This window comes from Mercenaria mercenaria, chromosome 8 (assembly GCF_021730395.1).
Source record: "Mercenaria mercenaria strain notata chromosome 8, MADL_Memer_1, whole genome shotgun sequence".
NCBI classification, from domain to species: Eukaryota; Metazoa; Mollusca; class Bivalvia; order Venerida; family Veneridae; genus Mercenaria; species Mercenaria mercenaria.
Window position 1 is genome coordinate 40048670 of NC_069368.1, and position 110288 is coordinate 40158957.

The 110288-nt window shown below is 36.2% G+C and overlaps 1 protein-coding gene across 1 annotated transcript; it reads left to right on the forward strand.

Annotated features, from left to right (window-relative positions):
- The first annotated feature begins 28524 nt into the window (after positions 1-28524).
- LOC123566551 (GRAM domain-containing protein 2B-like) lies at positions 28525-95164 on the forward strand. The gene is made up of 11 exons (XM_053549117.1): positions 28525-28909; positions 29184-29287; positions 30716-30811; positions 31137-31217; positions 58169-58216; positions 60094-60490; positions 73550-73607; positions 73983-74024; positions 78554-78664; positions 86305-86410; positions 86723-95164. Exons 1-11 carry the CDS (start codon positions 28525-28527, stop codon positions 86777-86779), a joined length of 1485 nt encoding a protein of 494 aa, XP_053405092.1. The 3' UTR covers positions 86780-95164.
- The last annotated feature ends 15124 nt before the right edge of the window (positions 95165-110288 follow it).

Genomic DNA, 110288 nt, shown 5'->3' on the forward strand with positions numbered 1-110288 from the left:
TTGAAACTTTATAGGATGATTCGACATGCAGAGTAGATGACCCCTATTGATTTGGGGTCACTCTGTATAAGGTCAAAGTCATAGGGGCCTGAACATGGAAAACCATTTCCGATCAATAACTAGAGAACCACTTGACCCAGAATGTTGAAACTTCATAGGATGATTGGACTGGACTTGGACATGCAGTGTAGATGACCCCTATTGATTTTGGGGTCACTTTGTTAAAGGTCAAGTTCACGGGGGCCTGAACATGGAAATCCATTTTCGATCAATGACTTGAGAACCACTTGACCCAGAATGTTGAAACTTCATAGGATGATTGGACATGCAGGGTAGATGAGCCCTAATAACCACCTCGGTAACCTAGTGGTAGAGCGTCCGCTTCAAGTGCGGGAGGTCGTGTGTTCAATCCCGACCGTGTCATACCAAAGACGTAAAAAATGGTACTAGCAGCTTCCTCGTTTGGCGCTCAGCATTAAGAGGGTAGTGCTAGGACTGGGCAGCCTGGTGTCAGTATAATGTGACTCGGTGGGGTATCATGTCACATGTCTACAGCAGGATATTCCAGTGAGGCAGCACTATAAAGTTGGGCATTGTGCCCACTTCTACAAATAGACATTGCGTTTATATGACTGAAAAATTGTTGAAAAAGACGTTAAACCTGAACACACACAGATGACCCCTAATGATTTTAGGGTCACTCTATTAAAGGTCAAGGTCACAGGGGCCTGAACATGGAAAACCATTTCGGGTTAGTAACTTGAGAAGCACTTGACCCAGAGTGTTGAAACTTCATAGGATGATTGGACATGCAAAGTAAATAACCCCTATTGATTCAAACTTCATAGGTTGATAGGACTTACAGAGTAGATGACCCCTACTGTTTTTGGGGTCACTCCATGAAAGGTCAATATCACAGGGGCCATCTGTCCGTCACACATTATTTTCGATCAACAACTGGAGAACCATTTGACCTACAGCCTTCAGACTTCATAGGGGCTTACAGAAGAGATGATCCCTACTACTTTTGTGTTTACTAGATCAAAGGTCAAGGTCACAGGGGCCTGAACATGGAAAACTGTTTCTGATCAATAACTTGAGAACCACTTGACCCAGAGTGTTGAAACTTCATAGGATGATTTAACATGTAGTGTAGATGACCCCTATTGCTTATTTTGGTCACTTGATCAAAAGTCAAAGTCACAGGGACCAGAAGATGGGGGAAAGGGTTTCTGATACATAACGAGAATCATTTGACCCAGAACCTTCATACTTCATAGGATGATAGGACTTAATGAGTAGATGACCTTTGTTTTTGGGGTCACATGAGCTAAGGTCAATGTCACAGGGGCTTGAACATAGACAACTCTTTCCAATCAATAACTTGAGAACCACTTGACCCAGAATGTTGAAACTTAGTGGGATGATTGGACATGCAGAGTAGATGACTCCCTACTGATTTTAGGGTCACTTGATCAAAGGTCAAGGTCACAGGGGCCTGAACATGGAAACCTGTTTCCAATTCATAACTTGAGAACCACTAGGCCCAGAATGTTGAATGTTGTGGGATGATTGGACATGCCAAGTAGATGATCCCTATTGCAGGCAACCATCAGTTTCTCTTTGACTTTCGCTCCTGTCACCTATTGACTTCTTGCCTGTACAACTATGCAGTGGGGGAGACATGCGCTTTTCTACAAAAGCATCTTCTAGTTTTTTTGTGGAAAATACTAGAATTCCTGGCCGAGATTTTAGATTTAACTAACTGCTGTAATGTAATCTTGGTCAGGGTTTTCATCTTTGTGTAACAGAGGCAAATAATCGGCCACTTCCAGGGCGTCCCCTGGGATTTACTGCGTAAATGTAATATCTTTTGTGTTTTATATTTTCTTATAACAAAAAATAGATAACAATTTTAAGTCTTTTTATCAATGATGATACAAAATTAATTTAGCATGCTTATTAACAACACAATCTCATACTCATCATATAAATCAACTTTCAACTATCAACAGACTCTAGCTTTTAAACAGAAAGATGTGCATTTATTGGGATTTTTCGAGAGCTCTTAAAAGGGCAGGGTTACTGTTAAAAATGGGACAGGGTGCATTTTGCGCGTTGCACACCTTTGTCTACAACAAACAGAAGGTATATTTCCAAGGTTTTTTTGTTTATAAATGTCTCTTTTGTAAGTTACTGCATTGTTTACTACATGGTGTGCAAAACAATCTTTATGCAGAACCTAACATTTAATGATATTTCTAATAAAGAAAACTTGCAAACAAAAATAATGACTGCAATCATTAATCAGACAGTAGGTATTTATTAATCATAAGCATGTTATATAAACAAACAGGAATAATGTTCTGTTTCTTTGTTTTTCATTTGAATTCATAGCAAGTTTCTTCTAGTGCAAATCTGAATACATTTTCAATAAATGTCATTATACTTTCATCATATTACTGAACATACGTTGATACTCGTGTAAAATGTGCAGATTTATGACCTCCGGGACCACCCCCGAATCGTGAGGGCGTAGTAGTCACAGGTATACACAATTTACGAGTTTAACTACGATTTTCGCCATTTTGGTAAAGGGAAACTACTATCCGCGCTAATTGTCTACGCTAAAATTTAAGATTAACGTTACATACAGTAAAAGACCGAGTGTTTGTTTGTTGTTGATTTTTTCCTTATACAATTTTAATTTCATGTAAATTTAACATTATTTTGCTGAAAGAAATATAAAAATCATAGATATTACGATACTAAGTAATTAAATATCGAGTATTAACTCCAACCAAGATCAAACTGTGAACAACAAAACTGACACGAGGTGTCATGCTAAAATTACAAAATACAGCGGAAATTGAAATTATTTAAAAATGTCGGATAATTATCGCAGTTACCATAAATATTATCTGATTAAGGATGTAGGAGTGAATTTTTTCTAACGTTAAGAATTTTTTCATACTCTGTGAAGAACATTTGTTTCCAAGACAAACTAGAGAAGAAAAAACATAGGTCACCGAACTAGTTTTAATTTTATAGAGCATTTTCTTTACCCACTGCTTAAGCATTTCTGAAATTCTGTAAGATTAGAAAAATGGTGGTACTTTTTAAAATCTATAATATCCCACTTAATGTTATAGGGATTTCAGGTGTTACAGGTTAATAGGAATACAAGTGCCAGTATTATAAAAGCATAAATGTCACTAACAATTCTCTTTCATTTTTACATATTGACATAATTACCCCACCCACTTTATTATCAATGGAAGAAACGTATTTAGATCTACAAAAAAAATTCTGATGTTAAAATTTTCAAAATGTTTTGCAGCTTTAATGACCCACAAAAATGCTTCAAAATTGAAAGAAAAAAAGTTGGGGTCACCGTGCATCTAAGAGATTTATTAAGAAAAAACTGTTAAAAATTGGTGAATTTTGATATTTTTTGTTCTTTTTGTTTTAATATATGTTTTCTAGATAATATAATGTTCTATATTGAAAACTTTTATTTCACTTATAGCTTATTATTATATGTATCAGTCAGGAAAATTTCAAAACCAAACCTGATCTACTTTAGTAGATATTTGACATTACCTACCCCTACCCCATTGTAAATCTTACGTCAATTTTAGGCAAATACCAGCCAAAAATAAGGGTGAAAATTTTTTTTTCGCAAAAAGTAGATTCTATTTGGTTAAATGGTACATTATTAGCCATATTTTAATTATCAATCATTAATTTTTGGCAAAACTTTTGTTAGAAAGCAATATTCGGAGAAACATTTTTCAAAATGGCGGATATCCTGAAAAAGTTAATCTCGTACAAAGAACCGAAAAAATCGTTGGGGAAACAGCATGGAAACAGCCATTCAAAACAAATGGGCCGCCGCTCATTGATCAATAAAATTGGTTTGGTCATCGATAATTGGATCAGTTAAAATAAACATCAGCGGATACTTCAGACATTTCTATTGAAAACGTGCTTTCTTTAATAATTGATCGCATCTGTCTCCCTCGCTCCAGTTAACTCGCACACACATGTCACAATAGTATGTAATATACACACCTGTCAAAACATGCGTCAGCTGATTACTTGCTATCGGTTTTATCTACCAGGGAGAATATCCGAGAGGCGCGAAACGGGAACCATGCTTTCAATAACAACGTGCGTAAAAAATGAAAATATATGTGGAGCCATAATGTTACGCCACTCAAGATTTTTTGGAGCCACTTTAGTCAAAGTTTGAGCCAGTGGCTCCAAATGCGATAGGCAGCGGACGCCCTGACTTCCCAACTAAAAACAAGCTTATTTTTAGTTCACCTATCACGAAGTGACATGACAAGGTGAGCTATTGTGACCGCTTGATGTCCGTCATGCGACGTCCATCGTGCGTCAACAATTTCTAAAAAAAATCTTCTTCTTGAAAACCACTGGGCAGAATTACACCAAACTTCACAGGAATGATCCTTGGGTGGCCCCCTTTCAAAATTTTTCAAAGAATTGAATTCCATGCAGAACTCTGGTTGCCCCATGCATAACTACTGTTGTTACTGATCACTTGTGTGAAGTTTCATTAAATTGTGTCAAGGGGATGAGGAGAGATGGTGCGCACAAGATTGTGTCTATGTATATAGTAAAGTAACAAAAAACAAAGTCCCATAACTCTGCAAATTTTTTTTCTGAAAGAACCTAACATGCCCCATGCACAGCTACTGTTGTTACTGATCACTTGTGTGAAGTTTCATTAAATTGTATCAAGGGGATGAGGAGAGATGGTGCGCACAAGATTGTATCTACGGACAGACGGACGTTCCTACATATGGATACTTATGTGGCTACTCTTTTGTTCTCTCTATTGTTCTTTTAGCCACGTAAGAGAAAAATAGCAACATAAAAGCCTTACGGAATGAATGACATCAAAAAAAAAGTACAGTTACCTATTGTTCCTATAGCCACCTAAGTATGCAAATGTGAGCTCGGACAGACAGACAGATGGACGGACGGATGCACGTTCCTACATATGGATACTTATGTGGCTACTCTTTTGTTCTCTCTATTGTTCTTTTAGCCACGTAAGAGAAAAAGAGCCACATAAAAGCCTTACGGAATGAATGACATCAAAGAAAAAGTACAGTTACCTATTGTTCCTATAGCCACCTAAGTATGCAAATGTGAGCTCGGACGGACAGACAGACAGACAACCTGAAACCAGTATACCCCCCTTTACAACTTTGTTGTCGGGGGGTACAATAACAAACAATCTGTTTTAATTGCAATTTATTTGAGCATTCTTGAAAAATAATGATTTTAATGATGAAACACCTACAACCCGGAACCACGAAATTTTGTATTGTGCCAAATATTATTAAACTGACACATTATCTGGTGCTCTGGATATGTATACAATATTTATTAATTAAATTTACAAATACAAAAATTTAAACTCACAAACAAAACCAACTTTACCATTATATCATCAGAGGTTCGATTCCGTATGTGTCTTAAGACCCACCCAATAAAAGGCTCTTCAAGAGGAGGTTAAAAAAGCATGGCCCAAAATGAAAACACATGACAGTTGACAAAACTGTCCGATTTTCGCTGATGTTTTCGTGTTTTCAAGCTGGGAAAAAATGTTTGAAGCTCTACCTTGGTGTATATTACGCACTCCTTTGAGAAAATGAAAAAAATCGTAAAAAAACTGCGTAATATATTCGAGTTTTTACGGTAACATGCACCATGCACAACTAGGGTTGGTACTGATCACTTGTGTGAAGTGTCATTAAATTGTGTGCAAGGGTTCAGGAGATTAGGCGCGCAAAAGATTGCATAATTATGCAGACTGTATGTATATAGTATATTAACGAAAACAAAGTCCCATAACTGTGAAGAATTTTTTTCTGAAAGAACCTAACATGCACAGTGTACAACTAGGGTTACTACTGATCACTTGTGTGAAGTTTCATTAAATTGTGAGCATGGGTTCAGGAGATTTAGCTCACATAAGATTGCATAATAAATTAAATTTTGAGGGCTCAGAGTGAAACTAGTCTATCTGCTTCTATTTCTATTCACACTTAGACTAGTTTCGCTCTGAGCCATCAATATGCAGACTATGTATATAGTAGAGTAACAAAAAACGAAGTCCCGTAACTCTGCAAATTTTTTTTCTGAAAGAACCTAACATGCACCATGCACAACTACTGTTGTTATTGATCACTTGTGTGAAGTTTCATTAAATTGTGTCAAGGGAATGAGGAGAGATACAAGACTGTGTCTACAGACAGACGGACAGACAACCTGAAACCAGTATACCCCACCCCTTACAACTTTGTTGGTTGGGGGTACAACTATAATATATCTTCAGTTGCAGACACTCTTTGCAACTTAAGCAACAAGAACACCTGATCCACTCGCCCAATCATCACATAAATCCTATTAAAAATAACTTAGGTCAAAACTGTATTTCCTGTCCTCTCTTTCTCCATTGAACATTTTCAGAAAGTCAGACAAACGGTTCACTACCAATCAAAATATAAGAAGCATCACAGCTAGTATTTCTGATACATGTATTTTGAATAAATCTGGGTAGAACAATTCATGATAAATTTTCCAGAGGGAATTCAACAGAAGTCAACAAGAAAAAAAAAAAACATTTTGAAGGGGTGTCAGCTTCAATTAGTGGTTGCAAGTTTGAAAGGTCCAATCATATGTTAGCTCATGTATAAATTATACAGAGCAAAACTAATAAAACAATGCCCTATGTGTTGATCGCAGATCGGACAAATGAATTTATCAATATTACTAAATATGTATAGTACACAATTTGTTTGAAACTGTTCAGAAATTGCTATGTCTCCCCATGAAAGTAGCTCTCTAACAAAAAATCCTACTCCTGTTTTACTTCCTACACAAAGTCAATACTGTCACACTTTATAAGGTTTCTTCCTACACTTTAAGTTAGGAAGTTCAATAGAAATGCCAAGACTGCCTCTCAGTATTTCTTAGAATAGCAATCACATGACTCAACACCAGACCAAATATTCTTCGCTTTTGTAGTGACAAAATCTCAGTCCTTCAAAATATTTTTACTTCATCTATAAATTTTAAAGGCACTGTCTTCCTCAGGATTTTTTTGGAAATTTAAAGGCCATGGCCTTTCAGATCGGGAAATTCATATCTATGTGATGATTGTTCATTTTGGGAAAAGTCAGCATTTTATTAAAACAGAACATTTCTTCATTCTGCAAAAGATGTGTGTAACAGAAGAAGAAATTTGATGGTTTCCTAATCCTACATTAGATTGTTACTTCTTTATTTTCGAAATATAGTTGCCAACTTACTATTTTTAGCTCACCTGTCACGAAGTGACAAGGTGAGCTTTTGTGATCGCGCAGCATCCGTCATCTGCGTGCATGCATGCGTAAACTTTTCATTGTGACATCTCTACAGGTCACATTTTTCATGGGATCTTTATGAAAATGGGTCAGAATGTTCATCTTGGTAAATTCTAGGTCAAGTTCGAAACTGGGTCACGTGCCATCAAAAACTAGGTCAGTAGGTCTAAAAATAGAAAAACCTTGTGACCTCTCTAGAGGCCATAATTATGTCTCACCCAGGAGACATATTGTTTTTGCCCTATCCGTCCGTCCGTCCTTCCGTCCGTCCGTCCGTACGTCACACTTCATTTCCGAGCAATAACTAGAGAACCATTTGACCTAGAACCTTCAAACTTCATAGGGTTGTAGGGCTGCTGGAGTAGACGACCCCTTTTGTTTTTGGGGTCACTCCATCAAAGGTCAAGGTCACAGGGGCCTGAACATGGAAAACCATTTCCGATCAATAACTAGAGAACCACTTGACCCAGAATGTTGAAACTTCATAGGATGATTGAGCATGCAAAGTAGATGACCCCTATCGATTTTGGGGTCATTCCATTAAAGGTCAAGGTCACAGGGGCCTGAACATTGAAAACCATTTCCGGTCAGTAACTTGAGAACCACTTGACCCAGAATGTTGAAACTTAATAGGATGATTGATCATGCAGAGTAGATGACCCCTAACGATTTTGGGGTCACTCTGTGAAAGGTCAAGGTCACAGGGGCCTGAACGTTGAAAACCATTTCCGGTCAGTAACTTGAGAACCACTTGACCCAGAATGTTGAAACTTCATAGGATGATTGGTCATGCAGAGTAGATGACCCCTAACGATTTTAGGGTCACTCTGTTAAAGGTCAAGGCCACAGGGACCTGAACATGGAAAACCATTTCCGATCAGTAACTTGAGAACCTCTCGACCCAGAATGTTGAAACTTCATAGAATGATTGTTCATGCAGAGTAAATGACCCCTATTGTTTTTGGGGTCACTCCGTTAAAGGTCAAGGTCACAGAGGCCTGAACATTGATAACCAGTTCCGATCAATAACTTGAGAACCACTTGACCCAGAACGTTGAAACTTCATAGGATGATTGAACATGCAGAGTAGATGACCCCTATTGATTATGGGGTCAGTCTATTAAAGGTCAAGGTCACAGTGGCCTGTTCATGTAAAATCATTTTTAGCTCATCTGATTTTTTGAAAAAAAATGATGAGTTATTGTCATCACTTGAGCGGTTGTCGGCGTCGGCGTCGGCGTCTGCGTCGGCGTTGCCTGGTTAAGTTTTATGTTTAGGTCAGCTTTTCTCCTAAACTATCAAAGCTATTGCTTTGAAACTTGGAAGACCTTGTTTCACCACATAACCTGACCCAGTATAGCAAGAAACATAACTCCATCTTGCTTTTTGCAAGATTTATGGCCCTTTTGTACTTAAAAATATCAGATTTCTTGGTTAATTTTTAAATGTTTAGGTCAACTTTTCTCCAAAAACTATCAAAGCTATTGCTTTGAAACTTGGAATACTTGTTCACCATCATAAGCAGACCCTGTACATCAAGAAACATAACTCCATCTTGCTTTTGCAAGAATTATTGCCCTTTTGGACTTAGAAAATCATTTTCTTGGTTAAGTTTTATGTTTAGGTCAGCTTTTATCCAAAACTATAAAAGCTATTGCTTTATAACTTGAAAACACTTGTTCACCATATAAGCTGACCCTGTACAGCAAGAAACATAACTCATCCTGCTTTTGCAGATTTATGGCCCCTTTTGGGACTTAGAAAAATCAGATTTTTGGTTAAAAGTTTATGTTTAGGTCAACTTTTTCTCTTAACTATCAAAGCTATTGTTTTGAAACTTGCAACACTTGTTCACCATCATAAGCAACCCTGTACAGCAAGCACATAACTCCATCCTGCTTTTTGCAATAATTATTGGCCCCTTTTGGACTTAGAAAATCATTTTCTTGGTTGAGTATTATGTTTAAGGCAACTTTTCTCATAAACTACCCAAAGCTATTGTTTTAAAAAAAACTTGCAACTTTTTTTCACAATCTTAAGTGGACACTGAACATAAAGAAACATAACTCTACCCTGCTTTTTGCAAAAATGGGCCCTTTTTAAAACTTGAAAATCAGGGGTGGGCCCAATATTTCTATTATAAAAAAAAAAAATCAGATGAGGGGTTCAGCCCCCAAAAAGGCGGGGGCTCTTTTTTGGGAAATAACTTGAAAACCCCAATTTTGACCACAATGTTGAAATTTAAATAGGGTTTGGACATGAAAGAGTAGATGACCCCTTTTTTATTTGGGGGTCACTTATAAATTGGTAAAGGTCACGGACCCGAACATGACTTGAAAAACCCTGGGCCCAAGATTTGTTAAAATTTTAAAGGGGGAAGGGACTGGAAAACCCAAGTAATGTTTCCCTTTTGGGCACCAACCATCATTTGTCTCTACGATTTTTTCGTTTCCGACCCCTATTGACTTCTTGCCTATGGGAATTTTGGGCATTGGGGGAATGCGCTTTTTTAAAAAAGCTTTTTTCTGTTTTCAAAGGATTTTAAATGAAAATTTGGGTTTCAGAATGTTCACCTTTATGAAATCTGGGCCCAAGGTTCAAAAACTGGGTCTGTGCCTTCAAAAACTTTCAATAGGTCTAAAAATGGGAAAAAACCTTTGGTGCCCTTCTTGGGGCCCAAAATATATTCACAACATCTTCATAAAAATTTTGGTCAAAACCTTTCATTTTGATGATTTTCTAGGTCAAGTTCGAAACGGGTTTCAAGTCCCCTTTAAAAAACTGGGTTCAGTAGGTCAAAAAATAAAAAAAACCTTGTGCCCTTTAAAAAGGCCATATTTTTCATGGGTTCTGTATAAAAAAATTGGGTCAAAAATTTTCCCTCGTGATGATATCTAGGTAAGTTCAAAAATGGGCCCACGTGCGGCCCCAAAAACCCCTGGGTTTCATTTGGTCTAAAAAAAGAAAAACCTTGTGCCCTTTGAAGAGGCCAATATTTCCCCCAAGATCTTCATAAAAATTGGGTCAGAACATTCCCTTGTAAATATTTTAGGTCAAGTTCAAACCCCAGTCATGTGCCTTCAGAAACTAGGTCAGTAGGTCAAAAATGGAAAAACCTTGGGTGACCTCAAAAAAGGGCCCCATATTTTTCAGGGGTTTGAAAGAAATTTGGGTTGAATGTTCATTTTGGATGATATCTAGGTAAAGTTTGAAACGGGGGTCACATGCGGAAAAAAACTAGGTCAGTACCCTAAAAAATAAAAAAAAAACCTTGGGTGCCCTCCCCTAGGGCCATATATTCACAACATCTTCATAAAAATTTTGGTCAGAACGTTCCCTTTGATGATACCCTGGGTTCAAGTTCAAAAACTGGGTAAAGTCCCATGAAAAACTGGGTCAGTAGGTCAAATAATAAAAAACCTTGTGACCTCTTTTTAAAGGGCATTTTTTTTCAGGGGGATCTGTATAAAAAATTGGTCAGAATTTTTCATCATGGATGATATCTAGATAAATTTCCCGAAACGGGGTCACGTGGGGGTCAAAAATTGGGTTCAGTAGGCCCAAAAAAAAAATAGAAAAACCTTTGACCTCTCAAAGGGGCCCCAAATTTTCATAAAATTTCTTCAAAAAAATTGGTCAGAATTTTCACCTTGATGATATTGGGGTCAATTTTTGAAACGGGGTCACATGCCGTAAAAAAATGGGGTTAATATGTCAAAAATAAAAAAACGCCCGGTCAAAACCCCAAAACTGGATCAGGGGAAAGAGGTGAGCGATTCAGGCCCCTCAGGGTCCTTTGGGTTTTACATTTTGAAAAGTTTTCCTACCATGGGAAAAAGCAAGAGGGTCATGATAAAACCTGAATCGCTCAGCGGAGTAATATGACCAACCCCCCCGTTTCAAATTTTCAAACTGATGCAAAAAATATTAAGAAAGTCGGGTTGGGGTCAAAATTCATGTCGTGAAATTTCCCGTTTTATGATTGGTGTGCAAAACTTTTCATGTCATCCAAATTTAAAGGGGTGAATCTTAAAAAACAAAAAAGTAGGTAAAGCAGGAAAAGGCCACAGTCAAGTGCCATTATAAAAACTTGGGTTATCAGGAAATTTATTATTAAACAGTTTTGGAAATAGGATCAGTTTAATTTTTTTCAAGAAAGTTTTCTTATTAACTCAAAAAAAAAATTTTAAGTGACCCGGGGCCCGGGGGCCTTTTTTTAACCCCAGGGGAAAATTAATTTGAAAAATTTTTTGGTTTGAGTACTACTAAAAAATGCATCATACCAAATATAAAAAAGCCTAGATTGTGGGGTTTTCAGAAAAAAATTTTTTAAATTTTTTTCCCTTATACAAGTCTATATAAAACATGGGCCCAAATAAGGAAAGGCCTTTTTTTCCCCCCAGGTTAAAAATTTTGAAAAAATTTTTTTGAAGGTTTTTTCAAAAAACCAAAAATTGCAGAGTTATGGGACTTTGTTTGTTTTTAAACCTACTATGTTTTATACAGTTTGTAATGAAATTTTTGGTGCGCGCCTAATCTTCCCCCCCTTTGGGCAAAAAATTTAATGAAATTTACACAAGTGATCAGTACCAACCCTAGTTGTGCATGGTGAAAGTTAGGGTTCTTTTGGGAAAATATTCTGCATAGTTAGGGGACTTTTGTTTTTTTTTACTATACTGTATCATACAGTCTGTTACATCAGTCCACATAATTATGCAATCTTGTGAGCTCAAATTGCAATGTACGTGTCATGCATGCGGGGGGGGGGGTTACTTAAATCCCCTTTTAAGTTTGCTCTAGTTTTTTTTTATTTCCGCCTTTTAATTACAAAAATACAGCTGCTCTTTAAATTGTTAAAAAAACATGCTAATTAACTGCGATTTTTCGTTTGATGTCCCCATAATTTTTGAGATCCCGGTTTTGTTAGAATTGGGCTGTTAAAATGTAATCAGGAAGTTAAATAAGGGGTTTTACAGCTTGAGAAAGTTCTCAAAAATTAATTTCTTTAGAAAGAATTTGTCTCTCAGATAAAAGTTTACTTTTGGGTTTTAACCGGTTTTTGCAGGGAGTTGCGATTTTTCCCGGAAAACGGTTTTTTTTTGCATGCCCTAATGGGGCCAAATTTTGAGTTTTTTAAACAATGATTTCTGACGATTTTTTTTTTTGGTTTTGGAAAAATATTCCAATGTAAACTTTTTTCCCCAAAATTTTTTAAAACAAAAACGGGGGTGGGGTAATAAAACATGCTAGCATAATTTTAATTTTTAGTTTTTACGGTTAAAATTTTTTTTTAGATACATTTCTGCGAGTAAAGGGGCTTTTTTTTTTTGGGAAATATACTATATACAAGAGTCCGCTATTTCAAACTTGTGCGCACCTGGGGGCCCAAAAACCCTTTTTACACCCAAATTTTAAAAAAATTTCACACAAAATGATCATAAACCTTACTTGTGCATGGTTTGTGTTAGGTTCTTTCAGAAAAATAATTTTCAGTGTTTTCGGACTTTTGATTTTTGTTTTACTGTAAAACATAAAATCTAAATACATTTCAGTCCACATAATTTTTCAAAACCTTTTTCTGCTTCAAATTGCTAAAGTACAGTGTCCCTGCAAAGAGGGGGGGGCATTCACCACCTTCAGTGGAAACCTAGTTTTTGTGCCTTTGTACCCTCAGTGCCCCAAAAAAACCACAACCCCAAAAACCCCCTCCCCTATCCCCGGTACTCCTCAACACACCAATTACACACACACCCAATAGATTTTATTAGTCACCTGTCAATAGTGACAAGGTGAGCTTTTGTGATCACCCTTCGGTTTCCCCGTCAGTCTTTTGCGTGCGTTTTTGTCAACAATTTTTGTCTGCACGATACTTGGTTTTTATTTTGATTTTTTTTTAAACCAAAATTGCACAAACTTGTACACCACAAATCTTGGTTTTCCCTTTTTTGAATGGCCAGATTCCATCAATGGGTTCCAAAAGTTTAAAACCCCTTAAAAGGGCCAAAAAATTTGGCTATTTTTTGGGTTTTGCAGCCAAAAAAAAGACTTTATTTATGGTTTGATTTTTATACAAACTTCCAAAATACTTAAAAACAATTAAAACTTGGATTCCATGAAGAAACCTGCAGATCCAGGGCGTAGGTTCCAGAGTTATTTTATATCTTTTTACCTTCCCCCGATTGGAAACAAAATGGATTTATATCAGTTTCTTAAGGATTTATTTTTAAATTTCAATAAATTTTAATTTGTTTGGAAAATTTAGAAAAATCAGGGTTTGATAACTATGGACTGGGTTTTTTGTCAAATTACCCCCCTTTATTTCAAATTTTAAAAAGGGTTTTATCTCCATAGCTAATGAAGATACTGATTGAAAATTTTATTTTTATCAACAGTGGACTTTGGGCAATTTAGTGAAGATACTATTGACCCAATTTATGACAGATTACCTCCTTTATTATTTTTTCTAAATGAATTTCCCTTAGCGCTTCTAAAAGAGATTGTTTGAAACAATCATACATTTTGAAACAAAAAGTCCCCCAGGTTTAGCGACAATTTTTTAAAGTGGTTCATCATTAAATTTTTCCCTTTTTTCTCAGTTTGAATTGCAATCAACCCCCCAAAACCCCCTCCTTCCCGAAACCCCGTTTAAAAAAGATGCTAAACAGGTTCTAAACAAATTAAAAGAACAACAAAAAAAAACAGCAACTAAACTTTGTAGTTTATGGAAAAAAAATGTTCATGAACAAAAAATTTTTTATTTTACTAAAGCTTTTTATCAAATTTTTGAAAAAGCTGTCCCTTTAGGAATGTAAACATTTTCTTTTTCCGGGGCTCTACTTTCCCGTGTTAAGCCAAAACTAGGACACAGAAATTTTCCCCAAACTGTTCAAAACTGTTTTCCCGAAAATGAAAAATCCAAATTGGGCTGTAAGTATTTCAAAAATTGGGCTATTTCTATAGTTGATTGAAAATTGTCATAGACAATTTTATTTCCCGCTGTTCTGGGTTGGGCATATGAAATAAAGCCATCCAACAATTTTTTGGGGAAAAAAAAAAATCTTAAAACTGAACGGGGAGCTTTTGTGATCACCCCTTTGTCTTTGTGCGTCGTGCGTGCGTCCCTTTAACAATTTTTTTGTCTGCACAATAGTGGGTTTTATTTTTGATTTGATTTTAAAACCCAAAATTTCATTTCCCAAATTGTATCCCATAAGCTCGGTTTCCCTTTTTTGAACTGGCCCAAACTCAAAAATGGGTTCCAGATTTTTGGCCCCCTTTAAAGGGGCCCAAAATTTTAACTATTTTGAAATTTTCGCACAAAAGGGATTTTTTTTTATGACTTGATTTTTACCAAATGGGACACAACTTGTAAAAAAACCTTGATCTTGGTTCCCTTTTTTGAAAAATGGCGAGGGTCCCATTATTGGGGTTTCCCGAGTTTTAAAGGGCCCCCAAAAGGGGCCGGGAATTTGCTATTTTGACCTTTTCTTGCACAATAGCGCTTCGTTTAAGATTTTTAATATAATCAAACTTTTCACAAAAATTGGGGTCGCCCTTTAAAAACTCAGTTCCTTTTTTGAACCCGCCGATCCCTTAAAGGGTTTCAGAGTTTTTGGCCCCCGAAAAGGGCCCAAAAATTTGCATTTTTACCTTTTTTGCACAATAGCAGCGCTTCATTTAAAGATTTGATTTTAACTAAACTTGCACACAACTTGAAACAAACCCCAAGATCTTTGGGTTTTTTTGTTTTAAAGGCCAATTCCATCATGGGGTTCCCGGTTATGGCCCCCTTTAAAAGGGCCCAAAAAAAAGGTTTTTTTTGGTTTTGCAGCCCTATAGAGACTTCTTTTAAAGGTTTTATTTGATACAAAAATTTCCCAAAAAATCTCAACCCAAAAATAAAACTTGGATTCCTGACAAATCAGACCAATCGGGGAGGTTCCAGAGTTTTTAAAATATCTGATTTCCCCCCTGTTTTTAAGATTGTAACTTTTAGGGCTTATTTGAAAATTTTAATTTTTGTCATTAGTTGGAGGGGCCCAAACAGGGTAGATAACTATGGGACTGATTTTATGTCAAATTAAACCCCCCTTTAAAATTTTAAATTTTTAAAAAGGGTTTTATCTCCGAAACTAATGAAGGGTACTGATCTGAAATTTTTATTTATTCAAAAACTGTTTGGCAGATCCTTCTTTTATTCACTTACAAATAATTTTCTTTTTAATTACTTCCCTTTTACGTTACTATAAATAGCTTATTTTAAGTAACTTTTTAGCTCACCTGTCACATAGTGACAAGGTGAGCTTTTGTGATCGCACAGTGTCCGTCGTCCGTGCGTGCGTCCGTGCGTGCTTGCGTCCGTAAACTTTTGCTTGTGACCACTCTAGAGGTCACATTTTTTGTGGGATCATTATGGAAGTTGGTCAAAATGTTCATCTTGATGATATCTAGGTCAAGTTCGAAACTGTGTCATATGCCTTCAAAAACTAGGTCATTAGGTCTAAAAATAGAAAAACCTTGTGACCTCTCTAGAGGCCATATATTTCAGAAGATCTTCATGAAAATTGGTCAGAATGTTCACCTTGATGATATCTAGGTCAAGTTTGAAACTGGGTCATGTGCCATCAAAAACTAGGTCAGTAGGTCTAAAAATAGAAAAACCTTGTGACCTCTCTAAAGGCCATTTTTTTCATGGGATCTGTATGAAAGTTGGTCTGGGAAAGTTCATCTTGATGATATCTAGTCAAATTCGAACTGGGTCACGTGCGGTCAAAAACTAGGTCAGTAGGTCTAAAAATAGAAAAACCTTGTGACCTCTCTAGAGGCCATATTTCACAAGATCTTCATGGGAAAAATTTGGGCAGAAAAGTTTTACCTTGATGATATCTAGGTCAAGTTCGCAAACGGGTCACGTGCCATCAAAATCTAGGTCAGTAGGTCAAATAATAGAAAAACCTTGTGACCTCTGTAAAGGCCATATTTTTCATGGGATCTGTATGAATGTTGGTCTGAATGTTCAACTTGATGATATCTAGGTCAAGTTCGAAACTGGGTCACGTGCGGTCAAAAACTAGGTCAGTAGGTCTAAAAATAGAAAAACCTTGTGACCTCTCTAGAGGCCATATATTTCACAAGATCTTCATGAAAATTGGTCAGAACGTTCACCTTGATGATATCTAGGTAAAGTTTGAAAGTGGGTCACATGCCATCAAAATCTAGGTCAGTAGGTCAAATAATAGAAAAACCTTGTGACCTCTCTAGAGGCCATATTTTTCATGGGATCGGTATGAAAGTTGGTCTGAATGTTCATCTTGATGATATCTAGGTTAAGTTCGAAAGTGGGTCACACGCCATTAAAAACTAGGTCAGTAGGTCAAATAATAGAAAAACCTTGTGACCTCTCTGAAGGCCATATTTTTCATGGGATCTGTATGAAAGTTGGTCTGAATGTTCATCTTGATGATATCTAGGTCAAGTTCGAAACTGGGTCATGTGCAGTCAAAAACTAGGTCAGTAGGTCTAAAAATAGAAAAACCTTGTGACCTCTCTAGAGGCCATACTTGTGAATGGATCTCCACAAAAATTAGTCAGAATGTTCACCTTGATGATATCTAAGTCAAGTTTGAAACTGGGTCACGTGCCAGAAAAAACTAGGTCAGTAGGGCAAATAATAAAAAACCTTGTGACCTCACTAGAGGCCATACTTTTCATGGGATCTGTATGAAAGTTGGTCTGAATGTTCATCTTGATGATATCTAGGTCATGTTTGAAACTGGGTCAACTGCGGTCAAAAACTAGGTTAGTAGATCTAAAATTATTAAAATCTTTTGACCTCTCTAGAGGCCATATTTTTCAATGGATCTTCATGAAAATTGATCTGAATGTTAACCTTGATGATATCTAGGTCGGTTTCGAAACTGGGTCACGTGCGATCAAAAACTAGGCCAGTAGGTATAAAAATAGAAAAACCTTGTGACCTCTCTAGAGGCCATATTTTTCATGAGATCTTCATGAAAATTAGTGAGAATGTTCACCTTGATGATATCTAGATAAAGTTCTAAACAGGATCATGTACCTTCGAAAACTAGGTCAATAGGTCAGATAATAGAAAAACCTTGTGACCTCTCTAGAGACCATATTTTTCAATGGATCTTCATGAAAATTGGTCAGAATTTTTATCTTGATAATATCTAGGTCAAGTTCAAAACTGGGTCACATGAGCTCAAAAACTAGGTCACTGTGTCAAATAATAGAAAAAACGACGTCGTACTCAAAACTGGGTCATGTGGGAAGAGGTGAGCAATTCAGGACCATCATGGTCCTCTTGTTTATTATTGGCCGTAGGGAAAAACCGAGACCCCTTTTCTGTGGTACAACATGGATTGTACCTCCAATTTTTAGGTGTATTTTGACATATCTGTACCTTTTAAAAAATTTTTTTTTTGGTTAAATTTCTTCCCTTTGTTGTTCCTGTCCTTTGGACTTAGATATATTTTCTGAGGACCGTCCTCAAGTGCAATGATAACAGGTGAGCGATATAGGGCCATCATGGCCCTCTTGTTAGAATGACCTGATAAAACCCAGGTTGATGGTTTAAGGATTCGGACAAACATTCAGAGAGATGTGTGTTATTTATATAGAATCAATGCATGTTAAGTGGTGGTTGAATATTGTTTTACGCATTATTTTTTCTGTTTAAGAACTTAAATGGATTCAGGCATGTCCTGGAACTCTGTTGGCTGAATTACAGAAACATTTACTTTGCCTGATGTTATTATTTATCCCCCCGCCTTTTCCCCGGCCAAAGGTGAAGGGGATATTAGAAATGCTCTCCGTCCGTACGTCCGTCCGCAACGATCTTTGTGCGGAGCATAACTCCAAGAGTACTGGAGGGATTTTCTTCAAACTTATACACTGATTGAACACATTGGGAGGAAGTGCATTGTGTAAGAACAATAACTCTACCTTGCCTATTTTTTGAGTTATTCCCCTTTATCTTAATTTAAAAAAAATTGTCCTGAGCATAAATCCAAAAGTACTGGAGGGATTTTCTTCAAACTTTTTACACTGATAGAACACATTGGGAGGAAGTGCAGTGAGCAAGAACAATAACTCTACCTTGCCTATTTTTTGAGTTATTCCCCTTTATCTTATTTTCTTAAAACATTTTGTCCGGAGCATAACTCTAAAAGTACTGGAGGGATTTTCTTCAAACTTCATACACTGATAGAACAGATTGGGAGGAAGTGCAGTGTGCAAGAACAATAACTCTACCTTGCCTATTTTTAGCTCACCTGAGCAATGCTCAGGTGAGTTTTTCTGATCGCTCGATGTCCGGCGTCCGTCGTCCGTCGTCTGTCGTCCGTCGTCTGTCAACATTTAGCTTGTGTATGCGATAGAGGCTGTATTTTTCAATTATTCTTCATGAATACTGGTCAGAATGATAACCTTGATGAAATCTAGGCCGAGTTCGAAAATGGGTCATCTCGGGTCAAAAACTAGGTCACTAGGTCAAATCAAAGAAAAACCTTGTGTATGCGATAGAGACTGTATTTTTCTATTAATCTTCATGAATATTGGTCAGAATGATAACCTTGATAAAATCTAGGCCGAGTTCGAAAATGGGTCATCTCGGGTCAAAAACTAGGTCACTGTGTCAAATCAAAGAAAAACCTTGTGTATGCGATAGAGGCTGTATTTTTCAATTATTCTTCATGAATATTGGTCAGAATGATAACCTTGATTAAATCTAGGCTGAGTTCGAAAATGGGTCATCTCGGGTTAAAAACTAGGTCACTAGGTCAAATCAAAGAAAAACCTTGTGTATGCAATAGAGGCTGTATTTTTCAATTGATCTTCATGAATATTGGTCAGAATGATTGCCTTGATGAAATCTAGGTCAAGTTCGAAAATGGGTCATCTCAGGTCAAAAACTAGGTCACTAGGTCAAATCAGAGAAAAACCTTGTGTATGTGATAGAGGCGGTATTTTTCAATTGATCTTCATGAATTTTGGTCAGAATGATTACTTTGATGAAATCTAGGCCGAGTTCGAAAATAGGTCATCTCGGGTCAAAAACTAGGTCACTAGGTCAAATTAAGGAAAAACCTTGTGTATGCGATAGAGGCTGTATTTTTCAACTGATCTTCATGAATATTGGTCAAAATGATTGCCTTGATGAAATCTAGGCCAAGTTCGAAATTGGGTCATCTCGGGTCAAAAACTAGGTCACTAGGTCAAATCAAAGAAAAACCTTGTGTATGCGATAGAGGCTGTATTTTTCAATTATTCTTCATGAATATTGGTCAGAATGATAACCTTGATGAAATCTGGGCCGAGTTCGAAAATGGGTCATCTCGGGTTTAAAAACTAGGTCAGTAGGTCAAATCAAAGAAAAACCTCGGGTATGCGAAAGTGGCTGTATTTTTCAATTGATCTTCATGAATATTGGTCAGAATGATTGCCTTGATGAAATCTAGGCCGAGTTCGAAAATGGGTCATCTCGGGTCAAAAACTAGGTCACTAGGTCAAATCAGAGAAAAACGTTGTGTATGCGATAGAGGCTGTATTTTTCAATTGATCTTCATGAATTTTGGTCAGAATGATTACCTTGATGAAATCTAGGCGGAGTTGGAAAATGGTCATCTGGGGTCAAAAACTAGGTCACTAGGTCAAATTAAGGAAAAAACCTTGTGTATGCGATAGAGGCTGTATTTTTCAACTGATCTTCATGAAATTTAGCCAGAATAATTACCTTGATAAAATCTAGGCGGAGTTCGAAATGGGTCATCTGGGTCAAAAACTAGGTCACTAGGTCAAATCGAAGAAAAACATTGTGTATGCAATAGAGGATGTAGTTTCAGTTGATCTTCATGAAATTTGGTCAGAGTGATTGCCTTGATGAAATCTAGGTCGAGTTTGAATATGGGTTATCTGAGGTCAAAAACTAGGTCACTAGGTCAAATTAAAGAAAAATTTTGTGTATGCGATAGAGACTGTTTTTTTTCAATTGATTTTTATGAAATTTGGTCAGGATGATTGCCTTAATGAAATCTAGGTCGAATTTGAATATGGGTCATCTGAGGTCAAAAACAAGGTCACTTGGTCAAATCAAACACAAAATTTGTGTATGTGATAGAGGCTGTATTTTTCAATTGATCTTCATGAATTTTGGTCAGAATGATTGCCTTGATAAAATCTAGGTCGAGTTTGAACATGGGTCATCTAGGGTCAAAAACTAGGCCATATCTAAGAAAATGCTTGTTTTATCGCAAGAGACCAATTTTTTGGTCCAATCTTAATGAAAATTGGTCAGAATATTTGTTTCCATGAAATCACTAGGTCAAACATGTTTTACACTGTTATGGTGTGTTTCTTAGGTGAGCGACCTAGGGCCATCTTGGCCCTCTTGTTTGAGTTATTCCCCTTTATCATATTTTCTTAAAAAAATTTGTCCGGAGCATATCTTTTTCATGCATGGAGGGATTTTGATATATGTTGGCATAAATGTTCACCACCACGAGGCGGAGTGTCATGTGCAAGAACCAGGTCTCTAGGTCTAAGGTCAAGGTCACACTTAGAGGTCAAAGGATACAAGAATGAAAACCTTGTCCGGAGCATTTCTTCTTCATGCATAGAGGGATTTTGATATAACTTGGCACAAATGTTCACCACCACGAGACAGAGTGTCATGCGCAAGATGCAGGTCCCTAGGTCTAAGGTCAAGGTCACACTTAGAGGCCAAAGGTCAGATACAAGAATGACTGTCTGAAGCATTTCTTCTTCATGCATAGAGGGATTTTGATGTAACTTGGCACAATTATACACCATCATGAGACGAAGTGTCATGCACAGTTCCCTTCTTTAGAATAACCTCCCTTTGTTGTTACTTTCAATAGCTTTTATTGTAACTTTTTCATTACTAGTCGTAGGGAAAAATCAGTACTACTTTTCTGTAGTACAACATGCATGCTACATCCAATTTTGAGGTGTATTTTGACCAATCTCTACCTGGTAAAGAATTTTGTGTGGACTTACAATTTTTTTTTTTTTTTTTTTTTTTTTTTTTTTTTTTTTTTTTTTTTTTTTAAGATTAACTTCCCTTAGTTGTTACTATAAATAACTTATATTGTAACATTTTTATAATTGACCGTTGGCAAAAAACAAGATCACTTTTCTTTGGTACAACATGGATGTTACTTTCCAATTTTAGGTGTATTTTAAGATATCTCTACCTGGTAAGGAGTTTTTTTGTGGACTTAGAAAAACAAAAGACTTACAATAATTACTAAACAACCACAAAATTAAAATTCCATTTGCAAATACAGCTGCTTGAGTAAACAAATTTGCTGTGACAGGCATATATTGTGACATTCTGGCACTCGTGTTCCCTGTTAGCTTTCCATTCCTTCTTTTTACAGTAGCCATATAGAAAAACATCATAGCTTTACTGTTCATGAAAATTAATGAAATTTAGCAGTAAACCACCTCACCACTGACTTATTGTTTCTTCCACATCTTTAAAACCCCTGATGCGGACCACAACTAAATGGTTCTTCAAAGCTTTTCCCAAAATTAATACTTTTAGACACTAACTTGCCAGGAACTTAGCCTTCAATTACAATATGCCTGGCGATGGGGATTGGCCATGTCTAACATGGCTCTTGTATAAATATTGCATTTCTGAGAGGGTGATATGAAAAATGTTCACCGCGAGATATATGAATATTGACCGAGGCGCCAGCCGAGGTCTATATTCATATTTCAAGGGGTGAACATTTTTCATATCACCCTCTCAGGAATGCAATATTTATTTTATTATACCGAAAGCTTATAAGGGTCAAAGCATTTACTGGAAAATCAACATAATGATTTATTCAACATTAAAAAGTAATTACTAACCAAATAATGAAGACAGAATTAAATTAAAGAGTCTTTACTTGTGTGTGGCGACTTTGCTGTAATAAGACTTTTTTGATAGATTTAGTCGAGACGTTTACATATCGCCGACCCCTATATTTATTCTAATATTTAACATTGCGTTAAACAGTAGCATTCGAAAAACGGCGATTATAACTTTCATTTTCTTAGTTAGATCATTTCCAAACTTATTGCTGTAGTTTTGATTCAATATTTGATGAAAAATTGTTTTCGAAATATTTTGCACGTAGCATAAAAAAGAAAATAATCAATGCGAAAGTATCAATCTCTCAACAGGTGATATGAAAAAATAATATCACATGCGCAGAAAAACAAAATAACGCGGTTGCGCATGTGATATGAAATTATGGATCATATCACCTGAGCAGAAATTGAAAATAACGAATTTACGCATGTGATATAAAATCACTGGGGAATATGACATATTATTCAAGTTAAACTAATGGGAAATTTACATTGGACATTTATGTGAGGTATAATGATATAACATGGTTCACACCAAATTAGATTATATCTTATTCGTGTTGAAATTTAATTAGATTGACATTAGTTATTGTTCTATTTTTTTAACCTGTCAAATATGCATACATTACACGCTCTGTGCATTCGATATTTTGATATTTGGCCCAACTTCGGTGCTATCCGTTTGTTTTACGTAAAGAAAATTTGGTGAAGTGTCTAAATATCATTATAAGGATTGTAAGTGAAACACACTGTCATCGATCGTATCTGTGGCTCAGTGGTTACAGCATTTGGCTCGAATGCTGGAAATCGCTGGTTCGAGCCCATTAGCGAGCACATTTTTATTTTTCATTTCAATTATTTATATGATTTATATGACTTTGCTGACAGCAGTACTGACACCGCGAATGAAACTGAATGATGAATTTAGCTAGTTGTAATTCATATTTATGAAATTTGTATAGTCGTGAAATGAACTGTGTGAAAAAAAATACATAAAAAATATATATAGATATATAAATCAGAATTTAATAAAAGAGATAAAAATGAAGAAAGAAAAAATACTTGTGAAAGTAAAATGAAGGAAATACTGGATAAAAATGTACATGTACAGAGTGTTTGTTGAAATTTGTGGAAAAAAAGCTCAGATACTGAATGGTATCGATCTTACGAACTCCGGGTTTCAAGCGAGTGACGATGACCACTGAGCTATCGTGTCTTGCATATATACGTATACACACTTTATAAATAAACCATTTTAATTGCTGGTTACTTTCCGTATACAAAACGGAATGTACCGAAAATCAACCGAAGATTAAAATATTCTATGCACCGCCCATTTAATCAATATGCATTTGACAGTTCAATAAAACAGGACAATATAACAAATGATAATTCAGGAAAACTTGATGAATAAAAAATAACATTAAAAATTGGTTTTAACTAAGATTATCATAAAATCAAATCACATATTGGTCTGTATTATCATTGGTAATTGTAAACAACAGATGACACCGATAGGAAATTCTAACACGATCCGCAGCAGCTGCTATATAAACATATAGCGAAATCGCCTATTCATGAATCTACAATAAAATATAGCTCTTCCATTCCGCCCTACGATTGTAACATGACTGTGAGATTCTACTCTGCTTCCATTATATACAGTATAATACCGACTAAATATTTGACTTTTTCAGTGCTAGTAGTAAGAAAAAGTACATCAAATTTTCTGAAACAAACAATTTCTAACTGATGAATTTATTTGTTTATCTTTTTATCGTAAGAAAATTTTTCAGCCCGGTAAGTTTCAACTTCAACACCAGTGCATCTATGTCTGGTTGTGTGTGTAGTTTACAATTTCTGCGTTGTAGGCACCACAAATGTCAACTAGATTCTACTTTAAATACAAAGACACTAAATAAATCATAATTCATGTTCCAATCTTCCAGACTCAAGTGTTTACGTGTTTATATGCCGCCGCAATGTCCTAGCGTGTATGTTTCAGTGCCATCATGTAGGTGACGTGTACTATTTTTAGAAACTGCATATATAAACTCTAAATTAAGTATATACCTCTGATTTCTGTATCCGACCTTAGATGTTATTAAAAATAACATTTTCACGGCAATAACTACTTTATAATTTAATTAAAATTTATTGAATATCGGAAAATTCCATTTGATGCAACGCTTTTCATTCGTGGGGAGGTTTTTATAAGAGCATATGGCCAGCCGACTGACATATTGCGCTAAAATGTAGTGCTGTAAAATGCGAAGAATTTGCGTGGTTAGAATCGAAATAATAAATATGTTCCAATAATTTTATCAGTTAATAAAATATGGGCAGTCGTTCTGATGCGAATATTAAATCACTCGTGCTATGCACTCGTAATTTAATTATTACGCATCCGAACTCCTGCCCATATTTTATTTACTGATAAAATATAGGCACATATTTATTATTTCTTAAATAAACCATCTGTTATTGAAGCCTTAGACTGAAATCTATATCAATAAAAAAAAAAAAAAAAAAAACAAAAAAAAAGACATATTAATATGAAAGTTACATAATGTGATCTGTCAGTATAAAACAATTTTCCCTTTTTGAGAACCAGAGGGGAGATCATGAACAACTGTCTTACTTTGTAAGAATTATTTTTTTTTTTTTGTTTAAACTAAAACATAATCAGTATTTTAGTCAACTCAGTGTGACCAATCCAGATGTTGCGAGTTTGATCTCAGTGACAATTTGACTAGAGAGAGTAAATCAAAAATAATTTGTTCTCGATCCAAATTTTTTTGGGGAAGTTGTATGACAGTTTATATTACTTCAGAGACTCATGATACATAGCCTAAATAGGACTAAAATGATAATAATGCTGCAACAAACAATAAAGAAAAAAAAAAAACAAGTAGACTTTGTCAGAACAAATGTTACAAATTTATATGTCACAAAAATTAAAAACAATATATTTTTCTGCATTTATTTACTATCATTCAAGATTATGAATTATTACGTGTAAAAGTTACTAAATTCAAATTTAATTTTCTGTCCTAAACAAAAGATTGTTACAATTATTATCATTAACAAATATCATCTAATAACATCGTGGAAAATAATAGTTTAAAAGTTTGTCCAGCACCTTCACAAGGTACATTAATTAAGTATCTTAAAATAGGCTATAAATTTACAATTCATTATTTTTTTTAAGTTATACTATCGTATCTGTATATAAATCATGCAGATGTTCTTATTTCAACTGCCCATTTCGCCAATTGTTTAGACATTTTATAAGCATTATTTTTTACTAAAAATATTGGCAAAAAGTCTCATAAATATGTAAACATGAACAATTATTACATGTATATTCCATTCATGATTTTATTAGCTCACCTGTCACATAGTGACAAGGTGAGCTTTTGTGATCACCCTTCGTCCGTCGTCAGTCCGTATGGCGTCCGTCCCATCCGTCCGTCCGTCAATAATTTCTTGTCTGCACGATAGTGGTTTCATTTATGATTTTATTTTAACCAAACTTGCACACAACTTGTATCACCATAAGATCTCGGTTCCTTTCTTGAACTAGCCAGATCCCGTTATGGGTTCCAGAGTTATGGCCCCTGAAAGGGCCAAAATTAGCTATTTTGACCTTGTCTGCACAATAGCAATTTAATTTATGATTTGATTTTTACCAAACTGGCACACAGCTTGTATCACCATAAGATCTTGGTTTCTTTCTTGAACTGGCCAGATTCCATTATGGGTTCCAGAGTTGTGGCCCCTGAAAGGGCCAGAATTAGCAATTTTGACCTTGTCTGCACAATAGCAGCTTCATTTATGATTTGATTTTAAGCAGACTTGCACACAACTTGTATCACAATAAGATCTTGGTTTCTTTCTTGAACTGGCGAGATTCCAATATGAATTCCAGAGTTATGGCCCCTGAAAGGACCAGAATTAGCTATTTTGACCTTGTCTGCACAATAGCAGCTTCATTTATGATTTGAATTTAATCAAACTTGCACAAAACTTGTGTCACCATAAGATCTTGATTCTTTAGTTGAACCGGCCAGATCCCATAATGGGTTCCAGAGTTATCCTTGTCCTCAAGTGTAATGATAACAGGTGAACGATATAGGACCATCATAGCCCTCTTGTCTGTAACTGTTGCTCAGTGCTGTGTGCTGAGCAGTTACCTATATACAATGTTTTCTGTAACTGTGTGCTGAGCAGTTACCTATATGCAATGTTTTCTGTAACTATTGCTCAGTGCAGTGTGCTGGGCAGTTACCTATATACAATGTTTTCTGTTACTATTGCTGAGTGCTGTATGCTGAGCAGTTACGGTATGCAATGTTTTCTGTAACTATTGCTCAGTGCAGTGTGCTGAGCAGTTACCTATATACAATGTTTTCTGTTACTATTACTCAGTGCTGTATGCTGAGCAGTTACCTATATACAATGTTTTCTGTAACTATTGCTCAGTGCTGTATGCTGAGCAGTTACCTGTATGCAAAATAAGCTATTTTGATCTTGTCTGCACAATAGCAGCTTCATTTATGATTTAATTTTAACCAAACTTGCACACAACTTGTATCACCACAAGATCTTGGTTCCTTTCTTGAGCTGGCCAGATTCCATCATGGGTTCCAGAGTTATGGCCCCTTAAAAGTCCAAAATTTGCTATTTTGGCTTTTGCAGCCATATAGAGACTTCATTTAAGGTTTTATTTGATACAAACTTCCAAAATATCTTCAACAACAATAAATCTTGGATTCCATGATGAATCAGATTCAAATCGTACGTTGCAGAGTTATTTTATATCTGATTACCTCCCCTGATTGTAATCAAAATGGATTTATATCAGTAAGTACTTATAGGACTTATTTGAAATTTCATTATTGTCATTAGTTGTGGACTGAGACAATCAGGGTAGATAACTATGGACTGATTTTTTTTGTCAGATTACCTGCCTTTATTTCAAATTAAAATGGGTATATCTCCGTAACTAATGAAGATACTGATCTGAAATTTCATTTATGTCAGCAGATTTTTTTGGCAGATTCTTCTTTTGTTCACTTACAGTAATTTTTTTTTTTTAGCCCCTGAAGGGAGGCATATAGTTTTTGAACCGTCTGTCGGTCTGTCAGTCTGTCCGCAATTTTCGTGTCCGGTTCATATCTTTGTCATCGATGGATGGATTTTCAAATAACTTGGCATGAATGTGTACCACAGGACGTGTCGCGCGCAAGACCCAGGTCTGTAGCTCAAAGGTCAAGGTCACACTTAGACGTTAAAGGTCATTTTTCATGATAGTTGGGCGTGTCCGGTCCATATCTTTGTCATCCATGGATGGATTTTCAAATAACTTGGCATGATTGTGTACCACAGTAAGACGATGTGTCGCGCACAAGACCCAGGTCCGTAGCTCAAAGGTCAAGGTCACACTTAGACGTTAAAGGTCATTTTTCATGATAGTTGGGCGTGTCCGGTCCATATCTTTGTCATTCATGCATGGATTTTAAAATTATTGGGCATGAATGTGTACCACAGTAAGATGATGTGTCGCATGCAAGACCTAGGTCTGTAGCTCAAAGGTCAAGGTCACACTTAAACGTTAAAGGTCATATTTCATGATAGTGCATTGATTGGCGTGTCCGGTCCATATCTTTGTTATTCATGCATGGATTTTAAAATAACTACGCATAAATGTGTGGCACAGTAAGACGACGTGTCGCGCGCAAGACCCAGGTCCGTAGGTCAAAGGTCCTAAACTCTAACATCGGCCATAACTATTCATTCAAAGTGCCATCGGGGGCATGTGTCATCCTATGGAGACAGCTCTTGTTTTAATTACTTCCCTTTTACGTTACTATAAATAGCTTATTTTTAGTAACTTTTTTATTATTGGCATTAGGGAAAAACCGAGACCACTTTTCTGTGGTAGAACATGGATGGTACCTCTAATTTTTAGGTGTATTTTGACATATCTGTACGTTGTAAGAATTTTTTTTTCTTTTTGGTTAAATTTCTTCCCTCTTTGGAATTAGATATTTTTTCTGAGTACCTCCTTGTCCTCAAGTGCAATGATAACAGGTGAACGATATAGGACCATCATGGCCCTCTTGTCTGTAACTGTTGCTCAGTGCTGTGTGCTGAGCAGTTACCTATATACAATGTTTTCTGTAACTGTGTGCTGAGCAGTTACCTATATGCAATGTTTTCTGTAACTATTGCTCAGTGCAGTGTGCTGAGCAGTTACCGGTATGCAATGTTTTCTGTAACTATTGCTCAGTGCTGTTCTGAGCAGTTACCCATATACAGTGTTTTCTGTAACTATTGTTCAGTGCTGTATGCTGAGCAGTTACCGGTATGCAATGTTTTCTGTAACTATTGCTCAGTGCTGTATGCTGAGCAGTTACCTGTATGCAATGTTTTCTGTTACTATTGTTCAGTGCTGTATGCTGAGCAGTTACTGGTATGCAATGTTTTCTGTAACTATTGCTCAGTGCTGTATGCTGAGCAGTTACCGGTATGCAATGTTTTCTGTAACTATTGCTCAGTGCTGTATGCTGAGCAGTTACCGGTATGCAATGTTTTCTGTAACTATTGCTCAGTGCTGTATGCTGAGTAGTTACATATATGCAATGTTTTCTGTAACTATTTCTCAGTGCTGTGCTGAGCAGTTACCCATATACAATGTTTTCTGTAACTATTGCTCAGTTCTGTATGCTGAGCAGTTACTTATATGCAATGTTTTCTGTAACTATTGTTCAGTACTGTGTGCTGAGCAATTACAATGTTTTCTGTAACTATTGCTCATTATGTTTTAAACTGATACAAAATAGCATACACTCTTTAACATTTATTTTGCAGATTTTTCCTGTGCCTATATTGGAGATATCCTGTTACAAGGAAATTTGTATGTTTCACAAAACTGGTTCTGCTTCTACTCAAGAATAAGGGGCCGTGGCAGATTGGTATGTCAATTTGTTTTTGAAGTTTAGGGGATCTTACAGGATATTTTTTACCGAATTATTTTAAAAGTTCTATATTTCCATTTAGAGAAGAATAAAACAACTACATAGTAAATTGTAACTGTGATGTCTTTACATTAATCCCTTTTCAGTCCAAGAAAATGACCCACTTTCAATATTGTTGATGAAAGTGCTTTCCCCGCCCAGCTTCAGTTATAAAGATTACATTGGCCTTTCTCTAATGGAGATCAAAAAGTTTTTCCCAACTCTGCCTTAAAAACAAATTCTTCTTTTCCTTCCCACTCAGATCAAAAGTCAAAACCATTTTTTTTTCACAAAATGTATTATATTTTCCCCATGTTTTCCTAAAATGCCTTTTTCCAAGCATTTATTGTACCCCCGAACAACAAAGTTGTAAGGGGGGGTATACTGGTTTCAGGTTGTCTGTCTGTCCATCTGTCTGTCCGTCTGTCTGTAGATGCAATCTTGTGCGCACCATCTCTCCTTATCCCCTTGACAGAATTTAATGAAACTTCACACAAGTGATCAGTGCCAACAGTAGTTGTGCATGGGGCATGTTAGGTTCTTTTAGAAAAAAATTTGCAGAGTTATGGGACTTTTTTTTTTGTTACTATACTATATACATAGACACAATCTTGTGCGCACCATCTCTCCTCATCCCCTAAACACAATTTAATGAAACTTCACACAAGTGATCAGTAACAACATGGTTGTGCATGGGGCATGTTAGGATCTTTCAGGAAAAAAATTTGCAGAGTTATGGGACTTTGTTTTTTTGTTACTATACTATATACATGGACACAATCTTGTGCGCTCCATCTCTCCTCATCCCCTTGACACAATTTAATGAAACTTCACACAATTGATCAGTAACAAGAGTAGTTGTGCATGGGGCGTGTTAGGTTCTTTCAGCGACAAAAATTGCAGAGTTATGTGAGTTTGTTTCTTGTTAACATACTATTAACATACAGTCTGCATATGCAGTCTTGTGCATGCCTAATCTACCAAACCCTTACACACAATTTAATGAAGCTTCACACAAGTGATCATTACCAATCCTAGTTGTGCATGGTGCATGTTACATTCTTTTAGATAAATATTCTGCATAGTTATGAAACTTTGTTTTTTGTTATTATACTGTATACACACAGTCTATATACATACAGTCCACATAATTATGCAGTCTTGTGTGCGTCAAATTGCAATGTACTGTGTCAGTGCATGCGGGGGGTACATTCATCACCTTTAGTGATAGCTCTAGTTACTGTAGCTTTAAGATAATCATCCATAACCTATTGCAAGAAAATTCTAATTACCTGAAAGTTACTTTGTGTGTCATATTACAACAGTATTATAAACTTCTGTTTGAATGAATATGAGATGAATTGAGTGTTCATGTATATGTTTCAGTTGGAGATCCCCATGGACAGTGTTATCAGTATAACAAGAGAGAAAACTGCAATCATATTCCCTAATGCTATAGGACTACAGACCAAAAATGACAAGGTTTGTATGTACATATACTGTTAATTGAGGAAATTGTTTATTAATACTACCGAAACTTAAACTTTGTTAAGATAGTGTTATGATGGTACAACTTTTAACAACAATTTGTTTGCTTATCATTCTGTTTTGCTGTATCGGTTAACTCGAAAAATAGCTTTCTCTACCTCTATTCTGTGTTTGGACTTTGTCAGTTACTTGCAGAGTACAAGGTACTGTCATACTTGTAGAAAAAATTGAAAAGAGGCTAACTGAAGTTTTCACTAAAGATAATGATGAAAAATGGCCTTAAACTAACTTTCTGAAACATTGACAAATTTATTTACAGTATGCATTTGGGTCATTTATATCTCGAGACAATACATACAAGTTCTTTGTCAGTATGTGGAAGAAATCTCAGGAAGCAAAGGTTGGTTTCATTTGCTTAATTGTATATTCTTTCATATATTACCGTAAACTCTTGAATATATTACGCACCCCCGATCTTATATCGAAATCTTGGGAAAAACAGATACATTGGGATATCAGTCTGAGATTTTTGTGAATTACACTACTGGGAAATAGGCCTTTTGTGGCATGCATAACAATAACTTCCCATGAAAATCTCAATCGCTGCTGAAGAACATGACACTTTCTTAAACTGTGAACACCTTCTCAGCACACTTAAGACGTGCAAACAGACATCTCATAATTACTTGCACTTCAAAGGAGAAAATCTCAGTCAGTTATCTTGTTTGTTTAATAATATATGGTTGACTGTATTGATTAGAAATAATTTGCTGGAATTAAAGAAATATCAGACAAGCTGTTTTAATTGCAATTTATTTGAATTGTCTGGAAAGAGAATATATTTTTATCGATTTAACATTCACAGTTCGGAGCTGTGAAATTTTGCATTTCATCTGGATATAATAATTCCACTGGCCCATAGTCTACAGCTTTTAAATATTTATGAAAATTGACTGACATCATGAACATGGCTGCTTGAATGTTTAATTCAATCAGGGCCTGCTCTGGGTCAGATTTTCTTTGAGCCAATTGGATGTCGCGGTTGTGGGGAGGGGCGCGGGGCTGTTTTCGGGATGAAAACTTTTGTGAATTTCAAATGTGAATGGTGCTATGATAGCTATTTTGAGCATTATTTTTGGTTGTTAACTGGGAGAACATAACTATACTGTAACATACTATAACATATATAGCAGATATGATAAATCAGAGTTTTAACTGTTTCATATAATTTATTTTACAACCATTTCATCACACATAAAATGTTACAACACTTAATACAAACACTAAACAGTTAAAAACCAGACACATTTACTTTGTTAAAAAAACAACATAACTTTAAATTTGGTCTTGAGACTTTCAACTTGAGCAATTGTAATTACATGTACAAAACTCTTAATAAACTATTAACAATACCTTTGCTTCTAGCATGCTTAGTGACAGCATCTTTCTTCATGACTGGGCACCCAGAAGTGAATGTATTTGATTTACTGTGCTTCTTACAAAGGTTGCAGTACATGCATTTAGTTTCAGAATCAAACGTTAACCAAGCATTGCCAGATTTCCAACTATCCAAAAAAGATCTTTCTGTTTTTGATTTTTTAGCAGGAGGATAAATGCCAGAGTCAATTTTACGTTTTGATGCCATGTTTTTCAATTTCAAGCAGAAATGAAATAAGCAAGGAACATCAGTATATATAACTTCAATAATTTACTCGACAATTTGCTCACCAATAAATTACCGATTATCATTATCATTATGACAAATAAAGTCAATTACCGAAATTATTTAGAGACAACCACCAACGGTTTCTTTGATTTTGTTTACCGGCCCTGTACAAATCAATCTACTCGATAATCTCTTGAAAGGCGCCGCCTGTGATCTTCATGACATTCGACCGCTGTTTGTTTAACGATTATCCGCAATCATAGTCAATTGACGAAGGTGTCATCCTTTTAATTGCCACACAGCTGACAAACTGCGACCATGACCCGCTTCTAAAAATACACAATCAAGTAGACTGTGCCCAACAATTATCTCTCGCTGGAGCGCCTTCGGCAATGTATTGGAAAATCAGTCACGCGATATTTCAAAGCGAGGTCGAAAACTACCAATTTGGTCTATTTTTAGTACGTAGGTTTTCCCCAAAAGTCCAAAGTCATACTTTTTGACGATTTTCGCCAATCGGAATTTTCTTGAGCCAATTTTCGTTTTCTTGAGCCAATGGCTCAATTGGCGAACGCCAGCGCGAGCCCTGTCAATCTTAAAAGTTAAAACATGCAATCAAAACCAACTTTACTATTTAACACCATAGGTATGGTTCCATACCTGCTTAGCCAGCTGATTAAAGCACTCTTCAGTAGGAGGTGCAAAAAGTATAAACACCAGACAGCTGACAGAAATTGTTCGAATTTCGCAAATATTTACATGCAATCAAGCTGGAAAAAATACAAGAAAGCTCTACTTTGGTGTATATTTTGTGCCTCTGTGAAAAATGAAAAAATAGTTAAAAAGTGCGTAATATATCCAAATAATTATGGTGTGTACCTGTTTTAGATGCTGTCATTAGAACCTTGACTTTTATTTATTGCATTTCTATGATATTTACATGCAATAAAGTCTGTTCATTGTTATTTCATTTTTCGCTCACTTGAGCACAGAGAACTAGAGGTGAGCTTTTCCAATCATCTAATGTCTGAGACTTGTCTGTCAAGGATAGTTTCATGTGACATCTCCTCCAAACCACAAGTAAACTTCACAGTAATGTTCCTTGGATGGTCCTTTTTCAAAATTATTCAAGGAAATCCATTCTGTGCAGAATTTAAATGGTTGCCATAGCAATTAAAAAGAAAAGCTTCAAAATTTTGATCTTGTTAGAATGCTAACCTGTTTTTGAAATAATATCACACACACATATTCCTGAAGTGACCCTCTACCAAAGCCATTTGTGCCTACCCAATAATCCTGACTACTTATGTATTACACATTTTTCAAATAAAAGTTCTACCATTAATCTATGTACTTGGATGCATTTTATTACTGATGGAAAACTACGGTTATATTTTATGTCATTGTTGTGTGTGCTAGCTATATCAAATGTAGATCAATATATTTTAGATGTGTGCAGTCTGTAGTCTGCTACATTGTTTCTTATGTCTATGCCTCTCCTATATAATGTTCAGACTCTAGGCAACAGATTCCACCGAGTCTCAACGTAAGCGTTGACCTGTGGCACAATATGTGCGAGCAGGGCGCTTTTTGCGGCTGTTTTTGAGGATGATCTACAGTGAACGCGCCGTGATGGTGATGTTTCGGAATTTACATATCATTTGTATTTTTTTCTAACATTCAGGAAATATTCACTAAAAAACACGTATTTGGCTACCGCCCCATAATTTTCTTGTAAATGGATAAATTACTGTTAAAATGTCTTGTATTTTCGTCATACCTGTTCGATATACCCACTTTAACAGATCGTCCCGCTGTGTGCAGTTTCAAAAATACTTAGCCCGGCAAACTCCGGCCGTCAGCGAAGGTGTTTTCTTACGTCCCAGTCGGTGGTACACCAAAATAAAAAAGCATATGTAAGAGCGGGTGGAATTTATGAAAAACTTTATTTTCACAACTTTTTAGGACCCAACAGTGGACAAAAGTTATATTTTATCGATATATAGACTAACCTTTATTGTGCACAGTCATTTTAACATATTTAGCAGGGTTTTTTATGACCAAATAGTAATGTATTGCTTCGCGAACTCCAGACTTATTGTTTGCCCATGTATCTTTCTCACCAACCGCTTATTCAAAGACTCAGTTTTACTGAACTGTTCATCTGATCTCTGATGTCTAAAATAATCTGACACCTAAGTCTGGGGTTGAAAAGAACAACATTTGAGAGAAAAGTAAATGAAGTATCTATATATGTATACGACCCAAAATCAAATAAATACACTGAAGTCCTACATCTGAGAAGTGTGTGCAGTTTAAGTATCACATTATGCAGTCTTATTTACAGACTTTACTAACCATCCTGACCATACATGCCATAATTTTTCATAACGTTTCCGGGATTCTGAGTTAAAATTTCCGGGATTTTTACCTTTTGTCCGGGACATACGCCGTGACATTGGTATTCATCTGTTTCATGCAAAAATATCATAATATACATGTAGTTTCCCGAGACTAAACATTGTTCACTCGCTTGTATTAATTTGCGGCAAATGTCGTCTAGTTTCTAAGGGAGGTAAATACATGTATACGGGTAATACATCTATAGTTCGGCACGTGAATTTATTGCGTTCCCAAGGTGAACAGAATTAGGAGACTTACTATATACGAAGAATCAACCTGGTCATCGTGATTTAGATTCTAGCTAATTTGGTATCATTCTAAAGCTTAAACATTTATCTAATAATTAAATGAATCCTTAAAGGAATAAAATAAATCTTGTAGATAAAATCGACAATATAAAATATTTGGAGTCGGGTCAATTTTCATGGGTCGGTCGGCAAAGGCATTCAGCATTTTAATTTAAAATATGTGTGACAATCGATCTAGATCTTAAATAATTACAACCTTTTAAAATAATTATCGTTTAATTGACCGTTTTCAATAATCTCTTCCATAAAGGCTACATGTAGCTTTATCGCCAACGTGCTAAAAACAAAGAGATTTACGACTATTGTTCCTAATTTAACTATCATAAAACAGTTTTTGATTGCATAATCCTGTCAGTTCTTAATCAGGGTCATCATAATAACTGACTGTAACTTAATCAGTGTCATCAAAAGATCGTCGCGTGATCAAAGCAGGCTTAATCAACACGTGTCCCGCTCGCCCGCTCGAGGGCATGAAAGTGATTAGGAATAAACAATGTGACAACGGGGACTGTTTATTGTGTAAAATTTAACAAATTATAGACAAAAACAAGTTTTTTGGGGGATTGTTTTTATTTGTTCCTGTATTTTTATTTTTCCGGGACATTTTACGACTGTCCGGGACACCGGGACGAGTATGTAATTTCCGTGACAATCCCGGACAATCCGGGACGTATCACATGTATGATCCTGACTAATATTTAATTTTGCAATTTAAATTTCATTTACTGTTTTAAAATGATTTCAACTATGTTTTATAGAAGGTGTCCGAAAAAGGGGGACCTATTATGTTTAAAATGTTATCAGATCTTGATATACAAGCATGTATAAACATTATTTTATTAGAATGTACACCAGTAAAATGATGATGTCACTCCTATTTGACAGGGTCACTCATAAACGAATGAACATTACTTATTGCCAGTTTGTATTGAAGGGGAGAACAAGTCTGTACTTTGTCCTGAAATATCAAGACTGTACTGAAGAAATAATAGATATGTTGCTATATTTTATCAGTGAAATAAAATAGGGACTGGACTTTAGATGTGTATTAATTAAATCACGAGTGCATAGCACTGTGATTTAATTATTCTCATCTAAATGACCGTCCCTATTTTAATCACTGTTAATATATATATATATATATCGATTTATTATTTCGATTCTAACACGGCAATCGCTTTAAATATGTACTGAACCAGGGCTCTGGAAATTTGCCGGTTTGTCAGTTTTGGACCGATTTTTGACTTTTCAGACTGATTCGTGAAGTGAAAAAAAAAAAAAAATTGGTCCCGTAAAAATGGAGAAAAAGTATAAATTTCGGTCTGAAATCTCAATACACAATCACCTGCCAAGCAGGAAATTGTTGGTCGCACCCTCAGATAATCAATAAACGTGTCAAACGGTCTGATTGTCACCTTGATAATCGGTCCGTAATTAGCATGTGACGCAATCAGTGCTCGCGTGGCACATCCTTTAATGTTTGCAGACAGCAGACTGCAATGTATAAAACATTTTTGACTGGTTTCCAAATGTTTCTGACTGGATCCAAATGTTTTCGACGGGGGTCCACTTCTTTTATTTAGAATCTGACGGATGGTTTATTTCAAAAGGCTATGATTAATCATGGGTAAAAAAACAAACGGTCACTGCATTTAACGAGACATCACACGCGAAACTGATATAAATAGTTTTCATAATTACTTGATTTATAAAAATAACATGATTCATTTGTTGGGCCTCCAGTTGAAACGAGTACAGAAAATCATCTTTGCAACCCGACTGTACAAAAAATAAAAAAAATAAAAAATGGACTGGCAAACACAAATGATAAAGAAAACCAGAGTGGCACTGTTTATCAAATCGGTCTTTTAAAAGACGTTTCAAAATGAAATTTTGTTTACATCAGAAGAGAACATATAACTTTATAAAATGTGGTTGCTTACTGAAGTACAACGCCAGTAATATGAAATATCCGTGGCAAACCCATGTGACCTTTTGGTACTATACATGCGGGAAATTCGATCTCAGCGTTCACATTTATAACGTACACATTCGGTCCACGACAGAGTATTCTTAAAATACTGAGGATGTTTGGCAGAGAATTTGTCACTTTTTGACGCATTGTATTATTGTATTTTATAAAATTCCGTCAAAGAATAAGGAAACTTCACAATACGGTACCAAAGTCACGTGCGTTGGCTTTAAGACTAGTTAGGTACACGGTGTCAATGCCTCGGCAATTTTATCCCTGCAAGTATTTTCTCGGAAAAACATCGAAATTTAAACAAAGCAACGATATAACACTGAATAACTGTCTTCATTGTATGGTAACTCGCGGTGACCGGTAAATCATTCTTAATGCATGACATGCTTATTTCTTTACTCTATCACGTTTTACAAATATGGTATATTGGTAATGCGGTGGGTGGGGTAGCGCCGATGTCATGATTTTCGTTCGGACCTATTGAGTTCGCGAAATTTCCGGAGCCCTGTACTGAACAATGTTGAACGCGTAGCCTCATTTCATTGTAACGTCAAAACACAGACTGTGATTGGACGCGCTTGCTTACGTAAGTCATTAATCGCACACTTTTCCCGTGCAGAAGCGTAATATATATATTGTTGCAGAAGAACATAATTATGTTTCCCTATATGGTTATATAGAAAATGTTGCGGGTCGTGTTAGAATTTGTCATAAAATACATGTATCATTTATGCAAATAAAATTTGATGCCATTATGATATCCACCTTTTTTTCACACGATAAGGTTTAATAACTGTTTTTGTTATGTATTGGATATTTTTATTACCTGAAGTTGCTAAACAAGTTACAGAATTCGGTTGGTCACTATTGGTCTGTAAATATTATTAGCAATAAAAGCCGGTGTTCCTCTGGCTCATTCTTAGTTTGCACCAATTTTGTCTCATTGACTGGCGTCCGCTTCTCAGGATTAAGTATTTTGCTGAAGTCCAAAATTATTGAAAGTTACAGCAGTTACTGACTTGAAATAAAGTATTTCAGCTCAACTATCCGAAAAATATGGGAGCTATCTTACTCGCCCGGGCGTTAGCATTAGCACGAGCGTCCCACCCAGGTGAAGATATTCATACATTCTGCATAACCATAGATTGAAACTCCATCAAGATATTGTTTTGCACACTTGTTTACCAGCATGACTTTAAATTGGTAACTACCGAGCATTTTTAGCTTGACTTTTCGAAGAAAGTGGAGCTATTGTATTCATTCTGTCGTCAGCTAAGCGTTGGTTAAGTTTTTCAGGTTGTGTTCATTTTCCTGTTAAGACAATATTTTTCATAAACGGTCAAAGGTATCCTTTAGGAAATTGGATACTTGTGGTAATTCATACCAACAAGAGAGGTTACCCTATGATTTGTTTTTACGGATTTATTTGCCCATTTTCGACTTAGAATTTTCAGTTAAGGTTTTTGTAGTCATTTCACAATTTCTCAATAACTATCACAGGTATTGACTAGAAACTCAACATACTTGTTAACAGTGATGGCCCCATTTTGTTGACAAGAGGGGTTGACTCTATCTAGCATTTTTGTTGAGTTATTTACCTTTTTGGCTTAGAATGCTATTGAGTTACCATAAATACTTATACTAAGGTCCATTTATCAGGTACAAAAAATTTGAGTGTCCAGCACCAGTATGCGGTGTTCTTATTTTTAGAATTATGGTCCTTTTTCGACTTAGAGAAACGACTTAATCAAAGTGACTTTGTTTCAACTTAAACTTTTCAATCAAGATAGTTTATATCAAGCACTGACAATAGTCAAGTGTGCTCTCTGCGGGCACAGGTAACTTTGAGTGACTGTTTCTTTTTTCTTTTAAAATATTACTGGTATTCAACAAACTGTACATGGCATATTCATTGATCTATCGAATATTTTGTATCTGTTAAGAAATGATGAAAATACTTTGAACACTGAAAAACGCCTATGCTCAAATCGAAAAACACTGACTAAGATTCTATTTTACATCAAAACTGTCCCTAGAATCAAACAGTTACTAATATATGAACATCCAGGGCCTACTTTATATACCCAGAAAATTTTTCTAGAAGGGCCTGGGTCTGCCAAAATTCCAGTGGGCAGTGTCCATGTTTGTATGAACGCTCACTGTCTGTGAGACATTAAAAAAAAACCCTGTAATTTGGACATCGTAGCGGATGGGTCCCCTGCACCCTCCCCACTCTTAGGTAGATCTAATTGCAATTACAGTGTACATGCTGAATACGCCTTCCATGGCGTACAGTATGGACGACACAGCCACGTTCATTATGATGGTTTCACTTAGATCCATGGCAAATCACTGAAAATCAAATATAGATAAATTTATTTCAAATATCTCTGTCTGGCTTTAAGATGTTGGTGTCACTGTCAAAATGACATATCATAGTGTGACAATGTATTAATGTCATAATTATGTCTCCCCCAGGAGACATTCCCCCAGGAGACATATTGTTTTTGCCCTGTCCGTCCGTCCGTCCGTTCGTACGTCACACTTCATTTCCGAGCAATAACTGGAGAACCATTTGACCTAGAACCTTCAAACTTCATAGGGTTGTAGGGCTGCTGGAGTAGATGACCCCTATTGTTTTTGGGGTCACTTCGTCAAAGGTCAAGGTCACAGGGGCCTGAACATTGAAAACCATTTCCGATCAATAACTAGAGAACCACTTGACCCAGAATGTTGAAACTTCATAGGATGATTGGTCATGAAGAGTAGATGACTCCTATAGATTTTGGGGTCACTCCGTCAAAGGTCAAGGTCACAGGGGCCTGAACATTGAAAACCATTTCCGATCAATAACTAGAGAACCACTTGACCCAGAATGTTGAAACTTTATAGGATGATTGTACATGCACAGTAGATGACCCCTATCGATTTTGGTGTCACTCCATTAAAGGTCAAGGTCACAGGGGCCTGAACATTGAAAACCATTTCCGGTCAATAACTTGAGAACCACTTGACCCAGAATGATGAAACTTAATAGGATGATTGGTCATGCAGAGTAGATGACCCTTATAGATTTTGGGTTCACTCTGTGAAAGGTCAAGGCCACAGGGGCCCTAACATTGAAAACCATTTCCGGTCAGTAACATGAGATTCACTTGACCCAGAATGATGAAACTTCATAGGATGATTGGTCATGCAGAGTAGATGACCCATAACAATTTTAGGGTCACTCTGTTAAAGGTCAAGGCCACAGGGGCCTGAACATGGAAAACCATTTCCAGTCAATAACTTGAGAACCTCTCGACCCAGAATGTTGAAACTTCATAGGATGATTGTTCATGCACAGTAAATGACCCCTATTGTTTTTGGGGTCACTCCGTTAAAGGTCAAGGTCACAGGGGCCTGAACATTGATAACCAGTTCCGATGAATAACTTGAGAACCACTTGACCCAGAATGTTGAAACTTCATAGGATGATTGAACATGCAGAGTAGATGACCCCTATTGATTTTGGGGTCAGTCTATTAAAGGTCAAAGTCACAGTGGCCTGTTCACCTAAAATCATTTTTTGGAAATAACTTGAGAACCACTTGACCTACAATGTTGAAACTTAATAGGATGATTGGACTTGCAGAGTAGATGACCCCTATCTATTTTGAGGTCACTTGATCAAAGGTCAAGGTCACAGGAGCCTGAACAGTGACTTGAGAACCACTAGGCCAAGAGTGTTGAAATTTAGCGGGATGACTGGACATGCCAAGTAGATGATCCCTATTGCAGCCAACCATCCGTGTCTCTTTGACTTTCGCTCCTGACCCCTATTGACTTCTTGCCTATAGGACTTTGCATTGGGGGAGAAATGCACTTTTTTACAAAAGCATTTTCTAGTTTATACCTAAAAGCATACAATTAATTCATTGCACAGCTTCTGCGCCCCTCTTGAAATTCAAAGTATAGGCTTCAAGTATGAAACCAAGATATGTTAAAATGACAGTGCACAGTGAAGAAACATGAAATGGTAGTCCATATATATCAATAAAAAATTACTTTTGTCCACAGTCTGGTCCTAAAAAGTTGTGAAAATAACGTTTTTCATAAATTCCGCCCGCTCGTACGTATGTTTTTTATTTTGGTGTACCACCTACTCGGGCGTACGAAAACACCTTCGCCGACAGCCAGGTTTTGCCAGGCTAAGTATTTTTGAAACTGCATGCAACGGTGACCGATCTGTTAAAGTAGGTATATCGTACAGGTATGATGAAAATACGAGACATTTTAACAGTAATTTATCCATTTACAACGAGAAAATTACGGGGCAGTAGCCAAATACGTGTTTTTTAGTGAATATTTCCTGAATGTTAGAGAAAAATACAAAGGATATGTAAATTTCGATACATCACCACCACGGGGCGTTCATTGTAGGTCATCCTCGGCCAATTCCTAATAACAAAGCTTTAAAAATGAAAAAACTGCGATGAAAAACATTACCTTGACTGGTAAAAACAGTCGCAAAAAGCGCCCTGCTCGCACATATTATGCCACCGGTCAATGCTTACGTTGAGACTCGGTGGATTCTGTCGTCTTAGAGACAGTAATCCTTCAAGTTTTCAGGTAGCAGTAAATAGGATAATAGTGCTTAAAAAATGTGAGAAATATGATTTAAGAACCCTTTGTACATGCCAATGCTGATTAAAAAAAAGAATACAAGATATGGTTTACAAATTGAATTTTTTTTAGATGTTCTAGAATGAAATATATATGCACCATTGATTAAGAAAAATGAGAAATGTTGTTGTCATGACAACTTTTGCAAAGATCTTGTTTGAAGGAAGCAGAACATGTTATTTATAGAGAAATTAAGATTTTCTGTCAATACTGTGAACTCATTTAATTTTATGCCCCCGAAGGGAGGCATATAGTTTTTGAACCGTCTGTCGGTCTGTCCGCAATTTTCGTGTCCGCGCAAGACCCAGGCCCGTAGCTCAAAGGTCAAGGTCACACTTAGACGTTAAAGGATAGATCATTGATGGGCGTGTCCGGTCCATATCTTTGTCATCCATGGATGGATTTTCAAATAACTTGGCATGAATGTGTACCACAGTAAGACGACGTGTCGGGCGCAAGACCCAGGTCCGTAGCTCAAAGGTCCTAAACTCTAACATCGGCCATAACTATTCATTCTTGCATAAAAACTACTTTTTTCACTGGATCCGCCCATGTATTAACGGGAGAAAAATCGTGTGCAAACAAGGCAATTCACGTGCTGTTAATACCCGATTTTTATTTTTGAAATGCTTTGCCAGGGATATATGTATGTATTTTTACGCACACTGATATTTGGCATCTGCGTCTTGTTTCTTCCTTAACAACCTCATCTTGTTGCATTATAAATACAATGTAATCCATAGTATGTTTAGCTGTATCTGTTTCCAACCCCAAACGTACTGCCCCCATCAATGTACGCCCTAGCTTCTCTTAGAGTTCACTCCCTTTACAAAGCGTCTGTTCAGTTATTGTAAATAACTGTGAATAAATAAGTATCGCGTGTAACTTGTGCTATTGTTCGTTTTTAGGTATTATATTTATGATTTTGGTAAGTATCAGTCGGTATGTTTTTATCTAATTTCTCGAAGAATTTATATAAACAGCTTGGAAACTTGACACTACGTTCGTACTTATCCGTACTCCAACTGCGTGTCCGTACTCAATATAACTCGAATGCAGTTATTATTCTTGAAATTGTGATCGAGTCCACCAAATTGTGAAATGATATGAACAATTACTGGTAATTTTATGTTTGTAATAATGAGAGATAAAAAATCGCTTAAAAATCTTCAGGAGGTGCTTTTGATAGCGTTGTTTATTTCCGGGCCCTGGATACGGATATTTAAAACATGTTTACCGTTTCCAAGAACAACTGGAATGGTAAATAAAAAATGTACCGGAATCGTCAAGTCATCACGTATGAAAACAATACATAAATCGCCGTGAAATATATTTTTATGCAAGAATAGCGACAATACACGTTTGTTTAGTGTATTAACATCTGCAGAAGCCCTTGGGATATGTTTGTGACCTCGACCTTCGGTCTCGGTCACAAACAATCCCGCGGGCTTCTGCAGACGTTAATACACAAAAAAACGTGTATTATCCCTACATTCAAAGTGCCATCGGGGGCATGTGTCATCCTATGGAGACAGCTCTTGTTATAGGTATAAAATTGTGGTTTTGGCCAAAACAGCATTTTCCTAGTGACATGAATTTGTGGATTTTAAACTTTATTAGGGAGTTTTACTTGTTCTTTTGATTTAATTCCATTGATTGACACAACTACTAAATCGCCCAATAACAATCATGATTTCACACTAATTCTTTGACAAAAGTAACTATGGCTGATGTAACATCTGAAAAAAATCTATGACAGATGCTTTTACAATTAATACTTTTTAATGTGAAGTTCAAAACATAGAATGAAGAAATGCCTTTTTTTCAGCAGACTAATGCTGAAAGAAATGTAAACTTATTTACCTTTGTTACAAGAATTCTGTGCATAATATTATACCTTCAAGTCACACGTAGTTATAAATACTGTTCTCAAAAACAAAAAAAAAAAAAAGAAAAAAAAAAAAAAAAGGAGAATTTCGACTTAAATGCCACACCTATATTTCTGACAACTTTTAATACAGGCAAGCATCATTTTCCTTTTGGCGTACAAACCTTTGCAAACCATAGCTAAATATAATCTAGCATGTAGGCAAATATGCTATTCTAGCTCTCTCTATTTCCTAGAAACTCAGTTCTATGCTATATAGTTGTAGAATTTCAAAAACAAAAATTTACCTGTGTAAAATGACACAAAGGGTTTTAATGCAGTGCCTTTGAAATAATTCTTTGTTTTCTTTCTGCTGACAGCTCCTGTGTGATAAATACATTGAAAATTATCAGGTACTTTATAAATCTATATGATTATGTATCCTTTGTAATGAAAACAATTTTATTATGCAAAATACAAATATATAGGTTGGCATGTTATTTATCATGAAGGGCATTACAGAAATTTGTCATAATTCATTGTATTTGTAGAACAACTCAACAGGTTTCTGTTATGTCCTCATTTAAGCATGTTACCTCCATAATTCAATGGTTGCTATATTCAGTAAAATATTAATTGAGGCATGTTGTTATATATTTGTCTTGATGGTTCAATATTTTAAAACCAGTCCACCCCGCTAACACCCACCTGCATCCATATAATCTAAATACACAGTGTATGATCAGACCTTTATTTCACTCATGAAACTCTTCTTTACCTAATTTTTATGGCTAAGCACCTAACTTTCACTGTATATTTTGGATACACAAGGTATGTGGATTTATCATGACCTCATTATGTCAGATGCCCATAAGGGCCTTGACTTTTGAATAAACTTGAAACTTGAAACATTTATCAGCCATTAATGCTTAAGTTTACCTTTATTCTATAACTGAAATGATATTACTGAACATCTTATTGTTGTTTAAATGTAACAGGCATAGTAGTTTTCTAAGTTTCATATTAAATGTAGCAAATAAAGCGTTTTTCGTTTCCTGTTATTTCAGAGAAGATTATTATTATTATTATTATTATACCAGATTTGTTGAGCGACCTTTTCATATGAAATATACGTTCAAGGGCGTTTTACAATTAAACATGTGACATATCGCAGATATGTAGGAAACTCACAAAACATGACATAATTATGCAATCATAAGAACAACTTCAAGTGAAACTCAAGTCTTGCAAAACATACACATAGAATGTCATAACCCTTTAAAATGTGACATGATGAAATAAAGGATGAATTGCCACTTTAGTTAATTACATGATGAATTGTACAGTAAAGAGATCTTCGTCAGCGACGAATGACTTGCCGTAGTTCTGTATCACAAAAATAACAATAGCATATTTATTACGGGTAGAAACAGTCACAGTTGGTACATGTATCTATGTGTTGTAGAAAATTTTGAAAAGGTGTGTTTTGAGAGCTCTTTTGAATGAATTTAGTGATGAATCTTTTCTGAGATTGTCAGGGAGAGAATTCCATAGTTTTGCAATGGCAACTCTGAAACTTCTATCACCGTAGGAAAAAAGTCGACTTTTTTGTGGCACAAGGGTTGTTGCTGCACTTGCTGATCTCAGATTTCTAGTTGGCACATAAGCCTCCAGTAAGTCTCTCATATACAGCGGTGACTGTCCATGCAAGGCCTTGAATGTTTGAATGAGAATTTTGTATTTGATTCTATCTTGTATTTGAAGTCAGTGAAGATCTTTAAGGATTGGTGTTATATGTTGAAAACGATGAGATGACATGTGTGCGAAAATGTTTTGTTATACGTGATTCCCTGTATTTTGAATTTCTTCTGCTGTTGAATTAAATAATATTTAGTATCAGCGTACTGCAGTGTACTGTCTTAGTAACCTAAAAGAACATTGGGAAGCACAGTTTTTTATGCCCCCGAAGGGAGGCATATAGTTTTTGAACCATCTGTTGGTCTGTCCGCAATTTTCGTGTCCGGTCCATATCTTTGTCATCGATGGATGGATTTTCAAATAACTTGGCATGAATGTGTACCACAGTAAGATGACGTGTGCGCGCAAGACCCAGGTCCGTAGCTCAAAGGTCAAGGTCACACTTAGATGTTAAAGGTCATTTTTCATGATAGTGCATTTATGTCCGGTCCATATCTTTGTCATCCATGGATGGATTTTCAAATAACTTGGCATGAATGTGTACCACAGTAAGACGACGTGTTGTGCGCAAGACCCAGGTCCGTAGCTCAAAGGTCAAGGTCACACTTAGACGTTAAAGGTCATATTTCATGATAGTGCATTGATGGGCGTGTCCGGTCCATATATTTGTCATTCATGCATGGATTTTAAAATCATTGGGCATGAATGTGTACCACAGTAAGACGACGTGTCGCACGCAAGACCCAGGTCCATAGGTCAAAGGTCCTAAACTCTAACATCGGCCATTACTATTCATTCAAAGTGCCATCGGGGGCATGTGTCATCCTATGGAGACAGCTCTTGTGTTATCATTTTTAAAGTTCTATTAAGACATGCATTTCCTGGCTAGTGCCACCTATATTATATTTGCTTTCATGTAACTATAACTAATGGGTGACTTCGTTTGCTATGCTCAATGCCTTTTTGAGATTCTAATTGTTTAGGTCTTTTTTTCCTAAAACAAGTTCTTGATAGCATATATCCCAAATAGAACATCAAAAGAAACTTGTGTGGTGATGCATATGTTACATGAATCTTTTCAAAATAATGGAGGTGCCTATATTAGTGTTCATCTTTAAAGTGCAGGTGCCTGATATTTAGGACATATTGTCTTTACTACACTATAAACAAAAACGAACATACCGTTTATCTTTTGTAATGCATCTACCGATTAAATTGTTCATATAATTGCAGAAAAAGGGCATGGAAATTAACACAAATGTTAAAAAAATGGTTATAATACAATGTTAGTTCCCAAGTGTGCATAGCGGTACTCCCATTGTGAGGCTTATTTCTCGAAAGTTGCTGATTATATTCACCTTTTCTTCATACAAGGTTACTCTTGGTAGTTCCTTATGTTCCGTGGTAGTAACTGTAAAATCAGCTAACGTGTATAAAGTGATGTTTTTGGATTATTTCATTCCTGTTCCATGAATATGCAAATGATGTGCTTATCCGAGAAAATGAAGGCACGGTAACTTTCATCCGCGAAATGTAGGTTTGATCATACACCGTGAAATCATCAATTATAATAACAAGTTATAACACAAGTAGATTAGTATTCTTTAACATTCTTAGGCAGGAAGTTTGGCTAAATCCCTCAAGAAAGAGGATGTTTTCATCAGCAGTTACAATAAAAACTCTTTCCAACAGTTGGTGGAAATTGTGGTTGTGCAGCTTCTTTAATTTTCAGCAGGATCCTTTTTGTCTGGATATAGAAAACATTGCTCATGAATACATTTGTTGTGTAATCTAACAGCCTGCTGATGTAGGCATTGAGTAAAACCACGGCTTTTTTACCTGTTTTGAAATTGTTTGAGAAAGCTTGCCAAAATAACCAAACATTTAGTTTCCAAGTTTATTATTAAATTCTCAGTATGTACAAAGCATAAACATGAGATTCATAACTTCGGTTCAAATTAAACTGATTGATTTAAATATGATAGGTTAATTAAGTATGTTTACATATTTTGTCTGTCATATGCATTAAAGTCTTTTTTATACGCCCGTTTGAAAAACGGGACGTATTATGGGAACGCCCTGGCATCGGGCAGATGGGCGGGCGGGCGGCGTCCACAGACTTTGTCCAGAGAATATCTTCTTCATGCATGGAGGGATTTTGATGAAACTTGGCATAGTTGTTCACCATCATGAGACAGAGTGTCATGCACAAGAACCAGGTCCCTAGGTCTAAGGTCAAGGTCACACTTAGAGGTCAAAGGTCAAATTCAAGAATGACATTGTCCGGAGCATATCTTCTTCATGCATGGAGGGATTTTGATGAAACTTGGCACAATTGTTCACCATCATGAGACAGAGTGTCTTACGCAAGAACCAGGTCCCTAGGTCTAAGGTCAAGGTCACACTTAGAGGTCAAAGGATACAAGAATGAAAACATTTCTTCTTCATGCATGGAGAGATTTTGATATAACTTGGCACAAATGTTCACCACCACAAGATGGAGTGTCATGCGCAAGAACCAGATCCCTAGGTCTAAGGTCAAGGTCACACTTAGAGGCCAAAGGTCAGATACAAGAATGACTTTGTCCAAAGCATTTCTTCTTCATGCATGGAGAGATTTTGATGTAACTTGGCACAATTGTACACCGTCATGAGATGAAGTGTCATGCACAGGTCCCTTCTTTAGAATTACTTCCCTTTGTTGTTACTATAAATAGCGTACCATTTTTCTGTAGTACAACATGCATGTTACATCCAATTTTGAGGTGTATTTTGACCTATCTCTACCTACAATTTTTTGGGGGGATTTTTTTTTTTTTTTTTTTTTTTGGCAGTGGCTAGTGAACCGTCACCGGTGCAGCAGACCTGAGGTCTAGTGCACCGTCACCGGTGCAGCAGACCAGAGGTCTAGTGCACCGTCATTTTTGTTATATATAAAATATAGCCTTTCTTTAGATTCACTATCTCATGAATAGAGCTGTCAATACAAAACACAAATACGCGCAGTCCAATTATTAATTAACTTTAAAAAGCAACCCAACAAAGCCTACATTTGTAGACATCTATTTATTGTCTTAATTTAGTCTTTATTGTTTTTCACAGTTTTTATCACAGATTTTGTAAGATGTAGCTTTTGTAATTAATAATTTAACAAATATTGAAATTATAACAGTTTTCACCGTACATGTACATTATAAAATATTTGCTTGCAAGATGTCAGTATATCCGATTTTCAGGTACCATTAAGAGTTAATCGTCAATTGTCACTGCCATAATAAATCTGAAATTAATATCAAATTTCAGTTTCGATATACGTACATATATATCCAAATACAGACAATAATTAATCTTATATATTCAACTAAAATTGACAAAAATAACGATATATGGTATTCATGAAAATTTTAAAGAATCAATGAAATTCATTCTGTCATTCGGAAATAGCTTAGGTGTTTGTTTCTGGTATCCTGCTTACCCTAAATTTTTGGCCCGAGCCTAATTGTTTTTATGGCCTTGGAGAATATTTTTTTCAACTTTTTAACTTCACTTTTTATGCTTTAAACATGTTCAGTGGTGTTAGAAATCAACTTACTAATGCTCTAAAGGCATAACCCCCTTATTTGTATTCATTATTCGACATAAAAATAATTTCCAAAAAGTCTCGCTTAATAAAAAAAAATTCCCGACCTACCTACCCTAATTTTTTTGAGCATGTTACCGGAAACAAAGATTTTTTTTTAGGCCTTTGTAAATGGCGGATACGAACCGACAGATACTACTGTTGCTGAAGAATGGAGATCAGCGCTTTCAGGTAAAACGGTAAAGGTTTATCTTACTTCATTCTTTTAATTGTGTTCTTGCATATTACTGGTGAAAATATCTTTTAATTTAAGTTTATATAAAGGCTATATTTTATATTATAATAACAAAAATGACGGTGCACCAGACTACTAGTCTGCTGCACCGGTGACGGTGTGCTAGACCTCGGGTCTGCAGCACCGGTGACGGTTCACTAGCCGCTGCCTTTTTTTTTTTTTTTTTTTTTTTTTTTTTTTTTAAGATTAACTTCCCTTAGTTGTTACTATTAATACCATATATTGTAACTTTTTTATAATTGACCATAGGGAAAAACCAAGACCACTTTTCTGTGGTACAACTGGTACAACATAGATGTTACTTTCAAATTTTAGGTGTATTTTAAGGTATCTTTAGCTGGTAAGGAGCTTTTATGTGGATTTAGAAAAACAAAAGAATTACAATAATTACTAAACAACCACATAATTAAAATTCCATTTGCAAGTACAGGTGCTAGTGTAAAGTGCTGTGACGGGCGTATATTGTGACATTCTGGCACTCTTGTTTTGCATATGCAAAAAGCACAAAAGGCCATTTCATGTTTTACAAAATGTTTTATACAGGCAGATACATGAGTGTGGTAGTAGGATCTTTGAATTTTTAAGATATCTTTAAGGTATAGGTCCATGTTTCAGAGAAAAAAGTTCGAACGTCATCAGATCATAGAAAGAAAGCATTGTTTTACATGAAAATTTAACAGCATATAAAACATTTATATTATTCTACAAAACCATTGTCAATTTACTCATATATATACAGTATGTTCCACTTAATTGCATATCGGTTAATCGCATATCCCGGATATTAGCATACGAACTTGAAGCACCGATCGATCCCTATATAATTACCTTTAAAGTTTTTCGCATAATTGCATTGAATTTTTTAACCGTCCCGCTTAATTGCATAAAACATTTGGCTAAAAGTCCACTAATTTGGTCGCAAACAGCGATAAGAATGATCAAAAGATGCCGAAAATTTACTGTGAATTACTCTAGCCGATCAGCTGTTTCACGTCGCCTAGGTGACAATCGGTGCGTGACAAATTCGTCAACGTGTGAATCACTCAGGTAAATTGGTAATTTAAATATGGTAAGTATGCACAGGTGACGTATTGTTACACTTTTATCGATCTGCACGAGAATTTAAGACCTTTTGTTGTACGTTTTTTGCAGAATGAATGTCGGGTAACATCCCCCACCCACCCGCGTTGAAAGCGAAAAAAAAACCTTGACGATTATCGGTAATTATTCTGTTGATAAACAATGTAATTGGCCTTGTTTTCATCATCAATTAACACCCCTTCAAAGAGCTAAAAGAAGTTAGTTGGTATCATGACATTAGAAGTGGAGATCAAAGCTGTATAGTTTCCCCGAGATTTTCGTGGCATTACGTCATGTTTTCGCGCCATGTTGCACATCACTGTTTGATCGTACCGCCTCGGTTCTTAAGTGCTGAGAAGTAGATCTAGTGTTGTAACAATCAATAAAAAAGCTTCTTTTTAATTTGTTAAAGCGAATGTGCAATATCCCGTATAAACTGACAGGTAAACGTGTCAAACTATAATAGCGGATTTCTTACCCCTGTGACCTATTTGCCCTCAAGGAAATTACAAAATGGTTTGAGAAGAATATCTTATTATAAAGTGTCGTGTCAAAAAATACATGTATATGTACAAAGATTCATTCAAAACTTATTAAAAATACGCAACAACATTATTGTTTTTGTTTTTTAACCGCATTTTCTATGTAGGTCACGAGGTCGCGTAACAGAAATCTGTGCAAAAATCGTTTTACTTCATATTTTTAAATTGCTGCTGCCTTTTCATTATTTAAGATTTTTCTATTCTGTTTTTTGTACTTTCTGGTCAAAAGTCTTAATTTTATGCCCATAGTTTGTATCATCTATTTACTTTTAGAAAGTAATAAGTATTTAGGATTGCGCTGTTTGAAATTTTGCAAGTAATTTTATGAAAATTCGACCGTTTTTATAGAATTTTGCCAACATTTCTGTTAAAACCTTTTTTAAATCGTTATAGAATTCAAACTATATTACTTCTCAATCGGTGTTGAAAATCTGAAGCGATAAAATAAAAAAATGAATGCGTGACGCGCGTTTTTTGTATACGTGTCGATGAACAAAAGTAACGGTGTTGTAAGTTAGGCATTACGATAGGTCGCACGTGCTCGTGGAATGGAAAATTACCGGCATGGCGTTTTGATATCTGTACGATTCGCGGGTAAATTCCAGTCAGTGGTAAATAAAAAATATTGTCGTTTACAGCTTTATTTGTTTAAAACATACACAGGTATGATTAATCACTCCATTTTCTAATTAATGTTGCCGTATTGATTCAAAGTAATAACCATTGCTCCTAGAGCAGCCGAAGCATACCGAAACAGATGCCATATACGTATATTCGGATAAACGAATAGCCTGGTTATTTGCATATTTTGCTTTGACAAATTGGGTATGCAAATAAGCGGACTCCACTGTATTGAATTCCGGAAAGGGACTGCATGAAGGGGCTACACTTCTGGACAGTTCAGTGCCTTTAAAAACTCACCATTTTTAGCTCATCTGATTTTTTGAAAAAAAAATGATGAGTTATTGTCATCACTTGAGCGGTTGTCGGCGTCGGCGTCGGCGTTGCCTGGTTAAGTTTTATGTTTAGGTCAGCTTTTCTCCTAAACTATCAAAGCTATTGCTTTGAAACTTGGAATAATTGTTCACCATCATAAACTGACCCTGTATAGCAAGAAACATAACTCCATCTTGCTTTTTGCAAGATTTATGGCCCCTTTTGTACTTAGAAAATATCAAATTTCTTGGTTAAGTTTTATGTTTAGGTCAACTTTTCTCCTAAACTATCAAAGCTATTGCTTTGAAACTTGGAATACTTGTTTACCATCATAAGCAGACCCTGTACATCAAGAAACATAACTCCATCTTGCTTTTTGCAAGAATTATTGCCCCTTTTGAACTTAGAAAATCAGTTTTCTTGGTTAAGTTTTATGTTTAGGTCAGCTTTTATCCTAAACTATCAAAGCCATTGCTTTAAAACTTGCAACACTTGTTCACCATCATAAGCTGACCCTTTACAGCAAGAAACATAACTCCATCCTGATTTTTGCAAGATTTATGGCCCCTTTTGGACTTAGAAATTATCAGATTTCTTGGTTAAGTTTTATGTTTAGGTGAACTTTTTCTCTTAAACTATCAAAGCTATTGCTTTGAAACTTGCAACACTTGTTCACCATCATAAGCTGACCCTGTACAGCAAGCAACATAACTCAATCCTGCTTTTTGCAATAATTATTGCCCCTTTTGGACTTAGAAAATCATTTTCTTGGTTGAGTATTATGTTTAAGTATACTTTTCTCATAAACTATCAAAGCTATTGCTTTAAAACTTGCAACAGTTTTTCACCATCATAAGTGGACACTGTACATCAAGAAACATAACTCTATCCTGCTTTTTGCAAGAATGATGGCCCTTTTTGGACTTAGAAAATCATGGGTAGGACAATAGTTCTATTATACAAAAAAGATCAGATGAGCGTCAGCACCCGCAAGGCGGTGCTCTTGTTTAAAAGCTGTTACATGTCTTTGTTTTGATGCATTTGCAACATCGTGCGAGTGTTTAAACTTTACATAACTAGGTAAAACATCGTTTTTGGCAATTGTTTACATTTCTTTCTTTACAAATGGCATTCTTATTTAAAGGGGGACAACTCATTTAGAAATTTTTTAGGTATCCAACTCTGTGGGACAGAACAGTAAAACATGTATTGGACAGATAAGCTGTGTGTCAAGATGCTGTTCTTTTACTAAAAAAAATCTGTTGTTTTGTGATATACTGCTAAACCATAATAATATCAATTTTATCGAAAAAAATGTGTTTATTCCAATTGTAAAAATTAGTTTACACCAATTTATTTTAGCATGATTGTAATGCAAGTTGTCAGTTTATTTGAATCACTGTTGAATCCTCTTCCTGTAAAAAACTGTACTACTGTCATATGAGGTGTGGTGGTTTAGCAGTTAACTACTAGATCACCCCTCTTGTTTTATCTATTTGGTAAAAATAGGGTCTAAAATTACAATTCAGCAATAAGAAATTGTTCAGAAATTGCATATAAGTGTTGCTTTTATGCTTATTAAGATGTCCTGAAAGTTTTGCAACAATCTGCTCACAAATAAACTCAAAATTGAATTTTTAAAAAAGTTTGGGTGTCAAAAATGTCTAAATTTGCCTTTGAAAATAACCCATCAAAACATTTTTGTATGATAAACTCAGTACAAATCAGTATATTTGAAACTGTAAAAAGTTCCAATTAATATAGACTGATGTAAAATATTGTTAAAATTGTCTTGATTATAGAGAGAAAAACCTTACGGAAAATACGGAACAGGAATAAGTCCTATAACCAGTCTCCTTTAAAAGGGGGATATATTGTTTTTAAGACTAAAGGAAGTTAAGTTTTGTGAGCTCATACTTGGACTATACCTTAGGCCAAGGAAAATAAATGTTTAGATTCTCATCCTAATTTTGGGAAAAAGTGGGGCGGGTGGGCACTTTTTATTTTGGAAATACCGGGGACTTGAAGTCAATCTGACAAATCAGAGTTAAAGTATCACTGTATTGCTAATTCTAGTGTTTGTTGCTGTGTCTTTGAATTGCATGTACGTCTATAGATAAAACTCTTTTTGATGATATATATATACAGTCGAATACCGTTACCTCGATATTCAAGGGACTGTAAAAATTGCATCGACGTATCCGAAGTTCGACGTAACGATATCGACTATAAGGGACTACTTTGTACTTGTGTTGGACATCTATATTGTCATTATATCTAATGCCTTTTTCCAGAGGGCTTGAAAGAGGAAAAATAATATTAAACGTAAATATGATTTAAACAAAACATGTTAATTAAATACATACATATAACGTTTTTCAATTTTTGAAAATATACATTTAAACTTTAGCATTTTGATTCCTTGCCTAAACAAGTCTGAATGCAGCGGTAATTTTCCTAGTTGAGTAGTCATTTTGACTGTGCTTCGATAACGAAGATTTGCCAGTTAAATACGCATATTGTTACTCAATCCTAAATGGTAGATTTTTAGCCCACCATCATCAGATGGTGGGCTATTTAAATCACTCTGCGTCTGTGGTCCGGCGTCCTTCCGTCCGTCCGTCCGTCCGTCCTTCCAATACCAATTTCTCGTTATCGCATCTCCTCAGAAACTACCAGGGGGATTTTGACCAAACTTTGTCAGAATGATGTATTGGTACCCTAGTTGTGTCCCCCTGAAAATCAGACTGGTTCAACAAATTTTTAGTAAGTTATGGCCCTTTGTTTATTTCTATAATTTACATAGATTTATATAGGGAAAAACTTTGAAAATCTTCTTGCCCAAAACCACAGAGCCTAGGGCTTTGATATTTGGTATGAAGCATCATCTAGTGGTCCTCTACCAAGATGATTGAAATTATTTCCCTGGGGTCTAATATGGCCCCGCCCAGGGGGTCACATGGTTTATATAGACTTATATAGGGAAAAACTTTGAAAAACCTCTTGTCCAAAACCACAGGGCCTAGGGCTTTGATATTTTGTATGTGACATCATCTAGTGGTCTTCTACTAAGATTGTTCAAATTATCCCCCTAGGGTCAAATATGGCCCCGCCCCGGGGGTCACATGGTTTACATAGACTTATATAGGGAAAAACTTTGAAAATCTTCTTGTCCAAACCACAAAGCATAGGGCTTTGATATTGTAATGTAACATCGCCTGGTGGTTCTCTACCAAGTTTGTTAAAATTATCCCCCTAGGGTCAAATATGGCCCCGCCCTGGGGTCACATGGTTCATATAGACTTGTATAGGGAAAAGCTTTTAAAAACTTCTTGTCAATAACCTACAACATTCAAATTTGGACCACATGTATGGTTTTGAGTGGCAAGATGAACCTTGACATGAGTTGACCCTGATTTTGACCTAGTGACCTACTTTCACATTTCTGTAGCTACAACCTTCAAATTTGGACCACATGCATAGTTTTGTGCACTGAAATAAACTTTGACCTTGACATTGACCTAGTGACCTACTTTCACATTTTGAAGGTACAGCTTCAAATTTGGACCACATGCATAGTTTTGTGGTTCCGACATGAAATTGACCCTTGATTTGACCCAGTGACCTACTTTCACATTTCTCAAGCTACAAGCCTTCAAATTTGGACCACTGCATGGTTTTATGACCGAAACAAACTTTACCTTACATTGACCTAGTGACCTACTTTCACATTTTTGAAGGTACAGGCTTCAAATTTGGACCACATGCATAGTTTGTATTCCAAAATAAATTTGACCTTGATTTGACCTAGTGTCCTACTTTCACATTTCTCAAGCTACAGCCTTCAAATTTGGACCACTTGCCTAGTTTTGTGTACCGAAATAACTTTACCTTAATTGACCTAGTGACCTACTTTCACATTTCTGTAGCTACAGGCTTCAAATTTGGGACCACATGCATGGTTTGTTTCCGAAACAAACTTTGACCTTTAATTGACCTAGTGTCCTACTTTCACATTTCTCAAGCTACAGCCTTCAAATTTGGACCACTTGCGTAGTTTTGTGCACCAAAATGAATGTTGACCTTAAGATTGACCTAGTGACCTACTTTCACATTTCTGTAGCTACAGGCTTCAAATTTAGACCACATGCATGGTTTTGTGTACCGAAACAAACTTTGACCTTTACATTGACCTAGTGACCTACTTTCACATTTTTGAAGGTACATGCTTCAATTTTGGACTACATGCATAGATTTGTTTCTGAAGTGAAATTTGACCTTGATTTTGACTTAGTGACCTACTTTCACATTTCTCAAGCTACAGCCTTCAAATTTGGACCACTTGCATAGTTTTGTGTACCGAATTAAACTTTGACCTTAAGATTGATCTAGTGACCTACTTTCACATTTCTCAAGCTACAGCTTTCGAATTTGGACCACATGCACAGTGTTGTGTACAGAAATGAAATTTGACCTTGAGCTAGTCAGTAAGTCTTGAAATTTGGAACACTCAAAAATGGCACATTGGTGGGCGCCAAGATCACTCTGTGATCTCTTGTTACTCCGTCAAACAGAAAATATTTCATCCAAATTAATTGTTACACTGGAAAACAGCTTTCCTGCTTGCATGGTGTTTTATAAAACTAATTATTGGGATTTAAATGCAAACTTCCTGACATTTAAATTGGATTAAAGATTAAATAACAAACAAAACAAACACACAAACTAACTTGAACATAATTAATACATTGCCGGACAACAATAGGTTGATTTTTACACCTTACAAATAACATGGATATTTTTTGACAAACTGTGATATCGACGAAACCAGGTGTAAAAACAGTACAGTTAAGTTGACCGGACTGAAAAATCTCATCGAGCTAAACGAAATATCGAGCTAATCATATTGAGGTAATGATAAATAATTACATAAAGTTAAATAGGGAAAAATCGGGACCGACTCAAACACATCGTGCTAACCGGAGTATCAAGCTAACCGATATCGAGGTAACGATATTCAGCTGTATATATATATGGGTGCCCGCCCGCTTAGCTCAGTAGGTAGAGCGTTGGTCTACGGATCGCGGGGTCGTGAGTTCGATCCCCGGGCGGGGCGTATGTTCTCCGTGACGATTTGATAAACGACATTGTGTCTGAAATCATTCGTCCTCCACCTCTGATTCATGTGGGGAAGTTGGCAGTTACTTGCGGAGAACAGGTTTGTACTGGTACAGAATCCAGGAACACTGGTTAGGTTAACTGCCCGCCGTTTCATGACTGAAATACTGTTGAAAAACGGCGTTAAACCCAAAACAAACAAACAAAAATATATATATATGAAAAAAAATAAAAACCTGTAATAAACTTTTATCTTATAATGTGATAGTAAATCTTGTTTTTCTGATGGCAGATTGTATCCTGTAAGAAAAAATCTATGCGACAAATAATTATTTGTCTGGTCAGTGTATTTGCAAATTCAAAATATTTAGTTCTGTCAAAGTATAACCAATGTCTGTAAAGAAAACAATCAATCTCTCATTCCTGCTGCTGAGCACGTGCTAAAAGGTATGCCTGTGGAACCGATAATGATGCCATCGGTCTTTGACCTTAAACATACAATATGTGGAGTCAAGAAGTTTGACACTTGAAAAAAACTTCTGATGTATCTTAATTAAAAGCACTTGCAAACGTAACATAATTATTTAAGTCCTATTTCCAAGTCTCTGAAACAAATAACGCGGTAGTGTTGCCTTCTTTGCACATGAAAATGGCTTGTTGGGCTTCCCAACTGAGGCAAATGTCTGTGTTAAAACACAGTAACTGTTGAAATATTGAAATCCAGACAACAGATATTTAATTCTAATCAATAAAAATCACTAACAATCAAATAAAGATAAGAAAATAAGTTGGCTTTACCTTTTTCTCAAAGTTTTTGAAATGGAAAGTACCGGTAGGTTGTCAAAACATCTGCTCACGGTGTCTAAATGCCTTTTTTCATGAATGTTTCTCTTAATTTATTTTAATAAGAGGTATAATGTCATGGTAAACTTTAATATCAGATACTGTCAAATGCTGTTAAACTGTCTTTGCACCATCACAATATGTCAGACATATTCTTTAAACTGGAGAATTGGGCAATGTTTATGAAGTGTATCAGTATCCGGACATAAAATTTTGGATATCCAAATTTTGACCAATAAAAAATTTTGGGGCAGGGAGTTTCAGATAGGGGCGGGTGGGGATGAGAATCTAAAATCTAATTTTGTATTGCCTTACTGTAGAAATGTTAAGTAGGTAGTTTCCTATATTGGTAAACTTTACTTGCAGACTTCAGAGGGCATGGATGCTGCATGTGAAACGTTGAAGCCTAACAGGGTCAGTAACTGTATTGTATTGACTGGTCCAATATAATGCTGGTATTACATATTATGTATATTTCCCATGGGCCGTTGCTATATTTGTAGCTGTAAATATTTACTTTTAATTGATTTAATTACAATCGTGTTTGAATTGAGTGCGTATACATCAGCAGTTCAGATGCTCACAGTTTTTGGGCACCGCCTCGGTAGCCTAGTGGTAGAGCGTCAGCTTCGAGTGCGGGAGGTCGTGGGTTTGATCCCCGGCCGGGTCATACCAAAGACGTAAAAAATGGTACTAGCAGCTTCCTCGCTTGGTGCTCAGCATTAAGGGTGTAGTGCTAGGACTGGTCAGCCTGGTGTCAGTATAATGTGACTGGTTGGGGTATCATGCCATGTGTCTACAACGTGATATTCATGTGAGGCAGCACTATAAAGTTGGGCATTGTCGTCACTGCTACAAGTAGACACCGTCGTTTATATGACTGAAAAATTGTTGAAAAAGACGTTAAACCCAAATTAGTTAGATTACAGTATCTTTATGACTACATTATGGTTATATTAATTACTTTTAAGCATAACTGTTTGAAGAATTGGTTGAGCTGTTGCACTCACCCTTTCATAAGGTCTGCATCCTGATTGATTAAGTTTTTATGCCCCCGAAGGTCCATAACTCTGCCTCTGAAGGGATTTTGAAATTACTTGGCATAAATGTTCCCCATAATGAGACAACGGGTCATGCGCAAGACCCAGACCCCTAGCTCCAAGGTCAAGGTCACACTTAGAAGTCAAAGGTGTTTCTTGTCTGGTCCATAATTCTGCCATTTATCAAGGGATTTGAAAATAATTTGACACAAATGTTAACCATATTGAGGTGTGTCACGCTTATGACCTGGGTCTCTAGGGTCAAGGTCACGAAATGATGTGTGATTTTTTTTTGCGCAGACAGCTGTAGCATTCTTTTGCACGCTTCGGGGGCATTTGTCACCAATAGTGACAGCTCTTGTTTAATGTAAGCTGGTATCTCAGTAACTTCACATACTTGTTCACTTTGCTGATCTGCTAGGCAGTGCATAGATTCCATAACTGTACTTTTTTAGGCCTTAATGATTTAAAATCTGGAGTCTGCAAAAAGTCATAAGCATCCGGCAAATTTGTTTGGTCAGTAATGATGCTATATATGATAAAAAAACATCAATAGACAGCCCAGGACCCAAAAATAAAACCAGCACCCATTTACTATATGTAAGTTAATTAAAGGTGAACAAGTCAGCAGTGCTGCATTTCACACTGAGCCTCTGTCATTTTTCAACCAAAAAAGATGTCGCCAAATATCGACATGCCATACACCCTACACATGTATCTTTCAGTAGATGATTTAGTAACATGTCATTGTTCATTTCTGAGAAATAAATTTTTAAACATTGACAAAATTTGACAATAGCGTTACTGTTAAATGATCATGGCGATTTGAATGTCACGACTAAACAGCCATTCGAAAGCTTCTACAAGTAAAATTCAGCCGCATGCGTGACTGACTACAAAACCAGGTGTTGCGAGTTCAACGTTCCCCTCCAACTAAAATTACTAACATAGGTATAAGAGTTTTGTGTATTGGTGCTTTACACGCTCATATGGGTTACCAGTCTGCTAGAAAATACTTTGTAGTTATAAAAAATAACTAGAAATCATTAGTCAGATTATTATTATAATATAGATTTACTGTTAGTTAGATTTTCTTTAAATACATGAATCTTTTTCATTTGTAGTTTGATTTTCATATTTATTTCATCAGTTGTAATGTTTTAGCAAACACTTTCTGATAAGATACATGTATGGTGTTTGTCAGATGTTACATATTATCTGTTAACTATGCCATTCAATACTTTTTTCCAGAGTTCTTCATCCTTTACACAAGAAGGTTTACTTGGAAAGCGGGATAACTCATTTACTAATAATGCAGCGACCAATGGTAATGTTGGGGAGAATCTTTCTAATCAATCACATTCAAATTCTAAATCTGACTCGAGTGATAACTCTGATAGCAGTATATGTATTGAGAGTGGTTCAGTAGATGTTAGTGACATTAATGAGGCAAGCTTAAATGATCTCAGTGTAAAAACAGACAGTAATTCAAGTCCTGTACGGCAAGTGTCACGGCGCAGTAATAAAAGAGTGCAGAAGATGACAAATCAAGATAAAAAGGTTATCGGTGTCAGGAAGAAAGCTCTTGAAGGAAAGACTGTTACATCTGAAGGAAAAAGACTTCAGTTTCCATACTCTGTGATGCACTGTAAGTGGATTTAATTTAGTTAGTCCTAATACATATAAGTTCCCAGGGCTCAAGCTAGGTCCAATTTTTTAGGACAAATCACTTCTTCCTCAAGCTGATTTAGGGAGTAGTGGGCAGACTTTAGGGAGAAGTGGGAAGACTTCTTTGATTTTTGTGCCCCCACTATTGAGTGGAAGGGGCATATAGATTTGGTCATGTCTGTGGCCGTGCGTTCGTCCCTGTGTGCATTTGTCAGTGTGCGTCGGTCCAAAAAAAAGTCTGTGACGCGCCTAGCTCAAAAAATATTTGATATAAAGTAATGAAACTTTGCATGAGTCTTTATCATGATATGAACTTGCGCACCTCCTATTTTTCATCTGGTTACCACCCCCTATTTCCAGAGTTGTGGCCCCTGAAATAGTAAAAGATGCATATTTTCACCTTGTGATGCACCTAGCTCAAAAGTGTTTGATATAAACTGATGAAACTTTGTATGAGTCTTAATCATGATATGAACTTGCACATCTCCTATTTTTCATCTGGCTGCTCTCCCTATTTCCAGAGTTATGGCCCCTGAAATAGTCAAAAAATGCACATTTTCACCTTTTGACGCGTCTAACTCAAAAGTGTTTCGTATAAAAGGATGATACCTTGCATGAGTCTTTATCATGATATGAACTTGTGCACCTCCTATTTTTCGTCTGGCTATGCCCCCTATTTCCAGAGTTATGGCCCATGAAATAGTCAAAAATGCATATTTTCACCTTTTGACAATGCCTAGCTCAAAAAGTATTTCATATAAATTGATGAAACCTTGCATGAGTCTTTATCATGATATAAACTTGCGCACCTTTTTTGTCTGACTCCACCCCCTATTTCCAACATTATGGCCCCTGAAATAGTCACATTTCCACCTAATAATTTGCCTAGCTCAAAAAGAAATTGATATAAATTCATGAAACCTTGTTTGAGTCTTTATCATGATATGACCTTGCACACTTGACATTCTTTTTGAGAATTTTAGTGCTTATTACAGAGTAACGGCCCTTGAAATAGCCAAAATAGTGGATTTTTTGTTTATAATGCTCATAGCTCAAAAAGTATATGCCGCCTAGAATAATGAATCCTTTTTATAAAATGTTAGTTTAGGCTATGTTACCCCCTTAAGACTGCAAACATTTGAATTATTGCCCCTTATTTGTGACGAATGTACCTGTGGGGGGCACACCCTGTGTCCTACAGACACATTCTAGTTTTTAGCTCACCTGTCACATAGTGACAAGGTGAGCTTTTGTGATCACCCTTCGTCCATCGTCTGTGCGTTCGTCCGTGCGTTCGTCAACAATTTCTTGTCTGCATGATAGAGGTTTCATTTATGATTTTATTTTAACCAAACTTACACGCAACTTGTATCACAATAAGATCTTGGTTCCTTTTTTGAACTGGCCAGATCCCATTATGGGTTCCAGAGTTATGGCCCTTTATTTTGACCTTGTCTGCACAATAGCAGCTTCATTTATGATTTGATTTTTACCAAACTTGCACACAACTTGTATCACCATAAGATCTTGGTTCCTTTCTTGAACTGGCCAGATCCCATTATGGAATCCAGAGTTATAGCCCTTTATTTTGACCTTGTCTGCACAATAGCAGCTTCATTTATGATTTTGTTTTAACCAAACTTGCACACAACTTGTATCACCATAAGATCTTGGTTGCTTTCTTGAACTGGCCAGATTCCTTTATGGGTTCCAGAGTGATGGCCCCTGAAAGGGCCAGAATTAGCTATTTTGACCTTGTCTGCACAATAGCAGCTTCATTTATGATTTGAATTTAATCAATCTTGCACAAAACTTGTGTCACCATAAGATCTCAGTTCCTTTCTTGAACCAGCCAGATCCCATTATGGGTTCTAGAGTTATGGCCCCTGAAAGGGCCAAAATTAGCTATTTTGACCTTGTCTGCACAATAGCAGCTTCATTTATGATTTGATTTTAACCAAACTTGCACACAACTTGTATCACTACAAGATCTTGATTCCTTTCTTGAACTGGCCAGATTCAATCATGGGTTCCAGAGTTATGGCCCCTTAAAGGTCCAAAATTTGCTATTTTGGCTTTTGCAGCCATATAGAGACTTCATTTATGGTTTGACTTGATACAAACTTCCAGAGTTATTTTATATCTGATTACCTCCCCTGATGGTAATCAAAATGGATTTATATCAGTAAGTACTTACCGGATATAGGACTTATTTGAAATTTCATTATTGTAATTAGTTGGACTGAGACAATCAGGGTAGATAACTGGACAGATTTTATGTCAAATTACCTCCCTTTATTTAAAATTAAAATGGATATGTTTCCTTAACTAATGAAGATACTGATCTGAAATTTCATTTATGTCAACAGATGGACTAGGACAATCAGTGAAGATACATATTGACTGAATTTATGACAAATTACCTCCCTTTATTTTTTATGCCCCCCCCCAAAGGGAGGCATATAGTTTTTGAACTGTCGGTCTGTCCGCAATTTTCGTGTCCAGTCCATATCTTTGTCATCGATGGATGGATTTTCAAATAACTTGGCATGAATGTGTACCACAGTAAGACGAGGTGTCGCGCGCAAGACCCAGGTCCGTAGCTCAAAGGTCAAGGTCACGCTTAGACGTTAAAGGTCATTTTTCATGATAGTTGGGCGTGTCCGGTCCATATCTTTGTCATCGATGGATGGATTTTCAAGTAACTTGGCATGAATGTGTACCACAGTAAGATGACTTGTTGCGCGCAAGACCCAGGTCCATAGCTCAAAGTTCAAGGTCACACTTCATGATAGTGCATTCGTGTCCGGTCCAAATCTTTGTCATCCATGGATGGATTTTCAAATAACTTGGCATGAATGTGTACCACAGTAAGACGACGTGTCGCGCGCAAGACCCAGGTCCGTAGCTCAAAGGTCAAGGTCACACTTAGACGTTAAAGGTCATATTTCATGATAGTGCATTGATGGGCGTGTCCGGTCCATATCTTTGTCATTCATGCATGGATTTTAAAATTATTGGGCATGAATGTGTACCACAGAAAGATGACATGTCGTGCGCAAGACCCAGGTCCATAGGTCAAAGGTCCTAAACTCTAACATCGGCCATAACTATTCATTCAAAGTGCCATTGGGGGCATGTGTCATCCTATGGAGACAGCTCTTGTTATCTAAATGAATACACCTTAGCAGCTTCTAATGGGATTGGTTTGAAACATTATTTATGTCTTCCATGGTAAGAAATAGTCATATTTGATAACTCTTGATTGAACATTTATCGATATGAATACTTTACTAATATATTGTTGTATAGGCTTGTACTCTGTATCTTCTACATGCATATACCAATGCCTGATTACCTCCCCTGATTTTAATAAAAATGGATTTATCTCGGAAAAATATTTATAGAACTCATTTGAAATTTCATTATTGTCTTTAGTTGGACTGAGGCAATCAGGGTAGATAGCTATGGACTGATATGTCAAATTACCTCCCTTTGTTTCAAATTAAAATGGGTGTATGTCAGTAACCAATGAAAATACTGATTTGAAATGTCATTTGTGCCATCAGATGGACTCGAACAATCAGGGTAGATAACTTTTCACTGAATTTATGACAAATTACCTCCCTTTATTGTATGTAAACGAATATATCGGCAGCATCTAATGAGATTGGTTTTAAATGTTATTTAAGTCTTCCAGGGTAAGGAATAGTCATGTTAGTACAAAAATGCAGCATTTGAGCCTAGGACCCTCAAATTTGGTATGGAAATTGGCCCTAACTAGGTCAAAAGGGTCTGTTACAAGAAAATGTTTATCCTGATGATATTTAATGTGTATGCCTATGTGCTCTATGTCAAAACTTGATCATATCATTTTGAGCAATGGTACTCAGGTGAGCGATACAGGGCCATCATGGCCCTCTTGTTATAAGTTCCGATCAGCTGCAGAACATTAATCCAAACTGCATTCACGTGACAGAGCAGCACTTTCAATTAACCCCAGAGCGTCTATCACTTTCAGTTAACCCCCGAATTTCTATCACTGGCCGATAATTACATCAGCCAGTGTGTTTGCATCACAAGGTGTGAAAAATATATTAGATGACATTTAATCGACTTACTGTAAAAACTTGAATATATTACGCAGTTTTTTTAGCTCACCTGAGCACAAAGTGCTCAAAGGGGAGCTTTTGTGATCGCCATGTGTCCGTCGTCCATCGTCGTCTGTCCGTCGTCTGTCGTCAACAATTTGACTGTTAACACTCTAGAGGTCACAATTTTGGCCCAATCTGAATGAAACTTAGTCAGAATGTTACCCTCAATAAAATCTGGGACGAGTTCAATATTGAGTCATCTGGGGTCAAAAACTAGTTCACCAGGTCAGATCAAAGGAAAAGCTTGTTAACACTCTAGAGGTCACAATTTTGGCCCAATCTTAATGAAACTTGGTCAGAATGTTACTCTCAATAAAATCTTGGACGAGTTTGATATTGGGTCATCTAGGATCAAAAACTAGGTCACCAGGTCAAATCAAAGGAAAAGCTTGTTAACACTCAAGAGGTCACAGTTTTGGCCCAATCTTAATGAACTTGGTCAGAATGTTACCCGCAATAAAATCTTGGACGAGTTCGATATTGGGTCATCTAGGGTCAGAAACCAGGTCACCAGGTTAAATCAAAGGAAAAACTTGTTAACTTTGTAGAGGCCACATTTATGACTATATCTTCATGAAAATTGGTCAGAATGTTAATCTTGATCTCAAGGTCCAGTTTTAATCTGGGTCATGTAGGATCAAAAACTAGGTCACCAGGTCAAATCAAAAGAAAGCTCGTTAACACTCTTAAAGGCCACATTTATGACCATATCTTAAAGAAACTTGATCAAAATGTTTATCTTGATGATCTATAGGTCAAGTTCAAATCTGAGTCAGGTGGGGTCAAAAACGAGGTCACTAGGTCAAATCAAAGGAAAGGCTTGTTAACACTCTAGAGGCCACATTTATGACTGTATCTTCATGAAACTTAGTCAGAATGTTGATTTTGATGATCTTTAGGTCAGGTTTGAATCTGGGTCATGTGGGGTCGAAAACTAGGTCATCGGGTCAGATCAAAGGAAAAGCTAGTTAACACTTTAGAGGTCACAATTTTGGCCCAATCTTAATGAAACTTGGTCAGAATGTTACCCTAAATGAAATCTTGGACGAGTTCGATATTGGGTCATCTGGGGTCAAAAACTAGGTCACCAGGTCAAATCAAAGGAAAAGCTTGTTAACACTGTAGAGGCCACATTTATGACTGTATCTACATGAATCTTGGTCAGAATGTTTATCTTGATGGTCTCAAGGTTCAGTTTGAACCTGGGTCATGTAGGACCAAAACCTAGGTCACAGGTCAAATCAAAGGAAAAGCTAGTTAACACTGTAGATGCCACATTTATGACAATATCTTAATGAAACTTGGTCAGAATGTTGGTCTTGTAATCTATAGGTCAAGTTCAAATCTGGGTCATATGGGGTCAAAAACTAGGTCACCTGATCAAATTAAAGGAAAAGCTAGTTTACACTTCAGAGACCACATTTATGACCATATCTGAATGAAACTTGGTCAGAATGTTAATCTTGATGATCTTTAGATCAATAGGTCAGGTGAGTGATACAGGGCCTTCATGGCCCTCTTGTTAATGATTTTTTAGCTCGACTATTCAAAGAATAGTCTAGCTATTCTACTCACCCTGGCGTCGGCGTCGGCGTCGGCGTCACACCTTGGTTAAGTTTTTGCATGCAAGTACATACAGCTATCATTTAAAGGCATATAGCTTTGAAACTTATTTATTCTTTTTCTAGGTCAATTACCAACCTCACTGGGTCAAGTTCCATAACTCTAACATGTATTTTGAACAAATTATGCCCCCTTTTGGACTTAGAAAATTCTGGTTAAAGTTTTACATGCAAGTTACTATCTCCAAAACTAATGTAGATATTGAATTGAAACTTCACATGTGTCTTCGGGGTTATAAAACTAGTTGATAGCAGCAAGTCCCATAACTCTGACCTTCATTTTGGCCAAATTATGCCCCCTTTTGGACTTACAAAATTCTGGTTAAAGTTTTGTGTGCAAGTACATATAGCTATTACCAAAAGGCATATAGATTTGAAAGTTATTTTTTCTTTTTCTAGATCAATTACCTACATCACTAGGTCAAGTCCAATAACTCTGACATGTATTTTTGGCCAAATTATGCCTCCTTTTGGACTTAGAAAATTCTGGTTAAAGTTTTGCGTGCAAGTACATACAGCTATTACTAAAAGGCATATGGATTTAAAACTTATTTTTTCTTTTTCTAGATCAATTACCTACCTCACTGGGTCAAGTCCCATAACTCTGACATGTATTTTGGGCAAATTATGCCCCCTTTTGGATTTAGAAAATTCTGGTTAAAGTTTTACATGCAAGTTACTATCTCCAAAACTAATGCTGATATTGAATTGAAACTTCACATGTGTCTTCAGGGTTATAAAACTAGTTGACAGAATCAAGTCCCATAACTCTGACATGTATTTTGGGCAAATAATGCCCCCTTTTGGACTTAGAAAATTCTGGTTAAAGTTTTACATGCAAGTTACTATCTCCAGAACTAATGCAGATATTGAATTGAAACTTCACATGTGTCTTCGGGGTTATAAAACTAGTTGACAGAATCAAGTCCCATAACTCTGACCTGTATTTTGGGCAAATAATGCCCCCTTTTGGACTTAGAAAATTCTGGTTAAAGTTTTACATGCAAGTTACTATCTCCAAAACAAATGCAGATATGGAATTGAAACTTAACATGTTTGTTCGGGGTTATAAAACTAGTTGATAGCATCAAGTCCCATAACTCTAATATGCATTTTGGTCAAATTATGTCCCCTTTCGAACTTAAAACTCTTTTGATATTTAACATTTTGGGTAATAATTTCCTGCTTCTGTGACAATATTTCGAATAGTCGAGCTTGGCTGTCTTACGGACAGCTCTTGTTTTTCATTTTCTCAAAGGGGTGCGTAATATACACCAAGGTAGAGCTTCAAACATTTTTTCCCAGCTTGAAAACCCGAAAATATCGGCAAAAATCGGACAATTTTGTCAACTGTCACGTGTTTACATTTTGGGCCGTGCTTTTTTAACCTCCTCTTGAAGAGCGTTTTATTGGATGGGTCTAAAAACACGTACGGAACCGAACTTCTGATGATATATGGTAAAGTTGGTTTTGTTTGTGAGTTTAAATTTTTGTATTTGTAAATTTAATTAACAAATATCGTACATATCCAGAGCACCGGATAATGTGTCAGTTTAATAAGAGGCAAAATACAAAATTTCGCGGTTCCGGGTTGTAGGTGTTTGATCATTAAAATCATTATCTTTCAAGGATGCTCAAATAAATTGCAATTAAAACAGACCGTTTGTTATTTCTTTATTTCCAGCCAATTATTACTGATCAGTACAGCCGCTCACAGTTTGATGTGCCCATAATTTTGAGATGTTTGTTCGCACGTCTGTTAAAGTGTACTAAGGTGTTGACAGCTTGAGAAAGTTCTCAAATACTTTAGAAAGAATTTGTCTCTCAGATATTGTCACTGTTGTCTGTAACTGATTATGCAGCAATTGCAATTTTCACGAGAAATCGTTTTTAGCTCATCTGATTTTTTGAAAAAAAATGATGAGTTATTGTCATCACTTGAGCGGTTGTCGGCGTCGGCGTCGGCGTCGGCGTTGCCTGGTTAAGTTTTATGTTTAGGTCAGCTTTTCTCCTAAACTATCAAACCTATTGCTTTGAAACTTGGAATACTTGTTCACCATCATAAGCTGACCCTGTATAGCAGGAAACATAACTCCATCTTGCTTTTTGCAAGATTTATGGCCCCTTTTGTACTTAGAAAATATCAGATTTCTTGGTTAAGTTTTATGTTTAGGTCAACTTTTCTCCTAAACTATCAAAGCTATTGCTTTGAAACTTGGAATACTTGTTCACCATCATAAGCTGACCCTGTACATCAAGAAACATAACTCCATCTTGCTTTTTGCAGGATTTATTGCCCCTTTTGGACTTAGAAAATCAGTTTTCTTGGTTAAGTTTTATGTTTAGGTCAGCTTTTATCCTAAACTATCAAAGCTATTGCTTTAAAACTTGCAACACTTGTTCACCATCATAAGTTGACCCTGTACAGCAAGAAACATAACTCCGTCCTGCTTTTGCAAAATTTATGGCCCCTTTTGGACTTAGAAAATATCAGATTTCTTGGTTAAGTTTTATGTTTAGGTCAACTTTTTCTCTTAAACTATCAAAGCTATTGCTTTGAAACTTGCAACACTTGTTCACCATCATAAGCTGACCCTGTACAGCAAGCAACATAACTCAATCCTGCTTTTTGCAATAATTATTGCCCCTTTTGGACTTAGAAAATCATTTTCTTGGTTGAGTATTATGTTTAAGTCAACTTTTCTCATAAACTATCAAAGCTATTGCTTTAAAACTTGCAACAGTTTTTCACCATCATAAGTGGACACTGTACATCAAGAAACATAACTCTATCCTGCTTTTTGCAAGAAGGATGGCCCTTTTTAGACTTAGAAAATCATGGGTAGGACAATATTTCTATTACACAAAAAAAAATCAGATGAGCGTCAGCACCCGCAAGGCGGTGCTCTTGTTACACATGCCGCTAATGGCCGATTTTGAGTTTGTAAACAAAGTTTTCTGACTGATTTTTCGGTGCGTAATATATTCCAATGTAGGCACTTTTCCCAAGATTTTGATACAAGATTGGGGGTGTGTAATATACATGCTAGCGTAATATATTCGAGTTTTTATGGTATGATTTACTTACGTCAGGCCATTATAATATTTTTCTAGATGTAAATGTTATTTTTAGCTCGACTATTCATAGAATAGTAAAGCTATTGGACTCACCCGTATGTCGGCGTCTGCGTCGGTGTTGCTGTCCGGATTTGGTTAAGGTTTTGTATGTAAGCTGGTATCTCAGTAACCACTTATGGGAATGGATTGAAACTTCACACACTTGTTCACTGTCATGATATAACATGCACTGTGAAAGTCCCATAACTCTACTTTGCAATTTACAAAATAATGCCCCTTTTTCAACTTAGAAGTTTTTGGTTAAATTCTTATATGTATGCTGGTATCTCAGTACCCACTAATGGGAATGGATTGAAACTTCACACACTTGTCCACTGTCGTGAGCTGATAAGCACTGTGCAGGTTTCATTTTATGCCCCTTTTTGACTTGTATTTTTTCAATTGATAAGGCTGTTGAACAGTCGCGCGTTGCTGTCCTCCGACAGCTCTTGTTGCTAATAAATTTCAATAATTATGTTGCAAGTAAGAACCTATCTTTTATAAAAAGCATCATTAACAAGAAACAACTATTCACGTGCACAAAGTCGTCTACTGCAATATTGCTGTCCGTTCTAAAGAAAAAAAAAAACGTATTGAACCACAAAAAAACGAAAAAAAAAGATATACAAAACTGAAAGAACCTCTTGTTTAACATCTGAGGATACTTTTGGTAAATTTGAAATGAGATCGATTGTGCATGCTTGCGAAAATAATTAAGTTGAGGACACGTTATTATAATTTTGGCGGGAAAGAAGCATGTGCGTTTCATGACTGATATTGTGTTTGCGGAAGGGCTACAGTACTCCAGTCTCTTTTCAGGTCAATATAAATCAAAAGAGTAATACAGCGGGAACTAATATTTCCTGTCCATATCTGGTCCTGAGAATAATAATATTGATTATAAGGGTAACCTGAATACACCACTCCCAGTTAAACTCGTAGGCACTGCCACCGAAATCGTTATGAATGCCGCCATTTTTATTCGATGTCGCCGCGTAAAATTCATCAATTTATCGGATGTTAATATGAAAATAGCTCAGAATCTCATGTTTCACGACCTGAAATGCAGACGGTAAACAAAAGTCCTGAACTCTGAGCACTAAAATTGAATTTATTGCTGATGCACTCTGTGTTAAATTTTGGCGGGAAAACAATACACGTGCGTTTCATGTCATAAGTTTCCTGTTAATTAAATGTGTGTATATTTTCCTCGTAACATATGCAAATAGATTTAAACATTTAGAATCTTATGTAAATTACTTTAAGTACAGTTTCAGAAATGTAGATTGTCTCAGCATACAGTATTTACGGAAGGAAATTTTTAGATTGACGTCCGGAGATTTGGAGTGTGACTTTTTTTGGTGAATCCTTTTAAACCACATTACTATGGATCCATAGCCTCATCAGATATCACTCTCTCTCTCCCCTAACATTAAGTTTGTCTGTTAAAAAACATGAACAAAATTAAATTATCCAAAACCCCCCCCCAAAAAAAAAACCCAACTAAACCCTATGGAAATGAAATACGTTTTACACCACCAAACATCCTACCTAGACTGAGGTCCACCTCTCCCACATAAAATGGTAACAACAATTTAGAATTTTAGTCATTGTTTTAGAAGAGCGGAAAGAAGCCTGATTTTATTATTTAAAATTTTCTATTCTTTGAATAGTCGAGCTATTCTACTCTGTAACCCTGGCATCGGCGTCACACCTTGGTTAAGGTTTTGCATGCAAGTACATATGGCTTTCATTTAAAGGCATATTGCTTTGAAACTTGTTTTTAGCTCGACTATTCAAAGAATAGTAGAGCTATTGGACTCACCCATGCGTCGGCGTCTGCGTCGGCGTCCCGATTTGGTTAAGGTTTTGTATGTAAGCTGATATCTCAGTAACCACTTGTGGGAATGGATTGAAACTTCACACACTTATTCACTGTGATAAACTGACCTACATTGCAAAGGTTCCATAACTCTATTTTGCTTTTTTACAAAATTATGCCCCTTTTTCGACTTGGAAATTGTTGGTTAAGGTTTTGTATGTAAGCTGGTATCTCAGTAACCACTTGTGGGAATGGATTGAAACTTCACACACTTATTCACTGTGATAAACTGACCTACATTGCAAAGGTTCCATAACTCTATTTTGCTTTTTTACAAAATTATGCCCCTTTTTGACTTGGAAATTGTTGGTTAAGGTTTTGTATGTAATCTGGTATCTCAGTAACCACTTGTGGGAATAGATTGAAACTTCACACACTTATTCACTGTGATAAACTGACCTACATTGCACAGGTTCCATAACTCTATCTTGCCTTTTTACAAAATTATGCCCCTTTTTCGACTTAGAAATTTTTGGTTAAGGTTTTGTATGTAAGCTGGTATCTCAGTACCCACTAATGGGAATGGATTGAAACTTCACACACTTGTTCACTGTCATGATCTGACATGCACTTTGTAGGTCCCATAACTCTACTTTGCATTTTTTTCAAAATTATGTCCCTTTTTCGACTTAGCAGTTTTTGGTTAAGTTTTTGTATGTAAGCTGGTATTTCAGTATCCACCTATGGGAAAGGATTGAACTTCACACACTTGTTCACTTTATGAGCTGATAAGCACTGTGAAGGTTCCATAACCCTTTTTCCCATTTTTACAAAATTATGCCCCTTTTTTGACTTCCGTATTAATTCAGTTGACAAGGCTGTTGAATAGTCGAGCGTTGCTGTTCTCCGACAGTTCTTGTTTCTTTTTCTAGGTCAATTACCAACCTCACTGGGTCAAGTCCCATAACTCTGACATATATTTTGAGCAAATTATTCCCCCTTTTGGACTTAGTAAATCCTTGTTAAAGTTTTACATGCAAGTTACTATCTCCAAAACTACTGCAGATATTGAATTTGAACTTCACATGATTTTGTCTTCCAAGTTATAAAACTAGTTGATAGTATCAAGTCCCATAACTCTGACCTGCATTTGGCCAAATTATACCTCCTTTTGGACTTAGAAAATCCTGGTTAAAGTTTTGCGTGCAAGTACATACAGCTATTACTAAAAGGCATATAGATTTAAAACTTTCTTTTTCTAGGTCAATTACCAACCTCACTGGGTCAAGTCCCATAACTATGACATGTATTTTGGCCAAATTATGCCCCCTTTTGGACTTAGAAAATCCTGGTTAAAGTTTTACATGCAAGTTACTATCTCCAAAACTAATACAGATATTGAATTGAAACTTCACATGTGCCTTCGGGGTTATAAAAATAGTTGATAGCATCAAGTCCCATAACTCTGACCTGCATTTGGCCAAATTATGCCCCCTTTTGGACTTAGAAAATCCTGGTTAAAGTTTTGCGTGCAAGTAAATACAGTTATTACTTATATATAGATATATACATATAGATTTGAAACTTATTTTTTCTTTTTCTAGATCAATTACCAACCTCAGTAGGTCAAGTTCCATAACTCTGACATGTATTTTGGGCAAATTTTGCCCCTTTTTGGACTTAGAAATTCTGGTTAAGGTTTTGCATGCAAGTTACTATCTGCAAAACAAAAGCAGATATTAAATTGAAACTTTACCTGTGCCTTCAGGGTTATAAAACTAGTTGATTGCATCAACCATAACTCTGACATGCATTTTGGTCAAATTATGTCCCCTTTTGAACTTAAAACTTCTGGTTAAAGTTTTGCATACAAGTTACTATCTCTAAAACTAATGCAGATACTGGATTGGAACTCTATAGATATTTTAACATTTAGGGTAATATTTTCCTGCTCCTGGGACAATATTTCGAATAGTCGAGCATTGGCTGTCTTACCAACAGCTCTTGTTTTGCAAATATTCGCAAAAGTATCAACAAATCAGATTTAAAATGATGTATCTTTTCATATTTTATTCATTTATCTTCATGAGAAATATAAATTAATTAGTTATAAGTAGCACTGGAATAAAAACAATAATTTGCCTACCCAACTTTACAGAGTAGGCTCGGGAGACAGCAAACAAAGACTTTTTTAAATGAGGCCTTGCATCATATTTTATTTGTACATAATGGACATTTTACTAATCTTATATCTTTCAAGGAAAGAATTTTATGTTACCCATTGTATTTAAGTGTTGTTAAGTGCACTTTATTATATATTCTAGGTATAGACAGACAAAAGACTATAATGGCCTTGCAGAACTCTGCATCTAAACTTCAAAAGTAAGTGTTTTGAATTGTGACAATAGTCAACTTAAAATGTCATCTTAAAAACTTAAGGCAACCATTGAAGTTTAAGCCATGTTGATATTGAAGAGTACAACTTACTTTTACTGTGACAACAAATATTGAAGTTTATTTAGTTTTGGGAATAAATTACTTGATTTTAATTTGGAAAATACAATTGATTTGGAGGTACAAATCTTATTTACAAAAAACAATAGTTCAGTAATTTCATAATTGCAAGAATTTTAGTGTATTTAATATCAGAAAATTACAAAAGTTTGGCCATGTAAAATATCTCATTTTACAGTAGACAGTCAAATTAGAAATTCCACATTAATTTTATGTCAGTAACCAGTCAGTTTTTCTTTTCAGAATTCCAAGAACCAATCTACTTCTGGCAATATGTACGTTGTTGTAAGTACTTTAATAAGAAATATTCTATTACTTTTGTGACAAATTATGAAAGTGTGAAAAAATTTTCTTTTAAGCCCTCTCAAACTTTGTGCAGTGTGTGCTACTACTAGTATAGATGGATTGGACCTAAATTAAGATATTGTTTGTTTCCTTTCTAGCGACTGACCCTAAAGAAGAAAAAATGCAGCAACCCAAAATATATAAATGCAAGATCCAGTAGTTTTTAGCTCAAAATTTCATTAAACAACATCTCCTCCAAAACCCACTGAATAGATTTTGATGAACGTGGCATGGATGTTCCTTGGGTGGTCCTCTACCAAAATTATTCAAACGGTTCCGCTTGGTTGCACATAGGGGCGACAGAGCTAACAAAAGTAAAATCTTCAAAAGACATCTCCTAAATGGATGGTCCAATTTTGAAGTAATTTCACACAAATGGTCCTTATATAACCTTCTACCAAGATTGTTCAAATTAAATAGATTCATCAAAAAACATGGCCGCCAGAGGGTGTGGTCACTTTCCCTATATCTAAATATTCTCGTGTGAAACTGCTGGCCCAATTTTAAAATAATTTCAAACAAATGATCCTTGTGTGACATTCTTCCAAGATTGTTCAGAATGCTAGTGCATGGAACTTTTCATCAATAAAAAACATAGAGGACATATACATTTTATGCATCCCAGAAGTTATGTCTTACATCAACATGGACAGATTAAACAAATAACTTCCTGAGGCAGACCAGAATAAATTTTAAAATTTTTAAGTAACCCTTGTTATATTTTTAACAAAAGAGGTATACATTATGTATTCGGGTTGTAAGCATACATGTATATACAATCATTATTATAGAGGGTTTAGAATGCCACCCTTGGGAAGACCGGGTGGAAGAAGTAGCAAAATGTTTTTGGGTATCATTGATTAAAAGTTTTTGTTTGTGAGTTAAAACATTTTAAGTGTAATGCCAACGCTAAGAAATCATAGTTTACCTCATTTTTGTGCCCCCCCCATGAGTGGTTGGGGCATATAGATTTGGTCTTACCCGTGCGTGCGTGCTTCCGTTTGAAGTTCGTGACGCGCCTAGGTCGAAAAGTATTTGATATAAATTGATGAAACCTTGCATGAGTCTTTTTCATGATATGAACTTGCGCACCTCCTATTTTTCGTCTGGCTTCGCCCCATTTTTTCAGAGTTATGGCCCCTGAAATAGTCAAAAATGCACATGTCCAAAATTTATACTTTTTCTCCATTTTTACCGGACCAATTTTTTTCATTTTTAGCTCATCTGATTTTTTGAAAAAAAATGATGAGTTATTGTCATCACTTGAGCGGTTGTCGGCGTCGGCGTCGGCGTCTGCGTCGGCGTTGCCTGGTTAAGTTTTATGTTTAGGTCAGCTTTTCTCCTAAACTATCAAAGCTATTGCTTTGAAACTTGGAATACTTGTTCACCATCATAAGCTGACCCTGTATAGCAAGAAACATAACTCCATCTTGCTTTTTGCAAGATTTATGGCCCCTTTTGTACTTAGAAAATATCAGATTTCTTGGTTAAGTTTTATGTTTAGGTCAACTTTTCTCCTAAACTATCAAAGCTATTGCTTTGAAACTTGGAATACTTGTTCACCATCATAAGCAGACCCTGTACATCAAGAAACATAACTCCATCTTGCTATTTGCAAGATTTATTGCCCCTTTTGGACTTAGAAAATCAGTTTTCTTGGTTAAGTTTTATGTTTAGGTCAGCTTTTATCCTAAACTATCAAAGCTATTGCTTTAAAACTTGCAACACTTGTTCACCATCATAAGTTGACCCTGTATAGCAAGAAACATAACTCCGTCCTGCTTTTTGCAAGATTTATGGCCCCTTTTGGACTTAGAAAATATCAGATTTCTTGGTTAAGTCTTATGTTTAGGTCAACTTTTTCTCTTAAACTATCAAAGCTATTGCTTTGAAACTTGCAACACTTGTTCACCATCATAAGCTGACCCTGTACAGCAAGCAACATAACTCCATCCTGCTTTTTGCAATAATTATTGCCCCTTTTGGACTTAGAAAATCATTTTCTTGGTTGAGTATTATGTTTAAGTCAACTTTTCTCATAAACTATTAAAGCTATTGCTTTAAAACTTGCAACAGTTTTTCACCATCATAAGTGGACACTGTACATCAAGAAACATAACTCTATCCTGCTTTTTGCAAGAATGATGGCCCTTTTTAGACTTAGAAAATCATGGGTAGGACAATATTTCTATTACACAAAAAAAATCAGATGAGCGTCAGCACCCGCAAGGCGGTGCTCTTGTTTCACTTCACGAATTGGTCCAAAAAGTAAAAAATATGTCCAAAACCGATAAACCGGCAAATTTCCAGAGCCCTGATAGGGTGATAGGGCTTATGGAGTTGATGACCTATTGTTTTTGGGATCATTTGATCAAAAGTCAAGATCACAGGGGCTTAAACATGGAAAACCATTTCTGATCAACCACTTGAGAACCACTGGACGCAGAATGTTGAAACTTCATAGAATGATTGGACATGCAGAGTAGGTGACCTCTGTTGATTTTGGGGTCACTTGATCAAAATGTTGATAAGGTCACAGGGATCAGAACAATGGAAAACCATTTCTGATCAATAACTTGAGAACCATTTGACCCAGAACCTTCAAACTTCAGAGGATGGTAGGACTTACAGAGTAGATAACCCCTATTGTTTTTGCGATTACTCAATCAAAGGTCAAGGTCACAGGGGCCAGAACATGAAAAATCATTTCAGAGGGGCCAGAACATGGAAAACCATTTCAAATCCATAACTTGAGAACCACTTGATCCAGAACGTTGAAACTTCATGGGATGATTGGACATGCCGAGTAGATGATTCCTTTTTATTGCATTTTAGTTACTAAGCCAACCATCAGTGTCTCTTTGACTTGCTCCACTCCTCTATTGACTTCTTGCCTATTACTGCTATGTTTTGGGGGAGACATGTGCTTTTCTACAAAAGCGTCTTCTAGTTTAAACATGTTGGTGCCATTTCCTTTAGTATGAATATCTTAACAGTGCCTGAACACAAGAATCTTTCTGTTAACCCCCAGACAATGTTACGAAACAGCAGTATTGTAGAGTGTTGAGAGATGCATGCAAGAATTTATCTCGGGTTTTTTAATACATGTACATTGAACTACAAAGGGGATCTACCTCAACAATTATAACTGAAAGGATTTGGTATAACCACATGGTTAAGCATGTAATGAGAATAAAAGTAGTTTTTAGCTCACCTGAACCAAAGTTTCAGGGTGAGCTATTAGTATAGGTGGATGGTCCGTCATCCTACATCTGTTGTCAACATTCTAACTGAAACATCTTCTCCTCTGAAACACAAAACTTTATCTGTAACATCCTGGCAAGGTCCTCTCTCAAGATTAATCACTTGGACCCTTTAGAGCTAAAAAGAAAAAAAAGCTTGAAACAACTTCATCTCATGAACCACTGGATGGATCTTCATCAACCTTTGTCTGTAGCATCATTGTAAGGTCCTGTTTCAAATTTGTTGAAATTTGGCCACTTGGCCCATTTTAGGGGCTGCTAGAGCTAATAATAGAAATACCTTTAAACAACTTCTTTTAATGAACCTCTTGCCAGATCTTCCATCAAATCTGGTCTGTAGCATCTTTATAAAGTCCTCTCTCAAATTTGTTCAAATGGGGACACTTGGGCCACTAGATGTTAACACAGAAAAACATTTAAACAACTTAACATGAACAACTTGATGGATCCTGATCAAATTTGGTCTGTTGCATCATTGTAAGATCTTCTCTCAATGTTTTTCAAATAGAGGCACTTTTCCCTTTTTAGGGGCTGTTAGAGGTAAACATAGAAAAACCTTAAAACAACTTCTTCTCAAAAACCACTTTCTGGATCTTCATCAAATTAGTCTGTTGTATCATAGTGTGGTTCTCTCTAAAGTTTGTTAAATGGGATCACTTGGCCCCTTTTATGGGCAGCTACAGCTAAAAATAGAAAAAAAAACTTTAAAAACTTCTTCTCATGAACCACTTTGCTGGATCTTCATCAAATCTGGTCTGTAGCTTCATAGTAAGGTCCTCACTCAAATTTATATAAATGGGGGCACTTGGCCCCTGTAAGGGTCTGCTACATCTAAAAATAGGGGAAAAACTTTAAACAGCTTCTTCTCATGAACCACTTGCTGGATCTTCATCAAATCTGGTCTGTAGCATCTTTATAAAGGCCTCTCTTTCAAATGGGGTGCACTTGGCACCTTGTAGAGGCCGCTAGATGTTAACATAGAAAAACCTTTAAACAACTTCTTCTCATGAACAGCTTGATGGATCCTCATTTGGTCAGTTGCATTGTTCTAAGGTAAGTAGAATAATTTTAAGGTCCTCCCTCAAATTTGTTCAAATGGAGGCACTTGACCTGATTTGTTTTTGAATACGAAACACAGATATTACCATTCATGATTGAGTGTGTCATATTTATATTGATAAATACGTGTTGTCCTTTCTCTTTCAGACTATTATTTTTAATGTTATCAGCAGTTGGACTCACTTACAAGATACTTAATTTGGAGACGAAAATATCATCTCGAAATTTGTGGACCGAGGCTGATCATAATTTCAACAGGTAATTATAAGGAAATGAAGAACACTGTATGTAATGTTAATGCATAAATGTACAATGCACTTCTCTTTTAATATGATATTAAATTCAGTTTTAAACAACCAGAATCATCTTAGACTTTAATTATAAAACATGAATTTGATATTTGCTTTAAGACTTGATTTTACGTGTTAAGAGTCATTTGAATGCTATCACTGTCACATGAAGTGCAAGTTGCATGATCAATAAATGCAGCTGAGGTGCACAAAGGAATGATAAGGTTTTTAGCTCACCAGTGTCACATAGTGACAGGGTGAGCTTTTGTGATCACCCTTCGTCTGTTGTCCGTCCGTTGTCTGTCCGTCCACAATTTCCTTGTGAACACGATAGAGACCACATTTTGTATTTGATTTTAATCAAACTTGCACTCAACTTGTATGGGCATAATATCTCGGTTCCTTTCGAAAACTGGCCAGGTCCCATCATGGGTTCCAGAGTTATGGCCCCTTAAAGGGCCAAAATTTGCTATTTTTGGCTTGTGAACACGATAGAGACAACATTTTGCAATCAACTTTAATCAAACTTGCATACAACTTGTATTGGCATAAAGTCTTGTTTCTTTTCGAAAACTGGCCAAATCCCATGATCGGTTCCAGAGTTATGACCCCTTAAAGGGCCAAAATTTGCCATTTTTGGCTTGTGAACATGATAGAGACCACATTTTGCAATCAACTTTAATAAAACTTGCACACAACTTTTATTGGCATAATATATCGATTCCTTTCAAAAACTGGCCAGATCCCGTCATGGGTGTCAGAGTTATGGCCCCTTAAAGGGCCAAAATCTGCTTTTTTTTGCTTGTGAACACGATAGAGACCGTATTTTGCAATCAACTTTAATCAAACTTGCACACAACTTGTATTGGCATAATATCTCGGTTGCATTTTGGCCAAATTATGCCCCCATTTGGACTTCGAAAATCCTGGTTAAAGTTTTGTGTGCAAGTACATACAGCTATCATTTAAAGGCATATACCTTTGAAACTTTTTTTTCCTTTTCTAGGTCAGTTACCAACCTCACTGGGTCAAGTCCCATAACTCTGACATGTATTTTGGCCAAATTATGCCCCCTTTTGGACTAAGAAAATCCTGGTTAAAGTTTTGCGTGCAAGTACATATAGCTATTACTTAAAGGCATATAGATTTGAAACTTATTTTTTCTTTTTCTAGATCAATTACCAACCTCATTGGGTCAAAGTTTTGATAAAGTTTTTGTATGGAAGCTAGTATTAAGTGAAAAGCTTCAAATAATAGAGTGCACTTTCTACACATACGTTTCATAAGCAATGCTTTGTTTAAGGAAGTTTGTGCTCCATATATTACAGGAAGTATTTGACCTAGAATCACAAAACATTAGAGGATTGTTATATAGCATGTGTTGTTCCCCTGGTGTTCTGTCAGCCAGTCCAGAGTTATGGTCCTTGACTTACTTAAAAATACACATGAAGTGCTTAAAAGTTAATGTTGCAGTTATCCAGAGTTTCAGGGGCTACCAGAAAGTTCTGTAGGGCTACTCAATTTTTCCAGAGCATGCCCACGGGGCTACCTTATACCGAGTAGCCCGAAAATCAGTACTCTGTCTTCACTATAGTTGCAACATGAAGCATAATTTTGACAGCTGTCACTAAACCCCTTGTTTATCCAGAGGTACATGCCAGAGGCAATAATTATCTTACCACCTTTTGACAAAATCCGTAGACAGTTAACTGTTTAATTGTACCCGGAGGCAATATTTTTCAAAAACATTTGCTAGGGATAGTACCTAACTTTTTAAAATCATAGGTATGAAGTTAAAAAGCTTTGAAATGAAGGCAAATATCGATATATTTCTCAAAAATAGATATATTGACAATATTTTAACCAGAAGCGTAAAATTAGGAGCATTTAATATTTTCATGTAAAAGAAAATTTTGTGATCAAGGAAATGTAACTCTTCTTGAACATAGAGAGCAGAAACATCAAAGGGACATAATATAGTGAATATTTTCTAATTGGGTGCATTTGATTTAACATTCAGCAGTGATCTAGATTGCTAAATAATCATCCATGATACTGTGCGCTAAAAATATAGAACATCTGGAACAGTCTGTTAACAGCAAAAACATGCTGTAGCAGAATGTAAATATTTAAGTTCCAGCCGGGACTCGAACCCAAGACCTTTCACATCTAAGGCAGACAGCTAGGCAGTTTAAGTGCACCTAATACATTTCGTGAATTGGAACAATTTTGTGACAATAAGTTATAACATCATAATTGGTGTACTCCGGATAATCGGCATATTCGCTTTGTTACCTAACGGCAATTTTCGTGTAAAGAAAAAATATAATCTAATGTTGCCAATGTTTCAATCGGTCAAAACTGCCCAAATTTCTCTGACCTGTTTTTTAGAGTATGAACTTACTAACTGGTAGCACCAGTGAAATATAACTTACACTGAATATTTTATATTTGCCCTTTTAGCAGCTGGCGAACGGCAAAGACAGTGAGCTTTGTCCAAATATAAGCAGTCATTTTACCAGTTTTGAGAAGATTTCAATTGATAGGAAATTACGGTTACAAAGTAAACACCTTTCTGCAACACATGAAGTCATTAGCATTCACTGTCAATCAGTATTTTCACTAAGATCGGCTGTCATTCATTCATTCCAATGATTCATAGACAGAGTCCGTTGTTTACATTTTTTAATCATAACCGGTGCATTTGTAAAAACCACTATATTTTGAAAAATCAAAGTAGACTGATCCAATGGCATCAAAGTCGCTGATTGTTCAAAACAACATGCAAACCAGTCTTAAAATTATCTCAGTTTACCACCACCTGTCAAATTGTACTTTTGTTTTCGCTGACATCAATATTTATCAAATTTTGAGAGGGAATACATCAGATCAGAGGCATTTGTTTATGAGTCAGTTTAGTGCTTGCATCAAGTTTATGCTTTTAAATTTAAATACTTGTACAGCATGCAAAAATCAAAATTTTAACATTATTGGTAGCAGGGTACACTTAGATTCGAAAATTTTGGGCACGGACAGTCTTGCCTGTAGCGAGTCGCAATATTGCACTTCCCTTATGAGAAGAATCAGGGTGGCCATTTTATAAATTGCGTGCATGTTTTGTGCTTTTAATTAATGGCAAGATGAGGATTCTCATACAAGAATAAAGAAAGTTATCAAAACGAAAGTTTTACACCATCCATGAAAAATAGCATGCCAAAATCATCAGTTTTGCACTTTTTGAACAGCCTGCAATGATCCCGCTGCAAGAACAATGCCCAATTTTATTGCATTTCTCAATTTAATAGTCCTTACTAAACTTCAGGATATAAACGGAATGGGGGCCCATCCAGCTTGTTTTTTCACAAAATAGCGAAAATGTTCCTTAGTATCAATCAACAAGCACAGAACCCTTCCGTGATTTGAATTTTCCGCGAAAAGGTGCCTCATTGATTCATACAAAGCTACCAGCAGTTAGTTTTACAACTGACATCAGAATTTTACATGTGTCGGCTGTATAAATTTTCTAAAGAATTAACGATCATTATCTCTCACCTTAATTTACAGACATCCAAAATCACGAAGTTCTAATTATAACAAATATTGACGGGGGCCAAAATTCGAAGTGTACCCTGCTACCTTAAGATTTTTCAGTTAATGAACAAAAGAGGGTTTTACTTGTTCTGAACTTTTATATGTCTTTCGCAAATTAAACCAAAAAAAAATGTTTTCAATAGCATGAAAAGAAGTCTGTATGAGAGAGTCTAAACTTGCCCACCCCTAATGCGCAAATTTAGCCAAAATTTACAAATTGTAGCCACGGGACAAAGAACTTAAAATACATCCGTTTTTACCATTTTCTGGCATGATTTAACGTATTTTGTCATTAGCAATGATATAAGGGCAATTTTGCCTCATTTTGCGAAAATAAAATGTCCCCAGCCCCTATTTTCCTATTTCATGGGGTCCCCACCGTCCGAACATCCCCCAGATTGATGAAATGCATAGCTGGTGGGCCAAATATGCGCTGTGTGGGTTAATAATGATAAAAATGCTGTTTTTAGCTCGACTATTCATAGAATAGTAGAGCTATTGGACTCGCCCATGCGTCGGCGTCCGCGTCCGCGTCCCGATTTGGTTAAGTTTTTGTATGTAAGCTGGTATCTCAGCAACCACTTGTGGGAATGGATTGAAACTTCACACACTTATTCACTGTGATAAACTGACTTACATTGCACAGGTTCCATAACTCTATTTTGCTTTTTTACAAAATTATGCCCCTTTTTTGACTTAGAAATTTTTGGTTAAGGTTTTGTATGTAAGCTGGTATCTCAGTAACCACTTGTGGGAATGGATTGAAACTTCACACACTTATTCACTGTGATAAACTGTCTTACATTGCACAGGTTCCATAACTCTATTTTGCTTTTTTACAAAATTATGCCCCTTTTTCTACTTAGAATTTTTTGGTTAAGGTTTTGTATGTAAGCTGGTATCTCAGTACTCACTAATTGGAATGGATTGAAACTTCACACACTTGTTCACTGTCATGATCTGACATACACAAAGCAGGTTCCATAACTCTATTTTGCTTTTTTACAAAATTATGCCCCTTTTTCGACTTAGAATTTTTTGGTTAAGGTTTTGTATGTAAGCTGGTATCTCAGTATCCACTAACGAGAAAGGATTGAAACTTCACACACTTGTTCACTGTCATTATTGACATGCAGTGCAAAGGGTCAATAACTCATCTTTGCAATTTACAAAAGTATGCCCCTTTTTAAACTTAGGAGTTTTGGGTTAAATTCTTATATGTAAGCTGGTATCTCAGTACCCACTAATGGGAATGGATTGAAACTTCACACACTTGTCCACTGTCATGAGCTGATAAGCACTATGCAGGTTCCATAACCCTATTTTACTTTTTTACTAAATTATGGCCCTTTTTCGACTTTCTTATTCATTCAAGCGACAAGGCTGTTAAATAGTCAAGCGTTGCTGTCCTCCGACAGCTCTTGTTACTGTACCAGAAACCTGTTACTTGGGCTAGAATCTAAAAAAATCGTATGCGTGTATATTGTCTTTTATGCTGTTATGTGTCCTCACCGTAACATTTTTGAGCTGCTGTGCCGTCAGGTAGCGTTTTAAGTCTCCAAAAAGTTTAGAATATCGAAGAAGAGGTTCTAAACTATGTGAAACCGCACAAATTTAAGAGTTCTTTCGAAATTTAATTTTGACAGATTTCCCTTAAGGTAGCAGGGTACACTTAGATTCCAAAATTTTGGGCACGGACAGTCTTACCTGTAGCGAGTCGCAATATTGCACTTCCCTTATGAGCAGAATCAGGGTGGCCATTTTATAAATTGCGTGCATGTTTTGTGCTTTTAATTAATGGCAAGATCAGGATTCTCATACATTGTAGTTTACAAGAATAAAGAAAGTTATCAAAACGAAAGTTTTACACCATCCATGAAAAATAGCATGCCAAAATCATCAATTTTGCACTTTTTGAACAGCCTGCAATGATCCCGCTGCAAAAACAATGCCCAATTTTATTGCATTTCTCAGTTAAATAGTCCTTACTGAACTTCAGGATATAAACGGAATGGGGGCCCCATCCAGCTCCTTTTTTTCACAAAATAGCGAAAATGTTCCTGAGTATCAATCAACAAGCACAGAACCCTTCCGTGATTTGAATTTTCCGCGAAAAGGTGCCTCATTGATTCATACAAAGCTACCAGCAGTTAGTTTTACAACTGACATCAGAATTTTACATGTGTCGGCTGTATAAATTTTCTGAAGAATTAACGATCATTATCTCTCACCTTAATTTACAGACATCCAAAATCACGAAGTTCTAATTATAACAAATATTGACGGGGGCCAAAATTTGAAGTGTACCCTGCTACCTTAACAAAAATCAGAAATTCATATCAGAAACTATACAGTATTTCGAAGAAACATAAATTCGGATAAGTGAATACACACTACCAAGACACTAGGTTTAAGTACTTTTATGAAACTACTAATGAAAAGAAGTAAGAATCAGACTGAATTATTTAACAACTTTAAATGTTCTTGTAAGATAACTTGCAATTGATACTGTAAGGGATTTGCAGTTTATGAAAATTGACTGTTAATTCTTTTTATGCCCCTGCAATAAAATGGGGGGGGGGGGGGGCATATAGTGTTACCCCTGTCCGTGTGTGTATGTTTGTTTGTGTTCGCGAAAGGGTGGTGTTCGTGTCCGGGCCATAACTTTGACATGCATGGTCCAATTTCAGAATAATTTGACACAAATGTTAAGCATGGATAGATGGTATGTCATGCGCAAAACCATTTCACTAGCTCAAAGGTCAAGGTCACAGTCCTTGGTTGAACTTAGCCAATTTTCACTACATATATACTGATAATGTGGTCTTCGTGTCCAGTCCATAGCTTTGACATGCATGGTCCGATTTCAAAATAATTTGACACAAATGATAAGCATGGATAGACGATGCGTCATGCACAAAACCATTTCACTAGCTCAAAGGTCAAGGTCACAGTCCTTGGTTGAACATAGCCTATTTTCACTACATATACAGATTACTAAATTTTCTGGTTTTCCTACAATGTTTTTATGCCCCCGGCATCTACTGATGCGGGAGGCATATAGTGATTGTCCTGTCCGTCCGTACGAGGTTAACCAAATGGGACTGTTCCGTCTAGCATCAATACCCCTTACTAGAATGACTTGATACTAATGCAGATGTAACCTGTGACCATTCCTCATCTAAAGACATCACCTGACCTCAGTTTGACCTTGACCTCGACCTCGTTTTGGACTTAGGTTGCTTTGTATGGGCCATCTCTTGGTTAACCAAATGGGACCGTTTTGCCTAGCATCAATACTGCTTACAAGAATGAATTGATACTAATACAGATGTAACCATAAGGTGCAAAATCTATCGACAAGGATGCCACCAGAGGCATCAAGCGTTTATTGAACGCAGCTCCTTGTTTTTTGTAAATAAATAGGGCCAAGGGTCCTTCTTTTAGTTTGTGAGCAGTACCATGCCTGTGACCTTTGTCATGTTGTTGGGACATCCGTTGCGGTGACACATTTCTAGTTATAATATTGTCATTTTGCAGTTAAATTGAAGGGAGAAAAATTCCCAATTTAACTAATTTTATCTTCTTAACTCACATGAAAATATTCAGGAGAAAAAATGAGTAATAATGATTACTATTTTACATAACAGAATCTATAACAACGTATGTGCATGGCTTAAATTATGAAACCCTATTTAATTTACGCATTCCATCAGTATACAAACACTTAGCAGATATTCCCAAATAAACCACAATGTTCAGGCTACCAGACAAAAATATTGTTGACCTATGACTTTTATTGCATATTTTTGTTTCTTAGATGTCCTTCAATATCCAGAGTTTGAAAAAATTCTGTTATTGTGAAAAATGTTGCCCCTCTCATATACAGAAACTCTTGCGTACGCCCTTAATTTGAGATTAATACAGTATTTTGCTTCTGTAAATGTGAACAAGTGACTTACAGTAGGACCTATACAGTTAGGCAGAGTAAATCAAAAGTATTATTTTGATTTACAGGGACAAGACATATTTGAATATTATGGGTCTGCAATCTGTAATGAGAGAATCCACAGCGGAACATGTGCAGAATATACTAAAAGCAAATCTAAAGATTTTACATGAGGTATGAATTTATAATTTTAGTTATTCAAAATAATTTCTTGGTTATACATTGATTCAGAGTGAAGAGAGGTAAAAAAATAGATGCATTTAGATACAATTACAGTAAGACTGTAAAGTATCGTATAGAGTTCCAGAGAAGAATTTAGTAATTTGAAATTATAATATAGATCTGATGTGGCAAGTGAATAGATCTTTTCCTGAAAAAAAATGTTGTTTGAATACAGATTCAAGTCCCATTCTTTAAAGCATTAATTTTGTTTTATGGTTTACAGTGTGAGGCATTTTGTAATTTTCTCCTTGTTTCTTTTTTCAGATAAATTCAAGTTTGCAAAGTTTAAAGAAAACTAGTGATAAACCAGAAACTGTTTAACAGTTTGAGGTTACCTGTATTCTGGTAACTCTAGATGTGCTAGGATGGTGTCCTGTCTGAGACCACTGAAATGTACCTGGTAGTGGTTGGTAACCTCTCTCAGACCAAAAAGAAGCAGGGGTTTTACCAACTGTGCTTGAAGGAATATGTCACCAGTTTCCTGAAAATTGTTACGTGGTTATATGTTGTCAACAATTTGTTGTCTTGGCTACAGCTGATGTATTTACATGAAATTTTCTGTTTTGGGTTGGCAGTGTTGCAGAATTTTGTTTTTAGCTCACCTGTCACAAAGTGACAAGGTGAGCTTTAGTGATCGCGTGGCGTCCGTCGTCCATCCGTCCGTCCGTCCGTGCGTGCGTTCGTGCGTGCGTAAACTTTTGCTTGTGACCACTCTAGAGGTCACATTTTTCATGGGATCTTTATGAAAGTTGGTCAGAATGTTCATCTTGATGATATCTAGGTCAAGTTCGAAACTGGGTCACGTGCGGTCAAAAACTAGGTCAGTAGGTCTAAAAATAGAAAAACCTTGTGACCTCTCTAGAGGCCATATTTTTCATGAGATCTTCATGAAAATTGGTCAGAATGTTCACCTTGATGATATCTAGGTCAAGTTCGAAACTGGGTCACGTGGGGTCAAAAACTAGGTCAGTAGGTCTAAAAATAGAAAAACCTTGTGACCTCTAGAGGCCATATTTCTCAATGGATCTTCATGAAAATTGGTCAGAATGTTCACCTTGATGATATCTAGGTCAAGTTCGAAACTAGGTCATGTGGGGTCAAAAACTAGGTCAGTAGGTCTAAAAATAGAAAAACCTTGTGATCTCTTTAGAGGCCATATTTTTCAATGGATCTTCATGAAAATTGGTCAGAATGTTCATCTTGATGATATCTAGGTCAAGTTCGAAACTGGGTCACGTGCGGTCAAAACTAGGTCAGTAGGTCTAAAAATAGAAAAACCTTGTGACCTCTCTAGAGGCCATATTTCTCAATGGATCTTCATGAAAAATGGTGAGAATGTTCACCTAGATGATATCTAGGTCAGGTTTGAAACTGGGTTATGTGCGGTCAAAAACTAGGTCAGTAGGTCTAAAAATAGAAAAACCTTGTGACCTCTAGAGGCCATATTTCTCAATGGATCTTCATGAAAATTGGTCAGAATGTTCACCTTGATGATATCTAGGTCAAGTTCGAAACTGGGTCACGTGTGGTCAAAAACTAGGTCAGTAGGTCGAAAAATAGAAAAACCTTGTGACCTCTCTAGAGGCCATATTTTTGATGAGATCTTCATGAAAATTGGTGAGAATGTTCACCTTGATGATATCTAGGTCAGAGTCAGAAGTGGGTCACGTGCCTTCAAAAACTAGGTCATTAGGTCAAATAATAGGAAAACCTTGTGACCTGTCTAGAGGTCATATTTTTCAATGGATCTTCATGAAAATTGGTCAGAATTTTTTATCTTGATGATATCTATGTCACATGTGCTCAAAAACTAGGTCACTATATCAAATAATAGAAATAATGACGTCGTACTCAGTTCAACACTAGGTCATGTGGGGATAGGTGAGCGATTCAGGACCATCATGGTCCTCTTGTTGATTTTGCCATATATGTTTTGGCCATCTTGGTTGACACAAAATATTTGAACCAACTGTGTTATACACAATATTGTATTTTGTGAGAAAAGATGCTATTTTAAATTAAGATTTCTTTGTTGCCAGCCATGATATGTATGAAATGTTTAGTAAGATACTGTTGGTATTACCAGAGAATGGGATGTTGAGAAATAGACAGGGAGTTTTTATGTTGAAATGTTACACTGCATTAATTTGATGTTTACCAATCTGATTATTAATCTGATTATTAATATAAAACCAGTCTAGAGTTTTGAACAAGTCTGTGATCAATTTTTAGCTCATATGAACCAAAGGTTCAGGATGAGCTTACGTGATGGGCCTGTGTCCGTCTTCGGTCATACATCGTCTTCACCTTTAAACAACTTCTTCTTATGAACTGCTTGATAGATCATCACCACATTTAGTCTGTAGTTTCCTTGTAAGGTCCTCTCTCAAATTTATTTAAATGATTCGACTTGATTGATTTTAGGGACCACCAGAGCTAAAAATAGAAATACCATCTTCTCATGAACTGCTTGATGGATTGTGACCAAATGTGGCATCCTTCTAACGTCCTGTCTTACATTTGTTCAAATAGTTCTGCTTGACTGATTTTAGGGGTTGCAAGAGCTTAAAAAAGAAAAACCTTTTACACTATACACCATATCGTTACCATTGATAATTCAGTATGTCATACATATATTCAAGGTCAAATTGTCAGTTTCAGGTGAGTGATTTAGGGGCACTTTGCCGTCTTGTTTAAGTGTGTTTTTTCAGGACCCTTAAAACATTCCTTTGAACTTTATCAGTACCTGTTTTTATTTGATGTTACATGTTGTTTCTATATGTGCTCTGTGATTTTAGAACAGTTCCATGTTGCTTTGTATTCAGTCAATTAGACAAATCACAATAGGATTGTGTGTTATTGTAAAGTATCGTGATCTGTATTCTGTATGTATTGAAGGTCACAGTAAGGATTAATAGTTATTTTTTGGACATTTTTAGCTCAACTATATGAAGTATATAGAGAGCTATCCTACACGACCTAGCATTCGTGTCAGTGTCCTTCCACTTCCACACCTTGGTTAAAGTTTTGATGCACTTTCTATTTAACTATTTAACTCTTTAATTACTGGATGGATTTCTTTCAAACTTAAAGTAGTTATTCCTCATCATCAATCACATCATATGACACAAGGGTCATATTTCTTGCACCAGTATTTCATGAATTATCCCCCCTTTTTATCTAAAAATTCTGGTGCACTTTCACTCTATCTCCCACCACACAGTGGTGTGGGAGACATGTTGATTTACTCCAGTCTGTGTGTGTGTGTCAGTCTGTCTGGCTGTCTGTCACAAAGCTTGTCCGCACTCAAAGTCGAACATTTCTTATCCGATTTTCACCAGACTTGAACAAAATGTGTTTGACCATAAGACCTCGGCCAAGTTCGATAACTAGCCAAATCGGTCCAGGTGTATTGGAGTTATGGCCGTTGAATTACCAAAAATCGGCCTTTTTACTCTTGTCCGCACTCTAAGTCGAACATTTCTCATCCGATCTTCATCAAACTTTAACAAAATGTGTTTGACAGTGAGACCTCGGCCAAGTTTGATAACTAGCCAAATTGGTCCAGGCGTTTTGGAGATGTGGCCCTTGAATTACTGAAAAATCCGCCTTTTTACTCTTGTCCACTCTCTAAGTCGGACATTTCTTTTCCGATCTTCACCAAACTTGAACAAAATGTGTTTGGCCATAAGACCTTAGCCAAGTTTGATAACTAGCCAAATCCACCCAGGCACTTTCGATTTATGGCCCTTGAATTACTGATTGGATCCACTCGTCCAGACCATCTAATTGGATCCACTCGTCTAAACCAGCTAGAGAGACTAGACATTTTTCATAGTGGCAGTTGTGGGAGACATACGCTTTCTCAAAAGCATCTCTAGTTACTAAATGGATTGAAACAAACTTAAAATATTTGTTCAACATCATCACCCACATTATATGACACAAGGGCTCTGCCCCAATTTTTCATGAATTATGCCTCTTCTTTTACATAAAATTTTAGGTTAATTTTGATGCATTTTCGCTTTATCTCTATTGTTACAGAAGGGATTTGATTCAAACATAAGATAATTTTTCCACATCATCTTCCACACCATTTGACACTTCCACTATATCTTTGATATTTCTTAATGAATTTGATTCAAACTGAAAATAGTTCTTTCACATCATCATCTTCGTCATATGACACAATGTCTATCACTGTGGTACAAATATTTCATAAATTTTGAGGCCTTTTTACTTAGAATTTCAGCTTTATTTTTATTCTTTTCACCATATCACTGTTGTTACTATATGGATTTGATTCAAGCTTAAAGGCTTCAGATTGTTCAAAAACAAAAACAAACCAGATTTTTTGTAGATACAGTTTAACCTGTCTTTAGCAGCCAGCCAAGGGAAGCAGACAATTTGGCCGCTAAAGCCAGGTGACCGCTTTTCGGAGGGGCGTCATTTTTGGGGGGTTTCCCATTATTATTTTGATACAATGACGTGCATTTGTCTTCGCAATACGAATGGTCTTCTTAACAATCTAAAATTCCGGCGTGTTTTTTTACTACAAAAATTGATACAGACAATTTTCCAACTTCAAAACAAGTTTGTTTACAATTTTCGCCATTTTGGTAAGGGAAGCTACTCTCCGCGCTTATTGTCTACGCTAAAATCTACGATTGCCGTTACGTTTGGTAAAAGATGGAGTGGTTTTTTTTTTTTTTTCAAACAATTAATTTCGTATAAATTTAATAGTATTTTGATGACAGAAGTATAAAAAATCACAAATATTATGCTACTAGTTAGTTATCGAGTATTATCTTGACACGAGGTGACACGCTAATTGCCGATAATTACTGGCCATTTGATCATAACAAAAAGGGGATTACACCTTTGGTTATCAGTTTTAATTGAGAAGCTCATGTCATTTTGTCGTTCTTGTGGTGAAGTCAAGCGAAACTTAGCAATCACGTGCTTCTCAAAAATCGTGTATCTTCGGCGATTATTGCCTAAAAATAATTGATTTTGGAAGAAAAATGGCCGCTGAAAGGGGTCAGATACGGCGGTCGGGAGGCAATTTCGGTGGCCGCAGAGGAAAATCCGTCGGGGGCGTCATAAAATGGCCGCTGAACGGAGATGACCGCTGATCGGAGGTGACCGTTAGTACAGGTTAGACTGTATCTGGAAATTAATGCTGTATTTCTTAAGAATGCTTTGAACTTAATTACTGACAGACTATATATTACGAAAACACAATCATGAGAATTAGTTGTTTTTACTACTTTTTATGATGAAAATTGAAAAGCGCTTGTAACGCTTTACGCAAGGTAAATTGCGTCGCTTATAAATATCTATATTTACCGTGCATTAATCACTAAATCCTCTGTAGCGGTATTGGTAATGACAGTGGAAAACTTCTTTATTGCCGTGGTGGTCCAGGTTCGATTCGCGATGCTGTCGTCTTTTTTTTCATGATTTAGAATTTTTAGAATAGTTTAGAAACAAAAACTCAAATTCTAGTGTTCAAAATATGACCAAACTTCAATTTGAAAGAACGATATTTTTAGCCAAAATCTGGAGGTCAGTGCCTTAAAAATGATGTTCCACATCGTCACCTTCATCATATGACACAAGGTCCATAATGCTATCACCAGTATGTTGTGAGTTATGCCTTCTTTTTACTTTAAGGTTCAAATTGTGAAGTACTTTTGCTCACATTTAATTCTTGATTCAAACTCAAAATACACATTGTTAGCCACATGATATGATACATGGTGAAGTACTTTAACAGAAATTTTTTAATGAATTATGTCCCTTTTATACTTATTTAATGTTTCAATACAGTTAATCACTATCTCTGTTTTTACTAAATACATTTGACATAAACTTAAGCTATTGTCCAATATCTTCATCCACATTGGAGTCATTAAACACACCAGTGACAGCTCTGACTTCCTCAGACGTGCCTAGTTTCACTATCCAGCATCAAAATAGTCAAGCATGCCATTTCCTGTGACTGATTTTTATATATATGAAAACATCATACTTACTTCTATCAGATGCCAAAGAATGAATTTAAATACTCAAAAAGAAAACCTTTATTTGATGAATATGCAGGAAAAGCAGTAAACATGTGACATATGTTTACAGTAACATTGAAAAGGACAGACAGGCTATAAATTTAGTCATTGTATTTCTGGGCAATCAGCTGAGCATTTGATTTACTGCATCTGGATAATTATAATCGGGTTATCCAAGACCCTAGAGGGAGTGTTAAGGAATTATATTGCTTTTGTGTAATTGATATGATATGATCTAGGAAAATACAGATTTTGACTGGATGTCTTGGTCAAGAGGCCTTATTGTTTGTAAATAAATGTTAATAATGTTCATACTGTCGGTCTTAAAACATGGAATTGAAGAATAAAATAGTCTGATTCATTGGCATAAACTGAAAGGAAGTTCAGTCTTTGTTGAAGGAGGGAGCCTAGGGATAAAGTTCAAATAATACGTTTTCTTCTTTTTTTCAGAACAGAAATTCACAACATAATGAAAGGTTTGAAGTGATTCAAGTCCTTTATTTATGAAGAAAATTGCATAAAAATTGGCAGTCTGTTTATTTGAAGAGTGGGCCATAAAAATCTATCACAGTTCTGTAATAGATTTACTCATTCTTGAACTATATCACTTCAAATTCAGCGAGGAAGGAATTGCAGACCCAGAAATCATAGATATCTGTGTAACTCTTTATTCCGACAATATAGGGGGACTTTGTGATACACTTTGGTAGTTTATGGGACTTTCACACTGTACACAAACTTAAGGCTCATTTGAAGTTCTGAAGAGAGAGTTGAATCTGTTTAAAGATAACTGTGGAGTTTTACATATTTTATTATCTTAATAGAATCTTGATGGATTAAATCTTAGATTAAAACAGTACCATAGTATTATTAGCTTAGGCTTTCTCCTTCATTTTGTTGTGCTACATAGCATGCTTTATCTTTGGAAAAAAAGAAAAAAAACCATGTCTAAACAAGGCACCCTTTGCTCCTTAGTGTGTCCTTAAATGTTATGCTGTTTCATGTAAAAATAGTAAAAAGGGATAGGACATAGGGCAATCAAGTAATTTTATGTTTTATATGAGACTATGATTTAGATATTTATGATAGTTAAGAATTTGGTTATGTGTTACAAGATGTTTGTTTAGTTGATGTTCCAATATATCACATTGTCCATTAGCAGTCATAACTGTTGAGGTCATCCTAGTCCATAGATCAAAAATAAATCTTAAACGTGATTATGTCATTATTTGTAGTTGTATGTGAGGTAATAGCTTAAGATCATAATTAAATCCTGTGTTAATATTTTATATAGACTAGATGGTGTTGAAATATGTAAAAGTTTCTATTTACATACTGTGATATAATGTGTGAAATTTTCTTTTACATATTTTACAAGAGACATATCAAGAAAGTAGTATTGGTTTAAACAGTTTGTAAGTCTGTGGTTTGAATCTGTTGCTGTTTTGATTTAGTTATTATTTTTAGCTCACCTGTCACAAAGTGACAAGGTGAGCTTTTGTGATCGCGTGGCATCCGTCGTCCGTGCATTAGTCCGTCCGTGCGTCCATCTGTAAACTTTTGCTTGTGACCACTCTAGAGGTCACATTTTTCATGGGATCTTTATGAAAGTTGGTCAGAATGTTCATCTTGATGGTATCTAGGTCAGCTTTGAAACTGGGTCACGTGCCATCAAAAACTAGGTCAGTAGGTCAAATAATAGAAAAACCTTGTGACCTCTCTAGAGGCCATATTTTTCATGGGATTTGTATGAAAGTTGGTTTGAATGTTCTTCTTAATGATATCTAGGTCAAGTTCGAAACTGGGTCAACTGCAGTCAAAAACTAGGTCAGTAGGTCTAAAAATAGAAAAACCTTGTGACCTCTCTAGAGGCCCTACTTTTCAATAGATCTTCATGAAAATTGGTCAGAATGTTCACCTTGATGATATCTAGGTCAGGTTTGAAACTGGGTCACGTGCCGTCAAAAACTAGATCATTAGGTCAAATAATAGAAAAACCTTGTGACCTCTCTAGAGGCCATAATTTTCATGGGATCTGTATGAAAGTTGGTCTGAATGTTCATCTTGATGATATCTCAGTAAATTTCGAAACTGCGGTCAAACACTAGGTTAGTAGGTCTAAAAATAGAAAAAACTTGTGACCTCTCTAGAGACCATACTTTTCAATGGATCTTCATGAAAATTGGTCAGAATGTTCATCTTGATGATATCTAGGTCAGGTTTGAAACTGGATAACGTGCCATCAAGAACTAGGTCAGTAGGTCAAATAATAAAAAAAACCTTGTGACCTCTCTAGAGGCCATATTTTTCATGGGATCTGTATGAAAGTTGGTCTGAATATTCATCTTGATGATATCTAGGTCAAGTTCGAAACTGGATCAACTGCGGTCAAAAACTAGGTCAGTAGGTCTAAAAATAGAAAAACCTTTTGACCACTCTAGAGGCCATACCCTTGAATGGATCTTCATGAAAATTGGTCAGAATGTTCACCTTGATGATATCTAGGTCAAGTTCGAAACTGGGTCATGTGCCTTCAGAAACTAGGTCATTAGGTCAAATAATAGAAAAACCTTGTGACCTCTCTAGAAGCCATATTTTTCAGTGGATCTTCATGAAAATTGGGTCATGTAGAGACAGGTGAGTGATTCAGGACCATCGTGGTCCTCTTGTTTGACTAGTGACCTTCAAGGAATCTGGTAACTACAAATAGTAAAACCCTAAAGTTTGAAAGAAAAAATGGAATGAGCATTGACTGAAATCTTTCAGTAACTAGACATACGTGTTTACTGGAGGAGATGCCTCGGAGACTGATAATGCTATTGCTTGTGTGATTTTTATTGATACAAAAAGATGTCCTTTTTATTGTGATATTTTCATTATAGAACCTTTTGAAATGTATGAAATAGGCTTTTGTACCGTAGAAATTGATTATAATGCACATGTTTTTTACCTGCGGAACCACCCACCTCAAGGTAGGGATGCATATTACATATTTTCCAATTTCAAAACAAGTTTGTTTATGATGTTCCACTCTAGGCTATAACTAAGATTACTGTTGCTACGTGAAAAAAAAAAAAAAAACATTAAAAATTATTATTATTATTATGATAGTAATTATGTCTCCCCCAGGAGACATATTGTTTTTGCCCTGTCCGTCCATCCGTCCGTACGTCACACTTCATTTCCGAGCAATAACTGGAGAACCATTTGACCTAGAACCTTCAAACTTCAAAAGGTTTTAGGGCTGCTGGAGTAGACGACCCCTATTGTTTTTGGGGTCACTCCATGAAAGGTCAAGGTCACAGGGGCCTAAACATTGAAAACCATTTCCGATCAATAACTAGAGAACCACTTGACCCAGAATGTTGAAACTTCATAGGAAGATTGGTCATGAAGAGTAGATGACCCCTATAGATTTTGGGGTCACTCCGTCAAAGGTCAAGGTCACAGGGGCCTGAACATTGAAAACCATTTCCAATCAATAACTAGAGAACCACCTGACCCAGAATGTTGAAACTTGATAGGATGATTGGTCATAAAGAGTAGATGACCCTTATTGATTATGGGATCACTCCGTCAAAGGTCAAGGTCACAGGGGCCTGAACATTGAAAACCATTTCTGATCAGTGACTAGAGAACCACTTGACCCAGAGTGTTGAAACTTCATAGGATGATTGTACATGCAAAGTAGATGACCCTTATCTATTTTGGGGTCACTCTATTAAAGGTCAAGGTCACAGGGGCCTGAACATTGAAAACCATTTCCGGTCAGTAACTTGAGAACCACTTGACCCAGAATGTTGAAACTTAATAGGATGATTGGTCATAAAGAGTAGATGACCCATAACGATTTTAGGGTCACTCTGTTAAAGGTCAAGGCCACAGGGGCCTGAACATGGAAAACCATTTCCAATCAATAACTTGAGAACCTCTTGACCCAGAATGTTGAAACTTCATAGGATGATTGTTCATGCAGAGTAAATGACCCTTATTGTTTTTGGGGTCACTCCGTTAAAGGTCAAGGTCACAGGGGTCTGAACATTGATAACCAGTTCCGATCAATAACTTGAGAACCACTTGACCCAGACTGTTGAAACTTCATAGGATGATTGAACATGCAGAGTAGATGACCCCTATTGATTTTGGGGTCAGTCTATTAAAGTTCAAGGTCACAGTGGCCTGTTCATGTAAAATCATTTTTTGGAAATAACTTGAGAACCACTTGACCTACAATGTTGAAACTTAATAGGATGATTGGACATGCAGAGTAGATGACCCCTATTTATTTTGAGGTCACTTGATCAAAGGTCAAGGTCACAGGAGCCTGAACAGTGACTTGAGAACCACTAGGCCACGAATGTTGAAATTTAGCGGGATGACTGAACATGCCAAGTAGATGAGCCCTATTGCAGCCAACCATCAGTGTCTCCTTGACTTTCGCTTCTGACCCCTATTGACTTCTTGCCTATAGGACTTTGCATTGGGGGAGACATGCGCTTTTTTACAAAAGCATTTTCTAGTTAAGGATTGATTTGTAATTTTTAAAAGAATCAGTTATTATTTTTGTCTGAAATATAAATATGAACAACATAGCTGACACAAGATGACACAGTTGGCATATTTTCACAATACAAATGAAACTGAATTAAAAATTCTTTTGAGTTCTGTCATCAGGGTTCGCATAGGCTTAGAAAGTGCTTAAATTTGACTACTGTTCTTAAAAAGTGCTTAAAAATGAAAAGTACTGCTTAAAAGTGCTTGAATTTAACACCACTCTAAAAAGTGCTTAAAAAGTCCTCGAATTGTCTGAAATGTGCTAAAAAAATGCTTAGAAATCAGAAAAAGATCTGACAGAAAGATGAAACTTTAATATCATGCAGAAAAAAATCGCTATTAATCGCATTTGTTTCAATCATGTTCAAATGGGTTGAACTGTATTTGGGACAAATCCACTATTGCGACTGGTTCCCTACTCTATGACTAGATACAAACGATAAAAATGGCTTCCAGAAAGTGTGTTTTCAACAGAAAATGGCCAATTTCGTTTCGGGGGGGAAAAAGCGCTGAAATCTCATGCAAAGAGCGACAAACATCTGAAAAATGCAGCAGCTTCATCTGGAACGATGTCTTTGCACTTTTTCTAGTAACAGTAGCGCAGGGACTGGGAGTGCAATTGCTGAAAATGTTCAAACAACCCCAGATCTGATAGTGCCTCCTCCAACACCTGCATCTTCACGCAGTGACATGAACAATAACAATGTACCTTCATTTGTACATGTATGCATATGATAGGCACTTTGTGTTCTTTTGCTGCTGGTGAAAAGTGCTTAGATAGCGCTTAAATTTTGCCACTCAAAGTCTGTATGAACCCTGGTGACTCCTATATTTTTATTTTGTTTCCTTGCTGGATTTACCAAAACAATTTCAAAGAGTTAAGGTTGAAATCAGATTTGCATATTATACACAGATATGCATTACATGCAGGTGTTTATGGTTTTATTGGCCGGGTTTTTGAAGAAAAATCGGGCTTGTAAATTAGGTCTGTCCGAGGAGATGGGTGGGCTGGCAGATGGATGGAGTAATGAGTCTCATGTTAACCTTTTTGTTCATTCATTTTTCTCAACATCTACTTATCCAAACTTCAAGAAACTTGGTCAGAATGATCCCCTATTACCCTAGTTGGTCCAAAGTGACAATGGGGTCACTGGGTCAAGGGTCAAGGTCACAGGGACCTGAACATTGAAAATGTTTTCTGCTCTATATCTGGACAAGTATTTCACCTAGGACCTTGAAACTTCATAGATATATTGGTCTTGATGTGCACATGACCCTACTGATTTTGGGGTCACTGGGTCAAAGGTCAAGGTCACAGGGATCTAAACATTGAAAATCGTTTCCGCTCAATATCTGGACAAATATTTCACCTAGGACCTTGAAACTTCATACTTATGTTGGTCTTGATGTGTACATGAGCTCTATTGATTTTGGGGTCAGAGGTCAAGGTCACAGGGATATAAACATTGAAAATGGTGTTTTTCTTACTTTGATTCTTTTACACCAATTTATTTCTTTAATTTCACTTTCTACCTGTCAATTTCTTTTTTTCCCCTTTTTCCTTCGATAGTGCTCATTAATGTGGGGGTTATTTATTGTATGCTTTTATTAGAACTTTAACTCATTATCACCTATTTCGGAAAACCTGGCCAAATGGCCGTCAGGCGTTAGCTGCTTGTTTCCACAGTGGGTTGCCAAATTAAAGTTCTCTTGATAATTAAATTTCTGTAGGACTGATATTTACTTAACCTGCTTCCCCCATGCATTGGTAGTTACCATGGTAATATGAAAAATGGGGGTTCAACTGCAGCGATAAACATCTTGAGGTAAGCTATTGATTCTTCACAAAACTGAATGGAAATTTTCCTTTTATTCCTCTTTGTAATTAAATGCTTGAAATTTCACAACTTGTTCTTTACAGATACACAAAATTTTTATTTTAAATTTTTGTTATTTTTACATTTGATTCTTACAATGAAAATGAAATATAAAAAAAAATGCTGTGTTATTTCAATATGAGAACTACATGTAAACTTTTGGCAAAATAGTACTATGCACTAAATATTGCAACACACTGCACTTCACTTACAAGGGCACATTCAGTAAAAAAATGACATAGCTGATCTACATTCATGCTTTTTTTTCAAATTGCAAGCAAAATGAAAAAGTTCTAACCTTTTATTCTGTATGGTGTGTATGAATAAGCTTTAAAAAGATATCTGAAGCATAATTATTGATTGCTGTGTTCAGCCTAAATAAGGAATCATTTTTGTTAGCATTTCATCATGTTCTTTTAATCTGTCTTTTATTTTTTTTTACTATTAATGACAAGTTATTACTATTTATATTGACATATTGAATTTGACATTAGGGTGCAGAGGTTTTTTCTAAGGAACCATATTTGACCATGTATTTTAAATTTTTTCTCTGCTCTGTTATTGTTGTTTTTTTTTTTTTTTATTATTATTCTTGTTATGATTTTGTTTTTTTAAATAAATAATTTCTGTTCTTTATTTCACGCCGCTTTAGTCATTGTCAGACAAAGGTTTGGTCACATTTTATGTACAATCATCCTGTTGTGTAAAAGATTTTGATATTTAGAAATAATGATACAAGGGTTGAACACAATACTGTTGTTAGCCCTTGTTTATTTACTGTGAGTTATGATAGTATTCATTTCAACTCTTCCATAAAGATTGGTGCAAAATTCCTGTTATGCTTGTTTCTGCTAAAAATTCAGAGAGACTTTTTTTGCTGACAGTTATTAACCAGGTTTAAAAAAAAAAAATGGTTATTTGATTGGCGAATGTCGTGTATGGGGGAGGGGGGTGCGGATGGCGTTAACTTTTTGTTTCTGCTCCATAACTTGAGTTAAGAGTGACTGATTGCAATGAAACTTGGTATATTGGTAGCTTTAATAGAAACATAGGGACTTCATTAGAGATCATAAGGGTCAAGGTTACTGTTGCTGAAAATAGAAAAAATCGTTTCCACTCAATAACTTTAGCTTGCACTGATGTATTGAAATTAATCTTGGCCTGTAGGTATCTTAAAGAAAAACCAAGGTTGGGATAATATGTGGGGTCACTGGGGTCAGTATAATATAATGAATCTGTATACTTAGAAAATTCCGCCTCGGATCAGCGGTCTAGTGTCGGGCCAAAGCTACCTTTTGTGCTGTGGAACGGATGATTGCGGTTCAAATTCTGGTTAGGGCCTCAATTTTTTTTATAAAAGTGTCATTTCATTGCCATTGGGTCACGGTCAAAGTTCCCTTAGTTGCTTGCTAAAAATATTCATTTTTTTTGCACTGTGATGATCAAAAAAAGTGGTTTCAGGTTTATAACTTTAGTTGGGATTTTCTTACTTTCACCAAACGTGGTGTATAGAAAGCTTATATGAACAATTAGATTTGAAGGATATTTGGGGTCACAGTAACTAAATAGAAGAAAAAAATACTTCCACTCAATATCTTTAGTTTGTGTACACCTATTGCCGGTGCAAACATCTATGTTCGTTGTATGTGAACTTCTGAATGGCAAGATTGGATGCAGTATAATATATATAACAGAGCATGGTGCTTTTTAAAAAAGAACATGTTGGAGTAGTGCAAAGTTTTAAAACTTGTTTTTAGCTCGACTATACGAAGTATAAGGAGAGCTATCCTACTCGACCCGGCGTCTTTCCGCGTCCCCACCTTGGTTAAAGTTTTTTTTAAACTTTCTCTTTTTTCAACTTATCTCTATAATTACTTGATGGATTTGATTCAAACTTGAAATAATTATTCCTCATCATCATCCACATCATCTGACATAAGGGCCATAACTCTGGCACCAATATTTCATGAATTATCCCCCCCTTTCCGCTTAGATTTTCAGGTTAAAGTTTTGATGCACTTTCACTCTATCTCTGTTATTGTACCCCCCGACAACAAAGTTGTAAGGGGGGTATACTGGTTTCAGGTTGTCTGTCTGTCTGTCTGTCCATAGACGCAATCTTGTGCGCACCATCTCTCCTTATCCCCTTGACAGAATTTAATGAAACTTCACACAAGTGATCAGTACCAACAGTAGTTGTGCATGGGGCATGTTAGGTTCTTTTAGAAAAAAAATTTGCAGAGTTATGGGACTTTGTTTTTTTGTTACTATACTATATACATAGACACAACCTTGTGTGCACCATCTCTCCTCATCTCCTTGACACAATTTAATGAAACTTCACACAAGTGATCAGTAACAACAGTAGTTGTGCATGGGGCATTTTCCGTTCTTTCAGAAAAAAAATTTGCATAGTTATGGGACTTTGTTTTTTTGTTACTATTCTATATACATAGACACAATCTTGTGCGCACCATCTCTCCTCATCCCCTTGACACAATTTAATGAAACTTCACACAAGTGATCAGTAACAACAGTAGTTGTGCACGGGGCATGTTAGGTTCTTTCAGCGACAAAAATTGCAGAGTTATGGGACTTTGTTTCTTGTTAGGGGGCCTCCGTGGCCGAGTGGTTAGAGTCGTTGACTTCAAACCATTTGCCCCTCATCGATGTAGGTTCGAAACCTCATTTGGGGCGTAGAATTCTTCACGTGAGGAAGCCATCCAGCTGGCTTACGGAAGGTCGGTGGTTCTACCCAGGTGCCCGCTCGTGATGAAATAGTGCACGGAGGGGCACCTGGGGTCTTCCTCCACCATTAAAGCTGGAAAGTCGCCATATGACCTAAAATTGTGTCGGTGCGACGTTAAACCCAACAAAAAAAAAAAATTGTTTCTTGTTAACATACTATGTACATACAGTCTGCATATGCAATCTTGTGCGTGCCTAATCTACCAAACCCTTGCACACAATTTAATGAAACTTCACACAAGTGATCAGTACCAACCCTAGTTGTGCATGGTGCATGTTACATTCTTTTAGATAAATATTCTGCATAGTTATGGGACTTTGTTTTTTGTTACTATACTGTATACATACAGTCTATATATATACAGTCCACATAATTATGCAATCTTGTGTGCATCAAATTGCAATGTACTGTGTCAGTGCATGCGGGGGGGTACATTCATCACCTTTAGTGATAGCTCTAGTTACTGAATGGATTTGATTCAAACTTAAAATAGTTGTTCAACATCATCACCCACATCATATGACACAAGGTGAATAACTCTGGCACCATTTTTTCATGAATTATTCCGCCTTTTTACTTAGAATTTCAGGTTAAAGTTTTGGTGCACTTTCACTCTACCTCTGTTATTACTGAATGGATTTGATTCAAACTTAAAATAGTTGTTCAGCATCATCACTCACATCATATGACACAAGATGCATAACTCTGGCACAATTTTTCATGAATTATTCCCCTTTTTACTTAGAATTTCAGGTTAAAGTTTTATGCACTTTCACTCTATCTCTGTTATTACTGAATGGATCTGATTGAAACTTAAACAATTGTTCAACATTATTACCCTTATCATATGACACAAGATGCATAACTCTGGGACCAATTTTTCATGAATTATTTCCCCTTTTTACTTAGAATTTTAGGTTAAAGTTTTGATGCACTTTCACTCTGTCTCTGTTATTACTGAATGGATTTGATTCAGACTTAAAATAGTTGTTCAACGTCATCACCCACACCATATGGCGCAAGGTGCATAACTCTGGCACCAATTTTTCATTAATTATTCCCCCTTTTTACTTAGAATTTTAGGTTAAAGTTTTGATGCACTTTCACTCAGTCTCTGTTATTACTGAATGGATTTGATTCAAACTTAAAATAGTTGTTCAACATCATCACCCACACCATATGACACAAGGTGCATAACTCTGGCACCAATATTTAATGAATTATGCCCCTTTTTGCTTAGGATATACTTATATAGTGTTTTGGTACATTTTATCTTTACCTCTCTTATTACTTTAAGTTGATATTTTTTTGACATAGACTCAGGCTATTGTACAATATCTTTATCCACAAATGGAGTCATTAAACACTCCAGTGACAGCTCTAGTTTCCTCAGATGTGCCCAGTTTCACTATCCAGCATCGAAATAGTCGAGCGCGCTGTCTCCTGTGACAGCTCTTGTTTGTGCCTCCACTATAAGTGGTGGGGGCATATAGATTTGGTCTTGTCCGTCCGTGCGTCTATCCAGCCGAAAAATATTTTTTGTGACACGCCTAGCTCAAAAGGTATTTGATATAAATTTGATAAATTGATGAAACCTTTGTTGATATGAACTTGTGCACCTCGTATCTTTCGTTTGGCTCTGCCCCCTATTTCCAGAGTTATGGCCCCTGAAATTGTTAAAATGCACATTTTCACCTTGTGATGCGCCTAGCTCAAAGAGAATTTGATATAAATTGATGAAACCTTGCATGAGTCTTAATCATGATATGAACTTGCGCACCTCCTATTTTTTGTCAGGCTACGCCCCCTATTTTTAGAGTTATGGCCCCTGAAATAGTCAGAAATGTACATTTTCGCCTTGTGACTTGCCTAGCTCAAAAAGTATTTGATATATATTGATGAAATCTTGCATTAGTCTATTTATCATGATGTGACCTTGTACACTTGGCATTCTTCTTGAGATTTTAGCGCTAATTACAGAGTTATGGCCCTTGAAACAGCCAAAATAGTGGATTTTTTGTTTATGATGCTCAGAGCTCAAAAAGTATATGGCCTAGAATAATGAATCCTTGATATAATATGTTTGTTGAGGCTATACCCCATTATGACTGCAAACATTTGATTTATTGCCCCTTATTTGTGACATATTTACCAGTGGAGTCACACCCTGTGTCCTACAGACACATTCTAGTGTGTGGAATTTCCGTGTTTCTTGTTTTGACTTAAGATGCTGAAACTTGGAGTATATAGACCTGTTTAGAGAGTTGTTCATGGTTGTTATTTCCTGAAGTTTAGGATAAGACGTCATTGTCCACAAACATATATTCAGCCAGAAGAAAATACCAGGAAGTATGTTAACATTATGTTGTTTTAAATGTGACTTTTAGAAAGATTTGGTTTTACTGTAAATAAATCATGAATAAATCCCAAAATATATACAAAGGAAAAATTACATAAGTTTCTGGAAAATTTAAGCACATGGACCCTTTAAATATGACGACTTACAACTGGGGACTATGTTAATGACATGGCTTTATGGGTTTTTACAGCCTTCTTTTTCCTAATGGGGACCATTAAAAAATAACATTTTCTGCAAAGGCTGTGCCTTTTTAGCCCACCATCATCAGATGGTGGGCTATTAAAATCACTCTGCGTCCGTGGTCCGTCCGTCCGTCATTCCGTCCGTCCGTCCGTCCGTTAACAATTTCTCGTTATCGCATCTCCTCAGAAACTACTGGGGGGATTTTGACCAAACTTTGTCAGAATGATGTATTGGTACCCTAGTTGTGTCCCCCTGAAAATCAGACTGGTTCAACAATTTATGAGTGAGTTATGGCCCTTTGTTTATTTCTATATTTTACATAGATTTATATAGGGAAAAGCTTTGAAAACCTTCTTGTCCAAAACTACAGAGCCTAGGGCTTTGATATTTGGTATGAAGCATCATCTAGTGGTCCTCTACCAAGATGATTCAAATTATTTCTCTGGGGTCAAATATGGCCCCGCCCTGGGGGTCACATGGTTTATATAGACTTATATAGGGAAAAACTTTGAAAATCTTCTTGTCCAAACCACAAAGCCTAGGGCTTTGATACTTGTAACGTAGCATCATCTAGTGGTTCTCTACCAAGTTTGTTCAAATTATCCCCCAAGGGTCAAAAATGGCCCCGCCCCGGTGGTCACATGGTTCATATAGACTTATATAGGGAAAAGCTTTTAAAATGTTCTTGTCAATAACTACAACATTCAAATTTGGACCACATGTATATTTTTGAGTGGCAAGATGAACCTTGACATGAGTTGACCTTGATTTTGACCTAGTGACCTACTTTCACATTTCTCTAGCTACAGCCTTCAAATTTGGACCACGTGTATATTTTTGAGTGGCAAGATGAACCTTGACATGAGTTGACCTTGATTTTGACCTAGTGACCTGCTTTCACATTTCTGTAGCTACAGCCTTCAAATTTGGACCACATGCATAGTTTTGTGCACTGGAAAAAACTTTGACTTTGATTTTGACCTAGTGACCTACTTTCACATTTTTGAAGGTACAGGCGTCAAATTTGGACCATATGCATAGTTCCGTGTTTCAAAATGAAATTTGACATTGATTTTGACCTAGTGACCTACTTTCACATTTCTCAAGCTACAGCCTTCAGATTTGGACCACATGCATAGTTTTGTGTACCGAAAAAAACTTTGACCTTTACATTGACCTAGTGACCTACTTTCACATTTTTAAGGTACAGGCTTCAAATTTGGACCACATGCATAGTTTTGTATTCCGAAATAAAATTTGACCTTGATTTTGACCTAGTGACCTACTTTTACATTTCTCAAGCTATAGCCTTCAAATTTGGACCACATGCATAGTTTTGTGTACCGAAATGAACTTTGACCTTTACATTGACCTAGTGACCTATTTTCACATTTTTGAAGGTACAGGCTTCAAATTTGGACCACATGTGTAGTTTTGTATTCCGAAATAGAATTTGACCTTGATTTTGACCTAGTGACCTACTTTTACATTCCTCAAGCTACAGCCTTCAAATTTGGACCACTTGCACAGTTTTGTGTACCGAAATGAACTTTGACCTTAAGATTGACCTAGTGACCTACTTTCACATTTCTGTAGCTACAGGCTTCAAATTTAGACCACATGCATAGGATTGTGTACTGAAACAAACTTTGACCTTGACATTGACCTAGTGACCTACTTTTACATTCCTCAAGCTACAGCCTTCAAATTTGGACCACTTGCACAGTTTTGTGTACCGAAATGAACTTTGACCTTAAGATTGACCTAGTGACCTACTTTCACATTTCTGTAGCTACAGGCTTCAAATTTAGACCACATGCATAGGATTGTGTACCGAAACAAACTTTGACCTTGACATTGACCTAGTGACCTACTTTCACATTTCTCAAGCTACAGCTTTCGAATTTGGACCACATGCACAGTGTTGTGTATGGAAATGAAACTTGACCTTGAGCTAGTCAGTAAGTCTTGAAATTTGGAACACTCAAAAATGGCACATTGGTGGGCGCCAAGATCACTCTGTGATCTCTTGTTAATGTATAGAGTTTTTATCCCCCGCAGAAGGTGGAGGGATCTTGTTTTGGCATTGTCCATCCAGCTGTTCATCCGTCTGAAATCGAAGTTGTCGTTTGTCTGGCTGAAGTTAAAAAAGCTTATAATTTGAAAAGTTTTTATGCTAGAATTACTAACCCTCACATAATTATGATCTTTGCTCACACAAAGTGTTATCCACATTGATCCAGTTAAAACAGAGTTTTTCCCCTTGATATTTAAAAAAAAATTGAAAATACTTATAATTCAAAAAGTATTTAAGCTAGAATCACTCAACCTCACATAATTATGTCTCCCCACCTCTGGGGGAGTCATATTGTTTTTGCCCTGTCCGTCCGTCCGTACGTCACACTTCATTTCCGATCAATAACTGGAGAACCATTTGACCTAGAATCTTCAAACTTCCTAGGGTGGCAGGACTTATGGAGTAGACGACCCCTACTGTTTTTGGGGTCACTCCGTCAAAGGTCAAGTTCACAGGGGCCTGAACATGGAAAACCATTTCCGATCAATAACTTGAGAACCACTTGACCCAGAATGTTGAAACTTCATAGGATGATTGGTCATGCAGAGTAGACGACCCCTATTGATTTTGGGGCCACTCTATTAAAGGTCAAGGTCACTGGGGCCTGAACATGAAAAACTATTTCCGATCAATAACTTGAGAACCACTTGACCCAGAATGTTGAAACTTCATAGGATGATTGGACATGCAGAGTAGATGACCCCTATTGATTTTGGGGTCACTTAGTTAAAGTTCAAGGTCACAGGAATCTGAACATGGAAAACCGTTTCCGGTCAGTAACTTGAGAGCCACCTGACCCAGAATGTTGAAACTTCATAGGATAATTGGTCATGCAGAGGATATGACCCCTATTTATTTTAGGGTCACTCTATTAAAGGTCAAGGTCACAGGGGGCTGAACATGGAAAACCATTTCCTCAGTAATTTGAGAACCACTTGACCCAGAATGTTGAAACTTCATGGGATGATTGGACATGCAGACTAGATTACCTTATTGATTTTGGGGTCACTTGATCAAAAGTCAAGGTCACATGGGCCTAAACATGGCAAACAAATTCCATTCAGTAACTTGAGAACCACTTGACCCAGAATGTTGAAACTTCGTAGGATGATTGGTCATGCAGAGGAGATGACCCCTATTGATTTTGGGATCACTCTGTTAAAGGTCAAGGTCGCAGTGGACAGAAAATGGAAATCCATTTCCAGTTTATAACTTCAGAACCATTTGACCTAGAACCTTCAAACTTCATAGGGAGATAGGAATAACAGAGTAGGTGACCCCTATTGTTTTTGGGGGTCACTTCTTTAAAGGTCAAGGTCACAGGGGACTGAGCATGGAAAACCATATCCAATTCATAACTTGAGAACCACTAGGCCCAGAATGTTGAAACTTAGTGGGATGATTGGACATGCCAAATAGGTGATCCCTGTTGCAGCCAACCATCAGTGTCTCTTTGACTTTCACTCTTCTCCCCTATTGACTTCTTGCATATACGACTATGCAGTGGGGGAGACATGCGCTTTTTTACAAAAGCATCTTCTAGTTATAAATTAGCACATGACCTTTGCTCACACATAGTATTATCTCTAGACACTATAAAAGCAGAGTCTTTCTCCTTGATTTGGTAAAAAAAGAAAATGCTCACAATTCAAGAAGTATTTTAATTAGAATCTCCAAACCTCACATAATGATTAGTTAGCACATGGTCTCTGCTTACATGTATGTTATTATCCCCCTTGACTCAGTAAAAGCATAGTTTTCCCCCAGAATTGGTAGAAAAATTGAAAATGCTTGTAATTCAAAAAACATTTAAGCTAGAATCACTAAATGTCATATGGTTATTAATTAGCACATGACCTTTGCTCACATTTGGTATTATTCCCCTTGACCATGTAAAAGCAGAGATTTTTTCCTTGATTTTGTAAAAATAGGGATATTTGATGATATCTAAGTAACCTATTGATTCAGAAAACTTTACACAATTGTAGATCACTTGAGGGCAGTGGTGCACACACAGTTTTATCTGGATCACTTCATTAATCAGGGAGAATGCCCTTTAATTATTTTACAGTCCATAAATTCTCACATAAAGTAATCAGTTGATGGATCTTCATGAAATTGAACACAAATATAGCTCATTGTAGGGCAGTAGTGCATGCTTATCTTTAATCGGCATCTCTTCAGTGACTATAGAGTTATTGCCCTTTTATTGTTTAAAAAAAAATGAATTCAAAAAAACAAAATAAGATTTTCATGAAGCTGAAGAAAAAAATAGGTCTTTTATATATAACCATATCTTTCAATAGATATTCCCCTCATTCACAAAACAACTTACTCAGCGGGAGATATAAATTCACTGAATTAGCTCGTTCTTGTTCATTTGTTCTGTTGTTATTGTTGTTATTGAAAACTGTTTTGTTACGTAAATAAACATCTATTTCTGTTAAGGAGTTAATCATAACAGCAGTATGTGTCAGTTTAATAAAATATTTATGTTTGTTATTGTTGCATGGATTATAGTTTACAGTTGTCTTCTTGTTTCACCATAGTTTACCAAGCATCATAGGTCATCTGTCTGAGGCATATGTCAACATCATTGGACTTTTATCTAGCATAATCTGGAGGCATTCTTTGTAATATTTATCAGTGTTTGATGGAGAAGAATTTCTTGCAAATGTCATGTTTGATAGTGGCGTAAGTTTACATAAAGTTAATACAAAGGTTATGGTGAGCTTGTTCTACTCGCCTGATGTCTACATCCAAGTTCACATCTTGGTTAAAGTTTAAATGCATTTCCACTTTTTCTCTGTTATTACTCGATCGATTTGCTTAGAATAGTTATTCCTCATCAACAGCCAATGCCATATGACACAAGGGTGATAACCCTCGCTCCAGTATTTCATAAATTATCCCACCTACTGACTTAGAATTTCAAGTTAAAAGTTTTGGTGCACTTTCACTCTGTCTCTGTTATTACTATATTTTTTTGCTTCAGACTAAAGTAGTTGTTCCACATCACTCACATCATATGACACAATGTCCATAACTCTGGCACCAATATTTTATGAATTATGCCCCCTTTTTATTTATAATTCAGCTGTTTCACTTTACTATATTGCAGTTAGATTTGTAAAACAGTTCTTACACTTTATTAGCCACATGATATAATGATATGACACCCAGTGCATTATTCTTGCAGAAATATTCCTTGAATTATGGTTATACTTTTACTCTCCATCTCTGTTATTACTGAACACATTTGACCCCAACTTAAACTGTTGTACCATATCATCATCCATATTGGCATCATTAAACTCTCCAGTGATAGTTCCCGCTTCCTTAGATGTGCACTATTTCACTATCTAGGGGTTAATGACCATGACTATCTAGCATTGAAATAGATGAGCACATTTTCTCCATTGACAGCTCTTGTTACAGTTTCACATTGGAACATGAAATACAAAAACATACATACATTTCTTAAAACAAAAGGAAGAACTTTTCTACATATGAGAACAGTTGATTGAGACTTATTAATAAAAGAAAATCAGTTATCATGAATTTTAGACTGGGAACCATTTTCAGCAAGACCAAGGAATTGTGAAAGCCATAATTTTAGCTGTAACAGTGGTTATATGTACTATACATAGATAGTGTCATCATATTGATTTGAATCAGGCCTGATTGGCAAGAATATAATTGAAATAGTTGATTATCATGATCCATTTATCAGATTCCGTTATGTTCTCATGCTTTATGTGTTGTTTACTATGATATAAGAGTGTCTGCCTATTTTATATTATGCAAGATAAAAAGCTGTTATAATGTGCATGACTGAATGACTTGAGTTTTGATAAAGATTACAATCAAAATAAGGGGAGCGGTAGTCTAGTGGATAAGGTGTCAGCCGCTCAATCCAGAGGTCGTGGGTTCGAGCCCCACTGGGGTTAATGACCATGACTT

Excerpts from the sequence above, each read along its gene's own strand:
- LOC123566551 (XM_053549117.1), top strand. The coding sequence starts at position 28,525 with ATGTTTTCTGTAACTATTGCTCAGTGCAGTGTGCTGAGCAGTTACCGG. Across the intron at positions 28,910-29,183 it reads ACCGGTATGCAATGTTTTCT|ATTTTTCCTGTGCCTATATT; the intron begins GTAACTATTGCT and ends TTTATTTTGCAG. Across the intron at positions 60,491-73,549 it reads TCCATACTCTGTGATGCACT|GTATAGACAGACAAAAGACT; the intron begins GTAAGTGGATTT and ends TATATATTCTAG.